The sequence below is a fragment of the Heteronotia binoei genome, chromosome 7 (assembly GCF_032191835.1).
Source record: "Heteronotia binoei isolate CCM8104 ecotype False Entrance Well chromosome 7, APGP_CSIRO_Hbin_v1, whole genome shotgun sequence".
NCBI lineage: Eukaryota > Metazoa > Chordata > Lepidosauria > Squamata > Gekkonidae > Heteronotia > Heteronotia binoei.
In genome coordinates, this window is record NC_083229.1 from 49,594,010 (window position 1) to 49,738,188 (window position 144,179).

The following is a 144,179-nucleotide window of genomic DNA, read 5'->3' on the forward strand; positions in this document are numbered from 1 at the left end:
GGCAGAGCAGGTGGCTGCAGTAGGAAAGGACAGGCTGGAAATTCAGTTTTTTCCAAATTTTTTTGTTTGCTTCTGTGTGTGTGTCTGCAGGCCCTTTATACAAGTAATTAATCAGGACTATGTGGCTATAACAGTGACAACTGTCATATCAACTGATAACTGATACTGAGTGGGGTATCAGTCAGATGGGAAGAATGGTCCCTTAGTGAACAGATGAAAACTGTGGGTAGACTTGTGCTAGAGCTCTTGTGCAAGCAGAATCAAAGAGGGTAAATACTTGTGCTAAGTCGAATTTATTGTATCCCTACTTGTATTTCCACTTGCAAAAGATCTCATACAACCAATCCATGTGCCCTATATGTTTAAGGAAGGGAGGGCTAAGTGTTGCACAGGATCTTGCTCAAGCAGAACTACACTATGTTCAATTATGTTTCTGCTTGTGTACTGGTGGATTGAAACCTGTATGTGTTTGCTCCCCAAGTCGGAATGAAGAGTCGGACACAAGGTATTGGAATAACTAAGGGCCACTTTATTAAGTATAATAATAAATGGCAAGGGTAACCAGAACCGTGGTCTGGTCAGGGCCAGGGGTCTCAACAGACTGCTCCCCTGCCATTAGCGGGCGAGAGACCCAGCCCCCAGCCAGAGCTGTATCTCACAGCTCCAGCCAGGCCAGCCCAGCAAGAAGGCAAGCCCCAGAGGGCCCAACCACCAGATGCACATCTCAATGGAAGGCACCCTCTAGCCAAGCCTCCAGGACAGTCTGCATTCTCCCACCCAAGGGCATCAAACCCAAGGGCTGATTCTGCCAGACCTCTAAATCCCCCAAAGGGGGATGCTTTCTGGCCCTCCCCTAGCCACATAGTACCATAAACCCACTAAAAACCTGCCAAATTAAAGTGACCAAGCTATTTAACAGCACCTTCCAATTGCCAAATACACAATCCAGTGACCTGCTGTGTAGAGCAGGTGAAAAAACACCCCAGCAACAGCCAATCAGCAATCAGCAAAAAATGGCAAGGTCAACCAGAACTGCGGCCTGGTCAGGTCCAGGGGTCTCAACAGATCACTCCCCTGCCATCCTGAGGTATTGCCAGTAAGAGTAGTGTACCTTCTTCTTTGCATTAATGCTTTTCTTCCTATAGAACAGGCATGCTTATCAGCATGCCAGATGTTGAAATTCAGTAACCCCCTCCAGATGTGTTTATCACTTCCGGTGACGTCACTTCCGGTGATGTCATGCCACCGCCGGAAACAGGAAGTGACACCACTTCCTGTGACATCATTTCCCCGCGTCACCTGCCGGAAACGGGAAGTGACATCACTTCCTGTGACATCACTTTCCCCCAAATGACATCATTTCCCCCAAATGCCACTGCCGGAAACAGGAAGTGACTTCACAGCACTTCCTCTGACGTCCCCAAAAATCCCCCAAATATCACTGCCGGAAACAATTTTGTTCTCAAATCCTGTATATACTTCATCAGTATATGGGATAAGGCACTTTCTCAACTGTGCTGCATAATGCAGCCTATTTATTTTGTCCTGTTTGCTCTGTTGGCTCTATCTGCGCCACCTTCATCACTTTCGGGGTGTGGATCCCCCAGTGGGGTGATCTCCCAACTCCTTCCGCCGGCTGTTTCTGATAGCCCTGCGCCCCCTCTTTCATTTGATATGTGTCCCGTGAGGGTGCCACCTTCCCACCAGGAGATGCCGCAAAATGAGCCCCCTTGAGGCTTATGGTGGCAGGGCTCGGGGGAAGCGAGCTAGACTGCTGTTCTTTTGAGGGGTTATAGAGTGTTTCGAGCCCGTCCCTGTGGCATCGGTCCCATCATTGTGGGACCCAGGGGGCCGGCGCAGCGGCACGCCGAAGCAGCCTGTCACTAATAACACAGGTCGAGATGCAGGACAGGAACCCGGAAGTGACCGACAGGCTGCTGGGTTTGTATTTGAGCTTTCTACCTCTGTGCGGCCTCTGCTGGCCTCTGGAGGCCCTCCAGGGACCAGCGGCGGCCTCTCCGCTTCTGGCGCTGGCCTCTGGAGGCCTCCAGGGACCAGCGCCGGCCTCTCCGCGGCCTCCGCGGGCCTCTGGAGGGCCTCCAGGGACCCGCGGGGGCCTCTCCACTGCCGGCGCTGGCCTCTGGAGGCCTCCAGGGACCAGCACCGGCCTCTCCACGGCGTCCGCGGGCCTCTGGAGGGCCTCCAGGGACCAGCGCCGGCCTCTCCGCGGCCTCCGCGGGCCTCTGGAGGCCCTCCAGGGACCAGCGCCGGCCTCTCCGCAGCCTCCGCGGGCCTCTGGAGGCCCTCCAGGGACCAGTGCCGGCCTCTCCACTGCCGGCGCTGGCCTCTGGAGGCCTCCAGGGACCAGCGCCGGCCTCTCCGCGGCCTCCGCGGGCCTCTGGAGGGCCTCCAGGGACTTGCGGGGGCCTCTCCGCAGCCTCCGCGGGCCTCTGGAGGGCCTCCAGGGACCCACGGGGGCCTCTCCACTGCTGGCGCTGGCCTCTGGAGGCCTCCAGGGACCAGCGCCGGCCTCTCCGCGGCCTCCGTGGGCCTCTGGAGGGCCTCCAGGGACCCGCGGGGGCCTCTCCGCTGCCGGCGCTGGCCTCTGGAGGCCTCCAGGGACCAGCGCCGGCCTCTCCACGGGCCTCTGGAGGGCCTCCAGGGACCCGCGGGGGCCTCTCCGCTTCCGGCGCTGGCCTCTGGAGGCCTCCAGGGACCAGCGCCGGCCTCTCCGTGGCCTCTGCTGGCCTCTGGAGGCCCTCCAGGGACCAGCGGCGGCCTCTCCGGCCTCCACCACCGCTGCCGGACCCCGCGCGCGGGCGGGGAAGGCGGTGAGTGAGGCAGCCAGCGTCCCTGCGCATGCGCACACCGCCGTGCGCATGCGCAGGGACGCTGGCTGCCTCACTTCCCGCCTTCCCGGCCCGCGCGCGCGGCCCGCCGGCTCCCCGCTGGCTATACCGGGACTTTGTAATGGTCCCGTTATAGGCAGCCCGGGAGCCGGGAATTGGTGGCCAGAACCGGGAAAGTCCCGGGAGACCGGGACGGTCTGGCCACCCTACCTTCAATGTAAGAAAGGGAATAAGTGGGAGCTGCTGACTTTCTGCAGCTCAAAAAAATAGAAGGCAGTGGCTGTGTTCTGATATTTGAATGTTAATGTTGCAAAATTGTTTTGAGGTCTGTGTGGGGTTTTAACCCAGTGAACATGCTCCAATTGAGCTAGATGATTCCAAGATGATGGTAATGAAAGCAAATGGCCATCAATTGCCAGGGCACACTCTCTAGCTCCCTTATGCTCCTATGAATTACTAGTCCAGGAATTCTAACTGCTGAATTACTATTTCTTTCCTGTATTCTTAAGAAAATACTGTTTTAGCTGGGTTTGTATTTGAGCTTTCATGCTACTCTTCTACCTCCCATGTGGAGATGGCCCTGGGGAGGAAGAAGAAACCGTGTTCATGAACACAGCAATATGTATGACAGGAAGCCTCAAAGGTGGCAATAACTGATGGCAGTAATCTCAAAACATGCTGCTCCAAAATTTATTGTCAGGTGAGTCTGTGCTGATTATTTTAGTGCTTTCAGATGGTGATTTCACAACACTTCTTTTTTCAGTGTAGATAAACACATCTGGAGGGGGTTACTGAATTTCAACATCTGGCATGCTGATAAGCATGCCTGTTCTATAGGAAGAAAAGCATCAATGCAAAGAAGAAGGTACACTACTCTTACTGGCAATACCTCAGGATAAATCTGTGATTGACAGACTTTCCTTCTGATTTTGCATTTGCAAACACAAAATCCTTCACATACAGTTTTGGAATTTCATTCACTTGGGAAATTGCACTGTTATTTTTGGCAATATATAACAGGTCTGTGACCTGGTTCCCCCCCCCCCCCCCCCGCACCCAAATGCTTCTTCAAGTATCTTTCTGCAGTATACACATTATGGTTTTCATTTGAGTATCTGTGGCTACAACTGCATTTCTCCCCCAGCATTAATGTGTTTAAAAGGAATTATAGGCAAAGTATATGAGAAGATGGATGACAAGGAGACAAATACTAAATGGGAACTTCCCTTGTATCAATAGCACTTTCTGAGTTTCATTTATTGTTTGGATTAACTTATCTGTTAGGAAGATATTCTCATGGCATTAAACAACAAAACAAACCAATAAAATAAAACCACCCAATACACCAGTAATAGTTCAAAACAAGAATAAAGTAAAGGTAGTCCCCTGTGCAAGCACCAGTCATTTTTTATTCTGGGGTGACATTGCTTTCACGTTTTCACAGCAGACTTTTTAATGGGGTGGTTTGCCATTGCCTTCCCCAGTCATCTACACTTTCCCCCCAGCAAGTTAGGTCCTCATTTTACCGACCTCGGAAGGATGGAAGGCTGAGTCAACCTGGAGCTGGCTACCTGAACCAGCTTCCACTGGGATCGAACTCAGGTCGTGAGCAGAGGGCTCTGACTACAGTACTGCAGCATTACTACTCTGCACTATGGGGCTCTCAAAACAAGAATAGCAGCAGGCAATCTGGAAGTTTATGAGCACTTATTCTTCATAGGGTCTATGAAGAATAAGCATCCCAATAATTTCTTTAGGATTTTGTATATACTAATGGAACAGGAGTCTATAAACAGCTGGCAATGGCACCAAAACTTTGGAACTCTCTTCCCTGGGATAGTGGTCTGTCCCCTTTTGTTTTCATCTTCTGCCAAAGTGAAGACCTTTTTTTGTTTTGTTTGGCATTCACTCTATTGCTTCTTGTTCCTAACCAATATGTTTATTTTTTGTATGTATTTTTAAGTGTTATTAATTTTAAAATAATTGTTTTAATGATGCATGTTTTTATATTTTTATTGTAATCCATGTAATTGTATTTTTATTATAACATTTTTGTAATGTAATTTTAACATGTATCATAAATGGCTAGACACTTTGGTGGCTGTTTGTAAGGGTGAAAGGTGAGATATAAATTCTGTAAATAAAAAATAAATAATCAATATGATTGGGTTAGTGGAAACTCATGGTGTGTATTGGCACTTGTAATGGGCATACCATTTTGCATTCCAACCACTTCAGGAGACAACTGAGTAAAGCGTATCCCAAATTTCCATTAAAGGGCTTTGTGAAAGTACCTCACTATTTTAGAATGTCTTCTTTTTCGTCAATGTGTGCAGCTCTTTCAAAGGAGGATGGGTTTTCTCTCCTTGGAAGGTATTGTAAAAGAAAAATCCAAAAGGTGCACATCTGGACTGTTACCACTCTTTTTTGTCACAAGCAAAACCCAAGCCTTTCTGTTTCTGTCTGACATCTTGCTCAGGTGTGGAGCATCACTAATTAAGAGTGCTCCCACAGCTGTTTGGTGGTTAATATGCCCTTTACATTTTAAAGGAACATTAGTATTTATGGGGTAGACTATGCTTGAAGTTCAGAAGCCAGGCCTTCCCATAGAAAATAATGGCCCTTTCATATTTGAAGGGTACATGCACTCTCAAATATCTGTTTGCCTGGGGCATTTCCAAACTGATAGATCATGATTAGCCAAAACTAGCAAGCTTCACATCAGAGTAGCATTTGAATGCAGCTGTCACAGATTTCTGTGATGCTCTTTTAAGGATTACGAAACCGCATGGGAAATGGGAAGGAGCTTTGTGTCAAAATGCACCCATGGAGCAAATGGTGGGAAATTGATCGCTTGTGCCAGGGGGCATCGGCCTTCTGGGAGTGCCATATTGGGTGCTCCCATGTGACTCGGTTATCAGAAGTTAGCCTTGCCTAGGGTACCAGACAGTGTAGGGCCAGCCCTGCGGGGGGGTGGGGGAGTTGGAGGGATAGAAGCCTGGGGGCAGAACAACACTAGTGAGAAATTGGTCACTCTCTAATTGCTGCACTATGCTGGCTTTTGTAGTCTTGCTTTGTTAGCAGAACTTTTACGAAAACTAGCATAGGGTGGGTTATTTGGTGATTTAGCAGCAGAAAAATAAGAGACTTCTCAAATCTAACAGTACCTTAAAGAAAAAAAATATTGATGCTGGATTCTGGAAGGCATACTTCCTGAGACTACTATTTATATAATTTCCATGATGGAGAAAATGTTCTTGAAACATGGTGAGTATCATGGGGCTGGGCTGGGCTGGGCTGGACAGGCCAATGTATTTTTTTATTTTTCACGGTCTCTTTATTGCAAATGCTCTTGGGTGCCTGAATGTTCATATCCTTCCCTCCATATCATTTATCTATTTTCTCATTATTTGGATATTAGTCCCTTTCCCAGGAAGGACATTAACTACCACATTGGTTTAATATTTACTCCTCATGCTGGCAAGATTGTTTTTAATATTTTGTGTAAAGATTAAACCATTCAGTCAGAGCACTTTCCTTGTGCTGCTTAATAAAGGCTGGTATTTATCTCCACTCTGCAGTACAGAAATATTTCCTCCACAGTGCACCTTCCACCTGGGTAATCTTAAATTCCCACATAATGGAGACAATGACAGTAACCACAGAATAAGAAAGATGGAGTCGGAACACTGATCTAGAAGGCATTGTATCTATTCAGGGAGGATGCATCTTGATTATTAATAGTTCCTCAATCCCAGTGGAAACTCATTATGTCCGGTTAGTTATTCTCCAGCTCAGCTTCTGCATTAAATAAGGAGCAGCAGCTACAACCAACAAAAGAAAGGATTGTATTTCACAATGAGCAGAGAGAAACAAACACAAAGGGGAAAGCTAGAGGGGGTTTATGATAACAAAAGCAAACCGGTATTTAGGAACAAAAGACTTTAAGGAGGCAAGACTCTGTCAAGCAAGGAAAGAAGTGTCTCCCTTTAATAACTGTAGTGTTTAATGAAATTTCTGACATGATTTACAGGCAAAGGAGATAATAAACAATTTTAGAGCTTACAATTTGGTCTTGCCTCTCCTCAAGTTGAACTCCCATCAGGGTCTGTTTCCATTTACCTTCCTTACCCATAAAATGTAGCCAGGGTACCCAGTTGGGGTTGCCAACTCTGGGTTGGGAAATACCTGGAGATTTTGGGGGTAAAGCCTGAGAAGGGGGGGGGGGTAAGGAGAGAAAGATTTCAGTGAGGTATAATGCCACAGGGTTCACCTTCTGGACTGGCTATTTTTTCCAGGTGAACAGATCTATGTTGCCTAGAGATCAGTTGTAATCCCAGGAGATCTCCAGCCACCACCTGGAGGTTGCAACACTATCAAGAACACAACTCAATATAACAAATTAAACTATACCAACATCAATAACAAATCATAAGTAAGTCCTAAAGTCAAGCACTCACACCATTTTGGTGTCCTGTCTGGGGAAGGCTTGGGAGACTTAAAGCCCCATCTTACAAGCTTGCTTGTTTCGCTTGGAACTTTATCAAAGTTGGGACCTAACAAAGAAAAGTCTATTCATACAGCAATACTTCTCAACAATTCATTCAGGACAAATGATATTCATTGTAGTCAATGAGTGCTTGACTTTACGGCAACTCTGCAAAGAAACAGCCACATTGAGAGACTTTGTCATCTACAATCTTGGTATCAGAAGAGTTTTTTCCTTCACCTTTTTGGCAGTCTGACTTGAAGAAAATGGACTTTTTTGTAATTGTATTTCTATGAGACTTTTGTATCAGACTTTTCTGGTATATATTGAATTTTATAAACTTAATGAAATTGCTGATGATTTGTTACTAATGTTGGTATAGTTTAATTCATTATATAGTGTTGCATTCTTGTTAGTGTTGCATTCTCTTGCACAACTCTCTTGGTTTTTGTATACCACCTGGAGATTGGCAACACTTGTTAAGACACTGCTACATAAATCACTTTCCACAGTCCATCACAGTGTCACATGTGAAAAGAAAACTCATAGGAAATACTCAGCTGCTATAAATGGCTTACATTGGCAGCATGTCCAGAGCTGTAATGGATTCAGTTCTTTGTAACAGAAGCTGTAAAGCAACATTTGAACTTTTGATTTTAAAATCTGAAGTGTGTTTTTCTGTGTTGGACATCAGATTTTAAATCTGAGTTTTAGCCAAACAGATCAGCAGAAACATTTGTTAAAGTCCCCTGCCCTTTATTGGCTTTAGCTGATTGGGCAGGACTTTCTGGTGCCTGGATGTGCTAGTAATGATACAACAATTCTTAGCATTTATGTTGTGCTTTTAAAAAGTACTTAAACAAGAGAGCCTCTAAAGTTCTACACATAAGAGAACCACCATGGTATAGTGGTTAGAGTGTCTGCTGGGGAATTTTGCTGGATGACTTTGGGCCAGTCACTCCCTCAGCCTAACCTACTTCACAGAGGGCAGAATCGTGTGGATCATTTTGCTTCCCCACTGGGGAGAAAGGCAGGGTGTAAACGAAGTAATTAAGTAAAGATGTAATATTGGGTGTTTTTACATTCAGTTTGATCCAGAGTTTTAGAGTCTTCAAATCGGCTGCCACTGTTCCGCTTTAATTATTTTCCTTTTACATTTGTGGACTTACTCTGCTTATTTTGCATAGCCAAACTTTTATATTGCCTGCTGAAAACATTTCAAAAGGGGGGGGGGGTCTCTGATCAGAGGGCAGCCGGAATACCAGTGCTTAGTTAAATGTACACTATTGCTCGGAAATCGTGTCAACACTGCAAAAACAATACAAATTTAAATTACAAGTTGAGGCAAGCAATGATATGTAAAAGTTTCAAGTGCTGTCAGTTCTCATGCAAATTACTGCGCCTTGTGGCTTTTGGAGGAGTCTTTTAAAACGCATGAAAATTACTACAAGTTTGAAACACCTGTAGAGAAATGACTGGAACAAAACTAGTTTCAAGAAAAACATTGCAGCAGCACCAGAACCCATCTCACCGAAACAAATGTAGATGCTTCAGGCAGCAACGATGCAAAACAGTTGTGAGAATGTTAGGTAATGTAAAATGCGAGTTTCCAATGTGGAGATAGAGAGTCACAAACTGTCAGTGTAAAAACACCCATAGAATTACCTGCTGCAATGTTTTCTGGCACAAAGGTGAGAATCCTCATCAGGTTAAAGATTCCCAACACTTTGACAGATTAACTCTTATAGCACCTCACCAAAGATGGTTCAGTGTTACTGACCTGGGAAGGGAAATCATGGCTTGCTTAAACCTAACATTTGTGTCTGAGAGGAGATTTGAATTGGGGTCTAGATTCTTGGCAATGGGAATTAGACCTACATTTTTTCTGGCCCTTGGGAAAAGGACTGGGAATGCAGATCTCAGGTATGTCTGTTTCCCCACCTGTTCGGTCCTATCAAACTGCAGGAGATGTCAAAATGCTTTTTGTAATAAATATTTCAGAATCTATAACTTATTCCTCTCTCTTGACATTTCAATAGAAACCCTGCTTTTGTCACTGCTGGAAAATCTTTTGAAGCAAAATATCCCCCCCCCCCCAACACACAAAGAGATTATTTTTACAGCTTTTAAAATAAATAAATATTCATCATCTTTTGGTCTCTGCATACCTAAGTCTTGGCTCTGGGCTACTTTCAATTAGATGGTTTATTGATGGAGATCAAAGATTTTAGTTGTAAATTGTGCTGTTCTGACAATAAATTATGCCATCCATTAACTACTTCCTTCCACTATGCTTTGAAAAAAAATACATTGGGAACACAACCTTTCTCTCCATGTACACTTTTCTTTTATGCTTATTTTAAAGATATAAAACAATTATAGTACAAAAATACACAGCTAATAACATTCACACAGTTGAGATTGTCCTGAATTAATAATATCCACATTATAATGTTTTTTTCATAAAATTAATAAAATGCCAGCATCCCAACAGAATACAGGACAGGATTATATTCTCTACTTTTCCATGGAAACTCACAGGACAACTTTGGACTAATCACTGTCTCCTGTTGTAACCTACCTCACAGGGATGTTCTAAGGATAAAATGGAGAAGTAGAGAAAGGTGGTAATGATGGTTTTCTTTTATAGTCTGCCTTTCTCATTGGAATTTAAGGTGGATTAGAATCATAGAGTTGGAAGGGACCTCTAGGGTCATCTAATCCAGCCCCTGCACAATGATTGCAAGTATGACAAAAACTTTTCAGTCAATTGGATGACAAAATATGATAACAACACCAATCAATCAGTAAAAAGATTACAAGGCACCAGAATAACTATGACTCCCTCATCCACTACCTTCCCTTGGAGGCAAAATTTTCCCTCATTTTTTCTTTCCCTTTTGTGAATGAGGTGCCCTAGTTCTGTTTTCTTTTTTTTTCCTGAAGAATTCTAGTTGTTCCACCTTGACATAGTATAATATTTTGGCTGTTTGCTCAGCTCAGGCACATAGGCATGCCAGTCCCCAGGTGGGGGTAGGATCCTCCAATTTTGTGGGCTCCTGTCTGCCACTGGCCAGCTGGCTGGCAGGGAAAGCCCCACCCCCAAGACACTGGCAGTCACCCCTGTACCTCCTCTCCTGCAAGGACTCTCCAGTTCATCTGGGGAGCATGTGGTCCACCACATGCTCCCCAGCTGGAGGGTCCTTTATATTTTGCAGGAGAGTAGGAGAACCTGAGGAAAAGAATGGGACCCCCTTTAACTTATACAATTTAAATGACACTTGAGAAATTTTCAAATTCCAATTTAACAAAATATTTTATTCAACATAGAGGGGAAAGGTCAGGTGAACTCAGGGGTAAACTTCCTGTGGTAATTCAATATAGATAACTCTGAGGTAAAATCAATACATGCACAGATTTAAGTTCTTATATTTCAGGCTAATGAGAATTTCTTAAGTTTTTCATAGTGACTTAAATCTTTATATTGAGAGCCTTTTGTTCTAGTGCTTTCCAAGCACTCCAGCACATTTTCTTTGAGTTTTGTCTGACTCTTTTGGTTTCCAGAAGGCAAGTACACTGTTTTCAGTACCTAAATCTTTTCTCTTGAAACACCAATACTCATCATGAGGTTTTAACTGACCCTTAAGGTCTCTAAAGGCAGTTTCTAACTACACCAGACCAGGGATCTCTGCACTCTTCAGAGATAACTCCCTGTTTGATTGAGTAAGGGAGTTCTCCTTTCACTGGAAGATCCCCATTTTTGGGCCTGAATGGGAGTCTCTGTGTAACTACTCACTCATCCTTTTCATAGAATCATAGAGTTGGAAGGGACCTCCAGGGTCATCTAGTCCAACCCCCTGCAAACGCAGGAAATTCACAAATACAGCCCCCACCCTAAATTTACAGTTCTCCCAGTTCTCTCAGTTTTCTCACAGTTCCCTATATTAAATTGCTCTCAGCTAAGGATGAAATCAGACTCAATCCTCCTTAGCATACAGTTCAAAAGTCTTTTTCTGCTCAACTAACCAATCATATTGTTTGGAGCAGCCTGTCACTCTTATATTTATTAGTAATTTTTATTGTTTACTAATTAGAATGTACAATTTTCCATTGTCCCAATGTTCCGTTATAAATTTTTCTCCCCCGTCCCTCCCCGCTCGATCTTCTTTCAGCCAGGGGCATAGGGCTTGAAGCTTCCACTGAACATCTTCCTTCTGTTCTTCTTTTATCCAGTTCAGGTAAAGCGACCACTTTTCCTTCACCCTTGATGTTCTATCTTCCCATGGTAGATCGATCCTGGGTTGTTATATCCATTATGTCTGACTGAACAAATTCAAACAAATAATTATGCCAGGTTCCTTCTGTCCATTTATTTTTATCTTTCCACCCTACTGCTATTACTGCTTTACCTGAGCAGCCTGTCACTCAAGACTTTGTGAAGAATTACACTGTCACAATAATATAAGAACATAAGAGAACAGCCCTGCTGGATAAGATAAATGGTCCATCTAGTCCAGCATCTTGTCTCACACTGGACAGCCAACCATAGGGAACAGAGGCTGAAGCCTTCCCCTGATGTTGCCTCCTGGCTTTGGGACAGTGCCAGCTCTAGGACACATGGTGCCCCAGGCAGGCTCCATGCCCGCTGTCCCCCCCCATTGCTGCTGCCTCCCCCTCCCTCTAGGACACATGGTGCCCCAGGCAGGCTCCATGCCCGCTGTCCCCCCCCCATTGCTGCTGCCTCCCCCTCCCTCCACCATGCTGCATTCCGTTGTGTGCTTCGTCGCGGTGAGCTGGGGGGGCATGGCAGAAGGGAGGGGGCTGATGGTGGTGGCAGGAACAGCGATGGCAGCAGGGGGAGAGACAAACTAGGTGGTTGTCTTGCACACCGGGGGAAGCCCAATTCAGTGCCCCCCTCCCGCGTCCTGGGCAACCGCCTAGTGGGTGAGCCAGCCCTGCTCTGGGATACAGAGGCTTAGTGTCTCTGAATATGGGGGTTCCTCTCAGTCAGCTAGGCTAGTAGCTATTGATATACTTCTCCTCCTTGAATCTATCTAATTCCCTTTTAAAGCCATTTATTCCTGTAGGCATCACCACATCCTCTGGCAGTGAATTCCACATTTTAATCATTCTTTGTGTAAAGTAGTATTTTCTTTTGTCCATCCTGAACCTACTGCCCTTAAGTTTCATTGAATGCCCCCAAGTTCTAGTGTTTGAGGAGAGGGAGAAAAATTTCTCTTTATCAACGCTCTCCATCCCATGCGTAATTTTATAGACCTGTATCATATTCCCCCTTAGTTATATCTTTTCTAAATTGAAAAGTCCCAGACTCTTCAGCATTCCCTCATAGGGAAGGTACTCCAACCTCTTAATCATCTTGTTGGTTGCCCTCCTCTGTACTTTTTCCAATTCTGCAATGTCCTTTTTGAGATATGGTTACCAGAACCATACAGAGCAGTCCAAATGAGGCTGCACCGTACATCTATACAGGGGCATTACAATATTGGTCATTTTATTCTCAATCCCTTTCCTAATAATCTCTAATGTGCATCATTTTACACTTACCAACAATGAATTTCATTTGCGACATTTTCACCCACTCCCCCAATTTGTGGAGGTCCTCTTGGAGCTCTTCACAGCCAGCCTTGGTTTTCGCCATCTTGAATAATTTGGTGTTGCCTGCAAACTTGGCCACTCACCCCCGGCTCCAGATCATTGATGAATAAATTAAATAGTCCTGGTGTCAATACTGATCCTTGTGGGCCCCCAGTGCTTACTTCCCTCCATTGCGAGAACTGTCCATTGATTCCTACTCTTTGCTTCCTGCTATTTAACCATTTTTAACCAGTAACATTTGAATCTAACAGCAAAGATTCCTGGTAAAAAAAATTAATGCAGTTGGCCTGGGACCGTAGGAAAAGTGGGGAGAGAACAATGCCAGCAAACATTTGCTGAAGGCAAGAAGACCATCATTTGTTCCTAATAAATGTCATGTCCTGAGCTGAATTATTACACTGCAGCTTTGCTACCTCTACAAGAATGTTCTCATAAACAATTCTACATTGCATGTTTATTTATTAGGTTCAATTTCTGTCCTGTCCTTCCTGCAAATAGGCTCAGGGTGGTTTAGTTCATTAGTTTAAAAAAAATAACCACACATCAGAAACTATAAAAGTTGACTCCTAACAAAATGGCATTCACCATTTTGGCTCTTTCTGTGGTATCGCAGAGGTGATGAGTTGGTGACCAACTCCCATGAAGACTGCTCTGAGTGTGTGCTGGATATTGGATACATAGCCTAATATCCTACTCTACTGCATTGCTTGTGTTGAATTAACAATAAAGGGTTAGCCAACCTCAGCAGTATTTTTATGAAGGCTCCTCTTCGGTTCTCTATAACAACTAAGGTGTAGTTGGTGGGAAAGGGATTGATAATCAGAGCTTTCTGAGGCTGTAGAAGCTGAAACATTAGACTTCTGTTGTGTTTGATTCCCTTTTTATATTATGGTGAGTTACTAGATAATATCTGCTTGAGGCCATGCATAGATCATGTTTCTTCAAAAAGTTGTTTGGCAAGACTTCTAAAGCTCTGGTGCTATTACATATACATTGCCAATGCTCCAACCAACTAAGCAATTCATTACAATTTTGTTTCCAGAGGAGAAGCAATTTCTTGTTTCTCTTCTCTTTCCAGTAGATTAGCTTGGGTAGTTGTATATTTTTATGTTCTTTCTGTGGCATTAAGACTAATTACTGACTTTTGGAGAAATAGATCTTGTGGCTTGTTTCTGTGCTTAAAGGCAAGCCACTTTCTCAAAGGATACTCAAGTAGTTTCTATATCTGCCCTGTGTCACACTAATCAACACTTGACAAGCTTCGAAGCTTGTACCTCTTTAAAATATCATACTTCTTGTTTTCCAGTGAAAAAGAGGACATGAATCCATGTTTCTCTGCATTAAGAATGATGATCAGCAGCTGTGCTGTTCCCAGGGCAAGGAGAGGGTGTTATTTTTAAAAATAAAGTAACTGAGCAGTAACATTTTTACAGGCACAGAGTGGTAAAACTGCAGTACTGCATTCCAACTCTCTGCTCATGACCTGAGTTCTATCCCAGTGCAAACTGGTTCAGGTAGCCGGGTCACGGTTGACTGAGCCTTCCATCCTTCCGAGGTCAGTAAAATGAGTACCCAGCTTGCTGGGGGGGGGGGGGAGTGTAGATGACTGGGGAAGGCAATGGCAAGCCACTCTGTAAAAAAAGTCTGCCATGAAAACGTTGTGAAAGCAACATCACCCCAGAGTCAAAAACAACTGGTGCTTGCACAGGGGACCAACTTCCCTGCTTTTGTGACCGTTTTGAAGTGTTTTAAAGACCTTCACACTGGTCTTTTTGGGAGTCGTCAGGGTTGGTGAGTTGGTGACCAACTCCCATGGGAACTGAGTGTGCGCTGGAAGTACAGGCCGTGTCCGCTTTTGACACTGGGCCTACAAATGACTATTTGTGGCTTTTTCTATTGTAGTAACTATATTGCAGTATTTTGAAGCATGACATTAATATGTAACTGAGACAGCATGAACAAGGTAAGTTAACCAGTAATCATGTTCATGTTGAAGTTCCCAGAATGACACACTTTGAAGTGAGTGTTGCTTCACAAAGAGCTGCAAAAGCAAAATGAACTACTTTTCTATGACTTCTGTTACAATGATAAACCTGAAAACTTGATTCCAGATGAGTGGGGCCAATTGCACTGGCCTTCCAGTTCATTAATTGACCTCAGTATTGTCCCATCTGGCTGCTTTTACATGGCACAGAAAGAAGGCATAGGAAGATGGCAGTGGCAATGCATGAAACCATAAATGAAACCATAAATAAATCTGATCATATGTGCATGCTATCTCTTGATAACTATAGTATCAGGTTCTTAAAAATGTTATCTCTTTTTCCTTGGATTTCTAGGCATTTAGACATAGAGAAAACCCAGAACTGACACCCCACCCAGTCCTTTCTTCTCATTTGATTTACTAGAATATATCTGTTCTCTCCAAGTTTCTCAGCTATTGTTGTTGCCATGGTACTGAAATATGCAAAACTGATGAATGCATAATCTTTCCATGGAATCTCAATATTTACAATTATACCTCATCAACTCACAGATCAGACTTGACTTACGAGGTTGCATTGGAGATGAAAGCAGCAACAGTCATTTAGCAAACACTTATCAAAGAAAGAGAGTACAATTTTCCCTGTGAAAGTCACATTTCCCCTGCATGACATCATTCCACAAAAGGAAGCAAATGTTAATGGTTTATATAGTATGTTGAAACAACAGAAATATTCTGGAATATTTAAGGATGATACCCTGATGGAAGAACTGGTTTTGTCCTGTTGCCATGTAAGAAGGATTCTGCCTTTTTTTTTGTATATACCCTTCTCTACTGACAAGCCCTTCAAAAATCTCAGGCCTGGCTTTCTCACACACTCCTTCCTTTTTTCTATAGAATTCAGGAAAATAAACTTATTTCCTTTGTTTCCTTTGTTTTTTGTTTTTACCCAGCTTGTTTTTCTGCTTTTAGGCATGACCCAAATGATGTTGTTTTGACTGTAAATCTTTGGACTTGAAAATACTTTTTGGGGTAAAAATATTTATAGAAAGGCATCTCCAGTTAAAGAGTAGCAGGACGTAGGAAAGACTTTTCATGGAGAGCCACTGCCAGTCAGAGAAGACAATACCAATGGCCCAACGGTCTGACTGAGTATAAGACATCTTTCTGTTTTGGATATGCATGTATTCAGGAAACCCTGTTTTCTATTTCGAATTCACAACTACATATATTCTTTTCAAAATCTGTAGTTGTGTACATTTTCAGTTTGGAGGTGTCATGAATCATGATCCTAGTGAGGCTTACAGGCGCCAGTGGCCTGCATTTCCCAGGATCCCTTCTGTCCCTCTGATTAGGTGGGTAGCAGTTTTAGAGGGAAAACTTGCCAAGTGGAGTTCAGAGGGGTGGGACCTGGAAAGAGGAAAATAAAAGGCCAAGCTAGAGAGGAGGAAGTGTTCCCTCTGGAGAGGCTGCAGTCAGGAGAATTCTTTCTGAAAAGGCTGCAGCAGGAGGATTCCCTCACGCAAGGGGTGGTGAGTCTGTTGGCATTAGAGGAAGGGAACATATAGCTAGTTTTGTCAGGACTTTTATTTTTGCTTTGTGCCACTTTTAGTGTTTCATATTCACTGTTGCACTAAAAAATTTCACAACCCACTTGTTTGTTCTTGAACACTTATAATAAACCTGTTGTTATGCTGCCTGGGCCCTTAAGTCTTTTCAGTCACAGATAGAATGTATTTTGATAAGAAGGAAGACAGGAGTTGGATGACTGCTATGGGCCCTCTCAGACAGACCTGTACCAGAATGGTGGCAACCTGCTTCCTTGGAGGTTTTTAAACAGAGGCTAGATGGGCATCTGATGCACATAATATCTCTTCTCCTTTTTGCAATGCCAGCAATTGGATCTCAATCCCTTAACCAAATACGCTAGTTGAGCCAGTATTATACCATTTCCAAGTTAATTTCATTTCTAATTCTCTAAATTTTTCCGATTTTATATCATTAATATTTCTTATTACTTTATTTATCTTCTGTTCTGATAGTTCCACATCTTTCTCCCACTTTGACTTTATTATACTTAACATATGATTTTTACTTCCCCTCATAATATTATATATCTTTCTTGTTAAACCTTTTCTATCATACTTCTATACAGTTCTTCCATCAGGCTATCAACCTTAAATATTCCAGAATATTTCTGTTGTTTCAACATACTATATAAACCATTAACACCTAGCCTGTATGGACCCCCCACTATTCTTAAAAATCTTGCATTGGTATTAAAGTACCCTGGGTATCGTACATATCTTTCACTTTCCTTATATCATTTTCCTTCAGTTTTTCCCAAAAGGTTCTCTCAATTTGTTTTGACTCCCTACTTAATGATTCTAATGGTGCCCATTTTGAAATTGTAGGCATTCACATTGCCTTTTTTTTCTCCCATATTTTTAGTCCCACTTGTCTTGACCCTATTGTATTTTTATGTCCCTTTTTTTTCTTGTGTAAATATGCCAAATCTGCCTTCTCCTTTATTTATATTATCTTCCCACTTCCCATCTCTGTTATTTCCATCCAGTTCTATCAACATTTTTATTTGGAATGCTTCATAATATGCTTCCAACTGTGGTACACCCCAGCCTAGTTCTTCTTTTGAAGTATATATCACATTCTTTGAGACTCTAGCTTATTTCTTTCCAAATACCCAGTTTTTAAGTACCTTATCCCCTATTGTCCATTGTTCCTTGGGGACTCACTCTGGGAGTACTTGAAACAGATACATCAGCTTTGGTATTATAAACATTTTAATTGCTTTTATTTTTCCTAATATACCCATATACTTGTCCTTCCATTGAGTTAATTTTTTTTCTATTTTATTCCAAACTATTTTATAATTTAATGTCATTAACTTCTTAACATTTCTTGTTATAATTACCCCTAAATATTTCAATTTTTAAACTCCTAATTTCATTCCTGTCAATTTTGCTATTTCTTTTTGTTCCCCTAGATCCACCTTCCTGAACATTATTTCAGATTTCTTAATGTTTACTCCCAGCCCTGAACATTCTTAAAAAAATTCCAAAATTATTATTAACTCTTTCATAGCCTCTAGGGGGTTCCCTAAAACTAATAATATATCATCTGCAAATAGATTCATTTTAATTTCCTCCTTCCCTACCTTATATCCCTGTATTCTACTACTGTTCCTAATTCTATCAGCCATGACAAAAAGCATCGGTGATAGGGGGCAACCTTGCTTAACCCCCCTCTGAATCATAACTTCCTTAGTATGTCCTTCATTTATTTTTATCACTGCTTTCCCATTCCTATATATTTATCTTATTGCATTCACAAACTGTCCCTCAAAACCAAATTTATGTAACACTTTAAACATATATTCATGATTTAAAGTATAAAAAGCTTTATATACATCCAATTTTAATAAGGCAATTTTTTTCTTATTATTCCCATGGTATAAAGCATTTATCACATTTCTGATAGGATGCCCTATATACCTCTCTTTCACGAATCCATATTGGTCTTCGTCTATTAAATTTGGTAATAACTTCTTTAAACTATTCGCTAGGACCTTTGCAAAAATGTTATAGTCTTGGTTTGGTCTATAAGAATTTGGATTTTCTGGATTCCTTTTTTGTTTTTGGATTGTAATAATCTCTATCTTCCTCCAGGAGTCTGGAGCTTTCCCTTCATTCAAAATTTTATTAAATAATCTTTGTAATTCTGGGGGTATCGAATTCCCCACCAATTTATAAAATTCTGCTGTAAACCCATCTAATCCTGGTGTCTTTCAATTTTTAAGCTTTTTATAACATTTATTATTTCTTCTTGTGGGACATCCTCATTTAATTCCATTAATTTCACTAACTGTGTTTCTTATAATTCCATCAAATTGTTTACTTTCTTCTGTTTTAAATAAGCCTTGATAATATTTAACAAAGACTTCCCTTATCTGATTATCCTTATATATTTTCTCACCTTTCTCATTCTTCATTGACCCTATCCTTTGTTTTTGTCTTCTGCTTTTTGAGTAATTTGCCAATCTTTTCATTGTATTTATATTGGTCCTTTGGTATTCATTTTTCACTATTATATCTCCTTTCCACATGGTTATTAAATCCAGTTCCTGCAATTCAGCTTAGTCAGTTTTCCCTGAATTTGTTTTTCATATGTCTTGAGAATGTGGAATACTGAGAGAAGTCAGACTGATTCATGCCTTAACTTTAGCCCTTTCTGTACACAGTTTACTTCTGATTTCCACTGAAGTCAAGTTGGTTGGGGTTTACTTTGAATGCATTCTGCACCTTTTCTTTTCTCTCTGATTTCTATTGGGAATTGTAGAGTATATATTCTACATATCAATGAGAAAATCCAGATAGTATTGTGGGGTTGGTCTTTCCTGATTGGTTAGTTTTGCACTGGGTGTGTCTTTTGGAATAAAAGATTCTTCAAACTGCATTTACTGTGAGGTCACCATTAGTATTCCCCCCCTTTATCGTTAGTCAAGAAGTTTAATGCTAACCTGGGATGGTAGGTGAAAAAAATAATTGGCAGGGAATACTTTAAAGTATTAAAAGTTTTGGAAGAGGAGCTGCCGACCATTTGGCCAGAGAGGTAGTGGAGAGACTGCTGTGCAGCAGCTTTGTAGAGGTGGTCCACAAGGGGCGGAGGTGGAGATGTCAATGTTTTTCAGTCTGAGTGTCCTTCCCCCCCGTGTTATTTGAAAATGAGATGACAAAAGGGGAAAAACAAATGTTGAGATGGACCAGTTTGTTTTTTTTGTTTAAAACAATTTTATTTAGTAACATATGGTAACAATATCTATTTCTTGCATCATTAATAACTTCTTTTATCCATCCCATATATTACTTTCTAATCATCCCTCCCCCCGTTACTTGACCCCCGCCAGTGTTATTTACTTAAGATACTAACATTTAAAGGTACCCTTAACTAATAAAAACAAAAATTAATATCCTTCTTCCTTCTATTACTTAATCATTATCAAAAATTGTCCAATGTCCTTTATTTTCCACTCTTTTTCTACATATCTTCTAAACTTTTTCCAATCCATCTTAAAAACTTCTAAATCATAGTCTCTTAAAGTTCTTGTTAACTTGTCCATTTCACTCCATGTCATAACTTTTACAATCCAATCCCATTTCTCTGGTACAACTGTGCGTACAATGTCCTAGCAGCTGAAAGCAAGTACCAAATTATAGTTCTATCTTCTTTTGGAAAATTTTCCATTTGTAATCCCAACAGAAAAGTCTCTGCAACTTTCTTAAATTCATATCCCAAGATCTTAGACATTTCTTGTTGAATCATCTGCCAATACTTTTTTGCTCTTTCACAAGTCTACCACATATGGTAGAAAGAACCTTCATGTTTTTTACATTTCCAACATCTATCTGGCATCTTATTGTTCATTTTTGCCAACTTTTTAGGAGTCATATACCATCTATACATCATTTTAAAACAGTTCTCTTTAATACTGTGACATGTCGAAGGCTTAATAGAATTCTTCCATAAATATTCCCAAGTTTCCATCTATATTTCTTTATTTACATTAATTGCCCACTTAATCATTTGAGATTTCACTACTTCATCTTCCGTAGACCATTTTAAAAGTAATTTATATAATTTTGAAATTAATTTTTCATTATCTCCAAGCAGAACTTTTTCCGTTTCTGTTTGCTCTTTTCTTATTCCTTCTGTTTTTATATCATTTTCCACCAAGCTCTTTATTTGTTGCATTTGGAACCAATCATATTTATTGTTCAACTCATCAGCAGTTTTCAATTCTATTTTGCCACTTTGTATTTTTAATAGTTGATTATATGACAACCACTTTTCTTCACCCATTTCAGCTTTTATTTTTATTACTTCTGCTGGGACTATCCATAACAGTTTTCTCTCATCCCCATATTTCTTATATTTCATCCACGTATTTAACAAATTGTTTCTTATATAATGATGAGGAAAAAAACCATCCATCTTTTTTTCCCATAATACATATAAGCGTGCCAGCCAAATTTATTTCCATGACCTTCCAATGCTATTTTTTTTTTAATTTAATAGCATCACCCATTCTTTTATCCACACTAAACAAACTGCTTCATGATATAATTTTTAAATCTGGTAGTTGGAATCCTCCTCTCTCTTTTGCATCTGTTAAAATTTTCATTTTAATCCTTGGTTTCTTCCCAGCCCACACAAACTCTGAGATTTTTCTTTGCCATCTATTAAATTGTTTACTGTCTTTCACAATCAGAATAATTCTGCCCAGCAATGACAAATTAAGTTTATTCCATTTTATCATATCTTCATCCATTTTATGCCATAGCTTCTCATAATTGTTTTTAAACAAATCAATATTCTTCATTGTTATCTCCACACCTTAGAGGTAACTTCACAACCCGTTAGTTTCTGCAGTTCCTTTTGTTTATTTACCTGCATATTTTTACATAGAAGTTTTGATTTTTCTTTATTAATATAAAGTCTTGCCAATTCTCCATAATCTTGTATTTTAGCTAACAACAAAAGTGTTACTTGTATGGGATTTTCATTTATAAACATTATGCTCTATATTTATAAGTAAATCCTTTTACTTTTAATCCTTCTGCTTCTTTGTCTTTGCATCATGTTGTGGGGTAAAATTTCAAGAGTCATTATAAACAACAGTGGGGAAACCGGACAGCCTTGTCTTGTACCTTTGCTAATTATCATATCTTCTGTAAGATCTGCATTTATACATAGCCTTGCACGTTGTTCAGTATATACTGTTTTTATCATCCTTATAAAGTTTGCCCCCAACTCCATTTTCTCCATTACTGCAAACATAAAGTCCCAGTTTAAATTATCAAATGCTTTCTCTGCATACGCAAAGAATAATGCTACTTCTTTTTCTGGATGTCTTTCATAATATTCTGCAATATTTACAACAGTTCTAATATTGTCTCTTATTTGCCTTTTGGGGAGAAACCCCACTTGATCCTCCTTTATAAAATTTATCAGATATTGTTTAAGCCATTCTGCCAATATTCTTGTATATATTTTATAATCATTATTTAATAATGAGATTGGTCTATAATTTTTTACATTCGTGACGTCTCTATCTTCTTTTGGAATCAACGAAATAACAGCTTCCTTCCATGTATTTGGTATTTTCCCTTTTATTCTTATCGTGTTAATCAATTTCTGAAGTTTCGCTATTAATTCCTCTTTGAAGGTTTTAAAAAAATTAGCTGTATATCCATCTGGCCCAGGTGCCTTTCCATTTTCCATTGCATTAATCACTGCTTCAACTTCTATTTTTTCAATTGGATCATTCAAAACTTTTTTCATATTTTCTGTTAAGGGTGCTATTTTAATATGTTGTAAATACGCTTCCAACTTTTCTTTCTTTATTTTAACACCCTTAAATAATTTAGCATAGTACTTAAAGAATTCTCTCTTTATTCCTTCTTGATCTACCACCTCTCTTCCGTCAGCCACAATTTTATTAATGATTTTGCTTTCTCTCTCTTTTTTCAGTTGCCAGGCCAAATATTTTCCAGGTTTATTTGCTCCCTCAAAAGATTTCTGCTGTAATTTTTTCAGATTCCATTCCAGTTCTTTATTTAACAAATGTCTCATTTGTGTTTTTAATATTGTAATCTCCCTCATAATTTTCTTTTTTTTTCTGGCCTTTTTCTCAGTTCCCCTTCTTTTTTTTATTTCATTTTGAATGTCCAACATCTGTTTTTCTTTTGCCCTCTTGTTTTTATTATTCAATGTAATCAATATTCCTCTCATTACTGCTTTATAAGCATCCTGCACTGTCTGAAATTCTATATCTTCTTTATCATTTATTTGGAAGAAAGCTTTAGTTTCATTTTCTAGAGATGTCACTATAATTTTTAATTTATACCCTGCCCTCCCCGCCAAAGCAGGCTCAGGGCGGCTTACAAGACATGGTACATGCTATGATATAACAATAAAATCAGAATAATAACAATTAAAATACTATTCATAAATTTAAATTAAGTTAAATAAATAATCTAAAACCAGTGTAACTTAATGGTGCTACAATCTCAGTACATAGATAAAGATGGCTTGATATTATTGCCAAGGTTCCACTTTAAATGGCAAGTTGGAAAAGGGCGGTTTTACAAGCCTTACGAAACTGATTAAGATCCTGTAGGGCCCGCGCCTCCTCTGGCAGCTGGTTCCACCATTGGGGTGCCATTATCGAAAAGGCCTGCTCCCTTGTTGTTTTTAACTTGGCCTCCTTTGGCCCAGGGATTTTCAGAAGGTTTTGTGAACTAGATCTCAGTGCTCTCTGGGGAACATATGGAGAGAGACGGTCCCTAAGGTAGACAGGTCCTCGGCCATATAGGGCTTTAAAGGTAATAACCAGCACCTTGTAGAGAACTCGGTACACAATTGGCAGCCAGTGCAGTTTCCACAGCCTAGGCCGTACATGTTCCCACCGAGGTAGTCCCACTAACAGTCTGGTTGCTGCATTCTGCACTAGCTGCAGTTCCCAAATTCGGTACAGGGGCAGCCCCATGTAGAGGGCATTACAGTAGTCTAACCTTGAGGTGACTGCTGCATGGATCACTGTTGCCGCGCTCCAGGAAAGGGGGCAATTGCCTCGCCCGCCTAAGATGAAAAAAGGCGGATTTAGCAGTGGCTGCTATCTGTGCCTCCATTGTCAGGGAAGGCTCCAGTAGCACTCCCAAGCTCTTGACCCTGCGCACTGGTACCAGTGACACACTGTCAAAAGCTGGTAGGGAGATCCCCTCTCCCAGCCCGCCGCAACCTAAGCAAAGGACCTCTGTCTTTGCTGGATTCTGTAGTAAATCTTCATTTAATCTCCATCTTCTTGATTTTTTAGACAATTTTGTAATCCACATTATTGGGTTATGTTCAGCTCCTATTTTAGGTAAAAGTTCTATTTTCTTTGTTATAAGGCCTAAATCCTTAGTGCCCCACAACATGAAAATTCTTCCAAGTTTTCTTGTTTGACCAGTTCAAAAAAAGACTTTGGCAATTTTCCTTCCTTATTATTTTTTTCCCCCAGACCTATCCAGTGTATTCTTAATTGTTCCATTAAAGTCCCCCATTATCAAAACTTGATCATATGTAACTTCATCAAATTGTTGTATAATGTCTTTGAAAAAAGCATCCTTTGCTCCATTTGGTGCATACAATCCCAATAACGTGTTTTTTGCATTTAATATTATTTCTACCGCTACAAATCTTCCATTTTTATCTTTAAGCACTAATTTCGGATCCAATTCTTGTTTAATATAAAAAATCACTCCCCTTTTCTTCTGTTCAGCCAATGAATGAAATTCTAGTCCCAATTGCTTATTCCATAAAAATATGTAATTCTTTTGTTTGATATGTACTTCTTGTAAACAAACTATATTACAATTTTGCTTTTTAATCCAATGAAACGTCGCCTTTCTTTTTTGTGGTGAATTTAGTCAATTTACATTCCAAGATAATAATTTGTAATCCATCATCCAGCAAATTCTTTATGTTCTTCATAAAATCTACGCAATTCCTGTGTGTTTGTAATTTTAATCCTTTTTCCTTGAAGTTCAAAGCTCAAACCTTCAGGTATTATTCACCTATACCTCATTTCATTGTCCTGTAATTTTTCTGTCAATTTCTTAAATGCTCTTCTGTCATTTATCACTTGTCTTGGCAACTCCTTCATAATTCTTACTCTGCTGCCTCCCACTATCAATGTCTTTTCAAAGTTTTTATTCATGATTTTTCCCTCCATTTCTTGTGTCATATATCTTTTAACCACATCTCTTGGTAGATTTTTTTTTTTTGCATGAAGTGAGTTCACTCTATATAAATAGCCATACATGTTTCTAGTCCCTTCAGGATCTTCCTCCAGAAATTCTGCAATTATTTTTATTATATATTTTTTCAAGTCAGTTTCTTCATCTTCAGGTACTCCTCTCAGACATATCTGGGTCTCCATCAGTTTGCAGTCATGAATTGCTACTTTTTCTTGTATTTTTAACAAGGTGGAATCATGTACTTTCACTCTCCCTTCCACCTCTTGCACTTTCTTTTCTAATTTCTTTTTTGGAAGCAGTTATCATCTCCTTCTTCCCTTTCATTATCCTGCCTTCCATTGCATCTATTTGGTCCTGCATTTTCTCCAGGTAAGCAGTCCTTGCGCGGGTTTGCTTGTGGTCTGACATGTAAAAACACCGAAAATTTTGACCACACCAAATTAAATTTCAACTATCAGATTTAAAAGAGTGAAGCTTGCTTTTTTGAATAAGCCTAATTTCGCCGTCCTCTGAGCCTCCTGGGCTCAGATATTAATTTTTAAAGTTTTTGTTTTTCTCCAAAACTTTCTGACTTTCTCTCATGACTTTCTGCCTCACTTTATTTTTTTTCCTTTTTCCTCTAAAGGCTTCTAAAATAGTTATTAACAATAATGTCCAATAGCATTTACCTTATAATCGTCACCTCTGTCAGCTCCACCAATTTTTAATGTCCCGAACACTTTAAAAATTTTATTTAAATTTTAGCCTCCTTGCAATGGCCGCCGATGTTTTTCTATGATATTATAGTCCTAGAGTAGGCTGACTGCTTCAATGATTTCCCTTTCCCATCCAATGCTTCCTGCTTTTCTTGCCACCAAATCCCATTTTTGCTGGTAAAGAGATCTCATGATACTTGACGTATTTCCTGTGTTGACTGTGGGAGCTGCAATTCTATGACGATGGGGCTTTTTCTCAAAAACCACAAGTAGAACAAACAATAAATTCCTTTCCACTTTTTAGCACCGTCCTTTAAATTTACAAAGTCCAAATTTCGCCCCTTCTCCTTTTCTTCTTCCAAGCTTTTTAGATTTCAATTTCCCACCTTCTGATTTTATTTTGTTTAACTTTAATTAGTCCCGGAATGAAAGATAGAAATCTGTACCTTTTCTGTAGTTATCCAGATCAACACCGGTCTTGTGTAGCTTAGATGTTTAGTAGTATCAAAGAAGATTAGGATCCTGTCGAGCTTATGGAAACTTCTGCAGATGATGAAAATGCAACTCATCTCCGGAGACCCCTCAAAGGAGCCTCCCCCCCGCCCCGGGACTCCCTTTTAGCCAAGGTAAATCTCCTCAAAGTTTCCTATGAATATCTTGGACTGATCTCTGACTGAGAAAAGTAGGCAGTAGGCATTAGATTGCCTTCCACTACCCCGAACAGAAATTCCAGCCTGCTCCCCTTCTGAGAAGCAGTTCGGCTCGTCATTTTCCAACCCCGGAAGTCCATGATGGACCAGTTTGTTTTTTGTTTGAAACAAGCTTCTGATGCCCCAGACTAGGTTCCACAGGATTATCCTGGCATTTGAAATGTTTGTGGTCAGAGTCAATTTACAATAAAACCATTCTCCCCGCCAAAAAAAATTGCCCAAACAGGGAGTTAAACCAGCAACCCTTACAATTTATAGCACTATATCTTAACCAACTGAGCTAACTGGCCATTCCTGCAAACAGATCAGACAAAGGCAATTACTTTCCTAAACTCCCCTTTCAAGAGACATGCCCAGTGCAAAACTGACAAATAAGGAGAGACCAACTGGCCTCCAAGGAGAGGGGGGAGGAAAAGTCTGAGGAAATGTGTATGCTTTTAAATTACCTTCAGCTTGAAAGCAAACTTAAGGGATAAGTAATCACAAAAGGACTCTGAAGAGACCCAGAGAAAAAGCAGACTGAAAGTGGACTTAGAGTTGAAGAAGGGGGGGAAATCAATGCAGAAAGAAAAACAAAATGTGATTGGAATGCTCAGGGGAATGTAGAAGGTGGGGGGGGGAGGGAGAAACCAGATGGTGATGCAAAGTGAAAGTGAGGGAACTGGAGGTGTAGAAAGGGCCTGTGACTAGAAGTGTATTGAAACCATCTTTGGCTAGCCAAGACAGAAAATGTTTTAGTGCTGACAAAGTCAAAAGTCATCCATGACTGAAAGCAGTTTTAACACAGACAGTGAAATGGGGAAAAGTCTGGCAAGATGGCTTGGGTAGAATAAGAAGTCTCCCATTCAGGCCAAAGAAAAACTGGACATATCTTCTAGGGAGAGAAGAAAAATCTCTACCCAGTCAAGCAGGGAAAGTTATTTCTGAGGAGCAGAGATCCTTGATTAAATGTCATGGGAAACTACTAGTGGACACTTTAAAAATCAGTTAACAACTCAAGACGATTTCTGGTTTTCCAAGAGAAGAGGTTTGGGTACTGGGAAGAGGGTACCAGCCCACTGTATAATGGGCAGTCACCTCAGAGGACTCTTTTGTCTGCTATTATATAAACAAAGTATGCTGGAGTGATTTGGGAAAACCCAGGAACAAAAGCCTCTGAAAATAAAGAACTATAGTCACTGTGAATAATTCAAGAAACTCTCACTAGCCTGATACAAGAGTTTGTGCTTCAACTATTTCACTTCAAGTATTTTCAACCCTGACTTCACCTGACCTTCTGCCTTGATACTAAATAAATTTTTGAATTTTAAAAGTATCCCAAGTGTCATTTTCTGTCATTTAAGGTGAAGGGAGACCCTAACTCTTCCCTCATGTCCTGGGCTGAGAAAATAGCCATTACATATTACTGACACAGGGAGTGACTGCTAAAACGACTTCAAAGAGAAGAATACATGTTGCTAGGGCTGTTCAGTCAGTGAAGGAACCCAAAAAACGAGAGGAAAATCTTGTCTAAAAGTAAGGGAAGTGAATGGAGTCTGTCATAATGATATTATGGTGAAAAGAGTTCAGTTTCTGCTAAAACACCACAAAGATTTCAGGTGTCAAAATCAATTTGGAAAGAAGCAAGACAGAAAGGCAGCAGGGGAAGCAATGCTACATCTAATTCAGTCACAGTGGCTAGATGTGAACAAATACCCTAGAGAGTCACTTCGAAGAGGAAGAGTTACCATGTCCCATGACGGGTGCTCAGATCATTTATCAAAGAGCTACAGCAGCTAATTGTTGTGCCTTTAGCTACCAGCAGGGTCTGTAGCTGTTAGCATTTCTCTTACTTGAGCCAGTGCCTATATTTGGCTCAACTTTTGTGTCACTGGACAAATTGTCTAAATTGTCCAAAATCGACCCACCAAAACATTACTTTGACGATCAGGTTAAGACTATACCAAACACATACCACTTATTTCTATATTTAGAAAATGCTGGTGCTGCTGGCTTAGAAATCTGTCTGAGGCAATTTACAACATAAAAACAATAAATATATGACATTAAGAGATAATAATTTAAATCAGCCATTAGAGGCCCAGTCCAGAATTTATTTTATTTATTTTATTTTATTCAATTTATAACCTGCCCTCCCTGTGACAGCAGGCTCAGGGCAGCTTACATGTTCATGTAAATACATGGAACATAAAACCACATTAAAATATAAAAACATAAAAATCAAACCATTTCAAGTGCTATAATGATCTTTGAATTTTTCTATCCTATTGTTCCAGCTGGGTGTTCTATAGAAAGATCGATCTTAGGTTCATGTTTAAGGTGGTCCAGTTATTTCAGAGTCTGTTGTAGCCTGTGATCTTAATTTACAAATGCCTGGTGGAAGGCCCTGTGGAACTGTGGAAGCTCTCGCAGGACCCTAACCTCCTCAGGGAGCTTGTTCCATAAAGGCATAGACCACACATGCAGATACTGATGGCTTAAAATAGCAGTTTCCAGGCTAAAATCATGATAAAAAATTAAACCCCTTAATTAAAAGCTGTGGAGAATATAAATATTTCAGCCTGGTGCCTAAAAGAAAGCAATGTAGGTGCCAGGTGGGAAGGGTATTCCATAAGTGAGGTGCCACTGTTGAAAAGCCCTGTCTCTGGCTGTCACACACCTTACATCTGAAGATGGGAGCACAGAGAACAGGTGAGTTGGACAATATGAGAGGAGACAATCCTTAAAGGCCCCTGTCCCCAAGCCATTAGGGCTTTCTTGTTAAGCACCAGCAGTCTGAATTGTGCTGGGAAGCAAGTGGACAGCTAGTGCAGATCTTTCATTACTGGAAATATAATAGCTCTTGAATACTGCATTTTGGGTAAGAACCAGACAGTGGGTGTCATCTTCACAGAATCACAGAGTTGGAATGGGTCATATAGGCAGGCCTATAGCCAGAAAATTTCTGGTGGAGGGGCCTCGGAGAAAAAAAATTAGGGGGAGCCCACAAGAGCAGCAGTGGGGAGATTGGGTGAGGGCAGAAACAGCTCTAGGAAAAATAGCGCCCTAGTCAGGCATCCCCCCCATGCCACTCCACTTGCGCCCTGCCATCGCCACAGTGCTCCGCTCACCTGCCCCCCACTGCTGCGCTCGCCCCTCCCCCCCGCTCGCCGCAACTGAAATGAAGCCCTGCTTCGGGCTTCTTCTCACAGCTCGATAGTGGCACCTTCTTTTGGGGCTCATAGAATTGGACCCCCTGGTCCAATCGTTTTGAAACTTGGGGGTACTTAGCATTAGATAGCATTAGAGGCATTAGATACTAGACTGAAAATTTGGTGCCTCTGCCTCAAAAAACAGCTCCCCCAAAACCTCCAGATCAATTCCCCATTATACCCTATGAGAATTGATCTCCACATAATGAAGTGCTCAGCAGATGTTTCCCTCCCCCCCCACCACCCCATTTCTGGCGACTCTGAAGCGAGGGATTGGCCTCTCTACTCACGTGTTGCTGCCAGCTTCTTCAAAGTAACACAGAGACACCATCCCAAGAGGAAGCCTTTCAATCGGAGACTGAAGCCTCCGGAGGTAGAAAGGCACATGGTCCTCTGGGGGTGGAGCTTCCCCCCCGCCAGCCAGCTGACTGGGGGTGGGAAGGAGCCTGGGAAAGTGAAAGAACCCCTGCTGGGACCTGGGGATTGGCAAGCCTAAAAGGAGGTGCCATACATGTTGAGGGGGGGTTGGGTGGAGGGGCTAGCTCTACAACTTAAGCAAGCTGCTTGTCACTCTGGAAGTGAGAGATGGCAGAAGAAAAGTAGCTCCAGCTAGGGATGCCAGCCTCCAGGTGTGACCTGGAGATTCCCTGGAATTACAGCCCATCTCCAGATTCAGCTTCCCTGGATAAAATGAATGCTGTGGAGGGTGGATTCTATATACAGTAGGTATTGTAACCTACTGAGGTCCCTGTTCTCCTCAGACTCCATCTCCAAGTCTCCAGGAGTCCCCCAGCCTAGTTTGGTGTAGTGATTAAGTATATGGACTCTTATCTGGGAGAACCAGATTTGATTCCCCACTCCTTCACATGCAACTGCTGGAGTGACCTTGGATCAGTCACAAGTTCTCAGCAGAGCTGTTCCTCTCAAAAGCAGTTTCTCTCAGAGCTCTCTCAGCCCCATCTGCCTCACAGGATATCCGGTGTGGGGAGGGGAAGGGAAAGGAGAATGTAAGCTGCTCTGAGACTCCAAGTAAAGGGTGGGGTATAAATCCCATCTCTTCTTCTTCTACCTCATCAGTAATCAGGAGGGACCTGACAACCTTATTTATGTTACAGCTATTTTAGCGTGGATTTGTATATAGGTTCAAGCATACTAGAGAGGTTAGGAAACTGCTTACTAACAGAATACATAAATTACCTTTACATCCATTTGACATACTTTTTCTGTGCAATCAGAACACATATACCTTCCTTTGTGGTAGTTCTGTATGCTTCTGATATGGGAACAGCTTGCACATATTCTGGGAATGGTAGCAAAGCCTACTTTGCACATTACAAAGAACATGGAGCATAAGATGCAGAATCACTTGCACTACCTATGAGGCACCTGTATAGTGGACAGTCACCTCAGGGGGCAGTATTTTCCCCTAGTATTTTCTTCCTGTCACCAGCCTCATGTTGCTGGTTACCCTTAAAAGTAGCTCAGCAAACTCTTACAAGATTTCTTTTATCTTTAGCAAATTTAGAAAAATCATTTTTTCTAATTTTATTTTATTATTTTTTTAAACTTTGACAAACATAACAAATTTCAATTCAGACATTACAAACAAAAATAATTTTTAGCAATGTAGAAGAATTTAGCAAATCATTAAACTGCAATGCTGGCTATACTCCCAAGAGGGAAGGGAATCTTGTGAGAGTTAAGGAAGTCCCATATGGCATGTGTAATGTCTAGTTTTATTTTTAAAGAGGGCCAGGACAGCTAAGAGGTAAGAATCCAATACCGCTGCCTTTGTTAACAAAACATGTTGAATCACCACTATCTATTGCACATATTATAAAACTGGAAACTTATTTTGGGTATCTTCTGTGTAATGTAGTATTATGTTGACATCATGGGATTACAGATGTTAGAAATTTCCATGGTCACTTATCCCATTAGTATTTTTAGATGGGTTGCACAATATACAGCATTGTGCACCTGTATTGACTAAATAAAAAGGGAGTTTTATCTTACCCTATCATTGAAAGCTGATCATATAATGGTGATGGCTATTCTGTTTTTTGTGCTTGTAACTGCAGAGTCAAAGACACTAGTTTTTCTGGGTAAGTGGCAGATTGTTGAATTAAGAATAACAGAATATTCCTTAGGATTCTCCCTCCCTTCAATGAACAGCTGCAAAGATTTGTATTGAGAAGGCTCAGAAGGAAATTTTTGAGCCTGTCATACTTTTATAGCTCATTTTTATACTCATCTTTAAAATTTTATCACTCAAGTTCACCATTAACTTTACTTTGATGGTCGTGTTCATCCAGCAAAGATAAGGAGAGACCTGCTGGATCAGATATGCAGTCCATCTGGTATAGCATTCTGTTACATGCAGTGGTCAGCCAGTTGTCCTGCCACAACATAGGAAACTCAACAACAGAAAAAGTGTTTTATTATAGAAAGAATAAAGAACAATCATACATACAAAGCACATGGGGAAGGTATTCAGGCCAAGGCCTTTTTCTGATATTGCCTGCTAGTAATGGTATTCAGAAGTTTACTTCCACTAGGGGTTCCCTTTATTCATCATCAATGATTACTAGCCATTGGTTGACCCATACTCAGAACTATCTGGGATCATTTGTTCACTAATCAGCTCCATGACCAAATGTTCCAAAGCACAGTCATTTATGATGGCTTAAGCATACATTTGCCCAGTCAGTGCTAGAGTAACTGAAGTAACCCAATAAACATCATTTTCTACTTTAGTCCCCTCTCTTATTTTCCCCTTTACCTTAAGATCAGTTTAAAGGTTTTGATGGGGCAGGTGATAATACCCTCTTACACTTTTAAGCCACCCATAGCTGTCTTTATTTGTACCAATCAAGAAAGACACTGAGAAAACACAAATTGCAAATGCTATTTTAAGTAAGAAAGCTTGGAACAATAGGCAATCATTTTTGCAATATTTCTGAAGCATGTTTTACTGTTATTCACCCAACGGGTGATGGTGATTATCAGGTGTGAACTAACCCAGATACATTAATGCTTTAGATCAGGGTTTCCCAAACTTTTCTTTCCCATGGCCTGGTTATTTTTACACTTCTCCTTCATGGACCACTAAAAATTGGAGGTGGAGCTAGGAGACTTTCGAGGTGGAGCCGTGAGACAGAAATTATGTCATTTCCTGTGGGGTCAAGGATCAAGTGATGTCACTTCCAGGGCACATGAACCAAAACCCACCTTTTCCTGTGATGTCAATTCCAGGGCACTCCCCCAAACCTGCCTCTTCTTCAGAAGTAAATTCATTTTCAGAAAAATCTCTCTGAAACTCATGCTGAGCCAAAATAGGGATGGAAAGTGGGCGGTCCTCTCTTTTCACCCCCACACCTGCATGCACCTCTTTGTTTGTGTATTCTTCTCCAGTTTGCAAGCACTCCTAATGCCCATGTTCAATTGTCTGCACCTCCTACACACCCCTTCCCCAACAGCACTGGCCAGTGTATGCAGTTGGGAGTGCTGTTACCATTGCCATCAGGAATACCGGCACTGTGTACCATCCACACTGGGCCCTGGCAGCTGCTCTACCTCAAAATATGCTGACACATTTAGTAGTCCCTTCCTTCAGCTGCTACTACTGGAACCCTGCCTCAAGCTACAGCCAAGCTTGCTTGGTTTCAAGAAAATCTTTCGACAGCTATTTTTCATACTTTTCTTCGGTTGAAACACTGGGAAATTGCTGTGAAAGATAGCAGAGAATTGTACTGCAATTAATGAATTAATTTCAAGTTATATGTTCATACAGGCTTTTCTGCAGTTATCCCAAAAAAGGATATTTATGAGGGGCTTGCAGCTTTTTACTGGCTGTGTTTCCCATGCCCTAAAAGCAACCTGTTGTGCTGATACTTAGCCAGTGAACTACTTTCATTCTTTTTAATATCTACAGGAGGAGTTTAATTTTGGTGTCAGACAGCTGTTAAAAGCAGGACCAGTAAAATGGTGCCAAGTTCATAGTGCCATCTCTTCCAGCACTGCTGAGATATACTGCAGTAATCTCCAATAATCTCTTTCTGCCCCATGCCTCTCACTCTCACTCACTCACACAGCAATCTCATAGAATGCCACCTGGCTACAACTGGGGGTGCCAACTTTTCATTGGCAGAGCTGCTATGTCTGCAGCAACAGTATGATGAACAGAAAAGTTTCATCCAGCAAAAATGGGAAGCAAGGAAAGGAAAGACATGGAAAGACATGGAAAGGAAAGACATGGAAAGACATGGAAAGAAAGGACATAAACATAAGAAGAGCCATGTTGGATCAGGCCAGTGGACTATCCAGTCCAAAATTCCCTCATACAATGCCCCAAAAGCACCAGAATGTCCATCCGTGGGGCCAGGGCACTAGAAGCCCTCCCACTGTTGCTTCCCCTTCCCCCAGCGCCAAGAATACAGACAGAGCATCACTTGCAGGGAAGAAAGAAAGAAAGAAAGAAAGAAAGAAAGGAAGGAAGAAAGAAAGAAAGAAAGAAAGAAAGAAAGAAAGAAAGAAAGAAAGAAAGGAAGGAAGAAAGGAAGAAAGGAAGGAAGGAGGGGGGTGGCAAAGAAAAAAAAAGCCTTCCTCACCACCAGATGACCCCAGCCAGCAAAACTTCTGCCCAGGAGTCGTTTGGTTAAAAAAAAAATCAGCTACTGGAATGCCCACTCCCCACCCCTCCCAGCTGAAAAAAAAACACACACACACCCTTCTTTGCTGCCCAGATCTCCCGGGCAAATCTCCCCAAAAGAACATACTGCAAGACACATGAAAGCCCATACCCTGAAGAACACTTCATGGATCAAAAGTGCCAATGGATGCCAGCTTTTCTCTCAAACACTGGGAGCGGGGGAGAAGGAAGAAGAGGCAGCCCAGCTCCTCTCTGCACAATATTGAGATGGGGCGGGGCTATCTTTGCTGGGGGCGGGGCTAGCTTTGGCTTTTCTTGTGACCCAGTAGTGAGGCTTCTGTGGTCTGGTACCAGGTCACGCCCCTGCAAATGGGAAACACTGTTTTAGATTAAACTATCAATTAATAGCACTCCTTTGAAGTGTGCAATTTCTAGCTCACTACTGAGAACTATTTAGGGTGGTACACAGAGGGAGAAGACATCTTCTACTTCTGAAAATCAAATTAGTAGGCACTCTACCAAGAGAGTAAAAAAATCTGTGCCTCTCAAGACTGAGCTAAAATTTTAAATCAGCTCATCAAAATTTTGTTTACTGGGCAATCTGTTTTCATATGCATGACTGCCATTTTAATAAAGCATCTGGTAAACCATATGCTGTATAGTATGTTCTCAAACATCACACATGCACGCACATTACCACAAACATTACCAAGTGCTATGCAAAGAACTGTCGATTCTTTGAAAGGTAAAGGAGATTAATTATTCACATATTGCTGGTGATATGTAAAACCCAGGAATGATTCCATTTTCTAAGTCACCACTTTTATGCATTATTAACTTAGAGTTTTAATTGTACTTTTCATGAGAAAAATTTGAAGTGTCATACAAAATAAAATTCTTTCAATGAATTCTAAAATGTTGGAAACAATTTGCAATGCCCTTGTTCTCTACTTATTTATAGATTTAAAAACCCTTTCTCCCTGGCATTCTAGTACCCAAGGTGGGTAACAGCATTGTAAAAACAATTTGATAAAAACAATAAATAGTAAAGCAACAGATATATATTTTTAAATCAATCTAAAAACAGTGTAAGACCCTACTCTTCTGTTGTTTTTTCTCAATATTGTAAACAGCTTTGACCCTGCCTTGAAAAGAGGAAAACAGGCTAACAGAACCTAAACAAACAGACTAATAATTTTAGTATGAATTAGGATTGCCAACATGCAGATGAGCCCGGAAATTGCCTGGAATTACAACTCATCCCCAGACTACAGAAATCAATTCCCCAGGGAGAAAATAACTGCTTTGAAGGATGAGCTCTGTGGCATTATGCCCTGCTTGAGATCCCTCCCCTCTCCAGGCTCCACCCCCAAACCTCCAGGAGTTTCCCAAGTCACACAAACTCAAGTTTAGGAATCAAACAGATAAAATGGAACTAGACAGACCAGGTATCCTGTACGGGTGGGACAGAGTTTGGAGATGGAGGGAGGGAAGTTGGTAAGTATGTGATATTACTTCTGTTTCTCCTAGACTTTACAACATATCACAGAATCTACCCTACAAAGGTGCCATTTCCTGCATGGGAACTGATCTCTGTAGTTTGGAGATCAGTTGTAGTTCCAGACCCACTTTGAGGCAGGTACCACAGCAGGTTTGAGATAGCCGAGACAAACACCTTCTTTGTAAACTGATATGTTTGTGTGGTTTGTGTAAGCTGCAGGAAAGCAATGCAAAAAAAAATGCATGTCCAAATAATCTGTGATAAAATTTAGAACATTCAAAATGCAAGCAGCTTTTCAAAGAGTTTACAGATGTTGTCCACAAGTTGCTGTTAAAGCAGAGAAAGGTTAACTCCATCTTTCAGGTTAAATCCCAAATAAATAAATAAATAAATAAATAAATAAATCTGCGCTCTCTCTCTCTCTCTCCTTGCTGTCCATCAGTTATAGTAACAGCTATACTGTGGGAGAATCAGTTATAGCAGCAGCTACCATTCAGTCGTCTATCACAGTGCATGGTGAAAAATGCCACCAAGTTGCAGCTGATTTATGGCAATCCCATAAGGTTTTCAAAGTGTGCTATTGCCTGTCTGGGTTTAGCAACCCTAGACTAATGGTGGTCTTCTATCCAAGTATTAACCATGACTGATTCTGCTTTGCTTCAGAGATCTGATGAGATTGGACTAGCATGGACTATCCTTGTCAGATAGCAATGCCAGCCTCCAGGTGGGGCCTGGAGATCTCCTGGAATTACAGCTCATCTCCAGACTACAGAAATTAGTTCCACTGGAGAAAGTGGATGCTTTGTAGGGTGGCATTGTACTCCACTGAGGTCTCTATCCTCCCCAGGCTTCATCCTTAAATCTTCATGAGTTTCCCAACCTGGAACTGGAAACCCTACCCCCCCCCCCCCAACCCCAATGGGTAGCTAGAGGGCACCTGGCAGCCCTAAGGTCAGAGCCCAGTGCAGTTGCCCTCAACAAGGAAGGTGTGTTTGTGCTCTCAATGGATGAAAAGAAAATTTCAGTATGTAGACAGGTCTGCACAAGGCAGTATAAGTGATCCCCTTTATACAGAACTTCAAAATTCTGCATGATAGCTTCATATGAAGCTGCCTTATACTGAATCAGACCTTTGGTCCATCAAAGTCAGTATTGTCTTCTCAGACTGGCAGCGGCTCTCCAGGGTCTCAAGCTGAGGTTTTTCTTCATTATAGAGTAAGAGATAGAGGGAAGAAGGTGAACTGATTCATTAACATTTTTGTTCCTGATAATATACTGTAAAATGTTTTAGTAAGGGTTAGTTGACCTCACATAAAATGCTTGAGCTTGATGGGAAATTGCAGCCCTGTGAAGTTCAAGGGATTTTGATTGTAAGATTGAGCCAATTAAAAGCAAAGCTCATTTGTGTGACCTGTGGTGAGCTTATCGATAGGCTGGTTAACATTAATACCTGCTGAGATCACACAGAATAGAACACTAGTCAAAATGATGAGTTCTGGGGAGTCTTTGATAGATGATAATGTCGCTCATGAGAAGCAACAATCAGGAGGGATAAACAAGTCAAATGGAGTACCTTCAGAGCAAAACTAAAGATTGGCATCTTTTTAATTTATTTCTAGAACCATCAGCCCTATAAAAACAATAAGCAATTAACAAGTGAAAAGATACAACTTTCTGGGCAGGAATGTAAAGAATTATTGGTGTTTCTATGCATTATTGATTTGAGTAGAATTTTTAAAAAGTCAGAAAAAGAGCACTAAACCCTAGCTTGCTATTTACCTTGTGTTTATGGTACATATGGGGAACATTGTCATTTTGGTTTTATATTCATTCAGCATCTCAGGAGGTGACATAGCACACACAGATGTTTGACTGTATTCCAGAACGTTATATAAACCTTTAAACATTTCCTTAGCATTTATCTGCTAATAAAGTCCAAAGAATCTCTGCAGCTTAGTTCTTGCTGCTATTTTTTTCTTGCTACTATATCCAGTTCCACTTATGTAATAATTGTATATCCAGACATTCTTTCTTATCCTATTTTCCACTTTATTTTGCATATGAGAGTTAGTAGGCTGCTTTCTAACATGTCCTGTCCACTCAATAGATATTGGTTCCCTGCTCTATAATACTAGGGTTGCCAAGTCCAATTAAAGAAAAATCTGGGGACTTTGGGGCTGGAGCCAGGAGACTTTGGGGGTGGAGCCAGGAGACATTGGGGGTGGAGCCAAGAACAAGGATGTGACAAGCATAATTGAACTCCAAGGGAGTTCTTGCCATCACATTTAAAGAGACAGCACACCTTTTAAAATGCCTTTCTTCCATAGGAAATAATTAAGGATAGGGGCACCATATTTTGGGGCTCATAGAATTGGACCCTCTGGTCCAATCGTTTTGAAACTTGGGGGGTATTTTGGGGAGAGGCACTAGATGCTATACTAAAAATTTGGTGCCTCTACCTCAAAAATATTCCCCCAGAGCCCCCAATACCCACAGATCAATTTCCTATTATTCCCTATGGGAATCGTTCTCCATAGGGAATAATAGAGTGCCTAGTAGACATTTCCCTCCCCCCCACACGCTTTCTAAAGGGGGGGAGGGCCTCCAAACTAGGGAATTCCCTGCCCCCTCCCTCTCACACACACACACTTACCAGATCTTCCTCCGGACAACTCTACTTCCTGTGAAAACGAAAGCAAAGAAAGGGAGGAGCCATTCTCAGAAGCCCTTTCTGCTTCCTGCTTCCTGCCCAGCCTTAAAGGGGCAGACATTTTGCAAATGGCTCAGGAGCTCTACAACATGAAGCCTAAAGGTATGTTCTCCCCCCCTCCACCCCCCACCCCCGCTTCCAGAGTTTTGAAGAGTGGCAGATGAGGCTGCGAACCCAGAAGTCTCCCCCCAGAGCGGGAGGTTTGGGAAGCCTATATAATACACTTATGAATTGTTCACTGACTGGCCTTTTCCCTCAGTAGCTACTTACACAAGCTTCGGGTGCTTTTATGGCTCCCCTCATGTACCATATTAGCATAAGTGTGCATGATCCTGAATAACTAGCTTGTGGATCAGTTTAATACCCATTCTCTCCCCTTGGATTAACTGCAGATCACTCTGGGCAGCAACCATACTTAACTCCAATGGATAATATTGATTCTATTGTCAAACGTTGACAGTTGGTATAATATATAAGTGAAGAATGTGAGCCATGAGGTCCCTGGACTGTGGCTCAGTGGAAGAGCATCTGCTTTGCATTCAGAAAGTCTCAGGTTAAAAGGATCAGACAGTAGATGACTTGAAAGGCCTTGACTGGAGACCCCACAGAGCCATTGCTAGCCAGTGGCCTGGCTCATGAAAAGGCAGCTTCCTGTGTCCAAAATATCTATAATGTGCTTAATAAATCAAACTGATCAATAGTCCTAGTGGCTCTAATTCTCTAAAGACATAAAATCCTTTGATCATAATTCTCAAACAGTGTTAGCATCCCAAATTAAACTTTGGCCAGATGTGTCTGGTTTTCTTGAACACTATTTGTTACAATGAACATTAAACAAGTAACCTATATTTAGTGAGAAGGGGTTGTAGCCAAGAGGCGACGCCTGACTCATGGAAGCATCCTGATAACCAGTAGAGTCCCCCATATTCTGACCTGAACCAGAGATCCTACAACAACAGGTCAAGTGAGAACACTCTCTGCTTGGACCAAAAGCCTGTCAAGGCTCTCCCAAAAAGTCATCCAGCAAGTTTCTATGGCAAAGTGAGAATTTGAACGGACCTTCCAGATCATAGGCCAATACTCTAACCAATACATCATAATGACTTCACATGTGTTCAACTCACTCTGGCCAGCATCTTACTCAGGAGCCTTAGGCAAGCACACCTTAGGCAAGCCACTTAGGCACACCTCTTTTCCTGTTTAGGCATAACAGTAGTTAGGGACTGTACAAGGCTGCTATCAAGATATGAAATAATTTATTATCAACACCTTCAATTCATTAAATGTGTTATTTAAATACTGCTAGGGTTTTGTTAGGGATAAATTTACTATAGCTTATCAGGGACTGACAATTTATGCTCTATGTACTTACTTTTAAATGATTTTATCTGCCTTCCTCCAAGCAAAGTGGGGCCCAGTAGTTATACCCAGTTATACCAAGTTATACCCAGTAGAGATGACTGGAAAATTCTCTCCCCCAGAAAGCGGGAGGGGGGGGGGTGTAGGATGAAGCTGCTGTAGCACATCATTATGATGGATGTTTGAAGCTATGTTTCAGCCAAATGTACACACGTTCTGTGATTAATATTCTAAGTAATATTCCTTACACATATAATTAAAACATTAACCTACCATATTATATGTCAATGTACAAATGCCATTGATTATTGACTATCACTGCAACACCTGATATTGCTAAGCTGGGGTCGTTTTGCAGAAAAATAGGTGGTGGAGCTCATCCAGGGATTGTTATGCAGCGGCAATACTATTCAATGGACAAGGAGGTGGAGCTCCCAGAAGGAGGAGGAGGAACTCTCAGAAAGGTTCAAGAGCTGTGCTCCTGTGAACTCCCACTGAATCTAAAGCCTGTTGCTAAGCAAATATGTTCATTACATTGCTGAGCATGGAATTTCTATTTGGCTGATATATACATCTAACAATTTTTGTGTGCAGACTATGAATGCAGCAACTTGAATCCCTAAACCGTCTCAAGTTTAAGAGGCCTCATAGCATTACCAAAAAGTGGTAATTTGCAGTGCAATCCTAAACAGAATTACATCCATCCATGTCTACTGAAGTCAATGGGATTAGAAAGGTATAACTTTGCTTTAGGACTGCAATATTAGTAGCTTTTAGTAATTTTTTTAATTCAGTAACCCCTTGTAATTTGAGGCCATAGGCTGTAACTGATTTAGCATAAATCCAGTTCCAAGCACCAGGAGGGCATGCCTCTCCAGCAATACTGCCTGACAGTTTTGATTCCATTACAATGACTTATTACTTGAGGTTGGAAGACTTTTAGGATGGAGTTATATTGTTAGGGTTTGTAGAGTCTTTCAGGATCATATTGGTTATATTGGTTTAACAATCCACCTTCCACTGCCCCCTCCACCTTCTGTCCCTGTTTGTGCACCATATACAACATCCTTGCATTGATCCAAGCGGGCAGCCATGTTGGTCTGAAGCAGTTGAACAAAGCAGGAGTCAAGTTGCACCTTTAAGACCAACCAATTTTTATTTAGAACGTAAACTTTTGTATGCTCTTAAGCACACTTCATTAGATGAGGAATCCAGCACAGTGAGCGAAGCCATACATAGCTGAGCAGAGCCATACATAGCTGGTAGGCAGTGGCCCAGAATGCAACATGGTACAGATTTAAGAACCAATGACAGTGAAGTAAAATTATCTGGTAGGTAGTGGTTTAGAATGCAAAATGGTACAATGACAGAATAGTAAAATTAACAAATTGAGCAAACCTTTGATCTGAGTAGCATGAGCATGCGAAAGCAACAAAACAGCAGTATGCAGTAAAATTAACAAATTGAGCAAACCTTTGATCTGAGTAGCATGAGCATGCGAAAGCAACAAAACAGTAGTATGTCAAAATGTGAGATTGTCTGTCAATGACAGTGGGAGATGGGTTCAATATATGTAATGGGATAAGCAACCAAAGTCCCTGTTTGAGTGTGTCAATACAGCTAAAACATTGGATAGTGATGTTCTTATCCACCTAATTTACTTTTTAACATGTAAACATAATTCTAATTTGCCATAGGAAAAAGGAATACAATAAAATATAGTGAAAATGGCTAAAGCATATGTAATGAGATATACAGCCAATATCCCTATTTTGAGTATGTCAATACAAATAATTATACTGATACACAATTCTAAAAGAGAAACACGTTGGAATACCGTGGATGTATAGCTATACTCACTGAGAGTGGGTTTAGCATCTGTAATGAGATAAAAAACCAATATCCCTGTTCAGTCCTCGGGAGGTGTTTGTTCCAAGTCTCATAATAATTTGTAATTCAGCAATTTCTCTCTCCATTCTGTTCTTGAAGTTCCTTGCATGCCATTGTTTCATGGCATCTGGCAGTAGGTAGCTTCAACCCATAGGACCAGGGCAACATCCTGGATCAGCAGATGATCTACACTTAGGGAAACAATCATTGCTCATTATCCCCTTCACATTTACCTTGCTAATGCGGCAGCCCAGCCATGAGACTCATTTATGAAAGCATTTATATATAGCCTGCAGTTTACTTTTCTTTAAGCCTTGCTGTTCTAATTTTCTGACACATATTCTCAGTTCTCTGAAGCTTGCTGAGCTCATGGATGCTTTCTGAATGAGGTCAATTGACAGTGCTTGTGTTCTCATTTTCTTTAAAGTGTTGGAATGCTTTGAATTAACTGGGATTGCTTTGGAGCAGTACCAAATACATTCTTTAAAGCATTTATCAGAATGTCATGTGAATTGTCATGGGAATTATTCCCATTTATTAGCATTAATAAGTAGGTTATGGAAATAAAATGTGGCCCAATAATGTGCTCCATAATAGAAGTCAAAGTTACATTAATAACACAGTAGCTATTACTAAGGCAGGCTTATCTGGCATTTATATCTGTTAATAATTATGGGCTATGCACATTCACTTTCTGCATTCTTTGTCATACCACAGTATGCAGATATGGAACACTCATACCTGCCATGTCATTTAAAACCTGCTATTGTGGTTTTTTATTTTCTTAAAAAAAATCTCGCTCTTGGAGGCTAATCACATTCTGGGAGCAAAACCTATTTTATAATTTTGAGTAATGTAAGCGCTGTAAACTTCTAAACATGCACATCATTTTAATTCCCACAGCAGGCAAGCTAGGCAAGGGGCTAGAAGGCAATTACTCCAAACCCCAGCATTTCCAGTTAAAGATGCTGGGAAAGGCCTAGCCCCTGGACAGCCACTTCTAGCAAGAATGAATAATGCTGAGCTGGCCAGCAATCTGATTGCATTTCCCAGTGGTGGCAGGGGAAGAGTTCAGCACCCTCTCTCACATGGACTGTGATTGATCTGGGATAATCATGCAGAGCCTTGGCCACTGGTGCCTTTGGGGACACGGCAATTGATTTCATAGCATGCAGCTGTTGCCCATCTGAACTGTTAACTCAGAAGAAGGCATTAATCTAGACGGCATGGAAACTGATAACAAATGTTTAGTGTGACTGAAGTGGCAGTATGCATTTATAGTGCCATCATCATGAGAGACTGTGATGCTGCTAAAGTGTTTGACTCTTGTTTTATCATGGCTGATGGTTGCAATTTATTTCCAACAGACATAATGGCATGGGGGATATACAATTATCATGTCATGGCTTTGCAATTGTGATAATGCTGGTCTGAGTGCTGGAAGCAATTTAGCAAGAGCATCTCCTACAAAATACATTACTGTTGCACAAAAGACAAGTAAAAAGTATTATGACACCATTGCTGTTTAAAGAAGCAGTAAAAAAAATCACATATCCTTTGCAAAGAGATTATTAAGATGAGCAGGGTCCAGACTAGCATACTGCAGTTAGGTTCCAAGTGCCAGATAACAAAAAAGCAAGGCACTAAATATATGGGAAAATGCAGGTTAAAAAGGGAATAAATGAAAGTATTATGACACCACTGCTGTTTAAAGAGGCAGTTTAAAAAAATCACATATCCTTTGCCAAGATATTATTAAGAAGAGCAAAGAGTCCAGATATGAGATGGCATTGTGGAGTGTGTATGGGAGGGGGTGTTATAAGTTTGTACTGAGCCTCAAAAAGAATGCTTGGATCCTGGTAACCCATTGTCAACCACTGTTCTAATCTGTTGTTCTGATGTTCTAATCTGTAAAATGTGTCATCTATGTCATATGGGCTTTAGGAAATATAAATAACAAGGAATAAGGCCTGTTGTGAAGAAAAATACAATGAGCTCTAGAAAGAGATTCTGTTCAAGTGCTCTCCCTTGCTGTCTTCCCACCCACCCAAGTGAAGGCATTCACTCCCCCCATACCTCAAGGGGAGCTGATCTCTTTCATCTGGAGAGCAGTTGTAATTCTGGGTGATCTCCAGCCCTCACCCAGAAATTGGCAACAGTGATTCCCCTGAAGGAAATGGCTGGTTTAGAGGGTGGGGTCTATATGGCATTGTACCTGTATGAGGTCCCACCCTTCCTCAAACCCACACTCTCCAGGCTAACCCCTCAAATCTCCAGGAATTTTTCAACCTGGAGTTGGCAATTGCTAAATCACACTGGCTGTCCTTGGGGGGCTGCTGCTGAACAGGAGCAAGCAGCTAGGACTAGTTAAGTCATGACAGTCAGGTGGCATCAAGTCAACCAGAAGGTGCTGCCAGGCCTAGGATAGCCAGCCTACAGGTGGAGCCTGAAGATCTCCTGGGATCACAACTGAACTCCAGAAAACAGATCTCTCTCCTCATCCTGGAGAAAATAGCTACTTTGTAGGGTGGGCTCTGTGGCATTATATTCAGCTGAGGGCTCTCCCTTTACTGTCTAGCAACATCCTCTGGCTAGCAGTTTTCCCAGTGGGCCAGTCCTCATCTATCCTGGGGCAAGGCTGAAGAGAGGAGGAAGGGAGTGACAGGGAAGAGGCAGCCACCATGGCCTCTGAGGAAACACTCCCAGCAGGGCCAGGCCTTATCACATAGTTGCATTACGGCAGCAGCAGTGGCTCCCTGGCTATTTTGGTGACCTTTAGAGGCTACATGTGCTGGGAGGCCATCTGTGAGGGCCATTGATGGGGTGGCAGAGGTCTGTTGCCAGCAGCAGCCACAGTGCCTTTTATGAGGCTACAGTAGAGGGGCAGCCCTTTCTGAGGTTGGTTGACAGAGAGGAGACAGAGAAACACCGAAGATGTGTCTGTCTCTGAGTCTGTCTCTAAGATTGTTTTGGTGGTTCGTTCAACATTCCTGGGCCTGCAGTAGGCAGGGGCAGGGAAGTCAGTCAATGGCCAGAGACACTGACTGAGCCATGATGGGCCAATGGTTTATGGAGTGCATGGAATGCACTGCTAAACCAATGAGAAAGCTCCCTTTGACCACCACCATTAGGAAATTTTATATATATAAGATAGTAAATATCTTAAAAGTCATAAAATGGTTCTCCCCTGCCCTGAATAAGAGCAAAAATATTTCAGCTGGCCTGCTTTCATGTAAAGAAATTCAGTCCAGTTTTTTCAAGCTCTCTGTTACTTTTCACATACATTAAAAATTCATGGAATGACCGCAAGCATTTTTATCTTCCTAACAGTATACAATTTGAAGCTATTGAAATGCATATAGATTTTATTTTTCCTTGTATCAGCTGGCAGAGCTGTGCTGACTTGGAATTTCCTGCTAATGAATCAATTATAACACAAGTGAAAAAACATATTTATTCATTAAAATATTTATGACACACTTTCCAAATGAATCTCAGGGTAGCTTAAAATAAGAAAAATAGAATTCATTTTGAATAGCAAACAACACTAACCTTTAACATGCAAACAATTCAGCAACATTAGCTAAAGAGCTACAGCCTGTATTCAAAGTCCTCAGCAAAATGCTCTTTCAAATAGAATAGCCTTACAGTGCTTCTAGAAAACTGGGAGGCATTTCTGGAAGGCCATTCCAGAGGATGGGAGTGAGCAACAGCAGAATGTGCCACCTTCAGTGAAGACACTTAAAGAAGAAATTACTTGACTGAATGAAATTGGCACATGAGTTCATAAAGAGAGAGACAGGCAGTCCTTTAAAGATAGGCCTTACCTCCTTGAGTTGAATCTGGGAACATATAGGCAGTCAATGCAACTCTTAATATTTGCATTATAGAAGCTTGGTTCGTAGTGTTGCCAGGCAATGTCTGACAGCCAGTGGGAGTATAGGAGCAGGGACATGGCAGGGTGTCATTGGGCAACAGCATTACATCATTTCTGGAGCCCAGATGTGAGTCACACCTCTCTCAGAATCACCAGAAACAGTGATGTGATAGCTTCTATGTTTCCTCTCAAATTAATGTAACACCATCGCTAGATGGTGAGTGCTTTTTCCTCCTTCTGGCTGCTGGAGTCCCAGCTAGGGTTGCCAAGTCCCCTGTGGCCTCCAGTATCATAGAGTTTTCCTCCCAAATTGCTAGAGCATCTGGGAAAGCCATAGAGTTTTCCCAGAAACTGCTAGAGAGGCTGGCACACAATATTGCCGGTGGGATGACGTCACTTACAAGTGATGTCATTGTTCTGGTGACATGGGGAGGGGATTCCCCCTGCCAGCCCACTGTGGACTGATGGGTTGGGGACCCCCAAAGTGGAAGAACCCCCATACCACCCAGGAGCTTGGCAACTCTGGTGTGTGATCTCAAGGAGTGTTCTCCAGTAACAGGCTGCAGATGGCATCTCACTGGTGTCAGCAGGGAAGAGGAGCTGGGGTGGGACATGTTCAGCACCCAGTGAGTAAATGGGAAGCCTAATAGTGCTTAGTCCTGGTCAACAGACAGGCTACAGCATTTTGTAGCAGCTGAAAGTTTTTGAGTTGGCTACCCCCTCCCCCCGCATATAATAGCTGATCAGTGTAGCCAAGCAGTTAGGGTTGTCAGGCCCTTCCTGGACACTGGTGAGGAATGGAGAGGGGTAGGATTGCCAGCTCCAGGTTGGGAAACTCCTGAAGATTTGGGAGTGGGCAGATTAATTATCCAAGAAAGCTGAGAGTTGCTTATTCACTCTGTCCAAAAGTTTCATTTTCATTCATTTTCATTTTATTCGATTTGTATCCCGCCCTCCCCACCGAGGAAATCTTTGACACAGGCCTGTAACTGGCAGAATCTTTCTTTGCCAAAGCTGTCTTTTAAATAAAACTTCCTATGACAGCTTTTCGGGAATTCACTTTTATCAGAGAAGATTTTATAATTCTGGCAAGCATCAGTTTTGTCCACCAAAACTTAATCAACCAAGATGCACAAAGATCCAATTTACAGGTGGTAGCCCTGAAGGAGATCAATAAGAACATAAGCCAATAAGAACATAAGCGATGTTGGATCAGGCCAATGGCCAATCCATTCCAACACTCTGTGTCACACAGTGACCAAAATACACAAACACACACACACACTGTGGCTAATAGCCAAAGATGGACCTCTGCTCCATATTTTTATCCAATCCCCTCTTGAAGCTGGCTATGCTTGTAGCCGCCGCCACCTCCTGTGGCAGTAAATTCCACATGTTAATCACTCTTTGGGTGAAGAAGTACTTCCTTCTATCTGTTTTAACCTGACTGCTCAGCAATTTCATTGAATGCCCACGAGTTCTTGTATTGTGAGAAAGGGAGAAAAGTATTTCTTTCTCTACTTTCTCCATCCCATGCATAATCTTGTAAACCTCTGTCATGTCACCCCGCAGTCGACGTTTCTCCAAGCTAAAGAGCCCCAAGCGTTTTAACCTTTCTTCATAGCGAAAGTGTTCCAAACGTTTAATCATTCTAGTCGCCCTTTTCTGCACTTTTTCCAATGCTATAATATCCTTTTTGAAGTGCGGTGACCAGAATTATACACAGTATTCCAAATGAGACCGCGCCATCGATTTATACAGGGGCATTATGATACTGGCTGATTTGTTTTCAATTCCCTTCCTAATAAGTTATGGAATAAATAATAATTCCCAGCATGGCGTTGGCCTTTTTTATTGCAATCACACACTGTCTTGACATTTTCAGTGAGTTATCTTCCACAACCCCAAGATCTCTCTCTTGGTCAGTCTCTGCCAGTTCACACCCCATCAACTTGTATTTGTAGCTGGGATTCTTGGCCCCAATGTGCATTACTTTGCACTTGGCCACATTGAACCTCATCTGCCACGTTGACGCCCACTCACCCAGCCTCAACAGATCCCTTTGGAATGCCTCACAATCCTCTCTGGTTCTCACCATCCTGAACAATTTAGTGTCATCTGCAAACTTGGCCACTTCACTGCTTACTCCCAACTCCAAATCATTTATGAACAAGTTAAAGAGCATGGGACCCAGTACTGAGCCTTGCGGCACCCCACTGCTTACCATCTTCCACTGCGAAGACTGCCCATTTATACTCACTCTGCTTCCTATTAATTAGTCAGTTTTTGATCCACAAGAGGACCTGTCCTTTTACTCCATGACTCTTGAGCTTTCTAAGGAGCCTTTGATGAGGAACTTTATCAAAAGCTTTCTGGAAGTCAAGGTAAACAACATCTATTGGGTCTCCTTTATCCACATGTTTGTTCACCCCCTCAAAGAAATGTAACAGGTTAGTGAGGCAAGATCTTCCCTTACAGAACCCATGCTGAGTCTTCCTCAATAACTTGTGTTCATCAATGTACCTACTCATTCTGTCCTTGATAATGGTTTCTACCAGCTTTCCCAGTATTGAAGTCAGACTGACTGGCCTGTAATTTCCCGGATCTCCTCTGGAATACTTTTTAAAGATGGGGGTGACATTTGCTACCTTCCAGTCCTCAGGAACGGAGGCAGATATCAATGAAAGATTACATATTTTTGTCAGGAGTTCCACAAGTTCAACTTTGAGTTCTTTCAGAACTCTTGGATGTATGCCATCCGGACCTGGTGATTTATTACATTTTAATTCGTCCATCAGTTGTAGGACCTCCTCTCTTGTCACCTCAATCTGACTCAGGTCTTTCAACACCCCTTCCAAAATAAACAGTTCTGGAGCGGGCAAACACTTCTCATCTTCCACATTGAAGATGGAGGCAAAAAATGCATTCAGCTTCTCAGCCATTTCCCTATCCTCCTTCAGTAATCCTTTTACCCCTTGGTCGAAATAGGGTTCTCCAGACTTACTTGTTGTTCCCGAGTTAATTGTTTAACTTCCACTCCCTTTATATAATCTTCTTGATTTAATTGTTCAATTTTCTGTTTTTTATAGAGATTCCTATAAAAATTTTGAATGACAATTTTCATTTGAGAGTTTTGAAATAGCTCCTCATTAGTTTCACTTTTCAACATTTTAATAATCTTTTTCTCCTTTTCCTTCCTCAATCTATATGCCAACCATCTGCTCACTTTATTTGCATTTTCAAAGTGGTTTTGTCTTGTCCATTTTAATTTTTTCTCGATTTCTTCTGCTAATAAAGTATTAATCTTATGTTAGATGAAACTGATTTTTGCCTTCACCTCCTTTGGGTTCCTCACTTTCTGTTGTTGCTCGAAATGTTTCAATTTTGTTATCAGATCGTTGTACATTTTCTTTCGTTCTCTTTTCCTCCTCGCTGTGTATCTGATAGCAACGCCTCTGAAAAAAGCTTTAAAAGCATCCCAAATAACTGGAATCTTAGTATCTTTTTCGACATTAATCTTAAAAAATTCTTGAATTTCTTTTTTAGCAGTTTCTAAAAATTGTGTTTCTCTTAAAATTTGCAAGTTTAAAGACCATCGAGGGTTTCTTGATTGCTCCTCCAATGTCAACAAAATTGGGCTGTGGTCTGCATAAGATTGTGGAAGAATATCTGCTTGACTCACCGAGAGAATCATACTCAATGATACCCAAGACATATCAATTCTTGAGCAAGATTTGTGTGCATGAGAGTAAAAAGTAAAATCAATAGTAGTCGGATTTTTTGTTCTCCAAGCATCTACCAAGTTGAGTTCTTCAGCCATTTGCAAGAAGGAATTAGGTACTGTATTGCGATTCTTCTTTCTCTTTTGGGAGTCGTCATATTTTTTATCCATTTTTATGTCGAATATTGCATTGTAGTCCCCAACAATACAATACCTATCTGAGTTGAATTCACTGAGTTTGAGATACAGTGTTTGGTAGAATTTTTCTTGGTTTTCATTGGGGGCATAGATGTTTCCTAATATTGTTTTAAGTCCGTTCAATTCCACTTCTACGATAATAATTCTTCCCTGATCATCCGAGTATAAACAACTCGACTTAATGTGTTGAGAAACATAAATCGCAACTCCCTTCTTTTTAGATGGATCACATGACGAATATAAGATTCCTAATTTCTTGTTTTCCAAATACTTCCGGTTATCTTGTCTGATATGAGTTTCTTGCAGGCAAATAATTTGAGCATCTGATTTTCTCAGCTGTTGGAAAGTCTTCCTCCTTTTACCAGGTTCATTTAAGCCGTTTATGTTCAAAGAAAGTATTTTGGTGCCTAGTTTTGAATTCATTTTGGAAGATCCATACTACCAGGTATGTTAGCTAAGTCCTTCCTGCTCTGAAGTCTAGTCTTAATCTTTTCATGTTTCTTTTTGGGAGTCGCCCCCTCCGGAGATTTCTTGGCACCTTCTAACTCCTGTTCTTCTCCTGAGTCAGATCCATTACGCTTCACGTGTTCGTCCCAGAATTCTTCCATCTTTGCCTCAGTGGTAATGTTAAATCTTTTAGCTTGAAATGTGAAAAACAGGCCTTGTGGAATCAGCCATCTGAATTGAATTTCATGTTTAATTAGCCAGGTGGACAATTTCTTAAATTTAAATCTCCGCTGTCTCACGCTCCAGGGTATTTCTTTCAAAATTTTGATCTTGGTTCCTTTCCAGTTAATTTCACATTCTCTAGCTTTCCGGAGAATCCTCTCCGTAGTTTCTGGACGTACAAACTTTACTTGCACCTCCCTTGGGAGTTTGTGTTTCCTTGTGTAAGTTGAAGACACTCTTTTAGCCCAGAAAATGTCTTTTGGGCTGTCCTCCAATAATTCTTCATCATCAACCATTAAAGTGTCCATGATTTTGTGAATTAAATCCTCCTCCTTCTCTTCAGGTAAATTTTGGAAACGCAAGATCGTTGCAGCTTTCTCCATTTCTAGTCTCATCACACGATCTTCTAACTCCAAAATTTCTGTTTGATTTTCCCTGACTAACTTGCTTGTTTGTCTGTCACGATCCTCCATTCTGTCAACCTTGGCAGTTAATCCATGAACCTGCTGAGTGTTGGCCAATAACTGCTTTTGAAATTCTGCCAATTGGTCATTAGTTTTCTTAACCTGGTACATCAAGTCTGTTTTCAAACCATCTAATGCTTCTTGGTTCTGTTTAAAACCCGCTGTGACAATGCTTTGTAATTTCTCCAAAGCATCTTGATTTGCCGGTGCTGGACCTGCTTTTGCTCCCCCCGCCGGGGGGGTACCTTGCAAAAATTTTTTGATCTTTGTTTCTGTCATGGTAAAAGTATGTCGTTAATCCAAAGACTGGGTCTCCCCAAGGTTGCTCAAAGTTATAGGTAAATCTCTACAAAAATACTACTAACAGTACTAAATCCAGTCAAAATTCAATAACAATCAATACACCAATAATTCTTAAATTCAACCAGCAATTCAAAATTTCAGGTGTCCCACCACAAACAGCAAAAGAGAAGGATACAAATCATTAAACAGCAAGGAGACCCAAAACAGGGGAAGAGATTGGATCAATCAGGCAATTTAACAAAACATTAGGTTCACTCAACTTGTTTAGCTAATCATATAACATTAAACCATTCATTAAAGGCAAAGCTCCCCAATTGCCTCCCCAAATCACAGTCTTATCTTGACAGCTCTTTCTTCCTTCTTCTCTCTTCCCTTCTCTGTTATATCCTTTTTGACACTGTCCCCAGTCCTAGTAACTTGGTACTCTAGAGTCCTGGAAGTAATCTTGCAATAATAAAACAATGAAATTTTAATCTTGGAAGGTCCAGCTAAAATTAGTAATAAAATAGTCCAGCAAAGACAGGCACACAGTCCAGAATGAGTCTCCAAAGTGACTTAGAATAAAGTTGTAATCCAAGAGTCTCTTAAAAAATGTGGACCCAAACACCCATAATCTTCAGTAGAGCGCAGCCGCAGCGGTAGCTGCTAAGAACTGCAGCTCTACCCTTTAATCAGATAGTAGTTGTCTCTAAAGCACGTAGCCACCGAAAACAAAGCTGTTCCTTCCCACGAACAAAAATATATAGCTTTAAAGAAAGACCATTCTTCAACACTTGCCAAAAGGAGGGAAACAAAGAGTACAGAGTGAAGTCAAAGTGGGGGGGGGATTTATATCTTCCACCCCGCTTACAGAAAAACTTTCCAAGCCCCGGCCGGCTCCAGCACTTCCAAGACTTCCGCTCCACGCCCGCTTCAGCTCGAGTCGGCCATTACGTCTCGCCTTCCTTCTCTCCTGTCACACCCCCCACCGAGTCTGGCAACGAAAGATGCCACAAGCTCGCCTCTTCCCCTCCGCTCACTTCTTTCCCCTCAAATATAAGCTTTAATTACGTTCGCTCACCACGCCGCTCAGCTGATCAACCGCTGAAAACTTGATCTAACGCCTGTGTGTCGCACTATCGCTCGCTCTCCGCCATTCGCCGCCGTTCGCTTGCAGGCGACTCCGCACCCCCACTGTCTGAAACCGAACCGCTCACCGGCGGGCTTCCTCCTTCTTTCTTCCTCAAGGGCTTGCGAGGGGCTAAAAAATGCGAGGCATTTGGACTTTGTAAATTTAAAGGACGGTGCTAAAAAGTGGAAAGGAATTTATTGTTTGTTCTACTTGACTTCCGGCAAGATGGCGGAGTGAAGCGGACTCCTTCTCGGTACCCGGGGAGGGAGTTCTGTTTGGGGGGAGATCGAGGGGGTCTCCTACTTGGAGACACCCCTTACGGAGCTGTCGGAGATGCTCCGAAGCTTGGGGGGCTGCTGGATGTGAGGGAGGGACGAAGGTTCCTCTCCCAGTACCAGTTTCCCCTTTGGCCGATTCCCACCCAACACTGTTGTGCCGAGCTGTGCCGCCGGAAAAAAGGGAGACCGGAGAGGAAGCGTAACTCCCTTTAGCTTACCCAGAAAGGTGGTCGTCTCATATCTGGGCCTTTTACCCCTTGGTCATCCAAGGGCCCCACTGCCTCCCTGGCTGGTTTCCTGCTTCTAATATATTTGAAGATATTTTTATTGTTGGTCTTTATGTTTTTTTGCAATATGCTCCTCATAGTCCCTTTTTGCCTGCCTGATAACAGTCTTGCTTTTGATTTGCCACAGCCTGTGTCCCCTTTTATTAATCTCACTTGGACTAGCTTTCCACCACTTAAAGGAGTCCTTCTTACCTTTTACAGCTTCCATTACTTTGTTTGTTAACCATGCAGGCCTTTTCTTATACCTTTTTGTGCCTTTCCTAACTTATGGTATAAATTTTATCTGAGCTTCTAGGATTGTAGTTTTAAATAACCTCCAAACTTCCCCAAGAGTTTTGACTGTATTTACCTTTCCTTTCAATTTCCTCTTCACATGCCTCCTCATCTCAGAGAATTTACCCATTTTAAAGTTAAACATGGTTGTGCTAGTCTTTTGGGGTAACTCCCTATTTATCCAAATGATGTTTTAACAATTTATTAATAATATATGATTACAATATTTAATTATCTTTTTCTTATACTAACCCATATGATATTTCACCCCCCTCCCTCCAATATTGACTTCCCCGAAGTTATAAATTTGAGTTTAATTCTAAAGGTACCACTAATCTATCAAAATATAATACTTTTGATTAATACTAAAAAATTGTCCAATGTCTTTTTACGTTCCACTTTTGAATAAGTCTAAGTCAGAGTCTCTTAAAGTTTTAGTTAATTTGTCCATCTCACTCCACGATAAAACTTTCACAATCCAATCCCATTTCTCTGGTATTGTTCCTTGTTTCCAAAGCTGCGCATACAATGTCCTAGCAGCTGAGAGCAAGTACCAAATTAAAGTCCTATCTTCCTTTGGAAATTTTTCTAATTGTAATCCAAGCAAAAAAGTCTCTGCAGTTTTTTTGATGTCGTAACCCAACATTTTGGAGATTTCTTGTTTATCATCTTCCAATACTCCCTCGCTTTTTCACAAGTCCGCCACATTTAAAAGAAAGAACCTTCATGTTTTTTACATTTCCAACACCTATCCGACATCTTTTTACTCATCCTAGCCAGCTTTTTCGGAGTCATATACCACCTATATATCGTCTTAAAACAATTCTCCTTAATACTCTGACAAGCTGAGATCTTCATCGAGTTCTTCCAAAGGTGCTCCCATGTATCCATTTGTATTTCTCTATTCACATTAATTGCCCATTTTACCATTTGAGATTTTACTACTTCTTCTTCTGTAGACCATTTCAATAATAATTTATATACTTTCGATATTAATTTTTCATTATCTCCAAGCAGGACCCTTTCCAGTTCTGTTTGCTCGCGTCTAATTCCATCCATTTTAATATCATTTTCAATCAAGCTTTTAATTTGTTGCATTTGAAACCAGTCATATTTATTATTTAACTCTTCTGCAGATTTTAATTCAATTTTGTCTCCTTGAATCTTGAGCAGTTGATTATATGACATCGCTCTTTCTTCATCAGATTCAGCTGTTATTTTTATTACTTCCGCTGGCACTATCCAAAGCGGTTTTCTCTTGTCACCATATTTCTTATATTTTATCCAAGTGTTTAACAAACTATTTCTGATATAGTGGTGAGAGAAAAAACCGTCCATCTTATTCTTCCCATAACACAGATATGCGTGCCAGCCGAATTTATTCCCATGAGCTTTTTACCATAAAGGTTTTTTATCTGACAGCATTATCCAATCTTTGATCCATGTCAAACAAACCGCATCATGATACAATCTTAAGTCCGTGAGCTGAAAACCACCTCTCTCTTTAGCATCTATTAAAATCTTCATCTTAATCCTTGGTTTCTTTCTGGCCCATACAAAATCAGAAATTTTCCTTTGCCATTTGTTAAATTGTTTGGTATCCTTCACAATCGGGATAGTTTAGAACAAATACATTATTCTTGGCAAAATATTCATCTTAATTGCAGCTGTCCAATAAGGACAAGTTAAGTCTATTCCATTTCATCAAATCTTTGTCCATCTTACACCATAATTTTTCATAATTATTTTTGAACAAGTCAATATTCTTCATAGTTATCTCCACTCCAAGATACTTGACTTTAGTCATGACTTCACAGCCCGTCACCGTTTGCAATTCTTTAAGTCTATTTGGTTGCATATTTTTACATAAAAATTTTGATTTCTCTTTATTTATACATAATCCTGCTAGCTCTCCATATTCTTTTATCTTAGCTAACAGCAATGGTGACACCTATTTATACAAATGATGAAATCAATAATGTTATGGTCACTGCTCCCAAGCGGTGTGATCACTTTTACATCTTTCACCAAGTCTTGGACATTACTTAGGACCAAATCCAGGATCGCCCCAACCATGGTAGGTTCTGTGACCATCTGCTCCATAGTACAGTCATTGAGAGCATCTAGAAACTCCATCTCTTTCTCTTGACCTGAACACATATTGTCCCAATCAATCTGTGGGTAGTTAAAATCACCTATGACGACACAGTTTTTATGTTTAGCTGCTATCTTTAATCCTTCCATCATATTATAATCGTCCTCTATCTTTTTATTTGGTGGGCGATAACAAACTTCCATAGTTAAATTTCCTTTTGGGCCCTCTATTTCAACCCAAAGCATTTCTAGAAGGGAATCTAATTCTCTGACCTCAGTCTTACTGGACCATATGCCCTCTCTGACACCAAGACCACTGGCTCCTCCCCAGCACTGTCTATCAGCCTATCTACTACATGCGTAATGTCCGCTACCTTCGCACCAGGCAGGCAAGTCACCATACGGTTGCCACCCAGCTGTCTACTTGCCTAAGAATCAAATCACCAACTACCAAGAATTAAAATCTGCAGATTTATACCCCACCCTTCTCTCTGAATCAGAGACTCAGAGCGGCTTACAATCTCTTATATCTTCTTCCCCCACAACAGACACTCTGTGAAGTGGGTGGGGCTGAGAGGGCTCTCATAGCAGCTTCCCTTTCAAGGACAACTCCTGTGATAGCTATGGCTAACCCAAGACCATTCCAGCATCTGTAAATGGAGGAGTGGGGAATCAAACCCAGTTCTCCCAGATAAAAGTCCGCACACTTAACCACTACACCAAACTGGCTCTCCAACATTCTCAGAAATGTTGAAGTACCCCAGAACAATAATCATGGTGATCATCAACACAGGATCTATTTAGTCTTTGTGTCAAAATGATGGTATATAATTGTAATTGTTGTTCATAAGGGAGATGGGGCGATAAGATTTCAGGTCTGTCAGGTCCCTATCAGGTTTATGTAAGACAATAATTTTGGCAGTAGACCAGGACCAGGACTGAGGCAGGGAAGAGGTGTCAAAAGCATGATTAAACACTTGAACCGAGTAAAGGATTAAGGAAGACCGAAAAACTTTATAAAATTCTGAAGTCAGACAATCTAGGCCTGGAGACTTACTGGATTTCATAGATTTAATGGCATCACAAAGCTCCTCCTCATCAACCGGCTGTTCTGAAAGAGAGTACTGAGCAACTGAGAGATGTTTCAAGGAAGTAGAAGAACAGATGTAGTCTGTAATAGAGGCCTGAGAAGAGTTACTAGATTTATAAAGATTAGAATAAAAAGACTTAAAAATATTAAGGATTGATTTGTTAGAAGTATGAAAACAGCCTCGAGCATCACAAAGACTGTGAACCATAGTGTTAGCCAAGCATTTTTTAACTCTCCAAGCTAGGATTTTGGAGGCTCTAGGGTCCTTGTACCATCAGGACTGTTTTAGATATAGGGTGCTTACGCTGATTGTGTCTCCTCTCATTCAGTTCTCAAGTTACCAAAAGAATTTGTTTATGATATTTTCACTTGTTTGGATGTATATTTTAAACATCTGGTGCATTATTGTATTCTCACTGTAGAATGTAGTGGTTCTCGTATGTTTCTATGATTGTTATATTATTTTGTTTGAAAGCCTATATGCTCAGTAGACTTCTTTGAATAAATGAATTAATGCAAAAAACAAACAAACAAACAAACAAAACAGGACCTGAGACCATCTTTCTCTGTCAGTTTAGCCAGCATTTCAGCTGGTGCGATAGCTAGATGGTAAACTAGGGAAAAGTCTAGTTGATCTCTGGAATGCAGCACAAAGTGCATGTGATAATACCTGGCTGTTATTTGGGACTGATGAAAGACCATATGCCCAGTAGATGGCAGCTGAGATAGAATAAGTACTGCATTGTCATCCAGGCAAACTTTGATCATGTGTGCCTAGCACCATATGTTCATCTAAGGGGAAATCATGGATTACAGTGATCTTACTTTTACCAGACATGGCATTATCCAGCATCAAGGATGAAGTGGAACAGTCTTGAAGCTTAGTACTTACATCTATTTGGATGGAACTAAAATTGTGAGGAGCAATAAGCCCTTTGACGTTTTTCCATCCATCTGGCTTCACCTTTCACTGATATATCTCCCACGTCCGTGCACCAATATGATGTTGCACAATTAGGATGGATTTGTTCAGTCAGGTTGTGTGTACCTGATCCTTCTCAATATGTTAGCGAATAATAACACTGGAAATTAGATATATTAGACTCTGATTTAGTAGATTGTATTGTTCACCTTCAGACTGAGGCAAGCATTAAGGCCCTAGAGTTCCTCTTGTTTAGGTTGCAATTCTTTTGAATAATATTTTCTTCTTCCCTCCTCCCATTCAACTTTATTCCTTAGTGATGCTGATAATATAGATTCCTTGGCAGCTTTTCTTGAAAAATTGCTTGTGAGGGAGATGTTTTTATACTGACTCTGTAAGCTGTGCTTTCTCTTCTGCTGTAATCTACATGCACAGATAAACACATCTGAATGCATGTGGCTTTCTTATGTCGTTTGTGTCACACAATACTCCTGCCACACCCCTCATTGTGGTAGGAAATGTTCAGTGTTCTGCTACTTAGAAATCTATAATTGCAGTTTCTGATAAACCCTTAAAAGGGTATAGGGGGAAATGGATGCCCACATAAACAATTATATTATTTTAACAAGGATTTGCTTATAATATGGTTGTTATCATAAAAATGTAATGAAAAGGGGGGGAAAGGATGGCAGAGAAAGTCTTATAAAACAGGAAATGAAAAGAAGCAGAGGGAATCAGGTATTCAGGAAAACGATCAACAGTTGATGTCAGCTTCTGATAATGTTCAGTAGCCGGCGGGCCACGTACTGCCCTCTGAGTAGTGCCATTTGCTCCAATCACAGTATAAACATTTTAAAAATTGGACTATTTACATTTGTAGCAATAAAACTTGGTAACAGACTGTTCTGGGTGATTGGGATAAGAGCTTTGGCATTCCAACCCCCCCCCCCCCTTCTCAGTGGCCTAAACTCCCTGTTCATGGGGATAAAGAAAAACAGTCTGCATAATCCACATATTTAAAAAAATTCCTTCCAAGGTAGTCTACTGTGAAACAAGAAAACAACATTCTGTAAATTCAAATGGTTAAAACATTACCTTCATAAATATTAAATCCAACTAACTACCGCCTTGCTATAAATGATGGTGTTCAAGAGCGGATGAGATTGTCAGAGAAGATGCAGGAGAGGATCAATATGGTTCCCTAGCAACAGACCTGTATGCTTGGGGTTCTTATGTCTACAGGGACCATTCATTCCCTGATCTGACCCACTAATCAAGGCTGCATCTTCTCTGTTTCCATACTAGTAACTTGAACAGACATTTCCATGGATAGTGCTCTATAAATATCTCTGTTTTAAATAATTTAATTGATAGCTAAATAAGGAACAAGAGAGACTGTTAATTAAATTATTTCTCTTAAAGATTATTATTTCACTGTCAGGATATTACCTACATGAAAATAGAGGTTCACAAGGAATAAATATTAAAAAGGTGCTTTTTAAGGGTAGATTGAATTTATAATTATATTTCTATTGCCACATTGCCCTCTTTGAACAGAGGTTAAATTAGCAATGATCACGTGGCTGTATAAAACCCTGTTATAAAATATAACCTTTTAAAAATGATGTGCTTATTCTTCATGATCTTATCTTTCTAATGAGTGGTTGAACTTTATCATTTAAATCTCAAAGACACAATAATCTGCTTCTGCATGTAACTAGCTTCAACAAATAAGTATATTTACTCACAGCTCTCTCTTTGTTTAGTGCTGTCTTTTTGGCTAAGCTATTCCACTTTCTATTCACCTCTTCCCACCCCCAGTTCCTCCAGATAATTTCAGGCATAATATAAAACTGTGATTTATCTTATGATACCAGGATTTGGCTTGCAAATGATAATTCCTGAGAGAAACGCTGGTTCCGTTGCCTTTGCTCCTTACTCCTTGGCTGGTTATCCTAGCCTGCATTGCATCAAGGAGCAAGTATGACATCTGCATTTGTATGTTGCATGAAACCATAGTTAAGGCTAACTGTGGCTAATAAAACTGTGGTTTCCAACCCTGGTTCAATAAACCCTAGCTAAACCATAGCTAGTGGAGTGACCTGAATTCATGCTAATCTTAGTTAAACCACCATAATTTGTTTCTTAAGATGTACAACCTGATTGTCCAACTCTTCTTTTCAGCAATAATTTGTCTCAAGAGATTTTAATTTATTTGGAACATTTTAATGCTGCCTCTCCAAGAACCTGCCTGAGATGGCTTGCAAAATAAAACTACATTCATAAGCGCTGTCAAATCACAACTGACTCATGGTAACCCCAGCAAGGGGCTTTCAGTGCAAGTGGGAAGGGGGGGGGGGTGTTGCCATGATCTTCCTCTGCAGTCTTCTTTGGTAGTCTCCCATCCAAGTACTGACCCTGATTAGCTTTGATTCCCATTTCCCTCTTCAAAATAAAAATAATAAAAAATATTAATAGGAATTAAAATCTAGCATTTAAAAAACCCAGCCCAATATAAAAACATGGATCATAAAAACAACCCACAGACTCCTTAAAACAACAATTTCCAGACTAAAATAGTGTTTTAAAAATCAAACTCTTAATTAAAACCTGAATGAATGGAAATGTTTTGGCCTGGTGCCTAAAGCAGTGTAGGTGCCAGGCAAGTCTCAAAATGGAAGGGCGCTTCACAAGCGAAGTGCCACTTCTTTTTTTTTCATTTTTATTGGTAGAAACACTTTGAATTACAGCAATTGCAACAATAACATTTGGATTATTGATACATAGACCCAAGTGAGGAAAAATTCACAGAATATATAGGACAACAAATTCAATATAGTCAATAATGAACATATGATGCATACTCTATTGCAGTAGTGATGTTATAGAATTGTTAAGCTACAATACTACTATTCAAGCAAAGAGTCAAATAAGAAGTATGGTTTTTGCTACATCAGACAACCATGGTATATTATCTCGATCAGGCCTCGGATTCAGCAGGAGCTCACAGAAACACAGCTCCTGAACCTTTCTGAGGGTTCCCCCTCATCCTCCCCACCTTGTCCATTGGATAGTAGGTGCAGCTGCATTATAATCCCTGGATGAGCTCCACCACCTATTTTTCTACAAAATAACCCCTGGTCTTGGTTAGAAATATAATTTACAAAAGGAAACCATAAGGCCTCAAAGTTAGATGTAAAATTGCCAGTTTCAGACTCATGGACGATGTGAGTGATTTTATCCATTTCACAATAATTACATAATTGTTTCAACCACTCAGAAGTAGAAAGAATATGGTCCGAATTCCAAAACTGAGCTAGTACTGTTTTGGCAGCTGAACAAAATATAGCTATTAAGTCTTTTCTGATGAAAGGAAGTTTAAGCTCACCCCAGAAATTCAATAAAGCCAATTCTACTGTGAGAGGCACAAAATATGATGTAATGTCATACATATATTGCTGAACCTTTTGCCAAAATTTTCAACTCTTGGCCATGCCCACCAACAATGGAGATAATTACTTGGCATGCCACATTTCTTCCAACAATAAGGTGATAATGAGGGGTAGATATGACTCAGTTTTTGTGGAGTAAGATACCAGCGGAACATACTTTAATGTACCCAAATTGCTAAGGCTTGTGTTTTGAAAATATTATAGTCCCAAATAATTAGCCATTGGTCTTCAGTAAGGTCTTTATTAAGGTCCTTATGCCATAAGATAGTATAAAAAGGTGGAGAGTTATTTTTTGTCTTCAGTAGTATTTTCAGTAGTATATACCACTTCTGAAAAAGCCCTGTCTCTAGTTGTGTCATGGGTTAGCCAGAACTGAAGAGTCCTTTCCCTCACTGTTGGTGAGGATTCCTCAGGGGAAGAGAACTCCTCAGGAGAAGAAGAGCCTCAGGAAATCAGCTCTGAACCAGCAGAGACCTTTTTTTAGGCAGAGACACCAAATTTTCAGCATAACATCTGGTGCCTTGTCTCAAAACACCCTCCCCCAGTTTCAAAAAGATTGGACCAAGGGGTCCAATTCTATGACCCCCAGAAGAAGGTGCCCCATCCTTCATTATTTTCAAATGGAGGAAAGGCATTTAAAAGTTGTGTGCAGTCCCTTTTAATGTGATGGCCAGAACTCCCTTTGGAGTTCCATCATGCTTATCACAACCTTGCTCCTGGCTCCACCCCCAAAGTTTCCTGGCTCCACTCCCAAAGTCCCCAAATTTGTTTCTTGAGTCAGACCTGGCAACCCTAATAGGGCAAGACTTTGTGGTGGTGCCGCCTCCTACTCTTCTCCAGTTACTGTTACATGACAAATGGCCAAGTGTCTCAGTCAGCAAATGGCTAGGGAGACAGGCAGGTGTGTGGGTGAACCACAGTGTGTTCCTCTGCATATTTACTCAGAAGCAGGGCTTTTTTCCTGGGGGAACGTGATGGAATGGCGTTCTGGAACCTCTTTGTGGAAACAAAATTCTCAAAAAATGTTTAAAAGTTCATGAGAGACTCTTGTGTGTGTCTCCTTTATTTTCTTGAGAGTTCCAACACATATTTTCCCAGAAAAAAGCCCTGCTCAGAAGTAAGGTCCCTTTAGTTCTACTAAGAGATTTATTTCTAAGTATGCAGAGGAAAGTACTGTGAACACAGGGGAGAGGCAAGGGGAATAATGAACTATTGGGATATGGCGAGTTCTAAATTTCCGTCATTATAGGGTTAACACATTTCTTATGATTTCTGGCTTGAAAGTACAACCTGGCTCAGAGCCAATCCTGTGTGTTAATTGGTGTGTTTGACAAACTGATTGGGTGGTTTTAACATCAGTCTTTTGGGTTGGCTAATGAGTTAGTTTTTTCCTGTCAAGGTTGTAGAAAAGAGGTTTTGCCTATTAGCCTCACCAACCTACCTTCCTATCTGTCTGTATTCCTGTTACCTGTAGTTTTTAACACTTTGATATTTTCTTAGGACCATCCCAATATCCCCCTCTTCCTAATAGACTTAGATAAAGGGCTTCATTTTAAATAACGATCCATCACCTCTGTGCCTTATTTACCCAACATGAACAGGGAGCTGAGGCCTCCAAAGGTGGGTCCTAAATGGCAATGCCTGTGCCATGGTGTTTTCATGGGGCCACCAGAGGGTTCGGTTTCCAAAACCTGGAACCAACCCTCAGCAGCAGCATCTGTGCATTTTCCTCATTTTATAGTTTTTGTCTACTTATCTAGTTTTTTGTATTAGTCAGAATTCTTCACATTAGGTCAGTACCAGATAGTGTTACTCACTTTTTTGGTTAAGGCAACAGATGAATGTGGGCTTGTTTTTATAACCACTAGTACTGAATGAAAGAGAAAATATAGCCAAACTTGTAATTACAAGAGGTGTGATGGAAAGCTAGAAGTTTTGTGTCTAGAACCTTTGCCTTGCCAAGTGTACTTCTTGTCTGGAATTCAGTATCTAATAGTGCCCTTGAAAGATTACTGTCAAAATATGATGGAGACTGCTATGTACTATTAGCTGTTGCTTATGACAATGTTCTTTGCAGGTTTTAAAGCCCAGATCTCAGATTATTCTTGAAATCAGGTCGTTTTCGCACTGACCTTAATCGGCAGCGACGTCCCTCTTCACCATGCAGGATCTGCGTGGATTTCGCACCAATTGCTGCGGAGCACCCGGAAGAGCCGCCAAGTCCCGCGGCTTTTGCGGCGAAATGGAAACTGGTTTTTGGCGGTTTCCATTTGCGCCGCAAAAGCCGCGGGACTTTGCGGCTCTTCCGGGTGCTCCGCAGCAATTGGTGCGAAATCTGCGCAGATCCTGCGCGGTGAAGAGGGACGTCGCTGCCGATTAAGGTCAGTGCGAAAATGCCCATATATGTTCAGAGGCAGTATGTTTCTGAATCCCAGTTATGAGGGATTTACAAAGTGTTTCCAACAGTAGTTGGACTTCAAAAATGCAAGAGTTTATCCAAAGTTTTTTTTTTTGGAAATGGGATGCTGGACCTTTGTTCTGATCCTGCAAGGCTTTCCTTAATAACTTCTACTCCAGACCCAGTTTTTGAGCTATTCAAGGAAATTTTGCTAAGCATCATAACTTCTTTGCTTCCCAAACGATCAAGAATTAATTGAAAATGCTACATTTGTTGAAGTGCAGAGGCATAGCTAAAGAGTTCTGCTGCCATTCCTTTGAGTCTGTCAGCTTCACTAGAGATGTCTTTTGTTTTAGTAGAATGCAGATTAATTTGCATCCCTTTATGCTCAGGGCAGCACCATGATCCCATTTGATTATGCCTTCTTAACTTGAAGCTGAACTGTCAACAAAATCTTAATTCCCAAGCAATCTGCTGATCTGCCTGTGGTGTTAGAAAAAGATAAAGCTCTTACATTGTCCCAAGGCAATAATGACTGGTTCGGGTACTCTAGAATCATGTCTCTGGGAGAAGCTCCCACTCTAGCAAGTGGCAACAGCACTCACAGAATCCACTAGAAGAACCGCATGTAAGAGACAGCTGTGTGTTTCAGTAGGCAGCTATTTATTTTTTTACTTCATTTATATTTTACCTTTCTAGTTGTAACTCAATGTGGGTTACAGAATTACAGAACAGTCCAATGAAGACCAGCATCCCAACAAACAATGCACTAAAACTGGATTACAATTCAGAGAACCACACTGGAACTTTAACCAATAGGCAAAGGATATTGTAGATGTAAAAAAGACCTCTGACCTGAAAGCGCCCATTTACCCTGCTTGGTTTAAGCCAATAACTGAAAACGCAAGCCACAACATTCACAAAAAGTCCTTTAAAAAAGACTTGATGCATTTTAAACCACAGTTAAGGTCTGAATCCTTCTGCACTGTATACAGCTAGCAGAGGATTCATCAGAACTCTCAGACTTTGTAAGTAAGACAAATCAATATCTTTTAAACCTTTTGCAACATCAGGTCCCCTGGTAACTCACAGCACTCGCAAAAGTGCAAAACATGTAATTCTGGAAAGAACCCTGTCATTCTGTTTTAAAAGGGAGAAAATCATTGGCCCGCAGTGAAGAATAAAATGTGCTTTCTTCCCAGTGTCAATTGTCTATTAAAACCCCTTGTGATTCCTGGTGCTTTTTGCTTGAAGCATTGCCATTAATTATAAGTTGCCTTATGCGCGAGAGAGGGTTTATATGTGAGAGCATGCCTACACATTCATTGCTGGTGAAATGGAAGATAATGCCAGTAAATGACCCCTGCTCCCTTTACTTAAAAGCCACTAAGCATCAGCAAGCAATTAGATGCCATTGAGGACCGACTTTGAACTTGCCATCACTGTCACACTCCTGCTGAGAACATGCAAATTTGAAGCTTTCCCCCTCCTCAAAGTAATGAGGTAGAGGAAAAGGACAGTGAGAGGCTTTAATGCATTATAGCAACAGACATCATTTTAAAAAAATGCTACCATGTTTTTTTTAAAGAAATGGCACCTCTCAATTTCCAGCAACATTTTGTTTGCCTCAGTATAATAACATTCCTGAAATTTGTAAAGTGCTTTCAGTGACAATGAAGTCACTGATATATCTAATTACCAGTATGGCTAAATCTAACTAATAGAAGATACTGGTTGATTACCAAGTCCAGGCATTATTTTGGTTGATTACCAAGTCCAGGCATTATTATTGTGTTGCATAAGTGGGGCAGAGACTGACAAAGTGGCTTGCAGCAAGTGGCATAGGAAGTGCTCCAAACTAGGTCTACTGAGACATAAGTCACATTTTATCCAAATTGGTGCTTACTCTCAGGAAAGTTTTCTTAGGACTGCAGCCTTAGTGAGCTGGTAAGATTAAATTCTACATGGTGTCATAGAAACCATTGCCAACTCGATCACTTGGGCACTGATAATCTGTCAGATCAATTAAACAAATATAAAGATGTGAACCTTGTAGACTAGTGTCAATTTCCTTTGGGTGTTATCCCAATACCATCAGGACTAGAGATACCAGTTTGCATATTTCTGCTTTATTTACATATATTGTATTGACATACAACCAGGTTAAAAAATTTATTTAGCACGTTCTTACTGAGAAATCTTTTTACATGGAGCTTCTGTGTCTTATTTGGTGTAGATAGCTGCCACATGCCATGTGCTAAGTTAGTACTATTTGCCAAAAAATCATAATGCAGACATATATAGTTAAATACATTAACAAGGATAAAGCATCATTTCAGAATGACTGCAGATTGGTACACAGTAAGTACAGCCATACAAAAACCATTTTAATTACTAGACCTTTTTTGTAGTATATTACTCTGTGTGCTGTTGAAATCATATATGCAAAAGGAGAATTATAAGAACTAACAATAATCAACGACCATATTACTTGTTGTTATCATATTCATCTTCCAGAATGCGACTGTGTGCTTGATGACTAGAGTAGGAACCTGATTCTAAACTCCCAGTACTAAAAGACATCCTGTGGGGTTCCATGATGCCCACCACCACCTTTTCTGCCATCCACCAAGTGTTTTTAGGAAGTGGGAGGGATGAGGTGGGTCTTTTGCCCAGCAAGACTTCTGATCAGCCACTAAAAATCTGATTGGCTGTGCAGATTTTTTTTTAAAAATGTCTTAGGTAGCAGCTGCTATCACAGCACAAGAGTCTTCACTGTGTGGCTGAAAGGTAAGTTGGGAGAACAATGTTTTAGCTGGCTCCACTTCCTGCGGCTGTGTCCACTATGCAGTGTCAGAATTCCAAAAGTGCTGCAGGCTCCAAAAGGTTGATGACTCCTGCTCTACATTGTGCAATCAATCCCTGCACAAAAGAATACATGAAGATAAATATATGATATTAAAAACCACAGAACTCAAAAACCAGTGAGAGAACATTTTAATCTTCCAGGTCATTCAATTTCTGACCTGAGTGGCAGTCCTCAAACTGAGAAGCTTCAAGGCAAGATTACAACACTAGATTGCTGAACTTGAGTTCATTCACAACTTCAGAACAATGGAAACCTGTTGACTTTTTGGCAACTTCACTTCCTGGAGTAATGAGTTAAGTCATTGTTTGTTTATGCATGCTGATGCTTAGCTATAGACCAAAGCAGTAGACAAATGCACCTTTAAGACCAACTAAGTTTTATTCAGAATGTAAGCTTTCGTATGCTCTTCAGCAGACTTCAGCAGACAAAATGGGAATGGCAAGCAGCAATTTTTAATATAAGTGGAAAGTGAATTGGTACGTGGAATCATGGGAATGTTTTTAGCAGATTAAAAGAATCACAAATAGAGATCTGTGTTTGTTAGTGTTAGAACAAAGCAGGGCTGAAACAACACTGGAGGGTGATAAAAAGCAGACTGCTGTTGCAGGTGCAAAGTGCCATAAATCTAGGTAACATTCTGGCTAGTTAGTGGTAGGACCTATCAGCGGCTCTGCACGTATCTCCCACCAGAAGCTAAATGTCAATATGCATATTAACCTGTAAGGGGAAGCCCTAATTGGGTAGTCAATAGATTAGGGATGATCTAGGGAGAAAGCACTGGGTTACAGCAGGGGTCTCCAACCCCTAGGCTGCGGCCCACTACCAGGCTGTTAGCAACCGGGCTGCCATTCCATGCTCTGCCCCCCGCTACCACCCCCACTTGCCTTTTGCAGCACTGCAAAGCAACACCATGCTCTATCCCCCATGCACAACGAGGCACCACAGCCTGCCCCTACCCTCCCCAGCACCGCCCCTCCCCCACCCATGTGAGCAGAGGAGCAAGGAGGCCTAGAGTCAGCTCTACCTGCTTCGGCAGGGCCCGGGCTGATCACTTCTGGAAGTGAAGAGGGAAGAAGCCTCCTTCAGCATGCTATTCAAATCACTTAGAATTAGCCCATCTCCTGCTGAAGCGGTAGAGCTGAGCCTCATCGTCCCCTGCACGTGATCAGAAGGATGCTGCTACGAGGCTTGGGCAGCTTCGGCAGGGCCCAGACTAATTCTAAGTTATTTGAATAGCATGCTGAAGGAGACTTCTTCACCTTTCAGAAGTGAGGGAGGGGTGAAACTCCTCCTTCAGCCTGCTCTTCAAACAACTTAGGATCAGCCCGGACCCTGCCAAACCAGGTAGGACTGATTCCAAGCCTCCTCGCTCCTCTGCTCATGGGGAAGGAGGGTGGAACACAGCACGGTGCAGCGCTGAGGAAGGGAGGGGAGGGGAAGCTAGGGTTGACAATCTCCAGGTGGGGGCAGAGAATCCCCCCGGATTGGAGGCCCTCCTCCTGCTTCAGATCATCAGAAAGGGCGGAATGTCTGCTAGGCATTCCATTATTCCCTATGGAGAGTTATTCTCATAGGAAATAATGGAGAATTGATCTGCGAGTATCTGGGACTCTGGTGGGACTGTTTTTTGAGGTAGAGGCACCAAAGTTTCAGCATAACATTCAGTGCCTCTCCCCAAAATACCCTCCAAGTTTCAAAAAGATTGGACTGGGGGTCCAATTCTATGAATCCCAAAAGAAGGTGCCCCTATCCTTCATTATTTCCTATGGAAGGAAGGCATTTAAAAGGTGTGTGGTCCCTTTTATATGTGATGGCCAGAACTCCCTTTGGAGTTCAATTATGCTTGTCACACCCTTGCTCCTGTCTCCACCCCCCAAATATCCTGGCTCCACCACCAAAGACCCCAGATATTTCTTGAACTGGACTTGGCAACCCTAGGGCAGGCCATGGCGGCAAAACCGGTCCCTGGTGCCAAAAAGGTTGGGGACCACTGGGTTACAGGTTTTACAGTCCTTTGTTTAAGCCCTAAATCACACATCAGTTGCTGTTTAGATCTCAGAGAGTCAACATGTAGTTAGAGAAGACAGACAGGATGTTAAATCCTTTCCTTGTTTTGTAGGACTACAAGTTACACTTTCCTCTCTAGATAAGTAAAGATTACTTTCAAAGATTTCAGGTTTTCACGGCTGGTAACATCATTAGGGTTTGTAGAATCTTTCGGGATCAAGTGCCGTGTTCTACTGGAGAAAGTTTTCCTTCCAGACGTTTCGTTCTCAGCTGCGGAGAACATCCTCAGTGGCGTTGCAGCCGGAGCAGGCGCTCTGACCTTCTTGGCTGTTGTGCATTGAGTGGGGCCAGGGCTGCTGGAGAGCTGCTATTTCTAGGCTGGAGAGTTTGAGGAAAGGGCAATTGGTTTGTGCATGTGCCCATTGTTTGATGAGGCTTCCTGGAAGGGTAGTGATAAGGAAACTGGCCGTTGAATGTGACCATTGTTCTGTGTTAATTGCTGGGAGGGTTGGGAGGGGTTTGAAGATAAGGAAGATGGTTGTTGACTGTGCTGATTGTTCTGTGGAATTTGCTGGTTGTTCTGAGACTTTCTGCAATTTATAGTCTGTAGGGTGTTTTGCAGAGCTGGGTACCAAGATTGGTGGATGAAAATGCCTTCTTCCTTTCTGTTAAAATTGTGCTGGTGTTTGTAAATCTCAATAGCTTCTCTGTTCAGGCGGGTATGATAATGTGAGACCGTAGAGAGGACTTCAGTTCTTTCAAAGTGGATAACGTGGTCTCCTTCTTGAAGTGCATGTTCAGCTACAGCTGATTTTTCTGGCTGAAACAAGCGACAATGTCTCTTGTGTTTGGTGAGACGGGTGTTGATACTGCATTGGGTAGTGCCAATGTAGACTGCACCACAGGAGCAGGGTATTTTGTAGACTCCAGGGGTTGAAAGTGGATCTCTCATATCTTTGTTTACAAAGTCTACAAAATAATCAATCTTGGTACCCAGCTCTGCAAAACACCCTACAGACTATGAATTGCAGAAAGTCTCAGAACAACCAGCAAATTCCACAGAACAATCAGCACAGTCAACAACCATCTTCCTTATCTTCAAACCCCTCCCAACCCTCCCAGCAATTAACATAGAACAATGGTCACATTCAACGGCCAGTTTCCTTATCACTACCCTTCCAGGAAGCCCCACCAAACAATGGGCACATCCACAAACCAATTGCCCTTTCATCACACCTCCTCCAGCCTACAAATAGCAGCTATCCAGCAGCCCTGGCCCCACTCAATGCACAGCAGCCAAGAAGGTCAGAGCGCCTGCTCCGGCTGCAACGCCACTGAGGATGTTCTCTGCAGCTGTGAACGAAATGTCTGGAAGGAAAACTTTCTCCAGTAGAACACGGCACTTGATCCCGAAAGATTCTACAAACCCTAAAGATTACTTTGTTAAAGCTAAATGCATGTTCCTGACTGTTTTGTGCTTTAATCTGCATTACTCTGCTAAAGAAATCCTAACAATCCCCCAGGACTGAATAAAGGCATAGGATTGCCCATACAGATGCTAACTTTCTGCCTCCAAGCATTTCCCTTCTGCTCCTGCTAGCAACCAGGCATGCTATGAATTCATAAAATCTCCAGGTGAAGGTTTCTGCCTCATATTTAACTGATTACATGTGAGACAAGGCCCTACTAGGATCTCCTTGATGTTCCTGTGTTTGTCTTGACTATAGCACCATGTCAAGTAGTTTTTTAGCTCAATGGAAGCAGCTTGTGCTACAGGGCCAGCAGTTGTAGCTTCTTTTGTCCAAGAAGTATATTATTTTGTACAGGCTGGAAATTAGAGTGGTGGTCTGGTCACTGAACTGACCAGCTTGTATAAATAGATTCACTAGCAGTTCTTTGTCTTTTTTCCACCTGTGGAATCAGATGCATCTTTTAAATCACCAGCATTGGATAGAAAACATTGCCTGATATTTATACCCTTTGTGTTTGAAACGGATCACAAAGTTCATAGGCAGATGCTAAATGCACACAGAAACATCTAAGTAACTAAAAAATCTAAAATGGATTTAGTTTGTCTTTTTACTATCTGCCTTTTAAAAATTGAAGATGATAGCAGTGGAAGATGGGTCCAGGGGCAGCTGCTTTGAGAAAGCGATGTAATCATGTAAATTGGATGCAATCAGATTCACTTGGATGCATCCAAACTGCTCACCAAACAATGAACTTCCTGCTCATGAGTGACATGCAGGACATGTGATAAGGCAAGCAGTGATCAGTCATGCCTACCGGGCACAAATCAGTTTTAGCATCTATATAAATCCTTTCCTGCATGGTTTGTACTAATATGGCAAAGTGAATTGTTAAAAATGACATGGGAAATTTTTGTATGTATGAACTCACAAGTCACTTTTATCACCTTTCCAAGCCTTACTAAAAGTAACATCTGGACTGCTGTTTGTCAGTCAATTTAAAAAAGAAAAATAGGGCTGGATCTTATCAGGATATGGATAACAATGAACTCCGAATCTCTGGAAGATCTCTTGTAGTGCCTTCATACAGATATTAAACCCTAGATGATATTCACTTCTGGGAGATCGCATAGGTTAGTTCAATGGTGAATGAGGCACTCGTTCCTTCCTTTGTCAGTGTCCTGATACATGATATTTACTTCCACAGCTGAACTTAGTTTTTCGTCACAACCCTAAGTAGTCTATCAATACAGAATCCTCCACTGTTGTCAAATCTACTGACGGGTCATAAAAGAAAAAGAAAATTGTATCTTTTAATTTCAGCAAAGTTGACTAAAGCAGCATCTGGTAGGTAAGATACTATTGGCTTCTGAGTAAATTCAGTTGTACCCTATACTCCCTAGCTGTTCATTAGACTTCTCAGACTTTGTACCAAAGCAAGGCTAAATTTACAAAAAGGCAAGTATACAGAGGTTGAAACTGGCAGATTCTGAGTTAAGAGTACCATAAAATGTGGTACAAATATGTCAGGTGGTCAGATACTTCTCTTGATAAGTTACTAAAGATTCCATGTTTAATATCCTTCATTAGCATAGTTGTATTTTACCTATAATTAGAAAACTTAGTAGGCACAAAGAAAAGGAAAACAGGAAAGATAAATAAAAATAGAGGTTATATCTGAGACTAGTAGAAATGAATAATGGACTAACACATCATTATAATTAGTTGCAATTTTCTGCTAGCTATTACTGATTACATAGCTATCACTGTAAACGCTTCCAGGAACAAAATGTTGTTTCCATTAAATTTTGGAAGCATATTGCCATATGCTGTCTCCATAAATATATGTCAGAGAACTGATACTTAATTTGCTTCTTGGTTGAGAACATGAGAAAGAAAAAAACCACAGCTCCTAAAAGGAAATGCTCTTCTGTCAGTATTTTTCAATTTCTTGCAAAATGAGATTGACACTGCATTCCTTAACAGAGTTATACTGTTTAAAGTCCCTTGGTTTCAGTGGTATAACTCAGTATAGGGTTTGATTGCATTGTAAAGATGTTAACAGACACAGTGTGAGTTTTAATAGCGACAACATTCTTCTTCCATGTTGGGTTGAAATGGGATGGGATCTGGCTTTACACATAAAGAATTCTTTAATAATGGCTAGAGAAGTGACTTTTTAATCTCTGCAATGATTGGCAACAATCTCTTCTAACAAAGCTGAAGGACCAACAGAGAAATACTTGTAGTAATCTGATAGGACTTATCTGCTGAGCATAACCATAAAATAACGTGTAAATATTAAAATAAAGAATTTACAAGTATTTTTATGAGCCACTACTAACACGATCCTGCAGGGACATTTTTCAGTGCACCATGTATGCAGTGAATAAGCACTGCACAAGAGCACATTTATGATGTTGTGCAGGGCTTTTTTTGAGCAGGAGCTCACAGGAATGCAGTTCCGGCTAGCTTGGCACCAAGGGTTGTGGGCCTAATATGCAAATAAGCTTCTGCCGCACTTTTTCTATAAAAAAGCCCTATGCGAAACAATGGTGATGTCAGGAGGTGTGGTCTAATATGAAAATGAGTTCCTGCTGGACTTTTTCTACAAAAAAGGCCCTACTGTTGTGTGGTTATTATTCATTTTATTGAGAGCTGTGGGGGAAAACTTTACACTGGTTATTATAATAATTCTCTGTCTCTACACACAAATAACTGGGGCATTGCATTATATATAATGATGGTGATGATAATTTAGGCTTTTGATTATCTTTCCATCATCTTTTATTCTTGCATGTCTTCTATCTTTACTAGTCATTGAGGCTTTTCATTTCTTTTGGCTATAAGAATTGCATTCTTCCTTGATAATGTCTCTGGTTTCAACTTGTAGTTCTTCTGGTTCACATTCACTTGAATGTAGCAATGCAAATCTGTTCTTTCCATAGTCATTAAATTCTTGAGGAATGATGTTTAGATTATATTTTGGCAGTATGAATGCTTTGACATTTTTCTTCAGCTTTATTCTGTTTTTCAATATTAACAATTCATGGGCTGTACCACAATTGTGTCTTAGTCTAGTTTTGGCAGAGATAATATAATTTCTCCATCTTCTGCTTCCCATTATGTAAGCTATTCAGTTTCTATATGGCCATCCGGTGATGTCCACATATACAGTCATCTGTTTGGTTGCCTGAAACGTGTGCTTGCAATGAACAAATGGTTATCTTCAGAGAATTCTGTGTTATGGCTTACTCTCCTGCTTCATTTCATATTCCTAGCCCAAATTCCAACAATATTTGATTCTGCGTTGTTTCATACTTCTGTGTTCCAGTAACCTATAATTATCAGCACATCTTGTTTAGGGATGTGATCACTTTCTTTCTAGACACTGCATAAAAACTTTCAATGTCTTCCACATCAGCATCTGTATTAATTATTTATTATTTATTACATTAGATTTATATCCCACCAATTCTGTGAAGACTCAAGGTGGCTAACAACATAAAATAAACAGAGGCAACATTAGTAAACTTTGCACTTCGCAATTTTCTGGCTGAAAATGTCCTAATCCAGTCCACTTTAGTTTGCTCACTTCCAGGATTGTACTGTTTAAACATTTCATTTCTAGCTTTATACTTTCGAGCTTACCCTTGATTCATGCTTCTCATGTTCCTATTATATGTTAAACAGCTTTGGACTCTACTTTTGCATTCATTTATGTCAACAACAGAACATCCTTTTGGCTTTACTCCCAATGCATCATTAATAATAATGCTAGTCATAGTTGTTCCCAGCTCTTCCCCGGTAGCTGATGGAGTGCCATCCAACCTGGAGGTTCCATCTTCCAGCACAATATCTTTTTTTTCCATTTTGGATTGTCTCGTCATAGGATTTTCAAGGTAAGTGTCATGAGTCCTGATGAGGAGAAGCTGGAAGGGTTAGACCTTCCAGACCTGGAAGAGTTGCCAGTCAGTTCCTCAGCTGAACAAACAGCAGCTGGCCCATCAATCACTCTCCAGGCACCAGTGTCAGCTGTTGACGATCAATCTCCTCCAAGCTCTCCTCCCATCTCAAGAGTTTGAAGCAGGCTCCGTAAAAAAACTTTCAGAGCGAAGATATGAGGCAGGTCGATGCTTCAGATCTCTCAGCCCTCAGATCTCTCAACCCAGATCTCTCAACCCAGGGAGCAGGCTGATTGAGACTCCTATATAGCTCCCACCCAGGACCTGGTAACCTTGTGGAAGCAACAAGTCTATTCTCTGGCTTGCATCTATGCTCCTTCCTGATCCTGACCTGCTTGATTTCCTTGGCACCCTGACCTTTTGGCTTTTGGACATTGACTTCTGATTCTGGTTTGTGATTCTGCATTGGTGATTTGGCTCCTGCTTGACTTCCTGGACTTTGACCTTGGACTGGCTTTGGGTGCCTGCCTGCCTGCACCCTGAGAACGTGACAGAAAGAGTTGTTCAGAAGTGGTTTATCATTGCCTCCTGCTGTGTAGTGCTAAACACAGTTAAGCTGTAGTGTCCACTGCTGTTGTCTATGAAAGATCCTCCACCAGTGTCACTTTCCACTACTACTGCTGCCCAGTAGCTACATTTTGAGGATTCCTCTGCCCCCACTATCTTTGGAACCATCTATTTTCTTCAGTGGATCTGGTTGTTGTTCCCCAAAGGGAGTGGATGCATCTTAGTCTGGTGTCTCAGCTGCTACCATTCCACCTTGAGTGACTCTGCTAGAGTTTAGACCAATACTCAGGGCTCTTTTTCTAGCAGGAGCATCTCTGCATATTAGGCCACGCCCCCCTGATATAGCCAATTATCCTGGCACTTACAGTAGACCCTATACTAAGAGCTCTCTAAGCACTTGTAGGATTGGCTACATCAGGGGCGTGGCCTAATATGCAGAGGAGCTCCTGCTAGAAAAAGAGCCCTGCCAATACTCCCTCTAAGTTGTGTAGTCTTGGGAGCAAAAATTCTACTCTGTGAGCTACTGGCATTAAAGTTGTGAGCCACTGCATAAATTAATTTGCCCTGGGGCCATTTTTCCTGAGCTAGGACAAAGACCTGTGAGCTGGAGGCTAAAAAGCTGTGAGCTGGCTCACACTAACTCAGGGAACACTGGTTTAGATCCCAGTGATACTGATCTCAGCTTTGCTGACACACACAAACCTCCTCATGCACATGTTTGTACCATGCACGGTTCATTCGCCATGAACCATCATGAACTTTTAAGAGCTAAACAAACTGGTTCCGTTTGTAAATTCATTATGTAGTAGAACACACACCCTTGGTGTGCTAGAGATACAAGGGCATCTCCAGTAGTCTCTCTTCTACCTGTCCTCCAGGTTTGGTGAGGATTGGATTTATGGAATCTGAGTTGCAGCCCCCCCAAAGAAAGTGCCCCCAATGTCCATTATATATACAGGATAACATATGCTTCACAGCACATTTGGCACTATGCATTACATTAAATTGTTCCTGGAGTCTGTCTACTAATACTGTACTATAGATACATGTAAGCAACTGTTTTAAAAAAGATTTGTTATTGTTAATTGAGGCATATGAGAGCTTGACCAAAGAGCTACTTTATACTAGTAGGTATTGCTACACAAGCTGTTTTGCACAGCATCATATATTCAGTTGATATGACCTATCTCCAAAAGCCAACTCTACTGATTAGATATAACAAAGCACACTAACTAAAAAACAAACAAAAATAATTAACCTAGTCCTATAGGAATAATATTAGCACCCACCAATGACACCACAAGCCCAGAGTGATATCATAAAACCATAATTGGATTAAATAGCATAATGACTCTTGTCTTGTTATTTTGCAATATTTGCCACATGTGAAGAATTGAGATTCCATTTATTTTAACAATTCAGTTCTTGATTTACTGCTAACCATTCTTTCCTGGTCATTAATTTTATGGGCTTTCATCTGCTGAATTGCCAACACATGGCATATCTCACATGCATTCTGTTACCACTGTATCAATGAAACATATTAAAATGAGACACAAACCTGAATTATCCCCATGATCACCTTAAAACACCTTGTAAAGAAAATGTTTAATATGGGGTTCTTGTTCTAGCTAAAATATTATATCCAGTACAATGAAGTATATACTCGAGTATAAGGCGACCTGAATATAAGCCGAGGCTTCTAATTTTACCCCCAAAATCTGGGAAAACTTATTGACTCGAGTATAAGCCGAGGGTGGGAAACGCAGCAGTTTCTGGTAAACCTATGGTACCTTTCATATACCCTATACAGTGAATTGTTTTACTTCGTGGCTGGTGCTCCCGCGGCTTCCGCCTATGCACCAAACCCAAGAGATGTTTTCCTGAATAAAACAGCTGCTTTGGAGGCTGGACTCTATGGCATTATTATAACCCACTGGGGTCCCCTCCCCAAACTCCAGGAATCTCCCATCTCAGTTCCCTATAATTGAAACTAAATTTTTAGGCTGAAACTCTCCTCCCTAGCTTTAAGTTCTGAATCCGGTTCGGGATAGATAGGTAGATTTCCTGTTCTTTTTATACATGTTCAGCGTGCTCCCCGCCTTTCCCCAGACTTGCCTGCCAGCTCCAACGCTCGCAGCAGAGACTTTTCGGAACTGAAAGCAAGCACTCTAGACATGTGCAGAAGCCCTCTTGCTCGCCCGCCCTGCAGGGTGGCGCTTGGTCGCCGCTTCACTCACCCCAGGCCAGGAACTGCTGCACGTTCCGCTCCCACCGCAGGGGGGTGCCGCTGCATTCCTGGTGGACACACAGCAGCAGGTCGAGGAGCGCCTCCAGCCCCGGGTCGCCCGCGGTCCCCTCGCCCGGCCACGCCGACAGCAACTCCCGCAACCCGGCCAGGCGCCGCTCCACTGGGCTGCACATGATCCTCCGCTCGCCGAAGCAGCCGCAGGAGCAGTTGCGGCGAGGGAGCGAGGAGGCTGCCGTCGAGGCAGAAGGAAGACGAGGAAGAAACGACGACGGCACCCGGCCAGCCCGAGCCAGATCTGCCGCCTCCAGCACCTGAGGAGCCACTGCGAACAGGGGTCCAGCCAGGAGCGGCTGCGGCTGGGAAGGGTCGGCGGCCGGTTCCGCCGATGGTCCCCGGCAGGGAGGACCCCGCCAGCCCCCGCGGGTGGCGCCAGAGGAGCCGGGTGACGAGGAGGCGGTGACCAGAGGGCCGGAGAAGCGAGCTCGGTCATGGGGCCCTCTTCCGCAGCCAGACACCCCAGACCTGGGGCGACCCGCCCTCCCCACCCCCCCCTCCCTACACCACTGACTCGAGTATAAGCCGAGGAGGGGGTTTTTCTGCCCAAAATTTGGGCAGAAAAACTCGGCTTATACTCGAGTATATACGGTACTTATTCCCTAGTAGTTACTGTCATGGAACTGAACCTGACCTCTCTGTTCAATTTGCTTTTTGTGTTTCTGTCCACTTTGTTTTATTTCATTGGCCTCCAGAGACTTGCCATTCTTTGAAACATTATCTTAGATGCCCATCCATACTTAATTATTGGAGATTATTGTTTCATATTGTCCCATCCCTGTAAACTGGGAAACTGATAACGGGTTCCTTTGGAAAAAAGACTTGGGACATCTTTGTTATTATCTCTTTATGTACTAATGTACAGGTTATTGCAAGAATGCAGAAATAAACAAAAGGTTTGTTTATATGTATCAGAATAGTCTGTTTGCCACTGCTTTTCTGTTTGTTTTAGAGGTTGCTTCTATGTATTACAGCATCATATAAAATATCTATCCTACACTCGTTATGACCCCACTATGGTAGCTGCTTTTACATAGATTGTTCCATTATGTGCTTGTATTGTTCAAAAGCTGGAGACTATGTAGGCGGCTGGATCATTCACTAGAATCAGTATTCTCCTTCAAAATGTAGTGCTGATTTCATGGGAAAAGACCAGTGCAATTGACCTGACCCCTCCACCCAGTGTAGTCCTTTAAATGTTAGAATTATGCTGTGAGATGAACCTAAGGAAAACTTGCTCCCATGATTAACCTATAACATGTAAAGGCACAGATGTTCAACCTGTCACTCTCTCAGCCTAACCCGCCTTCACAAGGTAGATCTGTGGGCAGCCGTGTTGGTCTGAGCAATAGAGCAACATTTGAGTCCAGTGGTACTTCTAAGACCAACAAAGTTGTATTTAGCTTTGTTGGTCTTAAAGATGCCACTGGACTCAAACTTTGTTCTGTGTTCACAGGGTTGTTGTTGAGAGAATTAAACGAAAGAAAGCAGAAGAATGTGAAAAGCCACTTTGGGGAGAAAAGCTGGAAATCATTTTTTTTAAACAAAATAAATAAGATTGGAGTGGGCAGCATTTTTGTGTATCATAAAATCGATGGGAGAGATGTTTAGAAATTCCCAAAAGTCACTCTTGTCCATGTTTGCTCCCTCAAAGATTTCTAAAAGGTTAGTGAGATGGTATCTTCCCTTACAGAATCCATGCTGATTCTTCCTCAATAACTTGTTCATCAATGTGCCCAGGGATCATTTTGTAGAAAAAGAGGGGCAGGAGCTCATTAGCACAACTCATTTGCATATGCCACACACCTCTGACACTACCGGAAGGTGTACTAAATTGTATCAGCTCAGCATCTATCTTAAAATGCTTCTTGAATTATTGTCATAATAAAGCCTTACTCCCATCATACTTTTTAAATTACTTTCTCCTATGTAGCCAGAGTAGCATGATGAAGATTTCTATCTGCTTTATATGTTTTGGTTATTTTCCCAATTTTTGTGGGGGGAAATATTAGAAATCTTAGAGTTCAGCAAAATTCTCACAGGGGGATTGAAGCAAGTAGAAGGGGAAGACCCCAGAAGCAAGTATGGGGGGGGGAGGAATGAAGAAAGAAAGAGCACAATAAAATTGAGATATGACAGAGCTCCACTCCTGTGAACTCCTGCCCAAAATGAGGCCTGAATGTGCCTACTAATTCTATCTTTAATAATGGATTCCACCAACTTAGCTTGGCATTAGACTAACCAGCCTGAAATTTCCTGGATCTCCTCTGGAACCTTTTTTAAAAGATGGGGGTTACATTAGCTACTTTTCAGTCCTTGGTGGGGGCAGATTTTAGTGATATATTGCATATGTCAGGAGATCCACAAGTTCACATTTGAGTTCTTTCAGAATTCTTGGATGTATGCCATCTGGGCCTAGTGATGTGTCAGTTTTTTAATTTGTCCATTAGTCATAGGACCTCCTCTCTCATTACCTCAATTCAGCTCAGGTCTTTTGACACTCCTTCTGAAATTAGCAGTTCTGGAGTGGGTAAGCACCACTCATCTTTCACAGTGAAGATAGAGGCATTTCCCTATTTAGTAATTATTTTACTCCATGATCATCCAATGGTGCCACTGCCTCTCTGGTTGATTTTCTGCTACTAATGTATATGAAGGAATTTTTATTGTTGGTCTTTATTTTTTTTGCAAAATGTTCATCATAGTCCATTTTTGCCTATCTGATCACTGACTTGCATTTTACTTGCCAAAGTCTGTGCTCTCTTTTATTTATCTTGCTTGGACTAACCTTCCACTGCTTAAAGGAATCCTTACCTTTTACTGCTTCCATAATGGACATTCCAGTATCAATCTCATAAACATCAATCCAGCTGACCTATCCCAAGAGAACCCCTGTGTATGGTGGTTATCAGGGGTCGTTTTGTAGAAAAATAGGTGGTGGAGCTCATCCAGGGATTGTTATGCAGCTGCACATACTATTCAATGGACAAGGAGGTAGAACTCTCAGAAGGAGGTCAGGAGCTGCGCTCCTGTGAGCTCCCACTGAATCTGAGGCCTGGTGGTTAGAGTGATAGATTAAGATTTGGGAGATCCAGGTCCAAATACCTATTTTTTCTGGGCTGGAAGTCACACACCCTCTGCCTAAACTAGGTCACAGGTTATTGTGAGGATAAAATTCAGGAGTGGAGAATGATGTAAGCTGCTTTGGGTCTCCATTGGGGAGAAAGGTAGACTAGAAATGAAGTAGTATTTATTTGTTCATTTACTTATTTTATCAGTGCATTTCTAAGCATGCATACTCCAAAGTACGTCCCACTGAATCTGTCTCCCTAGTAAGTGTTCTTGGGATTGCTTTCTCAATCTCCCCCCATATCTCGGCCTTTCTTATGCAAGACTTAGCCCTACCTTCACACTCAAATAAGTGCGATTCATATTCCCAATATCTGACACATCCAGTTCCTCCTTATATCCATTCTCCCCAATTGATTGGAGAATGTAGGGGCTGTGCCAGAATTTCATATCCTTGTTAAACCTGTGGACACTTTTGGAAGTTTGAGAACATGTAGTGGGCACAAATACAAATGGCTGCCAAGGAATGGGTACAGTTAACTTTTAAATAGCTTCCCTTGATCCTGAAGCAATCACAAAATGTTAGGAGTTGCAAGTCATGTAGCCTCTTCTGCTGGAGGCAGCTATTTTTGAATGAGTACTTCCTGAAAAGACAAAGATTATATTTCCTGGACTATCTGAGTCAATTCCTGCTCCACTGCAGGAGAGAAAAGCCACACAATTGTCTCTTTGCTTTAGAAAAGAAGGAAATGAGCGGGGGAGGGGTGGGTGGGATCCATGAGTTCCATATTGAGGATGGAGGATCTTTGTAATGCATCAACTAATGACATGATCCTGTTTATTTAACCAGCTGTTAAGCAGGTCATCTATATCCTGCAAAGTAAGGTTAATTTTATCATTTTTCATAACCTATCTGAAGTTTGAGGAAACAGGGGACTGACAAAATTATCCTTGCTACCTGAGAAGGTAATGCGAATAGGCTTTCTACACAGTTTACATGCACTCTGTGAAAAATTGTACTTAATAATTGTATCCATCAGGCTCTGTATCCAATAGCACCATGGGAGGCCCAATTTGAATGCAAATGTCATGATTCTTCAAACTGTTTCATACCTCTTAAGATTTCCCTGAAGGGGAAACAGTTGTTTCTAAATATCTTATTTTGAAACAAATGAATATTGTATACTATTTCTTCCCTGAATGTAAAAATACTGATACAGACTTGTAAAGTATCCTATGCAATAGCCAGAATTTACAAAGAACATAGTCCCTGAAATATGTATATTTTGGTAGATGATCAGTTAAAAAAAACTGTTGTGTGACAGCAACAATATTGGGCAATGCATACAGCAGGTGTGGTTATGCTAAGAATCCTAATAACCTAAACTCTGCTTAATGTGTGCTGCAAAGTGCAAACTTTCTTTCAAGTATTTGCTTCACATATTACAATAGTGACCCCTTTCTTAGTCCTCATCTTTCACAAATTGGAATAATATGTACAGTGAGAGGCCCTGCTAAATGGGTTGACCCAATGAGTGACCCTTTCCTTTCACAGAAACCGATCCAGTTGGCAAATAGAATTGTTTTTGAAATTAAGGACTATGCTGAAGGTCAGGCTACTTAACTCCAGGTACACTCCACGCGCAGCATAAACAAGAGATGAACAGGAAGGACAGATGATTAAATGACATTATCAGATAAGACTAGATGGACACTGTCACAGTGAATGCCTACAATTCCCACCACCCTAATAACTTACATATTATTAATGTAGAAATGATAGGCTGAACTGCTGTAAAGTTCAGACCATGTGAGAAATTCTGATCTCTAAAGTTATAGGTATGTGTAGAATGTCATGATCAGGACATATAGCTAGGAATATTCTGTTCCATTTAGTTGGTAATCCATCATGTTCTCAGTATTTGATTTCAACAAAGCCTTATTGACACAAGGCAAGCACACCGACCGATGAAAAATGCATTGAATATAAATGTAATATGAAAGTTGCCATCCTCTCCTTAACCAAACAATTCTTCTATTCATCATATTAGCACCCTACACTCATCCCATGGATTTCAGGATACATTTCCAGGATACATTCCTGACTAGTGCCTCCCCCTCCCCATGTGCTAGCACAGTGTAGTTTAAAGGTAGTGGCTCCATATCCAGCCACTAAAGAAGTATGACATTTCTGCTTCTGTTTTCCATTGCAGCCTTCTGAGATTTCTGAAATTTTGCTCCCGAAGGGAGCATAGTGAGAAAAGTGGAGGTCTGCATTGGGAAGATGGTATCAGAGGAAATTGCCATCTCTTCTTCAAAAGACTTAAATGCCCTTTAATCTATATTATAACATGGCTGGATACATGTCAGTGTCTAATGATAGATCACCTAGTGGTCTTAAGTAGAAACTTGTATCTGCTCCAAAATACTCATGCTATTATATCAGATTCTAAGAGCTCCAAAATGGCATTTTCTTGCCAATTTTATTTTACAAATTTTATACTATGGAACTGTAATGAAATTGTAAAAAGGGTGAAATAGGAATCAGTAGACCACTAACTCAAGGCTTGTCTTAACTTTAATAACAATAAAGCAAGCTCTAACTTAAAATGTGTTTCAAATAAATAAATATCCACAGGATTAAGAACATTGTGGAAATGGCCCAGAGCCATTCATGCAAGGGATGGGGTATAAATAGATAGATAGATAGATAGATAGATAGATAGATAGATAGATAGATAGATAGATAGATAGATAGATAGATAGATAGATAGATAGATAGGTAGGTAGGTAGGTAGGTAGGTAGGTAGGTAGGTAGGTAGGTAGGTAGGTCAAATGGTCAAGTTGCACATAAGTATAACACTCATCCCTTACACACTGCATAGATGCTGATTTTAGCTTTGATAAATAGAAAGTATCTCACACAGCAAATATTGGGAAAGATCTTTCTCTGCCTGAGACCCTGGATATCTGCTGCCAGTCAAAGTAGGCAATAGTGAGCTGCACATGTTTTCCTCCCTCCCTTTAAAATGTAAACAGCAGAGTGGGGACACCAGTTTTGATCAGCCAAACCAAGGCAGTATGAAGGGTTAAACACCCTCTCTTTTCTCCTGTTGGGTGCAATACAAACTGAGGCTTAATGAACCTGCCATTTGCATTTTACCCTGACCTGAATAGCCCAGGCTAGCCCAATCTCATCAGATCTCAGAAGCTAAGCAGTGTTGGCCCAGGCTTGTATTTGGATGGGAGACCTCCAAAGATTACTAGGGTTGTGACCAATACTCCCTCTAAGTTGTGGAGTCTTGTGAGCAAAAAGTCTGCTTCATGAGCTTACTGGCATTAAGGTTGTGAACTACTGCATAAATTAATTTGCTCTGGTGCCATTTTCCCTGAGCTAAGACAAAAATGTGTGAGCTGGAGGCTACAAAACTGTAAGCTGGCTCACACTAACTCAGCTTAGAGGGAACACTGGTTGTGCAATGACAAACCACCTCTAAATGTCTTGTCTTCAAAACCTTAGGGGGTCACCATAAATCAGCTATGACTAATAGCACTTTCTACCACATTTGCATGGTTTTGTTCTCTAGTAACAAGTGCTTTAAATTTATTTGCCCCCCCAGTCGGAATGAAGAGACTGACACAGTGTGTTGGATAAAAACCCGGGCCGCTTTATTGAAACATAACTTGAACAAATAAGGATGGCAAGAGGTATAGGCCTACAAGAACAAGCCCTGGGGTCAAAACACAGCACCCCGCCTTGTCCTAGAAGGGTGAGCCACCCTGCCCCCAGCACGAGCCCAATATCATCTGACTGGTGCTAAGCGGCCAGGTCCAAACTCCACCTCTACCTCTGTCGGCATCAGTCACTCGGAAAAGATCCTCCCTGGTGAGGCTTTGTCGTGATCTGCACTCCCAGCATTGAGCCGTAAAGCCCATCTACTGTTCATATGGACCACCTGCACCCACTGGTGCAGAGCCATAGGTGCTCCTCTGAAAAGGCTGAAGCCAATACCTCATCCTGCCAAGCGACCAAATCTACCTAACCTCACCCCATACTCCCCACACTGTCCTGCAGTACAAGGTAGGCACAAAACAAATTCACACAGGCCAATTCCGTGAAAATGAAAAAATTCCTACCTGGCCCCTAATAAGGCGACCGGTAAAACCTGTACTGCATAGGGCAGGTGGGTGGGCCGAGAGCCACGAGAGAACTGTGCAGCACGGGCGGGAGCCCGGGCTTAATAGCCCTGACTCCACGCCCACTCCTTGAACTCCCGGATGGCCGGGAAGCCGACGTCAGCCTCCCTCCTTCCGAGAGGGCAAAGCATGGCCCCCAGCCTATGACTGGCGTTAGCAGTGCGGCTGGGAAGGGGCCGCTTTCTCTTCCCAAGACTCTGGAGAGGTCATGCTAGTTCAAGTAGACAACACTGACTTGGTCTGACTTGGTGTAAGGCCATTTCATATATCCAGCTTCTACCAGCGCACATCCATTTCATTCCAGATGAAAAGCAATTTTTTCAGTTAAGCATGACAATTTTTAACTTTGAATTGAAAAGAAGCTCCTGGTTCAAAAGACTCTGTCCTCAGAAGGTGGGATCACTCTGTCCTCAGAAGCTGAGGTGGCTAAAAAGGCAAATATAGTTTTGTACTGTATCAACAGAAGTATAGTGTCCAGATCATATGAAGTGATAGTATTGCTTTATTCTGGTTAGACTTCATCTAGAATACTGTGTTCAGTTTCTGGCACCACATTTTAAGAAGGATATAGACAAGTTGGAACATGTCCAGAGTAGGGCAACAAAGATGGTGAGGGGTCTGGAGACCATGTCCTGTGAGGAAAGGTTGAAGGAGCTAGGTATGTGTAGCCTGGGGAGGAGATGACTGAGAGGGGATATGATGATCATCTACAAGTACTTGAAGGGCTGTCGTATAGAAGATGGTGCAGAATTGTTTTCTGGTGCCCCAGAAGGTCAGACCAGAACCAGTGGTTCAAATTAAATAAAAAGAGTTTCCAGCTAAACATTAGGAAGAACTTCCTGATAGTTAGAGCAGTTCCTAGTGGAACAGGCTTCCTTCAAAGGTGGTTGGCTCTCCTTCCTTGAAGGTTTTTAATCAGAGGCTAGATGACCATCTGACAGCAATGCTGATTCTGTAAATTAAACAGATCATGAGAAGGAGGGTAGGATGGGTTGCATCAGTGCTTAGTTCTCATGGCCCTTTCTTAAAGGGCCAGATAAATGCTGATTGACACTTCAGGGTTAGTCAGCAGTTTTTCTTTAGACCAGTTTTGTAAGCCAAAATGCCCTTAAAATGAGGATGGGGAATTGTCAGGTGGGCACCTGGCTTAATCAGGATCTTTTACCTGTGTATATAGGATTCCACATCCAGAAATTAATGCTTAAAAATATTAGGGACTCTAATTAAGTAAAACAATTACAATTTATTCCAGAAAAATATAGGCTTGCATACAAGATAAAATACTCATAAAATCATTCATACAGTCCTAGGAAATATATAGAGAGATATAGAGACAACATATGGGTAGACAAACAGGGTGATAATTACCAATCGTAGTCTTCAAGAAAGCTCCAATGGCGATGATAGAGGATGGGGGAAATGGACCCAAAACTGATCAGGAATCAGGGATGGATCTAGACAGCGGAACTAGGGTACTGTTAGATGCACACATGTGGGGAGCAGTGTTACAGGTTATATAGACTACCTTGAGCCCTTAGGGGATGGGAGACACAGGGGTGGATGACAGGTGGTCAGCTGGTACATGACCTCAGAAAAGGGGAGGCTCTGCAGTGGCCATAAGGGCTGGACTTCTGCAGTAGCCAATAGCAAGTTAATTGGTGGCACCTAATTGGGTGTCCATGACTGACCAATGAACAAGCTTGGTCCAGGGGTACCTGGTTGGACTTTCAGGTTGCAATGGACCAGGGTGAGGCTCCAAAATGGGGAAAAGAATGGGGGAAATTACTGGGTGGAGGTGTGCTTGAGTTTACCAAACTTATCTAAAAAGGTGACAATAGATGGCCAAATTGCTACGTAAGGTAACACCCGGTTTACACAAAGGAACTTGGCTCTGGCTGAAGATGGTCTTCCTCTTGTTCAGTCTTCTTCTTGGCACCAGTCTTTGTCTTGAGTTCCGTTAGACAAAGGCTTAGGCAGTCTGGCGGGATCCGTGCCTAAGATAAGCTTGATTGCCTTATGCAGAAGTTGAAGCAGCTGTTGGATATGGAGTGAGGAAAACAAGATGGATTCTGGTGGTGTTAGCCTTTGGTTCATGGAAACAGGCTGGAAACTGTTTGCCTGTACAGTTCATGGTGGCATGGCTTCTTCCACTGCAGCGGCCAAGACTGGGCACACAAGGAGCAGCTGGAAGCTCATCTGTAGTTCTGGCTAACACCCATCCAGAGATGTAGAATGCCGCTGCAAAGCTGAGGCTTATAGTATCCACATAAGCCTTAGAAACCGTGGGCAAAGTCCACTTCTTAGAGCAGATGTGTGCAAGTCAAAACTCCAGGCACCCTGGCAACCATACTGGTGATCACGATGTCCATGTGTATGAAAAGTAGGGGGCTTTTTCTTACAGTTTGGCAAAGGATCCTGGAGATTTTTGCCATTTTTTGGACATGGAGCAAGGGTAACTAGAGATGTATGTGTAGGAAAGGAGGTATTTGTTAAATTCCTGCATTGTGCAGGGAGTTGGACTAGATAACCCTGAAGATGCCTTCAAACTCTATGTGATCCTCAATGGATATAACTTCTCAAATTCTGTGATCCTCTATGGACATAACTGCTTTGAGACAAGACTTTTAGTTGTTTGGGATTCTTATTGTACTTGTCAGTGCCAAGATGATAAATTATTGCAGGTAGCTGAAAAATTATGAACCAAGAATGAGATCATTCCAAGTTTTTTCCGAGATTAGATGTCCTGCTTCCAGTCTATCATACACTTTTATCTGCCTAAAGTTTTTTTCCCCGCAGTTTAACAAAGATGGAAAAATGAGTCATTCTTTGAAAGTACCTAGAAGACAAAGAGTCAGAGATGCAACATTCAAGCTTCAGATCAACAGTAGAAAGTTGCTATAGTAGACAGTGGCATGTATTTTGTATCCTTCCCTCCAGCCATAGCTCACATAAGACTTTTAGGCCAAAATCGTTTTGCCATTGTAAAGTACAAGAAGACTGAAATAAAATTGTAGATCAGCATAGGCATCAATGGATTTAGAAACCTGATAGAAGTACATTTAAAACTACCTCTTTTGTGTCTTATCTGTGTATCCTAGCAGCAGGAGCACTAGTGAAGCAATGTAATTAAGATGTATATGTTCAGTGAGCAAAGGAGATGGCTATAAACTGAAGTCTTGTGTGCTGGCCATAACTTTGTTAGTGCAGCAAGAACACCCTAGTCTTGTCTTTTAGGAAACTGTTCTTTCACTATGGTTGTTTTCGCACTCACCTTAATCAGCAGCGACGACCCTCTTCACCGCGCAGGATCTGTGCGGATTTCGCACTAATTGCCGCGGAGCACCCAGAAGAGCCGGAAAGTCCCGGCGCTTTTGCGGCGCAAACAGAAACTGCTTTTTGGCGGTTTCTGTTTGCGCCGCAAAAGCGCCGGGACTTTCCGGCTCTTCCGGCTGCTCCACGGCGTTTAGTGCGAAATCCGCGCAGATCCTGTGCGGTGAAGAGGGGTGTTGCGCCGGCTGAAGGTGAGTGCGAAAACGCTCTAAGAGTGACATATATGGCACATCCCAATTATCCTTACATCAAACCCATGAAGGAGACAGTGACTGACCCAAGGTCACTAAAGCAGTTTCATGTAATTTGAATTTAGAGCTTACCAGTCCAAGGCCACTGCCCTGCAACAGATCTCAAGAAGAAGTGGTTTAGCAATGTATGATTATTTCTCTTTTTTCCAAAGCATAAGAGCACTATGATATTTTTTTCTCAGATTAATTAACTAAACTATACACTCCGTGATGCTCTGTGATTAATTTAGTTGCAGGTAATTAGGTTTGTATATGAAATTCCTTCTGATTTATTAACTTACTTCAGGTCCTGTTCTGCTGTCAGAAGAATTCATCTTGGTAAAATATGATGTATCTGACTACTTCACTTAGGAAAATGATAGCATGGTGTGAGCAGTTCATTTGATTAGTAATACTCTTGCTTTCATTTTACTTTAGTAAGTTAGTGTCTGAACAAATATGTCCTGTCAGCAGATCCACTGTGAGATGGGTTGAAATAGCATATGAAGTTCAGGGAAGTAATGCTTACAGTTTTTGTTCCTCAAATCTTATTGGAGTCAGAATTAATTCAGGCATCTCCACATATTGGTCTTTTGAGTTCATTTATATTATTTTATGTTTTTCTCATGGTTAGAGTTTTTATTAGGAGGGATGTTCTTAGTGATTTTTGGGTCCAGTGCCCAGCACTAGCTGGACAATTGGGGGCATAAGGTGGGCCTTCCACCTACTGCATTTAGCTAATCATAGAGGAGATCATCCATTCTCATTTGAATGCAAGCTCAAAAATATTAGTAGATCCCTCCCTTAAAATACTGAAGTTCCCCCAGGACACCTGTTTTGTGATGGCACCTGCTAACCTTTCTCAAATTTCAAGAAATGCCCATAGACTTGGCAAGGCTGGGGGCTCCTGGTAGAGAGTATTTATGAAGATTATGTAAAAACCGGACTGAAGTTATCAACTGAAGTCAGAAGCAGGGCTCAGAGACACAGATTGACACGGCTTAGCTCAGCCCAGTGTCCAGCTCAACTACTAGTAAAATACAGATCTGAAAAGTTATTTGGAAATGCATGTAAAGGAAACCACTGGAATCTGACTATATTTTGGTTATCTGTAGATGATAGATAGATAGATAGGTAGATAGATAGATAGATAGATAGATAGATAGATAGATAGATAGATAGATAGATAGATAGATAGATAGATAGATAGATAGATAGATAGATAGATAGATAGATAGATAGACAGACAGACAGACAGACAGACAGACAGACAGACAGATTTTTAATCTACGGCAAAAGCCAACATCTTAAACAAAAAGGATAAGTATACATATCCATAAGAACTATCTTTATTCAACTGAAACATTTCTAAAACCACCTTTTCTTCTGGAAAGATGAGACACAATGCAGGTAACTACAGTAAAACCTATCCATAATATAAACATAAGGTTGGATTATGTCAACTGTAATGGGGTACATTGGGTTGAAGAGTACATAAGGTGGGTGCGTACTCTCCAGATTCTCCCTCAGGAAGGCCCACAGACCTCAGAAATGGAAACAGGAAAGCATTTAGTAGCACCCATGATCTTCCTCTTTTCCCTATAGTTAGTCTCCCTATGACTTTGGAGCCTTAACCAGCCTTATCCTTATCCCTATGACTTTGGAGCCTTATCCTTGACCTGTCTCTCAGCTTTTAATGAGGTCCTCACTGGAGGATTTCCAACAGGCCTATCATGGCTGGGCTTCTATATGGAAATGTTGCCAAGTTACCATGGGCCTGTGCAGAAAGGTTCTGCCATGCTCACCTTAGGCCCATGTCAACCTCCTGTTTCTGTTTTTGTTGGGGAGGAAGGCCATGGGTGGCAGCATTGAAGACACGTGCCCCCCACAGTGTCCTGGCCCTCAACATCAGGCCTTCTGGGAATCCACCAGAGCAAGAAGTTGTGGTATTTCATCCACAAGTCCATGGTAAGAACATGAGTTTTGGGGGGTAGGGACATGGGAGGTGCTATTAGGTGTCCAGTTTTTCCCAATAAATGATGTCATGCCTCTCTAGGAGCCTCTGGAAACTTTAAGATAAAATCATAACATTTATGTAAATTCCTGGAGTAGCACTGATGTCATTTCTTGTTCTTCCCCAAGTGATATCACACAATCCACCTGACAGTGATTTCCCCCCATTATTTGTCTTCTGCCAGCCACAGGAGCAGAAGTGGGAAATGGAAGCCAATAGGGAAATAGTAAATTTGGTTCATGGGATAGGAGAAATCCAGCTTTTCTGCTTGATTTTTTCTGATTCACCTTTTCACTGTAGTCCTTATCCCATGTGGCTCTTGTTCCCATGGGTCCCCACAGCCCCTTTTCAGTGTTCCAAAGGGCAACCTAGTAGAAGGATGGGTTAGGATAATGCCCATTTAAAAAAAATAAAATGAAAAGAATGCGTTAAAAGTTGACAATTATTTTTTTTTTTTAAAAAATTATACCACTAAGGTAAGGAAAAACCTCTCTGAGCAATTTACCATAAAGGTCAAATTAAAAATAAAGCAAATAATAAAATAACATAAAATATATTAATAGAGACAAGAATTAAATATAATTATTCTCCAGCTAAAATCTGACTTAACTATATGGTTTGGGTTTGCTGAAAGTTGTCTGGAATCAAATAGACACCTGTACTGTAGAGGGTGTACATAACAGAACAGACACTGGAATCCAATTGGGGCAAGGGGATGCCAGATGAAACTTCATAGGCAGAGAGATACATAATTGAGGTGCCATGATGGAGAAAGCTCTCAATCTTGTATAAATATGCCTTATCTCAGACAGAGTACTCCTCTGAAGTTCATTATGAATTGGGGGGGGGGGATATGAGAGGATGCATTTTTTCATATCAAGATCATGTAGGGGTCAAATGAAGCAATTTGTACTGGGCTTGGAAATAAGCAAGTTGATACTGTGTTATGCTATTGTCAGTGAAAGACAGAGGGTTAAATTCAGTACAGTACTTCTGGGTGAAAGATGTTATCTCAACCTGCTTTTTATTGGGGAATATTAATTTTTCTTAGCTCAAAATGGCAGGCTATGAGATCTGAGGTATACAGGAACTCTGTCAGTGTTTATGGAGATAGACCACTCGAATCCTTGATTAAGTTAATGGATTTTATTATTGAAAAACGATTTTAAATAGTTACATCCCAATCAAAGAATTTACAAGCATACAAGAGGACTTACAGAGGTTAGCTGATAGGTAGGAAGGGGTGGGGGTTAATACAGTTACCTAGTTCTTGCAGGCAGAGGCGTCACTAGGGTGGGTTGCACCCTGGGGTGTAACTGATTCAAGTCACCCCCCCCATTGGGCATCACCCCTTTTGGAGGGCTGCGTCATCCCCTCCGCACACAACCCCGCCCACTTCACATGGCCCCTCCCTCATCCACCCTCTGGTCACATGACCAGCCCCCGTAATCCAAGATACCAGTTTTGCAGCATTTAAGTTTCCCCCACTCACCCACACGCTTTTAGCTGAGCCGGCGGCAGCGCAGCCCCGGTTTCAGAATCCCGGCCAGCCCGCACACAGCAGCAGCGTTCTAGTCCCAGGGCCAGCCCCTTCCTGTTGGGGCGGGGTCATGGGTCAGTGCCTGGGGCCAATGAGAATGCTCTGGGGGAGGGCCGATGGCCCCCTTGGCCCCGCCCTAGTGACGCCGCTGCTTGCAGGGTAGGCTCAGTCAGACTGTCTCTCAAGAAGGGATGGGGGAAGACAGTTCTCTTTGAAGGGAACCCGAAGGGGACCTCTCTCAAGAAGGGGTGGGGGGCGGGAAGAGAAGTCTGCACTTGACAGAAAGGATGGCCTGTTTTCTAGGGTAAATTATGTCACATCAAGGGTTGGCAGACATTTTGGCTGTGCTGAAAGGCTAAAGAGGCATCTATTTTCTGATTCTGGAAATGGAGAGACCTGGGCCCAGATAAGGAAAAATAATGGGTAAAGCTGTAAAAATTCCTTCACCCTACAACATTTGAGCATTGCACAAAAGTTTGTAAATAAAATACTTGTTATTATGATGAAACAAGAGCCAAACTCTGGCCATTCATATATAAAGATCCGAAAGTAACATATGTGGCTGAGGAAAGCCAAACCTTGTGCCCCTCAAACCTTTATGTGTTATTTAAGCATCTTTCAGTCTGGTTCTGAAACTGGAAAAGAGCCAGGCTGGTAGGAAAATAGGGTTACCAACCTCCAGGTGGGGCTGGGTCTTGGGAATTATTAACTAAATTATAGTAAGTCAGACAATTGGGAACAGAGAGCGGAGGGTGGATTAGGGTCTATTTACGCTCTGAACTAGACAACCAGCTAGGTGGGTACGGACATATTATTACAATTTAGAGTACACTGGAGCACAGCTGTGGATGCCTGGCCAGGGGATTCCAGTGCTCCTGGGGAGGGGAAGATATGGCGGCGGGAGGGGACAGAGGAGTGGGGGAAGTGGACTGAGACAAAACAGGGCTCGGCCCCCTTCCAGTCTACTTCCCATCCCGACAGTGACAGGTAGTAGAGCCAGGAGGATTTGCCCACGCCCGTCATTGGTGTTATGCAACGCCAGGTCTATAAATAATAAGACCGAGACTCTTAGAGATTTCCTGCTTCGGTAGGACGCAGACCTGGCTTGCGTGACCGAGACCTGGGTGCAAGAGGGGGAGACAGTGGCTCTCTCCCAGATGGCCCCCCCGGGTTACTCGGTCTTTCATCAATCACGGGTTAGTGGGCGGGGGGAGGGGTGGCGCTATTCATACGGGAGGATTACTCCTTCCGGGCTCTCCCGGCCCCAACGATCAATGGCATTGAATGTGCCGGCCTAGCGTGGGATGTCGGAGAGGGGTTGGCGATCTGGCTGGTGTACCCTCCGCCTAACGCACTAGCCAGCGCCTTACCATCCCTAGTGGAGGCGGTGTCAGGCTGGGCATTGGAGCTTGTGGTCCTGGGTGACTTCAATGTCCATGCCGATGATGCGGCCTCCAGTCGGGCAATGGACCTAGTGTCTTCCATGGCGACACTGGGACTCTCTCAATTTATTACGACTCCTACGCACCAGGCGGGACACACATTAGACCTGATCTTTGAGACCGGGATTCAGGTGAGTGATATCGCAATGGAGGCGGTGCCATGGTCGGATCACCTAGCCCTCAAGGCCTGTTTGGAGGCATCACTCCAACCCTGTAAGGGCGGAGAGCCTATTTTGGCTCGCCCACGGAGCCGGATGGACCCGGAAAGGTTCCAGATGGCTCTTCGGGACCCCTGGCTCCCTGGCGATTCCCTTGACGCCCTAGTTGATGCCTGGCAAGATCGGCTAACTGGGGCAATCAACGAGATCGCACCTCAAAGTCCTCTGCGCCCTCGTTCGAAGCTGGCTCCATGGTACACCTCGGAGTTACGCCAGCTGAAACAAGGACTCAGATGACTAGAGAGGCAGTGGCGGTGCACTCGTGGCGAAGCGGCGAGAACATCTTATAGAACGCTTATGAGGTCTTATGAGATGGCACTCAAGGCCGTGAAGAAAGATTACTTCGCGGCCAGGATTGCGTCTGCAAATTCGTGCCCGGCACAATTGTTCAAAATAATTGGAGATTTAACTACACTGCCTCAGGGCAGGCCAAATGTTAAAGAATTGGAAATAGGCTGTGAGGCTTTTGTGAAATTTTTTGCAGACAAAATCACGTCGCTCCGCCAAGACCTGCCCATCACATTGGATACAGTACATGAACTGGAGGCTCCGTGCCTGCCTTCAGGTTTAGTCCTGGATCATTTCGACTCGCTCAGCCTGGAGGAAGTCGACGGAATTCTCATCTCTGCGCGCCCAACAACTTGCGATTTAGACCCATGCCCCTCCTGGCTAATTAAATCTTGCCTGAGGGAGCTTAGATGTCCTTTACGGGACATCATAAATAGATCCCTCTTGGAGGGGCGCTTCCCAATGCCCTTAAAAGAGGCCTTGGTTCGCCCCCTCCTGAAAAAAAGCACAGCAGATCCGGCTGAATTGGCAAATTACCGGCCGGTCTCGAATTTACCGTTTTTAGGTAAAATCATAGAGAGGGCAGTGGCTTTGCAGTTACAGGGTTTTCTGGATGACGCTTCCATCATAGACCCTTGCCAGTCCGGCTTTCGCCCGGGTCATGGGATGGAGACAGTGCTGGTCGCCTTGGTGGATGACCTCCAGCGGCATCTGGATCGGGGCGGTGTGGCGGTGCTGATGCTGTTAGACCTGTCGGCCGCGTTTGACACGGTCGACCATTGGCTACTGACCCGCCGCCTCGCCGATGTTGGGGTTAGGGGGTTGGCCTTACAATGGCTTTCCTCCTTCCTTGAGGATTGGGGACAAAGAGTGGCAATCGGGGGAGAGCTCTCCCAGAGGCGCACACTACACTGTGGGGTACCTCAGGGAGCAGTTCTCTCGCCGATGCTATTTAATATCTATATGCGCCCCCTTGCCCAGATTGCCAGGAGGTACGGGCTTGGGTGTCACCAGTATGCAGATGACACCCAGCTTTATCTACTAATGGATGGCCGACCTGACTGCGTCCCAGAGAACTTGGACCTGGCACTGCAGGCCGTGGCAACTTGGTTAAGGCTGAGCGGGCTGAAATTGAATCCGGCAAAGACAGAGGTCCATTGCCTGGGTCGGGGCGCTCTAGGAGGGGAAATATCTCTTCCGGTCTTTGACGGGGCACCGCTGAAAGCGCCGCACCGGGTTAGAAGCCTTGGAGTTCTACTGGAGCCTTCATTATCAATGGAGGCCCAGATAGCAGCCGCTGCCAAGTCAGCCTTTTTTCATCTGAGGCGGGCAAGGCAGTTGGCCCCCTTCCTGGAGCGTCGGGACCTGGCAACAGTGATCCATGCAATGGTCACCTCGAGACTGGATTACTGTAATGCCCTCTACATGGGGCTGCCTTTGTGCCGAACCCGGAAGCTGCAGCTAGTGCAGAACGTGGCTGCCAGACTGTTGCTGGGGCTCCCAAAGCGGGAGCACATACAGCCGGGGCTGCGTGAACTGCACTGGCTGCCAGTTGTATACCGGATTCGCTACAAAGTGCTGGTTATTACCTTTAAAGCCCTATATGGCCGAGGACCTGCCTACCTTAGGGACCGCCTCTCCCCGTATGAACCCGAGAGCACTGAGGTCAGCAGGGAAGAACCTGCTGACTATCCCTGGCCCAAAGGAGGTAAGACTCCAGAGTACCCGTACTCGGGCCTTCTCAGTTTTGGCCCCACAGCTGTGGAATCAACTCCCAGAGGAAATGCGGGCCCTGTGGGACATTGAACAATTCCGCAGGGCCTGCAAAACCATCCTGTTCCAAATGGCCTTCACCAACTGATACTACTAAATTGCCAAGTAAACTTGCCGATGAATAGCACTAAATGTATTAATGTTTTTAGAATTTTATGGATTTTAATTTGTCTTCAGATGTTATTTATTATATAATGTATGTATTGAATTTTATGCTGTTAGCCGCCCTGAGCCGCTTGGTCGGGGAGGGCGGGATACAAATAAAATGTGACTGACTGACTGGAGATATCTCACTTTTACCAGCTGGAAGAGATCGCCAGCTGGCAGAGATCAGCTCACCTGGAGAATGGCTGCTTTGAAGGGTGGACTCTACAGTATTGTACCATCCTGAGCCCCCTCCCCAAGCCCCAACGTCTGCTGGGTTCACCCTAAAGTTTCCAGGTATTTCCCAGCACAGACCTGGCAACCCTAAAAGCAATTGAGCACAGTGAGGCAGAAATGGCTTGGCTCCCCCACTGACACCTGCCATTTTCTGTTTAAAAACAAAAAAAACTCTTAAGGCTCACTGCTGCTTTACATCTTAATGAGCAAAAGCAGTCCTCCATCACATCTAGTTCTTATATTTGGGGGCGGGGGGAGCTTTTCCCATCCTGGAAAAATTTTAAAGCAATCTTTTTGAGGGGTGCATGGTAAATTACTGCTTTCCTTCACTGATTACAGTGCTGTTTGTACAAGATGGCATTTGTTGTGAAATATTTGCTTTGCAAGAACAAGCTTTGTGGGAAGCATTTACTTGATGTTTGTAAAGAACATGTAATAACGTATTGCTAAAGCCTGCAGATGCAGGAGGCCTTATCAGTTCAAACATGTTCTAAAGGGAGCTTCAATTTACTTCTGGTTCCCCCCCGCCAACCTTGATTGAATGCTAATACCAAATATGTGTTAAATTCAAGCCAAAGATAATGAACAGCAATTCATTAGAGGTTTTTCATGAGCAAGCCTAAACATTTCATTTCAACGCACACAGAGACAGTATCATATCCGACGAAGCCCACTTTTTAATATTTCAGATTTTCAGCCAAAGTCTGAGTGCATTTACTAGCATCAAGTAAGGCTGCTATCCTTACTGGAGAGATTAAGCCCTCTCAGCAGGATGAACTTCTGAGTAAACATGTTTGGAATTGCAAACAATATATATTTCAATAGTGCAAATAGAAATGCTGTCCTTGGAAGCTATTAAGCTATTAAGCTTTGCAATTTTATGTTTTCAGTTAACCATACATCAGGCTGTATATACAGGTGTTTGCTTATTTCATCTGAATGATCATAGAATCCAATCAGCGAATAACATGATTCTCTTTAAGAATGCATGTCATTTGCATGAAAAGCAGTGTTAATGGCAAACCATGTTTTACTACCAAAAACAGGTATCCATAAACCTCCACAAACAGGGTATAAAATATTGGCTGTTCCACAAATCCCCTTTAAATTATCAATATTTCTGATTCTAAATCTGGCCAAATTTGAGGATACTTAAATCCAGAGATTGGAGCTGTGAATGGACAACACAGAAAATTTTTATAAAATCTGAAATCTAAAAGCAGCAGTGGAATGTCAGCAGCAATCCTGAAGGATTAAAAGCTCACAAAATGATAAAAGAAGTGGCTGTAGCTTTTAGAAACAGATTCCCTCGATGGCCATTGCTAGGCAACCACAACCGTTTTGTGGCTTTGCCAGTCACTTAGTCAGTAAAAAGTGTGGGCAAGCCCCTATTCAGGGCTGCTTGGGCCTTTGAGGGAGGACTGATCAGGCCGGCAGCAACTACCAGGCAACTTGCTACCATGTGTCTTGCATGATTCATCCAGGCCCAGCTGCTTGGTTTTCTTCAACAACAGCCAACCCACCAATGACAATGTAGTGCAGTGATCAGATGAGGCAGGGGAGGTGGTGACTGGCTGGTCTGCCAGATCCCTGAGGGAAAGAAAAAACAGGAACCACAACATTGTAATGTCTTATTATAAATGCAAATTAATTGTCTTCTTGTTAGAAATGCAAATTAATTGTCTGTGTTCACACAGCCCATCCATTTTCTCCAGGAAAACTGATCTTTATTACCTGGAAATCCATTGTAATCCAAGGAGATCTTCAGGCCCTACCTGGAGGTGGCAACCCTAGGTATAAATGAAGTAAATAAATAGTAAATATAGCTGAAGATGGAGGGACAGATAAAACATGGGTGGGTGGGAAGGAGAGAAGGAAGCAGGGAAGGGTGAGGATATGAGGGTTGCCAAGAGTTAAAGAGGAAATAGTGTGAAGAAGGTGATGAGTCCTTGCAGGTCTTCTTTTGTATGAGGCAACCGGGCCTGGATCAAGACTGGCAACACACAAGTGGACCATAGTTTTTCCAGGCAGCAGCTGCCAAGGGTAGGGAAGCAGGGAAAAGATTGGGGGTGGGGAGAGATAAGGGTAGGTCAGCTGATGGGTGGAAAGGAGAGGAGGAGGCAAGAAATAACTGTCACATTCACATCACATTTGCAGTAGCTCCTGAATATCAAAAATAACTATGTTCTGATTTAGAGCATGGGAACACACACACCCCACCACCACCTTATACTTAACCAGACCCCTGATCCATCAAAGTCAATATTATCTATTCAAACTGGCATCAGCTCTTCACAGTCTCAGGCTCTTTAGTGTCTTTCACATCACCTATTGTCTGGTCCTTTTAACTGAAGATGTCGGGGACAGAACTAGGGGTGTGCAAAAAACAAACAAACGGAATTACCCGGATTCGGAAATACATGGGGCCAAAAAAATACGGAATACCGTGTATTTTCTATTACCGTACTTGGAATAGCCGCATATACGGTAGATGTGCGACTATTTCCGAATATACAGCCCCATTATACCCTATGGCCATTAAAATCAATGGCAAAATAGGGTATATTGGAAGCCGCCTGGAGGAGAGGGGGTTTGAGGGAGAGCCCCCAAATTTGCAGGGGACCTGCAGGGGACTCTCCCCTACAAACCCCTCAAGTCCCAAAAAGAGGGTGCCCCTATCCCACCATTATACCCTGGCAACAAATCGATGGCAACATAGGGCATAATTAGAGGCTACTGGGGGGCAGGGAGTTTGAGGGAGAGCCGCAAAAACTGCAGGGCAGCTTCAGGGGACTCCCCAGCATGAAACCCCCCTGGCCAAAAAAGACTGCACCCATCTGTGGGCACTCCAAAAGGAACACTGCTCCCAATGGTGAGAAAAAACCAATTAGAGCCACTTCCTCACTGTAATTGCCGTGGGAAAAGTAGCTCTGGGGAGCAGGAGGTTTTGAGGAGAGCCCCCCAAACTGCTGTGCAGCTTCAAGGCACTGTCCCACACAAAACCCACAAAGCCAAAAAAAATTGGACCAGGGGGTCCAATTCCCGGGGCACCCAAAGCCAAACCTAACTTCACACCAGAGAATCTCTATAGGACTCAAATGCTCTACATCCCTCTATCTACTCTATTTTATTTATTTATTTATTTATTTATGATTTGTATCCCGCCCTTCCCACAAGTGGCTCAGGGCGGCTCACAACAAATAGTCAAACATAAAATTAAACAAGTATTTAAATATATAAGCATTTAAAACATTTAAAACCTTAAAACCATTAAACATTACAATATGTATAACAGGAGTCTGGCAAAGCTACATTTAGTTTCTCATCAGTTAGGTGTACGCTAGCCGGAAGAGGGTTGTCTTACAGGCCCTGCGGAACTGAACAAGGTCCCGCAGGGCCCTCACCTCCTCTGGCAGCTGATTCCACCATGTAGGGGCCATAACAGAGAAGGCCCTGTCCCTAGTGGATTTTAGGCGGGCTTCTTTTGGCCCAGGGATAGCGAGAAGATTTTGGGTTCCCGATCTCAGTACTCTCTGGGGAACATGTGGGGAGAGACGGTCCTTCAGGTAGGCAGGTCCCAGGCCATATAGGGCTTTAAAGGTAATGACCAGCACCTTGTACCGAACTCGGTACATTACTGGAAGCCAGTGCAGAGTCCGAAGACCCGGCTGAATGTGTCCCCATCTTGGGAGGCCCAATAACAGCCGGGCCGTGGCATTCTGCACCAGCTGCAATTTCTGAGTTCGGCACAGGGGCAGCCCTATGTAGAGGGCATTGCAGTAGTCCAACCTCGAGGTGACCGTAGCATGGATCACTGTTGCTAGGTCGTCGCGATCTAGGAAGGGGGCCAGCTGCCTTGCCTGCCTAAGATGAAAAAACGCAGACTTGGCAGTGGCTGCTATCTGAGCCTCCATCTTTAAGGAAGGCTCCAATAGTACCCCCAGGCTCTTGACCCTGTCCGCCGCCATCAGCGGCGCACCATCAAAAGCTGGCAGGGGGATTCCCCCCTCCGGTCCCCGACGACCCAAGCAAAGGACCTCTGTCTTCACAGGATTTAGTCTCAGTCCACTCAGTCTGAGCCACTAAGCCACAGCCTGTAAAGCCCGATCCAGATTTTCCAGGGCGCAGGCCGGTCGGTCGTCCATAAGCAGATAGAGCTGGGTGTCGTCAGCATACTGGTGACATCCCAGCCCATACCTTCGGGCAATCTGGGCAAGGGGTCACATATAGATGTTTAATAACATCGGGGAGAGAACCGCCTCTTGGGGCACACCACAGTCGAGTGTGCGCCTCCGGGATAGCTCCCCCCTAATCGTGACCCTTTGTCCCCAACCTTCAAGGAAAGAGGAAAGCCACTGTAAGGCCAACCCCTGAATCCCCACGTCGGCAAGGCGGCACGTCAGTAACCGATGGTCGACCGTATCGAATGCAGCCAATAGGTCCAACAACATCAGCACTGCCGAGCCACCCCGATCCAGATGCCGTTGAAGGTCATCTACCAGGGCAACCAACACCGTCTCCGTCCCATGACCTGGGCGAAAGCCGGACTGAAATGGGTCAAGGACGGAAGCGTCCTCCAGGAAAGTCTGTAACTGCATCGCCACTGCCCTCTCAATAAGTTTGCCCAAAAAGGGCAAATTTGAAACCGGCTGGTAGTGTGCCAATTGGGCCAGGTCTAAAGATGTTTTTTTAGGAGGGGACGGACCACTGCCTCTTTAAGCGGCGTTGGAAAGTGCCCTTCCGTCAGGGATCTATTTATGATATCCTGTACAGGATATCTGAGGTCCCTCCGGCAAGATTTAATAAGCCAGGAGGGGCATGGGTCCAGTTTACAAGTTGTTGGGCGAGCAGATAAGAGAATCCTGTCAACTTCCTCCAGGCTGAGGGGGCTAAAACCATCCAGAGTATAATCCGAAGACAGGCTCGGGGCCTCGGTTTCGCTAACTGTCTCAAAACTGGCAGGGAGGTCAAGGGGGAGTGACGCGATTTTATCCGCAAAATTTTTTGCAAAAGCCTCACAGCCTATTTCCAATTCAATAGAATTTGGTCTGCCTTGCGGCAGCATTGTAAGTCCTCGAATTATATCGAACAGTTGTGCCGGGCGCAAAGTTGCGGACGCAATCTTGGCCGCAAAGTATGCTTTCTTTGCGGATTTGATTGCCATCTCATAGGCCTTCAAACTCTCTCTATAAGATGTTCGGGTCACTTCATCTTGAGTACGCCGCCATTGCCTCTCCAGTCATCTGAGTCCCCACTTTAATTGCCGCAGCTCCCGGTTAAACCAGGGCGACGGCTTCAGGCGGGGGCGCAGAGGGCGCCTAGGTGCGATCACCTCGATGGCTCTGGAGAGTCCATCGTTCCAGGACTCTACCAGTTCATTCAGGGAATCGCCAGTGGGCCAGGTATCCCGCAGGGCCGTTAGGAACCGTTCTGGGTCCATCAAGCTCCGCAGGCGAGCTAAAATACGCTCTCCGCCTAAACAGGTTTGGGGTGACACATCCATACGAGCCTTGAGGGCAAAGTGATCCGACCATGGCACTGCTTCCATTGCAATATTGTTCACTGATATTCGCGCCGTGAAGACCAGGTCTAACATGTGTCCCGCCTGATGAGTGGGCATTGTAACAACCTGGGAGAGTCTAGTGTCGCCATAGATGACACTAGGTCCATCGCCTGGCTGGAGGACGCGTCGTCGGCATGAACATTGAAGTCACCCAAGACCAGTAGCCTTGGGCACTCCAACGCCCAGCCCGCCGCGGCCTCCACCAGGGATGGTAAGGTGCCGGCCGGTGCGTTAGGCTGTCTGTACACCAGCCAGATCGCCAACCCCTCCCCAACATCCCACATCAGGCCAGCACATTCAATGCCCGGGATCTCCGAGGCCGGAAGAGCCCTAAAGGAGTAAGCCTCTCGTATGAGTAGTGCCACTCCTCCCCCCCGTCCGCTAGTCCGGGACTGGTGAAAGACCGAGTATCCTGGGGGGGTCATCTGGGAGAGAGCTACAGTCTCCCCCTCGCACACCCAGGTCTCGGTCACGCATGCCAGGTCCATGTCCTGTTCAGACAGGAACTCCCAAAGGACAGAGGTCTTATTCTTAATGGACCTGGCAATGCATAACACCAGTGACGGAGGCGAGTGATTCAACCTGCAGGCCTGGAACCAATATAAACCCAGTTGCCAGTGTCACTGCCACACAAAACACAATCTGCTCAAGGCTGCAGCAAACCCAGATGCCAGCAAACCCAGATGCCAGCTCTCCAGCCCTGCCCCAAACAACACAGGGAGAGCTGGCCAAGCACAACAAGCCTGCAGGTTCTGGGTCTCTCACCCAGGTGCCAGCTTCCCCCCCCCCCAAAAAAAAAAAACAGAACCAGGAAAAGGGACAACAGGAGAAGGCCTAGAAACTCAACTGTTAAAAAAGTGGCCATTTCACCAATAAGAAACCTCAGGCCAAATCAGTCAACAACACACACACCCCCTAAAACCAGAACGAGGAAAAGGGACAACAGGACAGGAGGATACAAAATCTGCAGCGATAGAGAATAGATCCAAACAAAAGGCCAACAAACTCAACTGTTAAAAAGTGGCCTTTTAAACAATGAAAATTAGGCCAAACAGCCCCCCCCCCCAAAGAACCAGAACCAGAAGAGAAAAGGAACAACAGCAGCACAACACAGCAGCAACAAATCAAACACAGAATCATTTTACTGGCCTGAAAATGGAATCGGAAGTATACGGTGCTGTATACTTCCGAATCAGGGGTGATTCGATGGTCTGTGCAGTTCAGCCGAGCCGAATGCACACCCCTAGACAGAACCTGGGATCTTTGACATACCAAACAGATGCTCTGTGGCTGAGCCACAGCCCCTCCCCATATATTTATGAATGGATCTGGTTCAGGATTATCTTGATTACACTGCATATTTCTGCCTCTATAAACCAAATGCCAACAAGACTATTTACATTATTTTAGTACTATGTTTAAATTTATTCTGCAGAATTTATGTCAAGGTGCCAGGAAAAAAATATGAATAAACATTATTAACATGAATTATTCCTTTTATTTAATTTGTTTGTGCTGAAATTGCCTTTAAAAGTAGGAGGTTACTTTTTCTCTCTCCAAATACAGGGAATATCACCTGCATAAGAAATTATACAGTTAGGACTAACTGATTGCTGCTCTGAAGTTATTTTATCATGTCCTGCAAGTTGCACTTATATTCTTCAGTCGCGAGGCTGCATGTAGTTATTAAAGATGCATCAGCAAGATAAACATTTACTCAGTAAAATGTTAATGGGGCAATTAAGGATACTGTTCAGTTCCTCTAATTATGGAGTGTGAAAAATCACTCTGTTTGTTACATTAGCCTTAACTTTAAATTTAGTACACACCACCACAGCCTTATCAGGAATGTTGTCAGTATTTCCAGTGGTTTATCATTTGACAACTGAAATCCTGTCTCTGAAGAAGGGCAAAGTAGGTGTGGAGTCTCCATACATCTGAGCACAGCCCATTTGGCACCCACACAAGTTTGTGGATGCAAGAAGAGTACAACACTGCCCCCAACATTGTGAGATGTCAAGACCACTCTATCCAGCAACCTTGTATTCAGTAGTTTGGAGCCACAGTTTCCTTATCATTCAGATAATTTCCATATTGATCAGGCATAGGCTTGGGAGAATATATATTCAAGCCCGAAACATCCAAGATGGGCTAATGGAGAAGTGAGAAGAGGATGGCACTGGGCCTGAAAATTGAGTGATGATCAAAATAGAGCACTGGAACACATGAAAGTTCCACACTGTTATTCTATATTTTACATCATTTCCTATCTATTTTATCCACTCAGCAATCTGCCTCTTGATGACCTAACCTTATCCGACGAATCCTATACCTTTAAATTAATTTTAGACATTTTAATTTTAGAATTAATTTTAGACATAGAATTTTAGACATAGAATAGCAAAAATTACAACCAACTCAATCTTGTATTTGCTCACCCACATGTTGGTCTCACTAATCACGTAGGCAGGATGGCTCGATATCTTCATAATCTTGATACTCCTCCACAGTGTAGAGCCTTTCTATTAGCCAGGGTTAATGCATTCCCTTCTAGGATGCTTTATGGCAGATATCACCAGACCCCGAAGAAAGAACGTTTCTGCCCCTGTGGTCTTAATTCCTTTGATACAATTGATCATATAATTGTAGGTTGCCCTTTGTACGAGTCCCTTTGGGAAAGATTGCTTTCAAAATTACTATATCCTAAAAAAATACTTGAGAAAGTATCTGAAATGTCAGTTTCTTCTGAATGATTCAGTTCCTGATATTATTAATGTTGCTAAATTCAAAGTTCAAGGAAATTTTAGATAGTATTGTTTTATTCCATGTAAATTTTTGTTTGGAATTTTACACTTGATAGATTTTATGTATTATGGATTGGATATTTTCAGGGGTCGTTTTGTAAAAAAATAGGTGGTGGAGCTCATCCAAGGATTTTTATACAGCTGCACATACTGTTCAATGGACAAGGAGGTGGAACTCCCAGAAGCAAGAGGTGGAACTCTCAGAAAGGTTCAGGAGCTGTGCTCCTGTGAGCTCCCACTGAATCTGAGGCCTGGATATTTTATTTATTCTGAGATTGCTGATATGCCAATAAAGGTCTATGAATTAATGAACACCCTTGAGAGATAGTTTCAACAGAGAAAGGGTGGCTCATGTGTATGTGTGTGTGTGCGTGTGTGGGTCACCCTTGTCCCAACAGTTGATTGCTCACCCAAGATGGTATCTGGAGGCAAAACAAGTTTGGAAGCTGCAAGCTTACTCTCTGTCGTAAGCAGAGATAGGCAGTCTGAGAGTAGCTCTGTCTGTACCTGAGTGATAGGTTGCTATTTCTGATGAAAGATTAAAGGATCTGGTGAAACCAATGACAATAGAATTTGAAACTGATCTGGCATATAAAAACTTTCTTCAGAACTTCTAGGAAATAAATATAACCTTTTCCTGAGAATTTCCTCAGCAGAATAGATCCCATGGGTTGCAATGCCATATTCAGCGTCTGTTGGTTTATTTTCACCTTTCTGATTAGCTACAATATCTTTTTTTTAAAAATGAGTGAAGAACCTTAGAAAAGACTCTAGGTTTTTTATTTTCATCCATTTATATTTTGCCCTCATCAAAGTCATTTTCAAATGATTTTTCCTGTGAGGATATTAAATGCATGGCTTTTAAAATGGCTGTTGCCCATAATGTCATTCCCATTGGTCTCCTGAGTGCTTTAAATTTTATGCCTTTTTCTATCTTGTGAGAGAAAAAAACTTGCTCTGATTGAGAAGATAATATTTAGTAAGAGAAACTACACTCAGTTTTGGTTTAGTTTCACAAGAACTGGCTTGTAATTTGAGAAGGAATGCCTGACAGGTTTTCACTTCCAGTATTTTATTCTCCTGCTGCCCATGAATCTTAGTACTGAAGGACTTGAAAAGGTTTTCATTTTCTACAGCAGAAAGCCTCTACATTCTTTATTATTTGGTGTAAATTCTGTTGCGGAGACCTAACCCAACTGTGGGCACAAATGAATCCAGCAAGCCTTGAACCTGGGAAATGTCAGGCAAAGATCCATCCTGTATACTCATGTCACTATTGATCTCTAGTCAAGGTAGCCTATTGCAAGGCAAGGGCTTTGGAAAAATAAATGCAGGCCTGAACTGAAAATTGTAGCTAGAAAAGGGAGATCTTCCAGTTCACTCCATCTTTCTTAATTTCACCATGTCTTTCTTCTAGAGTATTCAGGGATTTGTAGGTCTGAAAACACCTGGCACTTGCTATTGCAAGGGTGCCAAACTCATTTGTTATGAGGGCAGGATCTGACATAAATGAGACCTTATTGGGCTGGGCCATGTCGAGCCGGGCCATGTGAGAGCAGGCCATGTGTGCACTTATTTAAGATTAGGTAGCAGAGATATAAACTTTATAAAGGACAGACAAACATAATTAAATGTATATTTTTAAAAACTTAAACTATGCTTAAAACATTAGCACTCATTGGTCTTAAATATGCTTTCTTTGTATTTCTCCCATAGGATCCAGGGAACTTGGCAAAGGAAGCTCTGGCTCTTTCCTTCCTTCCCCAGGGGACCGGGGGGGAGGGGGGAAGTCTCAGCCAATAGAAGGAAGATAGGTTGTGCTGTGAGATTAAGAGAGCTTGGCAAAACAAGCTCTGCCTCCCCTTCTTCCTTTCCAAGGGAGAAGCCTCATCCAATGGAGAAAACAGAGGTTTTGCTCTGTAGCTGTTATGCAGAAAGAAGCAAGAGAGAAGAAGAAGAAAGCAGATGACAGCCAGTTGCTTGGGGGGGGGGCTGATAGGAGCCCTCTGGGGGAATTATTCGGCCCCCAGGCTGCATGTTTGACACCCCTGCTATAAGGCATTATGGACTATAGTTCTCTGAATGCTCTGGGGAGGAAGAGAGGACCCTCCAAATGCAAACTGTAGAACTGTAGCAGAGATAACCTATAGCCAGTGGTGCTGATTTGCCTCCTCTATTTGAGCCCTAACCAGTTGCAGAATTTGTGCTATTTGACATCACAGTGGCTGGAAAGGTGGCAGCAACTTGCAGCCTGCTCACACAAAATAAGAGTCAGACAGGGCCTCAGAGAATGCTGATGCTATTTGCCTTGTCAGGCTGTTGCACACAGGAAAAATGATATGAGGTGACTTTAACCCACCCCACCCCCTAGGCTACAGTAGAATCTGCTGCTGTTAGCTGGAAACTGTAGAAGAGGAGAAAACAAACAGAGGAAGATAAGAGGCTGAATCTGGGCATGACTGTTTTGGGGGGATAAGAAACAAGATGGGATGCTATGGGTGGGACTTGGGTACTATTTTGTACAATAAACGTTAAATGAGATTGCTACATTCAGTGAGAAAGGGCTGACAAACTGAACTGACTATTGGATTTTGCATACCTTGGTGCTTATGCCACATTTTTTATCTCTAATTACATAAATACATAATTTAGAGATGTACGGCTGTAGTGGAGATCATGAATGCGCCAATTTTGGGAAAGCCCCACTGAAATCACTGATGGCAAACACATTTCTAGCCATTGGTATCATTCACAAAGGATTGATTACATTTTAATTATGTTTACAGAATGTACTTGAGGTTAAACTCTGAATTAGGATGAATCAAATTACACAATGTGTATGAGACTGGAACAAATTGATTGATGTTGGTACTAGGCCAAGAATTGTGGGCAGTCATACCTGAACCTAATTACTCTGGACTTTTTCCAGTCGAGGGTCTATGAGGTTAGTGGCAGCAGCAGTAATGTAGACCCTGAAGCATAGCTGGCAGATGGTTAGTGCTCTTTGGGCTAGGCAAAAGCAGAAGGCCTGACCAATCCAGAAGTCTGGATACTGTACAAAAAGAATGTAAATACCCTCGTGTGTGATTCCTTTTTTTACAATGTTTTGTTGGTGCACATGTATGCTACTGGAAATGGGGCGGGGGGGATGTGATTGAAGGGAAGGAGCCAAACACTCAGGCAAGCTGCACATGCTCCAATTCCAGAATCAGTTTTTAGAAATTCTGTTAGTTAAAATGTAATTCTAAAGGAATAAAGTTAGGAGCAGAACAAACCAATAAAATAATAAGTGTGAATGGAATGAGGGAAATATACTGACAGAATGTAAGCAGCAACCAAATCCACAAATACACCCAAGGTGCATTCAAGTTGCTTGGGCCTCTCATTTACCTACCCAGGGTATGAAATTATCATAGAGGCCATAGAGATAATTATTGCTATTATTGGCTTTCTGAAGGATTATCCTGACAATGAAAATGGATGTGGCAGTGGATCAGTCTTTGTTGTGTGTTTTATGCCAACCATGTCTGACACCTAGTTTCAACAACACTAGGAGCTGACATTATTACTCGATCAAACTGGAAATTTCATATTATTAAATTACAGTTGCCAAGGAAACAACACCATTCTATGATTTTTTATCTTTTCATAGCGGTATTAGAAAAACTCAGTACCAATATGTACATCAGAGCATAATGCTTGGCTACACTTCTAGTGAGGCAATGACATTTTAAAAAGGAGATCAATAGGAATAGAGACCTGTATTGGCTCCATGTAATTTATTAGAATTCTGTTTTCATTTGTAACTTCTTTCCACATGGCACCTTTCCCTTGTGAGGAAAACTGCAGCACTTTGCAATGCAGTGTAGATTGTGAAACGAGAATGGACCCATTTTCTTTACCAAGATTTCTCCTCCCCACCAATTCTGCAGTGGATAGCACAGTTCCCAGTCTCCAAAATAACTGCAGACAAGTCACTGCAGTGTAGCTCCACAATTTAAAGGTAACAGAATCACAGTGCCACATTGCAAGAGTTCATGCTGTTTTGCCCAGTTCCTGGGAAAGGAAGTGTTGGCATGGAAAACAGATCCAACAAGAGCTTCTCCTATATAGCCTGCATACTGATGTTATCCTCATGGAAAGATGTGCCACAGTCAAGGAAAGATAAGAAAGGGGTCGCAGGTTGTTCTCTCATTCTTTTTCTTTCAGCAAGGGGAGCAGAATAAGGGGACAGCAAAACCCCCTCTTTTTTTGTATTCCGGTGGGCCTTTGTTATATGTTGATTGTTTTAAAGTTGTTTTTTGATACTGCAGTTTGGTGGGTAATTTTGTTTAGGTGACACTTTTAGGCAGGGCTTTCTTTGTAGAAAAAGCCCAGCATGAACTCATTTGCATATTAGGCCATACCCCCTAACATCACCATAGGGCTTTTTGTAGAAAAGGCTCAGCAGGACCTCATTTGCATATTAGGCCACATTCCCTGGCACCAAGCCAGCTGGAACTGCGTTCCTGTGCATTCCTGCTCAAAAAAAGCCCTGCTTTTAGGACTTCACATAATTTGATGTGCCACTTTAGATAATGGTCTTCAGGAACTTACTGAATTTTATCAGGTTTTATAATATTAATGAATTTAACCCACTAACAACCTTTTCAAGGGTTGCTAACCTCCTGGTGAGACTTTGAGATTTCCTGGAATTCAACTAACTCCAGACTAGAGAGATCAGTTCCCCTGGGGTGGGGATAGCAGCTTTGGAGGGCAGATTCAATGGCATCACATTCCTGCTGAACTCTCTCCCCTCTCCAAACTATGTCCATCAAAGTCTCTGCCCTGAAATCTCCAGGAATTTCCAACCTGGAGCTGGCAGCTTTTTTCCTGAAGCCAGTCACCAAATGCCACTAAATTTATGCGTAGCATTTGGATTATTATTGTTGTTGTTGTTTTTATTATTACTGTTATTATTGTTGTTGTTATCATCATCATCATCATTATTATTGTTATTACCTTTATTTTATACCCCGCCCTCTTCGCAAGCGGACTCAGGGCAGCTAACAATCAGTTCAAAATTTCAGATAATAAATACAATTAAACGATCAAACTACAAACAATAAACACTATTAAAACATTTTAAAACTATTTTCCATTGCTGTTAAATAACTACCTAGGCAGAATTGTCCTTTACTAATACTTAAACCCATAGTAATTCCAATATCTTAGTAGTGTAGGTGACAGTCCTCTCCCGGTTTAAGTGCCAAAGGCCTGTCGGAATAACTTGGTTTTGCAGGCCCTGCAGAATTGAGAGAGGTCCCACAGGGCCCTTTATGGCCTCTGGGAGTGCATTCCATATTTCAGGTGCTGCCACTGAGAAGGCCCTAGACCGTATAGAGCACAGCCTGGCCTTCCTTGGTTCGGGGATGGAGAGTAGATGTCCCTGAACGCAGTGGTCTCTGGAGAACATGAGGAGAAAGGCAGTTCCAAAGATAGATAGCCCCCCGATCATATAGGGCTTTAAAGGTCAAAACCAACACCTTGAAATGAACTCGGAACACAATAGGTAGCCAGTGCAATTCTTTCAGCACCGGCTGAATGTACACCCATCAAGGAAGCCTCATTAACAGCCACACTGCTGCATTCTGCACTAGCTGCAGTTTCTGAGTCAGGGTCAAGGGTATCCCCATGTAGAGAGCATTACAGTGATCTATTCTTGAGGTGACTGTGGCATGGATTGCCATTGCTAGGTCGTCGTGTTCCAGGAAAGGGGCCAACTGCCAAGCCCGCCGGAGATGGAAAAAGGCAGATTTGGCAGTGGCTGCAACTTAAGCATCCATTGTCAAAGAGGACTTAAGAAGCACTCCCAAGCTCTTAACCTTAGGGGCCGGTATCAGTGGCACCCCATCAAGAGTTGGTAAAGGCATCTCCCTTCCTGGGCCACCCCGACCCAGATAGAGAACCTCTGTCTTCGTCGGATTCAGCTTCAACCGACTCTGCCTGAGCCAAGAGGCTATGGCTTGAAAAGCCAGGTCTAGATTATCCGGGGTACAGTTGGACTGGCCAGGCATCATTAGATAGAGCTGGGTGTCAACTGCATATTGGTGACATCCCAGCCCATATCTCTTGACAATCTGGGCAAAGGGGCGCATATAGATGTTAAATAACATTGGGGATAGAACCGCACCCTGTGGAACACCACATATAAGCGGGTGCCTTCAGGATGATTCTTCCCCTATGACCACCCTTTGTCTCCAACCTTGGAGAAAAGAGGCCATCCATTGGAAGGCTGACCCCTGGATCCACACATTGGCGAGGCGGCTAGACAGTGGCTGAAGGTCAATTGTATCAAATGAGGCCAACAGATCTAATAGCAACAGCACTACTGAGCTGCTTCGATCCAGATGTCACGTGAGGTCATCCATGAGGGCAACCAAAACCGTCTCCATCCTGTGACCCAGCCGAAAGCTGGACTGGAATGGATCCAGTGTGGAAGTGTCCTCCAGGAATCCCTGTAGCTGAGTCACACCGCACACTCTATGATCTTGCCCAAAAAGGGCAAGTTTGACACCAGCCAGTAATTTGCCAATACAGCCTGCAGATGGTTTTTTCCAAGAAGGGGTGGACCACAGCCTCTTTAAGGGGTGTGGGAAAGATCCCTTCTGTGAAGGATCTGTTGACAATGACCTGTAGTGGTTCCGGTAAGACCACCTAGCCAGCTTTTATAAGCCAGAACGGCACGGATCCAACCCAGAGGTCATAGGGCATACAGCCAAAAGGATCCTGTCAATCTCCTCCAGGCTGAGTGGGGTGAAGGAATCCAGAAATGGACCAGAAGACGTGCTCGGTGCCTCGAGTTCTTTCACTGTATCAATTGTGGCAGGGAGATCGTGTTGGAGTGATGAGACCTTATCTGGAAAAAAAACTCGCAAAAGCCTCACAGCTGATTTCCAATTCTCTAACATTTGGTTTACCTTGCGGTAAGGTTGTCAATGACCGAATTATACCAAATAATTGTGCTGGACATGAAGTTGCAGATGCAATCTGAGTTGCAAAGTAAGTTTTCTTTGTGGCTCAGACTGCCATCTCATGTGTCTGCATAAATGACCTAATAAGATGTTCTTGTAGCTTCATCACAAGTATGTCACCACTATCTCTCTAGTTGTCTTAGTCGCCGTTTCATCCATCGCAGCTCTGCGGTATACCACGGTGTTGATTGTGACTGCGGACAAAGAGGACGTCAAGGAGCGATCTCGTCAATGGCTGCCAAGAGCTGATTACTCCGGGTATCTGCCAGCTCATCCAACAAGTCACCAGAGGGTCAGGGATCCCGCAAAGCTATTTGAAAGCACCGTCTGACTTTGTGGGCGAGCAAAAACTTGCTCACCGCCTAAACAGGGTAGAGGTGAAATATTCACACGGGCCTTTAGGGCATAGTGGTCAGACCATGGCACTGCATCAGCAGAAATCTGATCCACTACAACTCCCGCCGCAAAGAAAAGGTCTAATGTGTGTCTGGCTTGATGCGTGGATATTGTTACATACTGGGAGAGTCCTAGTGCTGCCATGGAAGTCACCAGGTTCATTGCCCGAGTGGAGGCCACATCCTCAGCATGAATACTGAAGTCACCCAGGATAATAAGCCGCGGGTGCTCCAGTGCCCAGCCTGCCACAGCCTACATCAGGGATGATAAGGCACTGGCCGGTTCATTAGGCAGACGATATACTAGCCAGATTGACAAACTCTCCCCACATCAATCCAGCACACTCTATACCCCTGATCTTTGGGGGCGGAAACACCCAAAAGGAGCAAGCCTCCTGTATGAAAAATGCCACTCTTCCCCCCGCCTGCTAGTCCATGCTGGTGAAGGAAGGAGAACCCAGGTGGAGCCACCTGGGAGAGAGCTACCATCTCCCCATCTTGCACCCAGGTCTCCACCACGTAAGCCAGGTTCATGTCCTGCCTGATTAAAAAAATCCTGCATGATTGAGATATTATTGTTCATGGACCTGGCATTGCACAACACCAAGGACAGAGGCGAGTGTTTCCACTTGGCCCCCATACCTCCTATCCTTGGGATGGGACACAGGCTGGAAGGTGAGCGAGCCCTCCTATGTCTCAGTCTCCTTCCATTCCAACCCTGCCTGCTCCTACCACTGTATTTTCCCCTCCAGGAGCATTGGAATCCCCTGACCAGACATCTCTCTCTAGTCTTACTGAGCCTCAGATTGCCGTTAGTATATATCTCAATATTTGTCCTGCTCCAAGCCCACCTGCTCAACCTTATGCTCTATCTACTAATATCTCCCAAGGTCTACTAAAACTATTTCCTACTACTAAAAGTTCTATCCTACTAATTAATTTGAAAACCCTCTCCCTCCCGAATGTATTCAATTAACTAGTCAATATTTATACAATCAATCCTTTGGTAAATAACATATTTCCATTAGATCCAAAAACAGTTCAGAATCAGACACATTCTGTAGGAGGGAGGGATCAGTAAAAATTGCCCCCTTTCTAGTGCCTTCAGAAATCTAGGTGTGATCCAAGCCATTATTCTCTTCATGGAATATAACATGACCTATAGTTATGTTTGGAATTCTAAAATATGTCTAGTTTTGATCCATCTCAGGTGTTATGCTCATCCCTCTAGGAGTACAAAATAAGTATGGTTCATATAAGCAGAAACTCTGCTCATTTCTTGTTTTCTGCATATATTCCCATCAGAGTGGGTTTTTTCTTTGCTAAATACAGGTGGTTATGGAAACTGCAGCTATTCACAAGAGCTGAATGAATTTAAATATACAGCATGAACTGATTTAAAAAGTTGCCACATGGTAGGGGGGGGAAGTAGTTGTGAGAATCCATTCTGCTAAGGTAATACATTGTTGACAGTAATTTTACAGTCTGTTTATGCTTCTTGTAAGCCAACACCTGACCATTGCACAATGGCCGTTTTCCCACTCACGTTTTACTGGCGCCACGACCATCCTGACGCCGGCGAATCTGCCTGGATTTCGCAACAGAAGCGCCGGCGCTCCCAGAAGCGCCGGCGCTTTCCGTCGCTAAGCCAGCGCAAACGTTTTCCTGCATCTTTGCGATTTCCGTTTGCGCTGGCTTAGCGACGGAAGTAGCCGGCGCTTCTGGGAGCGCCGGAGCTTCTGATGCGAAATCCAGGCAGATTCGCCGGCGTCAGGATGGTCGTGGCGCCAGTAAAAGGTGAGTGGGAAAACGGCCAGAGTGTTACAATCATTTTTTTTATCATGTTGTACTAAACAGCAAGTACTAAATATGGTTGCATCAAAAATTATATCTCAACAGCAGACATTACGCATGTAGTAGATAGGCTGATAGACAGCGCTGGTGAGGAGCCTGTGGTCGTGGTGCATGTTGGCACCAACGATGTGGGGAAATGCAGTCGTGAGGTCCTGGAGGAAAAATTTAGGCTGCTAGGCGGGAGACTTAAGGCCAGGACCTCCAAGGTAGCCTTCTCAGAAGTGCTACCTGTTCCACGTGCAGGGCAGGAGAGACAGGCACAAATTAGAAGTCTCAATGTGTGGATGAGACGATGGTGTAAGGAGGAAGGGTTTAAGTTTGTTAGGCACTGGGATGCTTTCTAGAACAAGCGGGAGCTGTACAAAAGAGATGTTCTCCACTTGTCCCCGGATGGAACCAGGCTGCTGGCGCTTAAAATCAAAAAGGTGGCAGAGCAGTTTTTAAACTAAATCTTGGGGGAAAGCCGATAGGAGATGAAATGTCTCAAGTTCGGGAAGACTCGTCTCAAAGAGATGAAGGGTTGGCTGCTATTTTTCTACCAGGTAATGGATCAGAGTTGTCCACTGTGATGGTGACAAACAGTATGGACTGTCTGCCAGAGTCTCGAGGCGGCAGGAGGAAGGTGGCGGGCCTAGCTTGCCTGGGAAATTATAGATGTTTGTATGCAAATGCTAGAAGTGTTCGAAGTAAAATTGGTGAATTGGAATGTTTAGTGTTGGGAGAAAACATAGACATTGTGGGAATTTCAGAAACTTGGTGGAATGAGGAGAATCAGTGGGACATGGTGATTCCTGGATATGTTATATCGGAAGGATAGGGAGGGAAGGATTGGAGGTGGGGTGGCTCTGTATGTCAGAGAGGATATACAGTCCCGTAAGACTGAGGTCAGAGAATTAGATTCCCTTTTAGAAATGCTTTGGGTTGAAATAGAGGGCCCACCAAATCAAAAGAGAGAGGATGATTATAATATGATGGAAGGCTTAAAGATAGCGGCTAAACGTAAAAACTGTGTCGTAATAGGTGATTTTAACTACCCGCAGATTGATTGGGTCAATATGTGTTCTGGTCGAGAGAAAGAGATTGAGTTTCTTGATGCTCTCAATGACTGTGCTATGGAGCAGATGGTCTCAGAACCAGGGGTGGAGCAGATGTTCTCAGAACCAGGGGTGGGGCGATCCTGGATTTGGTCCTAAGTAATGCCCAAGACTTGGTGAGAGATGTAAAAGTGATTGCACCACTTGGGAGCAGTGACCATAATGTTATTGATTTCACCGTTTGTATAAATAGGGAGTTGCCGAAAAAGACCGCCACAACCACGTTTAACTTTAAAAGGGGTAAATTCACTGAGATGAGGAGGCATGTGAGGAGGAAACTGAAAGTAAAGGTAAATACTGTCAAAACCCTTGGGGAAGCTTGGAGACTATTTAAAACTATAATCCTAGAAGCTCAGATAAAATACATACCACAAGTTAGGAAAGGCACAAACAGGCATAAGAAAAGGTCTGCATGGTTAACAAACAAAGTAATGGAAGCTGTAAAAGGTAAGAAGGACTCCTTTAAGCGGTGGAAAACCAGTCCAAGTGAGATTAGTAAAAGGGAACACAGGCTGTGGCAAATCAAATGGAAGACTATTATCAGGCAGGCAAAAAGGGACTATGAGGAGCATATTGCAAAAAACATAAAGACTAACAATAAACATTTCTTCAAATATATTAGAAGTAGGAAACCAGCCAGGGAGGCAGTGGGGCCCTTGGATAACCATGGGGTAAAAGGATTACTGAGGGGGGATAGGAAAATGGCTGAGAAGCTGAATGAATTTTTTTGCCTCCGTCTTCACTGTGGAAGATGAAAACTTTTTGCCCGGCCCAGAACCACTAATTTTGGAAGGGGTGTTGAAAGACCTGAGTCAGATTGAGGTGACAAAAGAGGAGGTCCTACAACTGATGGACGAATTAAAAACTAATAAGTCACCGGATCCGGATGGCATACCTCCGAGAGTTCTGAAAGAACTCAAAGTTGAACTTGTGGATCTTCTAACAAAAATCTGTAATCTTTCATTGAAATCTGCCTCTGTTCCTGAGAACTGGAAGGTAGTAAATGTCACCCCCATCTTTAAAAAGGGTTCCAGAGGAGATCCAGGAAATTACAGGCCAGTCAGTCTGATTTCAATACCGGGAAAGTTGGTAGAAACCATTATCAAGGACAGAATGAGTAGGCACATTGATGAACACGGGTTATTGAGGAAGACTCAGCATAGGTTCTGTAAGGGAAGATCTTGCCTCACTAACCTGTTACATTTCTTTGAGGGGGTGAACAAACATGTGGACAAAGGAGACCCGATAGATGTTGTTTACCTTGACTTCCAGAAAGCTTTTGATAAAGTTCCTCATCAAAGGCTCCTTAGAAAGCTTGAGAGTCATGGAGTAAAAGGACAGGTCCTCTTGTGGATCAAAAACTGGCTGAGTGAGTATAAATGGGCAGTCTGTCAGAACTTGTAACTTTTGCTTTATCTGCCTTAGCCAAACCGACTCCATGCTGTTCCTTAGTAATAACATAGAGTGCCTGACCACTGCAATTAACCCTGGCCCTTGTGCTATGCCAAATATTTAGGGCAATAGGGCAGGAGACAGATAGTCTCTGCTTAACATCCACAGGTGCCCTTTGAAGACAGGCCGTTTGGCCTTCACAACAGGGGAGCATCCTCCCTTCTGATAACGGAGTCTGGGAAGAAGAAATGCTTGTTTGAAACCGTGTGAATGATTGCTTTATTGTGCTTTGCTGATGGCATAAAATGTAACCAACTGCCAGGAGTTGGCATTACTGTTATTTAGTCGCTCTAGTACTGTAGTTCTTCAATAAAGATCCTAACTTGTAACAAGTATTGGACTCGTCTGAAGTTCGTCCAAGTTCTGACACAGTCTTCTCAGAGAGTGAGTATAAATGGGCAGTCTTTGCAGTGGAGGACGGTAAGCAGTGGGGTGCCGCAGGGATCGGTACTGGGTCCCATGCTCTTTAACTTGTTCATAAATAATTTAGAGTTGGGAGTGAGCAGTGAAGTGGCCAAGTTTGCGGATGACACTAAATTGTTCAGGGTGGTGAGAACCAGAGAGGATTGTGAGGAACTCCAAAGGGATCTGTTGAGGCTGGGTGAGTGGGCGTCAACGTGGCAGATGCGGTTCAATGTGGCCAAGTGCAAAGTAATGCACATTGGGGCCAAGAATCCCAGCTACAAATACAAGTTGATGGGGTGTGAACTAGCAGAGACTGACCAAGAGAGAGATCTTGGGGTCGTGGTAGATAATTCACTGAAAATGTCAAGACAGTGTGCGTTTGCAATAAAAAAGGCCAACGCCATGCTGGGAATTATTAGGAAGGGAATTGAAAACAAATCAGCCAGTATCATAATGCCCCTGTATAAATCGATGGTGCAGTCTCATTTGGAGTACTGTGTGCAGTTCTGGTCGCCGCACCTCAAAAAGAATATTATAGCATTGGAGAAAGTCCAGAAAAGGGCAACTAGAATGATTAAAGGGCTGGAACACTTTCCCTATGAAGAAAGGTTGAAACGCTTGGGACTCTTTAGCTTGGAGAAACGTCAACTGTGGGGTGACATGATAGAGGTTTACAAGATAATGCATGGGATGGAGAAAGTAGAGAAAGAAGTACTTTTCTCCCTTTCTCACAATACAAGAACTCGTGGGCATTCGATGAAATTGCTGAGCAGACAGGTTAAAACGGATAAAAGGAAGTACTTCTTCACCCAAAGGGTGATTAACATGTGGAATTCACTGCCACAGGAGGTGGTGGTGGTGGCCACAAGCATAGCCACCTTCAAGAGGGGTTTAGATAAAAATATGGAGCAGAGGTCCATCAGTGGCTATTAGCCACAGTGTGTGTGTGTGTGTGTATATATATATATATATATATATATATATATATATATATATAATTTTTTTGCCACTGTGTGACACAGAGTGTTGGACCGGATGGGCCATTGGCCTGATCTAACATGGCTTCTCTTATGTTATTAACTCTGCTGTACACTTGTGAACACAGTATTTAGGGTTTTTTTGCATCAGAATGTTACTTCACAAAATATGTCAGCAGCATCTGATGTGCCCAAAGCAACCAGAAAAACAAGAGAAGCAGGTGCAAGCACAGTATGGAGTAAGGCAAGCTGGCGGTCAAATGATATTGAGTGCCTCAGGGGTTCCAGTGGGTAGAAGTTGGCTCACGGCAGACTGGAGTTGTGGGAAGAGCTACTGATGTAACTTATTAATACTTAAGGCTGATAACTGAATTTCAGAGGATGGTCAATTCAAACAAACATTTCTTAAAACTTCCGTATCAGCTAGAGAGGTTTAGATCATCGCTTGGATGCCCTTTTGCAGAGAAAGCATGGAAAGGAACTGTCCCATGGGGGGAAAACTCATGTATTGGACAACAGCAGTTATATTTGTGTGTTGCTAGGGACAGTGCACCCTACATCCAGTTTGCACAGATTTCCCTAAAATATAGTTGTATTTATTTTAGAACATAACAAACTATGCACAAAATAACAATGATGCACTTTAAGTTATATTATTCTGATATTGTCAGGTGGCCCAAATAAGAGCTCTGATTCTGCACAAATATTTTTCTGCATGAGAATCTGCCTCCCATGCTCAAGTAGATACAAATGCCTTCCTGTTGCTTTTCTGGAGTCCCGTGTTTGCCCTGTCTCTGTGTACTAAGATAAATGGTTCCTTCGCTAGCTAACAAAGAATTGCCTGGCTGTAGTGGGAGATAGCCTTTTATAGATTATAGAATAAGTATTCAGTTTCATGGGGAAAATGGAAAGAAAGGGGGAGAAAATGGAATACAGCTTCTTTACATTCTGGACTTGCAAAATGGCATGGCATGGCTTGGCTGAAGGGAGACACTTAACAGGGGAATGGATCCCCCAGCCCCTTCGCCACTGTCCATCTCATCACTGTATTAGCTTTTGTCCATTGACGTACAGGCTGTACAACTCACTTGGATAGTTTATACTACTGGTGCCTTTATTGCCATCTGACTTTTTAAACTTATGCGTGTGAGAATTGTTTTTAATAATTAATTTATGGCATTGTTTCAACAGTACTGTTATCCACCCTGAGCCCTGCTGTGCAGGGAAAGGAGGGCTATGAGTCCAATCAATCAATCAATTAAAGGTCCTACTCCCTCATTTTGCTCGCTCTGCTGATTTTCTGTTTTCAGGAAGTTTTATCAGTGGGGAATTTTTCAAAATGTGATCCTCCACCTGCAGACTGAAATGGTGCACTCCATTCTACCACATCAGATTTCTGTTACCACTTTGCCAGCTCAAACTGCTGCAAGTGTACACCAGCCCTGGTGGTTACAGTTTTGTAACTAGTTTTGTATCACAGTTTTGTATCAATTAGAAAGTTAAATACCAGGGGGAGAACAAAAGGGAAAACTTGCTTCAGGTTTGCGTAATAAAGGAATTTGGATAGTAAAATGATTTGGGTAGTAAAGGAATGACTTTGGACTGAAAGAAGGAAATGGGTTTCATGATTTAGGATCAGCGTTTCTAAGGAAATGTCTTCTCATGTACAAACCTGAGCTGGGATCATCTCCTGATCATGGTGACTAACCTCCAGGTGGGGCCTGGAGTTCTTCGGGAATTACAGCTGATTTCCAGGCTACAGGAAATCAGTTTCCCAAGAGAAAACAGCAGCTTGGTTAGGCATACTCTTACAGCATCACATTCCTGCTGAGCTCCTTCCCCTCTCCAAGCTCTGCCACTTCCAAATCTCCAGGAGTTTTCAAGATGTAGCTGACAGCCCTATGAATCCTGACACCATTCTGCCTTTAAATTTCAGTGTGTGGCTGCTAGAGAAAGGGCCTTTCCTATGTAGCAGTTGCACCATAGAACTCTCTCCCGTCTGGAGAAGATAGGCTCTCCTCCCATACTTTTGGAGGGTTTGTTTGTTTTACTTATTGTACCATGTGTGACTGAATTGTATTTAATATCCTGGTTACTTGTTAATGAGATTGTTTATTTTTTACTATTTTATAGGCAGATATTTATTTTTCCTTTTTTGTAAACTACTTTGGGTATGCTTTATAGAAAAGTAGTATGGAAATACATTAAATGGTATATATATATATATATATATATATATATATATATATATATATATATATATATATATATATATATATAAAAGAGCCTCATGGAGCAGAGTGGTAAAGCTGCAGTACTGCAGTCGGAGCCCTCTTCTCACAACCTGCATTCGATCCCAGCAGAAGCTGGCTCAGGTAGCTGGCTCCAGGTTGACTCAGCCTTCCATCCTTTTGAGGTCAGTAAAATGAGTATATATATATATTGCAGATGTATCTGACAACCTTATTAAGTGGTCCCTCATAATCCTTGCAGTTGCTCAGACATATTGGGTTGGATACAATAGTGAAAAAGGCAGGAGACATCATAGGACTTATTGTAACAGGAAGGGGCACTGGGTGAAACTGAATGAAAAAGCCATCCAACCCATTATGTGGGAAGAATTTCCACAAACATGTGTACTTCTCACTTGGACCCTTGCTTCTAATGCCAATACAAGTGGCAAGAAGGACTTGGAGGAAAAAGGGAGGAATTATGCCATAAGAAGTAAAAAAAAACAAAGTGACTATTGATGATAAAGTGTATGTGTATCTTTGAGGGTGCTGTTACCAGGGGAGCATTGGTAATTATGGTCCCAGTGGCTGATGGTCTAGAGCAGGGGTGGCCAAACTTTCTTAACTTAAGAATCACATGGAATAAATGTCAGGCGTTTGAGAGCCACAGGACACGAACGTCAAATGATTGAGAGCTGCAAGACAAGGAAGGAAGGAAAGCAGACAGAAAGAAGGAAACTTTAAATGCCTTCTCCAAGTTTGCCAACTGGGCAGTGGGGGCTTTGAGAGCCACACAATATGTGTGAAAGAGCCACATGTGGTTCCAGAGCCACAGTTTTGCCACCCCTGGTCTAGAGTGCCATCTCCCCCACCCACTCATCTGGGTCGCCCCAGTTTCAAGTGAGGTTCTTGTAGCTGCAGCCACCAGGGAACTGACTGCACCATACGGGCTAGGTGAGTAACTACTGCTGCTTTGGTGAGACAACTAGCTGCTCAGCCCCAAGCAAGGCAGGTGAGCAACTGCTAAGAGTGAGCCAGCTGCCCTGGCTCTGTACAGGGTGGCCAAGCAGCCATTGCCATGAGGGAGCCAGATGCCCCAGTCATGTGCAGGATGGGTAAGCAGTCAGCATTACCATAAGGGAAGCTGCTTTTGCTCCTTCTCATCCCATTGGGGGGAAAAGGAACAGGCCCTTTCCAGGTCTATTTTTGCTTTTCAGTCTACCCCTTCCTATGACAAATGACACGTGCTCCATGATTAGCCTTCAGCTCTAGGTTGTTACTATCGTTCTTGACACCTCCTGCTTTTTTAATAAGTCTCTGGTTTACATATGACCATTAGTAAAATTTCTCTGTCCATATGCAGTCACAAAATCATTTATACATGCAAAGTATAATGCAAAAAGAAAGACTTGTACTGCAAGTTTATTTCTTTGCTGACATTCTTTTATTATGTTTTAATGTCATATTATTTTTTACATTGTACATTATAGATGCAATGAAGCCAAGATGGCAAGCAATGATGTCAGTCATTGTTCAGTGAACCCAGAGTTTCTGCTCACTCCAGAGCTTTCCTTAAACAAATATTTAGCTAATAAATCAAGAGAGTGACATGTAATTATTAGCAAATAGAGTCTCATCTATTTATGCACGCAAGGTTAATATAGGGAATGAAACTACCGGGGCAGCTGGGGACATAAGCATGAACACAGTTATATGCCAGGAAGCAAAAAGACCAGTGGAGCAAGCAATGAAGCACACTTAACAACATAAAAACATCACCCCATAAATCAACATTACTAAGAATATTCCACAGACTATTGCCCCAAGGTTAGTTCCAGTGCAGTGAACTAGAATGAGCAAGCAAACTGTTGTGGCTTTATTAATCAGTGCCACTATTTGTAACACACACACACACAAACATACAAGCGCACACACATTTTCTAGGTGGCCATCCACAGATTAGTTTTACTTTAACTTTTTAGTTTTAACTACCCTTTATGTATAGCTATCATGAAGCATGAGCAGACGTGTTTTCCTACAATAACTAAAGGAAGAACATTCTGTGAAGAAACTTGCTAGTATTTTGAACTTGTGGTTTGGGACATTTTCTGATTCCAAATGAATGAAGCAAGGAGAGAAACATCTGGCTTTATATATCCAGATTTCAGTGAAATTATTTTATGCTACTGTAGAATATTACAATTATTATACTTATTGTAAGTATATTTGAAACTGAAGTATGGCTAGTATATTTCTAGCAATCATATTGATGCATGGTGGGGTGGAGGTGGGCAGGTACATTAAATTATTGTTAGCTGATTTTGTTGTTGTTCATCTAGATTGGCAGTTTTCAAGGCTATTATGGAAAACAGCTTTGTCTGATCCAGGACTAGTGGAAACAGCAGACATGATCAAGCAATGCCTGTAATTACAAAACTGTGAAACATCTGGGACAAAAACAAACTTAAATAATCAAATTAAAACCATCTCAATCTTTGGGCCATCTCATTCCTAACTTCTTGACATGAAAACAGCAACTGACTTCTGCATTGAAACAGTATGTACATTACAAATTACTGTGCACAAAATTGCTGCCAAACTGCCTGCATCCTATAGTGCTGACATAAAATATGCTGCTTTAGCACACAGTGCTGACAAATGCAGTAAGACACAATTCAAACCACAACTGGTAAGATGTCTGCTGGTGCTGTGGATTTTCCAATGGCTGTTTCCAAAATTTGATTCCTTTCTATGACTTTGTTTACATTTTCATTTCCACTTGTTTAAATAGGAAATACATTTCTGGTTGTAATGTGTTTCTTGTCCAACCACAATATTATCCTTTCTCCAAAAGTGTATGCCTGCAAATTTCGGACACATAGGAGGGGATACAGTTCTATAAGCCATTAAAGACCAAAGTATATACATAAACCCCAGCAATAACCTCTTTATTCTCCATCCAACTTGAATAAAATGTTCAAGGTTTGTATTCCTTTCCTGATGGACCACGTCTGCCACACTTCAAGCAGATAGAAAAAAAGACAATTATATAGGCAATTAAGTATTTCACATAGAAGAGAGAATTGTTTGACATGAGTAGAAAATGGGCCACCACCTGTTTCAGGTAGGGAAAACATTATAGCCCTTTCTTCCCTTACACCACTGGCCCAATAAGTACAGCTCTAGCCTGAGCTGGGACATCATTGTGCCTGGGTGAGAGGGGGAAAGCAAGATATATACCCCGCCCTGAGACACTTAGGTGAGAAGGGCGGGGTATAAATCTTAATATAAATAAATAAAAATAAATAAATATAGGCAGAGCACCATGGTACCAAGTCAAGAGTAAGAAATCACAAATTCCATGAGAACAAAATACAATAATAGAAGAAATCAAGAACTCTAAGTATAAAGTATATAACATAGAAGTGTATAAAGTTAAATAAGAATAATTTGTCAACCACACAAATACAAGAACTCACATACATAAGAATTAATTCCAAAGTCCATTCCAATCATGTCAAAATTCTAATCACACAGTCCTGTCAAGGAGTATTCATAAACATAATAGTATTGAACCTCAGAATATTAAGTTCTGTTAACAGTAGAAAAGTTTACTCCAGTTGGACTTCACTCTGAGTTCGCAAACTTGTAGCTTCACAAGGATCCAAGAGCCCAACAAGCTACTGATATGAGTTGTTTCAAAGACTCTCCTTTTTCAAGAGCTTATTATTCTTATAAAATTATGCTCTTGTCTTTACAGAAATTTAATGATGGAATGTTTTAGCATCCAGAATTCACAGGATAATGCCAACACTTTCTCATCAGGCACCACATTCTTCATGTGGTGCCTGAACGGAAAGTGTGTCGCATTATTCTGTGAATTTTGGATGCTAAAAGGTCTTGTCATTAAATTTTTGTAAAGACAAGAGACTAATTTCTGGGGCAGGCAGAAATATACAACCTCAGTCTTCTACTCAGGACTGACTGCCCCTTTCTTTGTCTAATCCTCCAGCTGTCTAATCCCTTGTCCAATTTCCTTCCTGCACTGTGGCTTTTGATGCCTCACGGAATGGACTACACATGCTCTGCCTCTCTCCTAAGCATGTATTTGCTGGTGTGGAAGTTTGTGTAAGTGAGGTGGCTGAGCACAGACTTATTAGTAACACAGTGGCCAGGATGTTCATTACTGGCTGAAGAGCCTCTGTTTCTTAATTCTTCTACATTAAAATTAGAGTGTACTGAAATACGTTAATTGTAGTCTGTTGTCGTAACTTGCAAAGTCCTTGCCTGACTTCAATGAAAAATGGCTCCATAGCCTAGTGATTCTAGTTCTGTTTCATCATGATTCATTGCTGGAATGTCTTGGCAGTTTTTTCCGCCTCTGTGTTCCCTTTTGGAAGATGATTTTTAGCTGTACTCATTAAAGCACTTACACTTGAGCTGTTTCTTTTACTATAGTTGTTGCACACGGAAGGGTTTCTGTTCCAGGAACACAAGATAAACATGTTTTTGGAATGTAGCTTATCACTGTGTCCATACATGCAACAAATCTGAAAGCAGGCTAACAAATGGAAGGAAGAAGATAAACATAAACTTTAATTTAGGCTGACTTACCTTAAATTTCATGTATTGATTTTGAGTGATGTATTAATCACACTTATTTATAATGGAAACAGAAGGATTTTAGTTAAAGCTTGGAGAACTAGTAAGAACTTTTAACATTAATGTCTATATCATATCATTCATTTGTATTCTACATACTGCTTTTTGATATTATTTGTGGTTATCTTTTTAAAATAAAATTATTTTTAAGGGAAATGCAGTTTGCTTTGTCAAGTCAAGCAGAATGCAGCCACCCAATTCCTGTATGTATGTTTTAAGATCCTCTGAATCTTTGAGTTGCTAAAGAGTTCTTTCCAGACTCCTCCTTCATTCATTTTGTCTTTTGACTCAAATATGTTTTTTTACAAACTGCCTCAAATCAAATGACTCAAGACATCAGAGTATATTAATTTACCTAGCCTAACCATTTTGCTAGACTTTTCCAGTCATTCCTTTATTATGTGGCCCTGTGATTCCCACATCTTAAATTTGAAGTGGTAAACCACAATAATAGAATAATAAATTAAATAATTGACAATTTTATGTCCCATAATGGTGCCTTAGAAACTACTACCTAAGTAGGATCACCTTTGCAATTAGTGAATGGTACACCGTTTGATTTATTTATTAGGTTTTATCAAGCCTGTACTGGTCGATCTGATTTCAAGATAAGTTACTTGCTGCTGTTTTTCATGATAATCATTACACAATACATACTTCAAGGGCACTAAAGTTCAGTGATTTCTTTTTAAAAGGAGAAACATAACATTTGCTTATTCTGATCTAAAGTGATCTGGATTTCTAAAAGACTTGGGGAAAGTAACTGTAACTTACCAACTTATCATCATTAAAGTTAGTACATTATGAAAGATAGTCACTATGCTGCCATTTTGAGATGCGTAGACTTGGAGAGGGCTTTTTGGTTCAGTGGAGAGGCATATGCTTTGCATGTTTAAGGTCCTGGTCCACATCCAGGCATACCCAGTTCACCTTGGAGAACTGTTACTGCCTCTAGATCTGATCAGGATCTAGGCCCATGACCTGATTCAGTTGAAGTCTGATGCAGTAAATCTCTTGTATTTTCTACCTGCCTGCAGCTAAAAAAACAAAGGCAATTGACAAAGTTCTTGGCATGCTGAATGCATGGCTGGTAGGCTGAGTTCCCCTTGGTAGTAACAGGTTGTGTAGGTGATGCTACCCCATCCGCAAAATAAAGATGCTGACACCAGCATTATGGATAAACTGACCTGGCTCCTAATACAGAGTAACACTGATCCACCCATAGCTTTTCCTAGACTACATACAATGGTATGGCAAAAGAGGATATTACTTCACTCTCTCCCCATCCTGGGAAATACTGGGGTTCAGGTGTCAGACAATGGAATATAACTGTGATGAAATGCCTAGCCTTACTGATTCCATTTTCTAACCCATATTACTAACCCTGAGAAAACCCTCGCATATCAAAGTAGAGGCCCAGAATGTTACTAACAGTTGGTGCGAACATTCCTTTCCCTGAAACTAACAAAGGCTACCTTCCTTTGAAGATAAGCGCCTCCAGGGATGGTAGTTCAGCCATCCCTGTGAAGCGGCAACAACAACGAGATAAGAGGAAATGACTTTGTGAAACCTTGCACCTCGACCCAGCAATGTTTAGAAACGTGGTTTTTTGCATAGTAGCCTTTGATGTAGAATTCTTTAAGACATACATTAGTATGCAACACTGTATCAGTTCCAATCTTTCTTCGTTCAGATGCCATGGATTTTCAAATAAAGCCTAAACTTTGTATCAACTCAAGGTCTGGTTGATTTGAAGTTCCACTGTCTGACATCAGGTTAGTGAGGCCCCAGCCCTGAGGGGATCCCTTTTTTAAACCCCTTGGCTAGTAAGCCCAAGGAGGCCAGTGATGGAATTTTCTTAAATGCCTCAGAGTGCTGACCAAACAACTGATCATTGCAAAATCAAAATCTCAAAAAAAAAAATCCTGCTTGGCCCTGAAGTGACCAGCTAATCCAACCTTTCCAAATCCAGGGATGAATGGGTGGGCAGCTCCAGATGTCAAGTATCATTCCCAAGCAGCAGCATGCTTAAGTTTTCTTTGTACCTCCCCCTGAATGGATGAGCCCATTCTCCCCTGAAGCCCACTCAAAAACTCAACATCATCCTCTTCTGGAAAAAGCTGGTAGACAAAGACAGTTCCTGAGTTACAAGAGGGAGGGGCTTGATCTGCTTTATAAATTCAGTTTTATGCAAAAAAAAAAAAGTCTGCAGCTCTGGGAGCATAAGTATGAATTATGAAGGATATGAGTGCTGTACAGACTTTGTTTTTGCTGTGATGTGCACAGATTCTCCTGTGTTGCATTTCCAGAATTCCAGAAGCCCCCTTCCTATTAAATTAAGTGCAGACATTTGGAATAACAAAAGAGAAACAAACAACAATCGTGCTAGTGGAATAAGTAAAGTCTTGTTTATGTCAGATTCATCCCACTCCATTCTTGGGTGAAGTGTTCACTTCCAGCTGCTCTTCCAGCTGTTAGGCAAAGAAGCATAGCTCATTAGCTGTTCACATACTTCATACTCTCCGGTTCTGATTTCAGTTCCTGGATTAAAAAAAAAAACACTGCTTGAGACTGTGTAGAACTAGTGGTTATACAACAGCAGATTTTCCCCCAGTGCTTTAAATAGGTGGGCAGTTGATGAGGCTTCAGGGCCTTGGGAGGACTTGCTACTGTTGCAGTAGCAGTGGCCTTTTTCTGCCTGAGTAGTGGCAGTGTTACACACCTAGGAGAATTACTGTCAGAAGGATTAGTTCTCTTCATCCCTGCTTCTTCCATTGGAGTGTTCACTTCCATCAGAGGTGTGGCTCATTCTCTTCTGCCAAAGAATCAGAAGGAACAAAGCTGCTTTGAGTCTCTGATTCAGAGAGAAGGGTGGAGTATAAAACTGCAGCTCTTCTTCTTCTTCTGGCTGACACCACTCTGATATGGGTCTCCTAGGGAGGGCCCAGAGCACCCACCCAACCCCTTTATCCACTCCTTTCACAACAGATTCCACCTTACAAGTGACCGAATGAGGCGTGAGGACCCGGGCAGAGTAACAAACAGTTTTATTAAAGAGGTATAATAACAACTGTAATTCTAGGGTGGCCAGGTCTGTGTTGGAAAATACCTGGAGACTTTGGAGGTGGATCTGGGAGAGGGTGAGGTTTGGGGAGGGGCCTCAGCATGGTACATTGCCATACAGTCCACCCTTCAAAGCAGCCATTTTCTCTTGGAGACTGATCTCTGCCAGCTGGAGATCAGTTGTAAAAGCAAGAAATCTCCAGGCCCCACCTGGAGGATAAAGAGAATAGTAAAGGTAGATAAGCAAACAAATAAAAGACCCCTAACATGTCTATCTAATTCTAGACTATCCCTACATGTCTCTTGGTGACTGGCTTCAAGCTGACTCACCCCTTCCTGGATGAGGAATCTGTCTGCATTAACCTCTCCTCAGCTTTCCTCCCTAGGCGTGACCAACCTCCTGTTCTGAGCAAAGATTTTATCCCTTTTTCCCAGGTATCACCTCCTACTCCTCTACTGGTGCAAGTGTCCCTTCCAAATCCCCTGTTAACCAATTGCAGGGTCCAAAGGGAAATGTAGCCCTGGTTATTACTAAAATATAAGCCTCCCCAAGGCCTATAGGTTGCACTGCTATAGACCTAGTATCATGACAGTTTGAAACTGTTTTCTCTCAGCTATATCCAAAGATCCTTGTGATGTGGGTATTCCGAAGAAATAATTCCTGTCTTCATCAATTATGTACTGCAGCTGTTTGAGAATGTCTTGTACAGGACTTTTTTTGAGTAGGAACACAATTCTGGCTGGCTTGGCATCAGGGTGTGTGGCCTAATATGCAAATGAGTTCCTGCTGGGCTTTTTCTACAAATAAAGCCCTGGTCTTGTATGAATTCCAGTGCAAAGTTATGTTGTCATTCTCAAAGCAGTAGGCTCCAATCAAACCCTGTTGTGTCATATGTTTTGTAGCACGTTGTCTTGAGACAGTCAGAAATGTATACTAGGAAAATTAAATCAACTGAGCACATGTCTGTAAACTAGCAACTGAAAATATCCTGTGCATTGTTCTCTGCTTTACTGATATCTATTTAAATAATTATAGTTAGTGCTGACTTCTGAATAAAAGTTGCATTGGAAACAGGAATGCTGGAGGTGAACCACATTCTTAAGAAATGCAAGATGAAGATAATAATAGATGAGACTGACTGAAAAAAATGCACATGTGGGAGAAAGAGAAGTGAGACTGTTGTCAAGGTGGTTCCTAAGTGCTCCAAATAATGTCCAGGAGTTATTGTAGGCAAACATTTTATGATGCATGAGTCATAAACCTAACTATGAGGCTTAATTTCAAAATTGAACAAAGTTTACTGATATTTAAATGTACAGTACTACTATCAAACCCCCCATACACAGAAGGAAAATTACTTACAGCAAAAAGGTTAAATGTTACAAATGGTCAACATTTCATAAATTTTAGGTAAACAGAGAAGAGAAGTAAATACATTTAACAATCATATAAGAAAAAGATTACAAGACAATATAAGCAGCTGCCAGATAAAAAAAAAATTAACAAGTTTTCCAGTAACCAGATCCAGAGAGTTATTTTTGAATTATCAAGTAGAGGTCTGCATTCAGATGCACTAGGCCCAAAATATACCCAAAAATACTTTATTGAATTTTTGGGGTATATTAGGGATCCCAAACATATCTGGGAATTTTCCAGAAAACTGAAGAAATGATTCCAAAGAACCCTGGAAATATTTGGGATTTATCCAGATCGGAAGCCAGCACTTGCAGGCTCTGGGGACTATTTCTTCTTTTTGTCCCCCCCCCACCTTTGTTTCTGTGTCTTAGGCAGTTTCTATGGGCTTCCCAGGCTGCATTTGTCAATTTCAAGTGTGTTTTGTCAGTTTCAAGAGGTTTTCCTTTTCTTTGTTGGCTTGCTTTGTCCCCTTTGTTTGTCCCCTTCACAGTTCTTTGGGCAGTGCTTGCAAAATCCACCCTTCCACTTGGATTCATTGTGATTCTGTGGTTTCACATCAATCCTGTTGAGCCTGCACTACCACAGTGACACTGGTTTCTGCTGGACATTCTGTACATTGCAATCGGTTTTGCTGGGCTTGACAAAATGCACCCCTTCAGTTTCTACTGCAGAGACTCTGTTTGACATTAGTTCTACTGGGTTTGCACTGCCACAGTAGCACTGGTTCTGTTGGGCACTCTCTACATTGCAATTTCCTCTGCTGTGCTTGCAAAGATGCCCCCCTTGAGTTTCTGTTGTACAGATTATTTGGTTTGACTTTGGTGCTATTGAGTTTGCATTGCCACAGTGGCCCTGGGTTCTTCTGGGCTTCTGCAAATTGCCATTGGTTTTGCTGGGCTTGCACTTGCAAAGGTGTCCCACCCCTTGAGTTTCCACTGCAGAGATTCTCTGGTTTGATTTTGGTTCTCTTTGGCTTGCCACATTACCTTGTGGTTCTACTTAGATTACTGGATTCTGCAATGGCTCTTGCTGTTGGACTTGCTGTTGCTTCTCAGTGACTGCTACTTGCAGGCATGGCTTTTTTTTTTTACCTAGAACCAGCTTTCATGGTGATTTTTATTTTCTTTTGCCCCCATCCATAGGAAATAATGGAGAATGGTGGGAGCATGCTATTTAGGGGCCTGTGAAATTGGACCACTTGGTCTAATTTGAAACTTTGGGGCTATTTAAAGGGTAGGCCAGCAGCTCTAAAATATGCTCCCCAAACACTGGGAAAGTTTCCCCATGGGGAATAATGGACCTGAAATATCAGAAACCCAGAAAAAAACTGAATCCAAATACCATACCAGTATTATGGGTCAGGCAGAACCTCAGTCAGAACCAGCCAGAACATTACAGCACGAGGGACTCCTTGGAAGAAAAGGACTTTTCAGGAAGAGAACTTCATAGAATAAGCTCTGAGACAGCAGAGTTCCAGCAATCAGTGCTGGCTCTAGGGCGCATGGTGCCCCAGGCAGTCTACCTGTCTGCCACTCCCCCACCGCCGCCCTCCCTCCACAGTGCTGCAACGCAGCACTATGCTCTGTTGCCCCCCCCCCATCAGAGCGCATTGCACCAAGGTTGGGCCCTACTGACTTTGATGTGAGCAGCATGCCATCTAATCCTTTGAAGCGCACGTGAAAGAAGTCTTCTCCCCCCTCTTTTCTGGAACCAGGAGTGAGGGGGAGCAAAGAAGTCAGGGTGACATGATAGAGGTTTACAAGATTATGCATGGGATGAAGAAAGTAGAGAAAGAAGTACTTCTCTCCCTTTCTCACAATACAAGAACTTGTGGGCATTCAATGAAATTGCTGAGCAGTCGGGTTAAAATGGATAAAAGGGAGTACTTCTTCACCCACAGGGTGACTAACATGTGGAATTCACTACCACAGAAGGTGGTGGCGGCTACAAGCATAGACAAGTTCAAGAAGGGATTAGATAAAAATATGGAGCAGAGGTCCATCAGTGGCTATTAGCCACAGTGTGTGTGTGTGTGTGTATATATATATATATATATATATATATATATATATATATATACACACACACAGTGGCCAAAAAAATTATATATATATATATATATATATATATAATTTTTTTGGCCACTGTGTGACACAGAGTGTCGGACTGGATGGGCCATTGGCCTGATCCAATATGGCTTCTCTTATGTTCTTCTCCCACATGTGCTTTAAAGGATTAGATGCAGCGTGTAATGTACTGAGAACCTAGACGGTTTGAAGGCAACATACTTTAATGGAAGCACATTACAAGAGAGCGCACACGCGGCCGGGGTCCCGCATATATACATTGCCCGGACGGCCCCCCTGGTCCGACCAAGCCAATCCTGGTCGGTTAAACTTCCCACCACAGATGTTGAGGGGCGGGGCATCTGGCGAGCCACATCTGGGAACCCGAGGGTCTCCTTTGGTAGCCATCGCCATGCGGCCCGGCCGCTTATGTACAATACATAACACTCCTCCCCTCTTAGCTCAGGACACATAATCCCTTAAGTATGCGGGAGCTATGCGCTCCCGGGTGGACCTCCGTATGCTGGCTGGCAGAGCGGGAGCGGTGGCTGCCGCCGGCGTCAGGACCATGGCTACCGAGCCGGGTGTAGCGGCGGTTTCCCCGCTGGGAGGAACTGTCGGCCTGCGGTTGTCCCTGACTGGCTGTTCAACTGGTGCTCCTGCCGCTGCACTGCTCTCGCCCTGGTTGGGCACCGCTCCCTGCTCGGCCGGAGCGGATGGAGGATCGGGGCTATCTCGCTGCGGACCCGCGGCCGCTGGAGCCTCTGTGCTCTGCCCTTCAGTTGGTTCTTCTTGCACGGTGCGGCGCCGTATCTGGTCGATATGCCTCCGCAAGAGGAGGCCACCCTCCATGGACACATCGTAGTGGCGGAACCCGGTTACTCGAAGTACCCGCCCCGCCACCCACTCGGGACCGCTCGCGTAGTTCCTAGCGTACATGGGGTCCCCAGGGAAGAACCCCCTAGCCGCCTCTCTGCACTCGGGGGAGCTTCGGATGTCGGTGACCCGGTCGGGGTGCAGCCGATCTAACCTCGTTATGAGTTTTCGTCCCATTAACAGCTCGGCAGGGCTGACCCCCGTGATGGGGTTGGGAGTTATCCTATTGTCAAATAGGAATGCGGCTAGGTGGTGGTCCCAGTCCCCCTGTACTATGTGGCCCAGGGCCTCTTTTGTGGTGCGCAGCATCCGTTCTGCCTGGCCATTGATAGCTGGATGGAATGGGGTGGACCTTATGTGATGGATCAGGTACCTCTGCAAAAACTCCCGGAATTCTCAAGAGGTGAAGGCGGTTCCATTATCAGAGACAATGGTGTCTGGGATCCCGTGTTTGCTCAGGACCCTGCGTAATGCCCGAATTGCTGCAGCCGTGGATGTCGAAGCCACCGGAATGACTTCCAGCCACTTAGTGTAGGCATCTACCAATATAAAGAAGATCTGGCCCTGGAAGGGGCCAGCGAAATCTATGTGTAGCCTGGCCCACGGCTTTCTGTGTGCTTCCCAACGCTGAACGGGGGCGCTGGGCGGTTCAGGCCGGAACTCCTGACATGCAGTGCACCTCCGGACCCATCTGTCAAGTCTGCTTCAACTCTGGTCAAGCTTGTATTCAAACATTGGTTCAGGGGAAATGCACCCTGGGAAAAAGCCACACTGTATGCCAATGCTGCTAGCCCGAATGCTCCTCACCTTCCCCCCTCCCCTCCTTGCCTTTGTTATGTAGTGTTGCTTTGAAATGGGAATTTGGGAAAGAGATTACAGTGCCTTCTCAGACAGAGTGTCATGGGAGGATGGGAGCTTGAAAGACACTCAAGGCCGAGCCGGGCCTGAGAACGAAGTAGTAACATCAATTTGTGAATGTGCCCTACATAGAGTGCCCCTCTCTAAAGAATCCCTTTGATGTATACCTTATATGCTTGCTCCTATTGTATACTCGCCAGTCTTTCAATCTTACAGCAGTCGAGAATCATGATAACAATAAACTAGAAACTTTGTATCAACAAAGGTCTCGTTATTGAATCAGCCGACTTGACATTTTGAAAGACTCCCTTTGGAGTTCAACCTTTTCGGCAACTATAAAGCCTCATGGATGAACAGATTCCGGACAACGGAGAACTCCCACTCGATTTAGAAGGGACCAAGGCACCGTGGCATGTCCTAGGCTCCAGGAGAGCTGCGGGGTCCCCCCCCCCGTTTCCAGCTGGTGATTACCCCTCGGCAGTATCAACCGCGGGCCTCGACCACCATCATGGATCAGGCCCTGATCTGCCGGGAGACCATCCTGACCCACCACACCAGGGGGGTCCGGGTGGACGATACAGAGGCCATCAACCTGGACTTCATGGAGGCGGGCGAGGCGGACAGCGTGATCGTCGTTCAGGTCTCGGGAAACAAACCGACAGACGCTGGGTGCGAGGGAACCGAGGGCGAAGAGCCGCGGCCCAAAGACAAGCACGATGAGGACTACCAGATGTTCACTCGATGGTGCGCCGGGAGATCGATGGAGCGGTGAAGGGGCTGAAGGACGAGATGCAAGTCCTGATGGCCCAGCTGGGGAGGGCACTGGGGGTGACGGGGACCCAGCGACCGCAGCCCACCCCACCTGCAGCCCGGGGGACCCCTAGGCAACCGGCCCAGGTGGCGGGCCCCACACAAGGCATGGCCCCCCTAGATGTAGGTGGGCCTCCGAGACGGGGGAAGGGGACGGGAGCTCGATGCTACCTTCGACGGGGATCCGGAGGAGGTGAATTATTTCACCATCCAAGCGAACAGCTTCATGTACTACTGGGGGCACTCCTTCCCAGACGAGTTCAGCCGAGTGGATTACCTGGGCTCGAAGCTGAGGGGGGCGGCCAAACGCTAGTACGTGAGCTTGTGTGAAGCTATGAGCCCGGACCTGAACCACATGCGCTTCTTCCTGCAGGCCCTAATGACCCAGTACGAGGATCCCCTGCAGGAGACCCGCGTGCGCGCAGCCCTCCGCAACATGCAGCAGGGGGCCCGATCCATCCGCGAGTACGCCGCAGACTTCCAAGCCAACGCGGCCCGGGTCTGGGGTTGGAGCGAGTTGATGAAGATCGAGCACTTCACTAACGGGCTGAACGCCAGTATCCTGGATCAGGCTCTCACCCAAGCTCACCCCGACACCCTGGTGGGGTGGATCCAGTTAGCGGGAGAAGTGGAGACCAACTTAAAGCGCGTGGCCATGCTGCGGCAACATCAGTCGGGCAAGGGCCAGCAAAAACCCGGGCCGGGGAAGGGGGAACCCCCGAGGGCGAAGATACCAACCGCGGGGGTCCTGGTCGGGCCACGTCGGTGCTTCAGATGCGGGGATCCGAATCACCTCGCCTCCAGCTGCCCCCAGCCGCCTCCCACCAGAACCCCGACACCACCCACCAAACCGGGCACCCCAGCCAAGAAAACCCCTGGCCACCCTAAGGATGCGGCGAAGAGCAGCGTGATGGCAGTGCAGGAGGAACTACTGGATGAGGAGGTGCTACTCTCCGCCGAATTGGCCGACCTCGCCTGGGTGGAGGAGCCGGCGGGAAACGAACCTGACCTGCTCTGAACGGTGCCAGCCAGCAGGTCAACCGAGAAAAGGCACCCTTGACGGTGAGAGTAACGGGACGTTTGTACTTTGTAACAGTGAAGCTGCTAAACCCCAAACTGAGGCGGTTCTTGCAGATACGGGCCCTTATAGACTCAGGGTGTAACCGAGAACTGATCTCCCCCAAGGTAGTGGAGGCTTTGGGGCTTGAGAGCTCGCAGCTACCCCACCCCATGCTGTTTGAGCAAATGGACGGGTCCGTAATGTGCGGGGAACCGTGCACCCGCGAGACGCAAGCCTGCCCCATGGGGATCGAGGAACATTGGGACCACAAGATCTTTGTCATTGCCCCCTCGTGCTCCTACCCAGTAGTGTTGGGGGTGGGTTCGTTGGAAAAACACGAGCCCCTCATACGCTGGAGGGCCCAAACGATCAGGTTCCTGGACCCCTTGTGCAATAGCCAACTCTGGAACACAGCGTGGGGGTCGCGGGCTCCCGTCACCAGGGAGAGGGCGTGCGTGTCGGTGGAGGAGGTGCACCCCGTCCCAAGCGCCTACCACGGCCTAATGGGGGTGTTCAGCGAGCAGGAGGCCAACCATCTACCCCCCCATCGGAGCACGGACTGTGTGATAGAGCTGATCCCCGGGGAGAACCTGCCCAAAGCCAAACTATACCAAATGGGGTGGGCGGAGAAGAAGGAACTGCGCAAGTTCTTAGACCAGAACCTGGAGCGGGGTTTCATTAGACCCGCTACGGCCCCCCACGCCGCCCCTGTACTATTTCGCAAGAAGAAGGATGGCTCACTGAGACTTTGCACTGACTTTCGCGGGATAAACACGATTTCCATATCCAACGCCTACCCCATCCCCCTCATCCGGGACTTGCTGACCACAGTATCGGGGGGGGGGGAAGATTTTCACAAAATTGGATTTGAGGGATGCGTACTTCCGCGTGCGCATCAAAGAGGGGGATGAGTGGAAAACGGCGTTCAACACCCCGATGGGACAGTTCGAATACTTAGTCATGCCGTTTGGGTTGCAGGGGGCGCCGGGGGTGTTTATGAATTTCATAAATGATGTGCTCAGGAAATTTTTGTACAAGGGGGTGGTGGTGTACCTGGATGACATCATTATTTACTCGCTGGACGAACAGTCCCATGTGAAATTAGTGAGGGAGGTGCTCAGCACCCTGCTGGAGCACCAGCTGTACGCCAAGGTATCCAAATGTGAATTCCATCGAACAGAGTTAGATTACTTGGGCTTCTGGGTGTCTGGCCAGGGTTTAGCAATGGATCCCGCAAAAATCCAAGCGGTATTGGAATGCCCCCCCCCCCCCGAGGACACGTAGACAGCTCCAATCATTTCTCGGGTTCACAAATTTTTATAGAACGTTTATAGAGGGGTTCGCCCAAATCGCCTTGCCCCTAACCGACCTCCTAAAGACCAAGGGGAAGGGGCCAGAGGCCAAGCGGCCAGGTTAAACTGGACTCCTGCGTGCCAAGCCGCTTTCGACCAGCTGAAGCACCTGTTCACTAGCGAACCGGTCCTGAGCCACCCCGATGAACAGCAGGCCTTCGTGGTTCAATGTGACACCTCCGACGTGGCCATAGGAGCCATTCTCATGAAGCGGGATGGGGAAGGGAAACTGCGGCCGTGCGCCTATATCTCCAGGAAATTCTCTGACGAACAGAGAAACTGGTCGGTCTGGGACAAGCAGGCGTTCGCAGTTATGTTTGCTCTGAAAACTTGGAGGTCTTGGTTGGAAGGAGCAAAGGTACCATTTGAGGTGTGGACAGATCATAAAAACCTAGAAGCCTTGACAGGGAAGCGCAAACTGAGTGAAAAGCAGATCAGGTGGGCGGGATTCTTTTCCAAATTCGACTTCACACTGAAGCACATCCCCGGGACCAGGAATTTCCTAGCCGACGCACTCTCACGGCTCCCGCAGCATGAGAGCCAGAGGGAGGAGGTAATAGACTCTTTGATCCCGCCTTCCCAGGTAGCGGCCATGGTCCCTTGGGGATCGAGGGGTAAGGATATGGGGGCCCCCTTATAACACCCCAGGGCCCCATCAAACACCTCCGGGAACTCTTTACACGCGTCGTCGAATCCCCGCGTACCCAGTTGCTGCACCCCCACTATTTTTATCCCCAGCGGCTGGAACCAGGCTAGCCCCAAAAGTGTGGTGAGCTGCCGTTTGACCACTAGTATTTCGAGGTTGCCCCTGAACCCCTTGTACTCCACCCCCACCGTTGCCCAACCCAGCACTTGTACAGGGTTCTTTTGGAAGTCCCGGAGCACGAAACCGGCCAGACGCAGTCTGGGCTGGCCCCGCGGGCACAGCCTCCTCAAGGATTCCTCCGATATTATGGAGATGGAGGAACCCAAGTCCAGTTCCATCAGACAGGGCTTCTGAGACCTTGACCTTGCGGGGGGTCTCGTCGGGCAAGTTCATTACCTGTACACTGGTAGATGCTGTCGCGTAGTCCCCGGTTGATTCCTGGTTGGTCGCCTGGCGGTGGCGGGTGACTTTGGACCGGCAGGGCCTTGAGATGTGGCCCATCTTGCCGCAGCTCCTGCAGACCACGTGGCGGTAGGGGCAGCCCCTTCGCTCGTGTTGGTCCCCGCAGCTGGAGCACCTGGTCGAGGCTGGTCTCTCCATCATCCGGGGTCGCTGGGTCACTCGTGGGCCCATCCCTGGTTGGCGGCGCAGCTGGAGTGCCTCCTCCTCCTCCAGTCCGTAGGGGTCCATCTCTCCCTTGTGGACGGTGTCGGTTCTTATTTTGGGAAAGGTCCTTGTGGACCGCTCAAGTGCCACTGCCTCGTTGAAAGCGCTCTGGAGGGTGAGCTCTTCTCTCGCGAACAGCTTCTGCTGCAGCCTCTCATCCCTCAGGCCCCAGACGAAATGGTCTGCCAGGGACTCTTCCAGCTGTGCGAAACTGCACTTGCGCGCGATTTGGCGGAGGGCCACCAGATAGTCGGCGGCCGACTCTCCCGCCTCTTAGTCCCGCTTGTGGAAGAGGAACTGGTAGGCCACGTGTGAGGGCTGTGGCAGAAAGTGCCCGGTGAGGAGCCGGACTATCTCTTCATAGGACTTCTCCGTGATCCTCACGGGGGCCGAGAGACCCTTGGCGATCTCGAACGTGGCCGCCCCGCAGATGCTCAGGAGGATGTCCCGCTTCATGCAATCTTCAGTTATGCGGTTTGCCCACAGGTAGCACTCGACCCGCTCCATGTAGGTTTCCCACCCCTCTGGGGTAGCGGGTTGAATTCTTCGAGTCGGCCCGTGGTCCCACTCTGGGTAGCCATGGCGGCGTCCGTGATCACTCAACAGGTTGCCTTGGTCGTCTCCGTCGGATCCGCTAAGCCCGTTCGAATTCGGCGGGCTAGGATCCCATCCTCGTCGCCACTGTAATGTACTGAGAACCGAGACGGTTTGAAGGCAACATACTTTAATGGAAGCACATTACAAGAGAGCGCACACGCGGCCGGGGTCCCGCATATATACATTCCCCGGAAGGCCCCCCTGGTCCGACCAGGCCAATCCTGGTCGGTTAAACTTCCCGCCACAGATGTTGAGGGGCGGGGCATCTGGCGAGCCACATCCGGGAACCCGAGGGTCTCCTTTGGTAGCCATCGCCATGCGGCCCAGCCGCTTATGTACAATACATAACACTGCGCCAGCCACATCAAAGCCAGTAGGACCCAGCCTCGGCGTGTTTCTCTGATTGTGCCGGGGTGGTGGCGGCAGGGAGGCAGGAAGGCAAGTAAACTAGGCAGTTGTCATGGGCACTGGGGGGGGGGGAGCTCAATTTGGCCCTAGGCAACTGCCTCATTTGTCTAGTGGGTGAGCCAGCCCTGCCAGCAACAGGATTGTCAGAACTCACAGTCAAAGGCTGGGGCAAAGCCACCACACTCCCTAGCCCTGTTACAATGAAGCTTAGGTGTTTGTTACTAGCCCTTCTGCTTCACTCCCACTCTTGAAACACAGGAGGCTAAGACATAGAGCTTCAGGAGAAAAGGCAGAGTGCCCATCTCCTGGCCACATGCCAACTGGCTTGCTGAGGATGAGTAGTTGCAGGATTATGTTAAGGCAGCTGGGTACAATAGGGCTTGTCTCCACATAGTTATAAAAAGCCAGTTGGGGAAGTGTCCTATGTGGAAGCAAAAAATCAATGTGACAGATTGTGTGACTACTGCTTCTGGACTTTGTCCACTTGCATGACATTGGGACCGGCTTTTTGGCTTCTGACTTTGTGATTTGGACTTCAGCTTTGTGAACCTGATTTGTGTATGACCTCTGGATTTCCTGACCATGCTCATCCTCTCTGGTAATGACCCTCTTGGCTTATTGACTTCTTGGACTGCTGTCTGGGCTTTGCTTGAAACCCCAGTGTGTGCCTTGCTTATGTGTGTAACCAGCACATGACAACTGGTATTTGAAATATGAGAATATCAGGAGTACTGATTCTGGGGAGATCTAAAATACTTGAAGCCCCCTCCCCCAATTATCCCCCCCAACCCTATTATCAAGTTTTAAAACTGCTCTGTCTTAGCTGGGCAGGAACCAAGGCAGAACACAACATAGTTTTAGTGATTGTAAATGGGCAGCAGAGTATTGTCTCAGCTGAGACTGCAAAATTCATGTTCTGGTCTGTTGCTTTTTATTTTTTAAAAAAAAAATGTTTCAAGACATTATGACTGAGAATATGAGTTTGAACAGCTTTAGGAAATGTCACCTGAAATTTCAGGAATCAGAGAGGTTTTGTGTAAAACCAGTGTCTAGAACTATCCTACCATACTCATAACATAAGGACTGCTTTACTGGATCAGATTAAGGCTCCACCTGTAGTTCAGCAGCTTGCTTTCAACCGTGACCTGCTAAATATCTCTAGAAAGGCACAAGCAAGGCACAAAGGTTACATCTCTGCTTTGACTCCATCACCTGGTAGTTCAAAGCGCAACTGTTTCAGAATCCTGTTTGTTGTGGCATTTTCCAATCAGTATTAGTCATATCCCCTAAGAAATTATCCATCCTTCCTTAAATCTCAGACTGTACTACTCCAATTAAGAAATTTGTAGTGCACTCCCAAGAACACTTCATTGGAGCAATCTCCATTGACTAGCCTTCAGTAGAGTTCTGAGCAGTAGGAAGGGACAATGTGTATGAAAGAGAGATCTCAGATGGAATATCCATAATGATAACTCACATCAATTTATATAAACACAAGTTACATGCAAAGTCTGTTAACAGGCAGTAACAATTACCCAGAGAAAACATCAATTCTAAATTTCAAATATATACAAATATCAATTATGGGCATATGGTAAGCTTTAGGTTTTGACAGAAAATCTCTTTTTCAGTTGCTTCTTGTGTAACTGATGAGTGTCTTCAGTGGTTTCACAGTTTTAGCCAGTCAGACCAGATCAGCCTCAGTCACCCAGGTTCTTGTCAGTCAAATGTTTGCACTTACAAAATCACATGCTTAATTACATACTTCTCCCTACCTCTTGCTTGCCAAGTAATTACTTCTATTATGGAGGCACTGAGCTAAAATTTTTCTCTTGTTTATGTCCTAGCCAGAACTGTACACAGTATTCCAAATGTAGTTACAACAGTTATTTATTTTAGTATTCTTTAGCATGCTTTACCTCCTATGAAAGAAAAGGGTCAGGTACCACGATCTGGGAAAGCCAATTCCAGCTGGACTGCTGGAATCAGTGACATCCATACTAAAGCTCATAAAGTGTTCTTGTGCAGACTGTATTTTTCAGCCTAATCAGACAGAGGGATAAAATGGAACTGTGTGTCTCAGAATGGGGACATGGAGAAACCTGTAGAGTCTCTTGAGTTATTTGAGAAAGCGGTGAGATAATAAGAAATTTGTAAACAAAAGGCAATTTGTATTCAAGGGATAGTTCCTAAAAGGAACTTTTTCCACAAGTGTTAAGGATGAATAATCTCATCGAGTCAGTAAAAGGAAAGACAAATCATTTGAATATTCATGTGGGGAGGGGGGATAAGAGAAGAGTGTATGTAAGATAATAAGGTATTTATAGCATGTGATGAGAAATTGTCTAATTGTGTGGATTAAACAAGCATGACAAGGTAGTAGACTCATAATGAAATGCCCTATTAAGTCTGAAAATGATGGGGAAAGTAACAGCAAGAATTCCATGTACAATTACTTGGAAAGTCAGCAGTTCCATAAAAAGGGGTTGATTTAATTTGGGAAGCACTTGTCAGATCGATTCCAACTAAAATATAGTCTCTAGTCGTCTGCATTGCAAATAAAGTTTGTCAGCTTGATCTTGTCCTCCCATAAAACAATGGGGCAAGAGACTAATTACGTAGCTTTTTTGAAATTATTAACTGAGTCATTGCTCTGGTACTGCATTAAACCTTCAGTTCTACAGAATCATCATATAGATCCAGGTGCATAGCCATCTTGGTCTGAAGCAACAGAATAAAGTTGGAGTCCAGTAGCACTTTTAAGAATCATCATGATTCGTATGTTATCTATGGAACATACAAAAAGTTTTCTATGGCTGGCTCAGACATAGGGTTGGATGCAGCCAGCCTTTTCACTCAGCTATGTCTAATTCTCCTCCTTACCTCAACTTGCAGGACCTTTATACATCCAGGTCCCATGATCCCCAGCATAGCCTTTTAGAGTGGTCCTCTCTTTTTAACCAGCAGAAAAAATGGTTGGATCCAACTCATAAATTAAAAGTAGTTGGTGGGGGGAGGAGGGAGAAGCAACATGGTACATAGCTTGAGTTTGTTAAATCTTGGAAGCTAAGCACAGTTGGTTCTTGGAAAGGAGACCACCAAGGAAGATTCTGTGGAGGAAGATAATCCGAAACCACCTCTGCTTCTTACTTGCCTTGAATGCCCCTTGCTGGGGTTGCCACATGAAATGATAGTTTAGACTAGGGGTGGCCAATGTGGCTCTTTCACATATATTGCGCAGTCCACTGCCCTGTTGAGAAGGCATTTGCTCTTTAAATCACTTAAGCCAAGCCAGCCGGTGGCTTAGACAATACATTTAATGCTAAAGTTGCTTTCTTTTCACCTCTCCATTCCCTCATCTATTCTTTTCCTCCCTACTTTCCTTTCTGTCTTGAGGTTCTCAAACATCTGACATTCATGTCTTCAGGTTCTCAAACATTTGACGTTTATTTTATGTGGCTCTTAAGTTAAGCAAGTTTGGCCACCCCTGGTTTAGACTAACTGTGGTTAATAAACCAACTTTAAGCCAAAATTTCAGATCCTGTTTAAACATACCTTAATTAACCACCATCAGTTAGTGGAGTGGCCTGTGCTTGGACAATCACATGTATCATAGCTTAGTAAATCAGTTCATGTGACAACAGCACGGAGCCTCTGTCACTTTTTGCACAAGGAAAGTTCAGTAAACTAGTAGGAATGAATTATACACCTTTTCTGTAATGGATGCTTCCTCAAAAAAAGAAAATGAGAAGAGATACAAGAAATACAACTTTTCAGGATAGACACATGTAGGTTGAGAACTATTTTGTCCATCATCTTCTCCTTTCCCTGGCTGCCACATACTGACAAAACAGAAACCAGAAAGATCGGGGGAAAAGCCCTAAGAATCTACAAAAGGCAAAGCCATATTTCTCCTTGATTCAGACCAGTTACTGAATTTGCCAGAACCTATTCCTCAGGAAAACCTATGTGTTTTTGATTAGTTATAAGATACAAGAAAATGACCACAACAAATGTTCTTGACATAAAGTAGATTGCCTGCTGCCTTTTCTTATTTCTTTCTGTTTTCTGTTTGCTCCACAGTCCTAAGAACTAGAAACTATATTTTATAAAAATGCAGACATTAAAAAAAAATTCTATACTACACAGCAGTTTGTACTGTTTGTTAGTGTGATAGCATCTATATAGAATATTTATGTAGCTATTTATAGCCTTTTTTCCCAAGTGGTTCCCAAAGTGCCTTATAACATAATTCTCCCCTTCTCCATTTTATCCTCAACAACGATCCTTGGACTGAAGTAGGCTAGGCTAAGCAAGACTGACCTAAGGTTACCCAGGAACCTCGTCTAAGGTCAGGAAGACCACTGTCTAAGGGCCCTTGGGCGACGAATACTCTGCTTAATCTACTTGGCTGGGTTGTTGTAAGGATTAAATCAAATGGAGGGCAGAGACCATATACAGTGTCCTTATCTCCTTAGAGGAAAATTATGGTAAAAATAAAATAAATAATATATAGTAGTCAACAAAAGAAGATTAATGTTGTACTCAATAAAAGAAGATTAATATACACAAGCTGGTTTTTACCAATAAGTAATACCGATGAAAGGGCTGCTAGATGTACTAACTAAATGTGATCAAACTATTTGTCTTTCTTTTACTGTGGGTACTAATTCTCAGAAGCAAATGAGCCTGCATGGAGGTAAGTGTGAGAAGTCAAGGGAAATGCTGTAATTTTTATTAGCAACCCTTGTGTGTGCTTTCATTCCTTTTCAACCAATACAGAATTTGTGTCTTAAGATCTATCTATTAATAAAAGAAGCCTGGTGGCTGGAATGATGTGTTCATTGATGTGTGCTCTGTTTCTATTTTTTTTTTCTATTATACTATTATTGTGCTATTCACTGCTTTATTATTAGTATATCTAATTTTCAACATTGCCTTATCTGTGAATATACAAATCAGGAGGTTGGGTGGGCTTGAACAGACAAGACTGATCCTTCTAAAAATCTTAGAAAAGTCTCATATGCACATAAAAATCTGAAATTTAAAAAAGTATATTGGGGTTGAACCACTGCCTCCAAATAATAGCACCTGTAGCTTTAATAAACTGTTGTCCTCATTGGCCATTGCTAGGCAAACACAACAGTATTGTCAGCCTTCCAGCTTTGGTTTCCATCAGTAAAAGGCAGAGGGGAGGCAGACCCTTTTCCAGGGCTGTTTTGACCTTTGAAGGAAGATTCATATGGGCCAGGCCTGCCAGCAATCACCAGGGAGCAACCACGTGACTTATATGACTCACCCAGATCTGGCTGCTAACTATTGTTTCAGTCATGCCCAAAAGCCAGTGTGGTAAAGTCATTAGCATGTTAAATTAGGATCTGGGAGATCCAGTATTGAATTCCCATTCTGCCATGGAAGGATGACTTTGGGTCATATTCAAAGCCTAACCTACCTCACATGGTTGCTGTGAACATAATATGGAGGAGAGGAGAGTGATGTAAACTACTATAGGTTCCCACTGTGGAGATAGGTAGAGTATAAATAATTTAGCTGAAAATGGGGTGCAGATTAAAAAGTTGGTTGGTTGGAGGGTGGAAGGCACAAAAAGAAGCAGGGATCGGTGAGGATATGGGAGTTGCCAAGAGAAAGAAAACAGGAATAGAATAGCGTGAGGAGTGAGATATAAGGAAAAGGAGGTGTTCCCCCTTCAAGTCCTTGTGGGTTCCGAACCATGCAGCTGGACTCCATCCTGGCAGCCAGCACTGCAGTTTTCAGAGGGAGTCAGGGGGAGGAAAAATGAAAGACTGGGTGGGGGGGGGGAGGCAGATAAATGTAGGTTGGGTGGAGGATGGAAAGGAGAGAAGGAAACAGAAAATGCAGACAGGCTATAGGGACTTTCAGGAAAGGGAAAGTAAATATTGGGGATGGGGAAAATGAATGCTGCAAAACGCTTGCAAGTTGTCCATTCATTATAATGCTATTATTTGCAGTATTTTAAAATATAGGCTGTACGTTTCTATTCAGATAAGCAATTTGAGTTTCTTTTTACTAGTATGCATTCTAGATGTTTGAACCTGTACCACTCAATACAATTACACCTTGGAATGATTTGCCTGGCAGCCTTGTGTTTGTGGCAATAAAGTAAAATTTGAAGGTGTAATTGCATGGAGTGGTTGGCTGAGAAGCAGCAGGAGGATTGCTCCACATTCAAGAGAGGTACTAAACTAGATGCTGTCTGTTGTGCCCCATTTCTTTAACATATAGCACTATCCCTACTTCATGTTATCTTGAAGATGACATTTTGTGGACTATATCCATCACCACCGTATATAACTCTGTCTAACATACTCAGTGAATATGCAGTGCAATAATAATCTAATGATGCAAACTTAAACACACAGACTGATTTCGCACTCAGCTTACCCCGCTGTCACGTTCCTCTTCTCCGCGCAGGGTCCTTTGGATTTCCCACTATCTGCTCCGGAGCTGCAGCAAACATCGCGTTTTTTTGTGCAGCAAACGGAAACTGCTAAAAACCAGATAGTGGGAAATCCGAAGGACGCTGTGCGGAGAAGAGGAATGTGACAGCGGGGTAAGCTGAGTGTGAAATCGGTCTCCATATAGGGAGAAAATCCTATCCTAATGACAAGCACTGGAATTATATCTGAGTAAACATGCTTTGCATCCGCCTCTATACTATTTTGTGAATATTAGCTGCAAATAATCCATAACATTAGGCAACATGCACATTGGACAGCATAGCTCCTTGGTAATTAGGCACAAGAAACCAAAAGGAGATTTTAAGAGTGCCTGTAGCTTTATTAAACTTGCATGTTAGTCATTAACATATTTGCTAAAAATTCATTCACGTATCTTTAATTTAAATCCCTGAACCAAATCCTTCTTCTTTGTTATATTCCCCTTCCAATTGAGATTGGAGTCTAAGGGTGCAAAATCAATTGCATATTGACAGCATTACTGAAAAGACTTCTCAAATCAATGTATATAAAGAAAAACAGCAGCTGGTCAAACTATGCGGGCCCTTAGCCTAAAGCAATTTTCTATATAATAACAGAAGCAGATCAATATGTCTACACCTCCTATTACATCTTCTTACTTGTCTTTAATGGGAAAGAAGCTTCCCGTTGCATTGTATGTAGCAGAATATTTAATAAAATAAACAGCAAAGATAAACTCAGTGGGTATGACATTACTGTGAATCTTGTTATTCTTAAAACATGCAGCTGGTTGTAACAAATGGGGAAGGATGGTGGCTCAGTGGTAGAGCATCTGCTTGGTAAGCAGAAGTTCCCAGGTTCAATCACCGGCATCTGCAACTAAAAAGGGTCCAGGCAAATAGGCACGAGAAACCTCAACTTGAGACCCCGGAGAGCCGCTGCCAGTCTGAGTAGACAATACTGACTCTGATGGACCCCAAGTGTCTGATTCATTATAAGGCAGCTTCATATCTTCATATCTAAATTTTAAAAAATGGCATTTATGGTGCAACAGATTAGAGTTGCTTGTTAGCCTTGCCTTCTGTTTTCATATGGCTTTTAAAGGACAAGAAGAGAAGCTTTCTCAGAGCTACAATTCTTGTGACACTTATCTTTCCATGTAAGTAACAACACCTGATAAACACAAAATACAAGATGATCTTGAACTGATATGAAATTTAATAACTTTCTATTTATACTGGAGCTTAT